At 41.7% G+C, this 102,318-nt stretch overlaps 1 protein-coding gene across 1 annotated transcript; it reads right to left on the reverse strand.

The window, feature by feature from the left end:
• Positions 1 to 3,509: 3,509 nt before the first annotated feature.
• LOC127205219 (cytochrome P450 2J4-like) lies at positions 3,510 to 58,081 on the reverse strand. Its single transcript, XM_051164413.1, has 9 exons — positions 57,671 to 58,081; positions 46,036 to 46,198; positions 40,926 to 41,075; positions 40,283 to 40,443; positions 35,931 to 36,107; positions 34,843 to 34,981; positions 32,101 to 32,288; positions 8,381 to 8,519; positions 3,510 to 3,766 (listed from the first exon to the last, which is right to left on the reverse strand). Exons 1-9 carry the CDS (start codon positions 57,881 to 57,883, stop codon positions 3,540 to 3,542), a joined length of 1,557 nt encoding a protein of 518 aa, XP_051020370.1. The 5' UTR covers positions 57,884 to 58,081; the 3' UTR covers positions 3,510 to 3,539.
• Between the last annotated feature and the right edge of the window lie 44,237 nt (positions 58,082 to 102,318).

Raw genomic sequence — 102,318 nt, forward strand, 5'->3', positions numbered from 1 at the left:
GTGGGTGCACAACTGTTTCTTTATTCTTGTCAACACAGTTAAAGAAACTTCAAGTATTATTGGTGATAATGCATATAAACAAGTAATCCACTGTATGTGGACACAAGTATCAGAGATCCTTAACAAACTAAAAATAGAACTCCCTTGTACTCCAGCCGTCCTGGGCATACACGCAGAGGAATCAGGATCAGCACATAATAAAGATAATAGCATTTCCATTTTTACTGAAGCAGTCTTCACTGAGATATCACATTAGCTATCCCTGGGAAGATGTAGACAAACGCCCGTTCACCTTAGACGGGACACCAACCAAAGGACAAAGTCCTGCTCTATCAATGCCCAGCTTGTCAAATCAATGTGTTTATTAGGCTTAATCATAGAGCATAGGTGAACCACAGCTTACACCAAACCATCTACAAGGCTGAGCATCTGATAAAATTGCCAACGAATATGGAAAGGTTCGAATGTTGCAAGTCCAGAGACCAATTACAATTTATATTACAATTTTCTTAGCTCCATTAATAGCCAATCCTTACTTATCTGTTCCTCTATAACCAACACAGGTTTGTCCAGACGAATCTTATCATATGCTTGGTTATGTACTGGGAACAGCTGTTGACAAGAGACAGAAAGCATTTTCACTTTGAGAGTGTTTTTAGAGATAGAACACATGACATTGAAAGATCACCTTTTGATGTTTTTAAAGGTTATAGGGTCAAGAGTGGCTGGCACTCAGATAAAGGAGGAACAATTGATAGAAGTATTTGTTCTTATTCAGGTCTAATTTGAAATGATTTCTGACTAGCTTGGGGCTGAGGACACACATTTTTTTTTATTGAAAAATAAAATAATTCATATTACATCTCATTTGCTATCCCATCCCATTCCTCCCTCCCTCCCGCTTTCACCCCATTCTCCTTCCCTATGACTGTGACTGAGGGGGACCTCCTCCCCCTGAATATGATGCTAGGGTATCAAGTTTCTTCTTGGTAGTCTGCTAACCTTCCTCTGAGTGCCATCGGGCCTCCCCATCAAGGGGACATGGCCAAATATGGGGCACCAGAGTTCGTGTGAAAGTCAGTCCCCAGTCTCCACTCAACTGTGGAGAATGTTCTGTCCCTTGGCTAGATCTGGGTAGGGGTTTGATGATGACTGCATGTATTGTCCTTGGTTGGTGCCTTAGATCGAGCAGAACCCCTGGGCCCAGATCTGCCCATCATAGTGTTCTTGTAGGTTTCTAGGACCCTCTGGATCCATCTATTTCCATATCTCCTATATCTTTCTCACCTAGAGTCCCAATAGGATGTCCTCACCTCTATTCCACTTTCCTGGTAAGTGAAGACTTTCATGGGACATGCCTCTTGGGCATAAGTGAGTATATACCATTAGAGTCTCTCTGCTTCTGGGTTAGCTCACTCATTATGATCATTTCTAGTTCAATCCATTTGTCCACAAATTTTGGAAATTCCTTGTTTTTTTTTTTATCAACATAACAAGCTTTATTAAAATATTCTGTCTTTAGACAAATAATGCTATGATTCGGTTTTTAAAGAAATATGAAAACAGCATTCAATGTGCAGATACATTAATTAAATGAAGATACAATAGCTAAAATTACAAATAATGAGTTGTCTATGTATATAATAATAAACTATATTAAACAAGAGAAATTCCTTGTTTTTAATAGCTGAGTAGTATACTTTTGAAAGTCTATACCCACAGTGGATCTTTCTGCAAGTGGAGGCACATAATATGAAAATCTTAATGAGTGCCTTCCCCGCCACAGAAAGATAAGACTATGACTGATATTTTCCACTAGAGGGCACTGTTTAGTCTCTAGTCTGATTTTTGGGTCAAACTCTAGTGCAGGAAAACAGCATGTATTTGTTTTTTAAGGTTTGGGTCAAAGTGATACAGTCTAGGGGTGTATTGTTACCCCTCTGGGTGGCCAAAGGAACATATATTGGAACATCTCCCATATCTGCTTTTATAATAGACTTGACCGAAATGAAGACAATCCAAAAGGCACTTGTGTCTCTCACTGAGATTATCAGATTATGGAAACAGTAGAGCCCAAAGGAATGGAAATTGCTCCATCAATCTCATGCTGGGAGAAGGAAAAGGCCCTAGCCAGAGAGGAAACTTGTATCTTGGGAAGAGATTTCACACATTTCTAACAACTTGTCAGATCATCTAATAGGTTGAGGCTAAAGTCTAGACAAGGAATGGGTGGGTGGGACACACACACCTTGATTAGGGCTGTCTATGTGTGCATATTCTTGGCTCTCTAGTGAAACCTTGATCTCACCACAGGACCCTGAAGATGGAGAGTTTCTGGATCTCTTTGGTCCTCTTCCCAATATGGTCACTTGGAATAGATATCATTTTTTCGTTTCCTACATTTTATTTTATTTTTTTAACATTCAGAATTTTATTTTATTTTTTTAAATATTTTTAAAAATTTTTTAAAATTAATTTATTCTTGTTACATCTCAATGGTTATCCCATCCCTTGTATCCTCCCATTCTTCCCTCCCTCCCATTTTCCCATTATTCCCCTCCTCTATGACTGTGCCTGCGGGGGATTACCTCCCCCTGTATATGCTCATAGGGTATCAAGTCGTTTCCTACATTTTAATTTAGCTTGTTTTAAACTTGCTGTGGTTCACGATTTTTGTTTGTTTGTTTGTTTGTTTGTTTGTTTTGTCCTGCTGAAACTGCTTTCATGTTGGAACACGGAATTTGTGGTAACCTAAACCTGTGTTCCTGGGCCATGATCACTTCTGATGGATCCAGAACAAACTGTCTCTTATTCCCTTTAGGATGAGAGCCCTTGCTTTTACATCCAGATCAACAGCATCAAGGATCAACAGGGAACTCCCAACAACCCCAAGGGCCTAAGATTGGATTCTTGCACCCATTTTCTCCCCAAACGTGCTACTAGAGTTTACTTGTTAGTGAGTACATATTAACTGGCCCTGGCTAGGCGGTCAAATAGAAACTGCTTTCATGTTGCCTGCTTTGTCTGCCTGACATTAGCGAATCCTCCCTTTCTACCTGACTGCCAGGAGGACCACTCTGAGGCAGAGGAAGCTAAGGTAGCCACAGGCCTTCCAACTGGGAGCGTCTTCGGGTCTTACTTCAGTGGGCGGCCCTGACAAGCTCAGCTCTATCTAACTCTGCCGCTTTCTTCGTTCCATTTACAAACGAACTGTTTCTACGGGACAGACCAGACGTCATCGCGTGTCTACAAAGGGAGGACAGGACAGCTTGAGGAAGCAATTGAAGCTACACATTTTTGTAATGTGGCTTACAACTTAAATGAGGTTTTTAAAAATACGCCATGTTTCTTTACATACACTTTAAAATGGAGAATAATTATTCTTTTAGCAAATTTTTTTATGAGCTCATGAATGATATACCCTGCACCCACTTGGGCGTCCAGCAGGCCCAGATTTGTTTCATTTCTTACTCCTATTCCTGCTTTCTCTTTAAGTCGCCTTCAGCCTATCTCCTCCTGTGTGTGGGCATCGGTGCTTCTTACAGCGCATGCCCTTCCTTCTCTTCTTTCTCGTTCCTTCTCCAGCATCGCTGTCTAGGGACCGCACAGATGCGGTGGCTTACTGGGGAGAGCGTGAGGCCCATCCTGAACTTCGTGCTCAGCTTCTCATTGATTGGGGGCTTGAAGGTAAATTGTTGCATAAGAGCAGTGAAGAAAATGAACAGCTCAGACCTGGCCAGTTGTTCTCCCAGGCAAGCTCTCTTTCCTGCGGGACACAAACAGAAGGGAGTCACTTTCTCAGATAACTTTGGTGCATCTTGGGGCTGGTGTCCCCATCTTCCTACTGGAGATCATGAGATGACCCTGGGATTTGTGCCCAGCTGACATCTTCCTGATTTGTCCATTAGAGTCCGATTCGAACTGGCATTTCCTAGCTTTGGAGTAGTAATATGTCTGAGACTTGCATTTTCACTTTGCTAGTCCAGGAAATTGTCACTGTCCCGTGTATCCTGGTTCCTTGCATTGAATATTGACATGAGGAAGTAAGACCTGGGCAGGAGGCATTCTCACAAGTCTGGGAGACATTGTTCTAGGTCCCCTCACACCACACCACACACACACACACACACACACACACACACACACACATACACACACACACATACACATACACACACACATACACACACATACATATACATACACACACATACACACACACACATACACACACACACACACGCATACACACACACACTCACACACACATACACACACATACATACACACACACATACACACACACATACACACACACATACACACACACACTCACACACACACATACACACACTCACACTCACACATACACACACATACACACACACTCACACACACACACATACACACACACACCACACCACACACACACACACGGCATATTCATCAAATTTTTGTAGCTGTACCCACTGTTGTACCTTTCTTCTCGTCAGACTCTCTATTGGATACCTGGGTCCACATGGGTGACCTTGGATGATCCAGGGCACCCCCAGCACTCCATTGTCCTCTTACTTACCAAGTACCCCACAGCACTGCAGCACTGCACACAGTCTCTAACCCAACCTTAAGCCCCTGTTTGTGTGTATAAGTTTGTTTATATTTGTGCTCATCATGTGTACACATATGTGTACACATGTGTGGATGCCAGAGGACAGTCATTGGCGTTGATCTCCAAGTGCCATGTCCCCTACCTTTTGTAGATAGGGCCCAAACTCTTTAGAACTTGCCAAGTTAGCCAGACCATCAAGTCCCAAGAGACTCTCCCTCCAAGTGCTAAGATTTTAAGTCCATGCCCCAATGCTCTAAGTTTTCTATGTGAGTTCTGGAGATCAAATTATGTTTTATACTCCCAAGGCAAACACTTTACCAAGTGAGATGTCTACTCTGCCACCAAGTGCTTTCTTTCTTTGAAAATAATACACTTTTGACTAGAAAAAGTTTTTTTTGTCAAGCCAGGAAAAAGAAACTTATAAAGAGTACAACAAGGATTCTTAAATAAGCACTCAGACAAAAGTGTTATTACTATTTGGACATAATTTCCACTGTGCTATGGGGTTTCTAGCAAAATTATGGTAGCAGGAATGATAGCATGCATGGTTCTCCTCAGGCTAATATGTAAGAAGCTGCATTGGTTTTCAAGGACATTACACATTCTAGAGTTTTCTAACAGTTGCATGGTTACACTTGATTATCTGCCTAATACATATTGTTGAGGAAATAAAAGGAAAACGGATCCAAAGAGCTGGATGGTAAATGTAAATGTGTCGCAATGACGCCAGCATCTTATGTTATATCTGCGTTTTTTGCTGTTGTGTTTCATTCTTCTCTGCTTTCCACATGTTATTCCCGTTACATGTCACAAATAACATGGCTAGCAACTCATTAAACTTCCAAGATTCTCCTGTAAGAGTCCACATACTATGCCATGCAAAGGTAGATCCAGAGGTAAAGACGCAACCTGCCTGAATCGCCCTCTGTGACTGGCTAAACCACTCTGTCAGGAAGCTAAGCCTTCCTCGTTTGACAGTTATGTGAAATTCTTTCTCTCTCTCTCTTTCTTTCTTTCTTTCTTTCTTTCTTTCTTTCTTTCTTTCTTTCTTTCTTTCTTTCTCTCTTTCTTTCTTTCTTTCTTTCTTCTTTCTCTCTTTCTTTCTGTGCCTGGCTGGGAGGGTGGGAACTTGTTCAGCATGGAGCGTGACCTGAATGATGGGTTGTATTGCTTACCATGGTGGTGTGGATAAGAATGGCCTCCATAGGCTCACATCTTTGAATGCTTAACCAACAGATAGTGGTGGCTAGAAATTTGGGATCTGTCTGCAAAGTCATTTCAGAGATGACTTGCATGTGGGTCACTGAAGTGAGAAGAAAGACCTATTCTGAGCATGTAGCATCTGGTTGGGTATCACTTGCTTGTTGCCAAGGCTACCTCTTCCTGAGCCCCTGTCTCTGTGTTGCTGTGTTTTTCCATAACCATCACACTCTACCTTCTTCTGCCTATGAACTTGGACTTTCTTCAGCTCTATAGGAGACTGTCAGGGTTTCGGGTATAGGCTGCATTATATGTCCCTATTATTCAAGACTTTCAGGTTTTTTGCACACTGGGCAGCTCTGGTTACCCAGTTCTTTCACTTGCTTCTAAGATTAAGTAAATACTAATCCTCTTTTTCTATTGAGTTATTAACAACTACATTAGCTCAGTGATTATCTAAGATGGATTATCTGCTAATGGACCATCTAATTAAGAGGGGGCCATAGAAGTATCAGTAGCAAAGCACCGGTGAGTCTCTCTGGGCTGCGGGTTTCAGGTTACAGCTGGTGTGAGGAGGAGAACATTTTTAAAAATTTTATTAATTTATTCATATTACATCTCGATTGTTAGCCCTTCCCCTGTTTCCTCCCATTCTTTCCTCCCTACCATTTCTCCCCTTCTCCCCTCCCCTATGTCTGTGATTGAGGGAGACCTCCTCCCCCTATATATGCTCTTAGAATAACGAGTCTCTTCTTGGTAACTTGCTATCCTTCCTCTGAGTGCCACCAGCCCTCCCCATCCAGGGGACGTGGTCAGAAGAGGGACACCAGGGTTCGTGTGAGAGTCAGATCTCACTCTCCACTCACCGATGGAGAATATGCTGTTCGTCGGCTAGGTCTTGGTAGGGGTTCGAAGCTTACTGCCTATATTCTCCTTGGCTGGTGCCTTAGTTTGAGGAGGACCCCAGGACCCAGATCTGCCTGTCATAAAGTTCTTCTTGTAGGTTTCCAGGACCCTGTGGGTCCTACTATTTCCCCATTCTTCCATGCTACTCTCGCCTAAAGTCTCAATCGGATGTCCTCTCCTCTGACCCACTTTCTTGGTAAGTAAAGATTTTCATGGTACGCATCCCTTGGACTAGTGTGAGGAGGAGGACATTTTAAAGGGGGAGTGCTGGGAAGACACTGTGCGGAAGTGACTTTACAATGCGAAGAGAATAGCCGTATGAAGGCGTCACTTGGCTGAAAGGATCAGAGAGGTGGAGACATGCTAACATTCCCTTCACTGCAATGCTACGAAACAGCACACAAATCACTTGTGAGGAATGTAAAAAAGAGTCACATTTCTAGACTTTCAGGGTCAGAATCAATAACTAAGAATAATTGGAAGATATGAAATACATAGCTGATATTTTAGCTGTAATTCAAATCTTTTCAATTTTTTTTTTTGTGAACAGAAAATTGGACAGACATCCTGTATTTTGTCAGATTTTCTCTTAAAGTGAATAGTGAACAGTCAACAAAGGTGACCCAGAAGCACAGGAAAAGGCCAAGAAAAGAGTAACAATTCCATCCAGAGATCACCAGGAAATCCCAGAACTCTACAGCATTTAGACACCTTCTGCAGACAGTGTTAGGCAACACAAGCTTCAGTGTGAGAAAGGCTGCTGGACATTAATGCTAGCTGTAGCACGCTTGGCTGGGTCTGTGTCCACATCTGCGCAGTGCTCACTGGTTCCAGTGTGAAAGGCTGCAGTGGGACACGTGCTGCAAGGGGCAGCTCCGCCTCGTCTTCTATCCCACCATTTCATGACTCGTTTGTGTGTTTGACATGTAATATATGCTCAGTACGTATTTATCAAACTAAAGAACTGCAAAATTATTTGAAAACATATGTGCAATGTGTAAAATCCAATAACCATAATACACTAGGACAGTTTGTTACTGGTTCAACAATTGTAAGACTATAAGTATTTTTTCATAACTAGCTGTATAGAAAACATGAGAGAGAGGGTCATCACTACATCCCCTTTGCCTAAATATCAAGTCTCAGAACACAAATATGGCTAACCAAATTTTTAAAAGCATGCATGAAATCATAAAAACAACTGATTTGTTCAAGAATATCTTGTAGAGGATAGAATCCAATTCAGTTATGCAATGGACAGTTACACTATTGTTCGATATTCCCATTGTAGCCACTCTCCCATGCCTCCTCCTTATTAATTACAAATCTGAGGTATTTATCTTTGAGCGATCATCACTTAACAATCATTTTATCATTTAAAGACTGAAAAGATAGCATGTCTTCAGATTTCTTGTGGTCTCTGTTTCTAGTGTTGTGGAAAACAAAACAAGGGAAGCCAAAATTACCATCAGAGACAAGGGAGAGCCTGAAACATAATGAGTGCTGTGGCGTAGGGCTAGGTCCAGAGAACACTGGGCTGCAAACAACAGCTGCAATGGGTGGGGCCGTATGGAGATGTTCAAATTAGAGCGGAGGACTCTAGGCAGAAAAGAAGGGAAGGGATGGGGTAGGATTCTGACCTGTTTCCTTCTCAATATCACTCACCCATTGAGAACGGCAGGAAAGATTCTCTCTTCTTAAACTGTCCATTCTCCAAAAAGTGCTTGGGATTGAAAGTGTCTGGGGTGGCCCACACTTTGGGGTCCCTGTGCAGAGCAGTCAAATTGGTCAGGATCATGGTACCCTGAGAAGAAATCAAGGTTTTAAAGCGTGATGTGTAGAACAGACCCAGAAAAGGGATGGGGGTTTCCAAGTTCCCATTCCTGTCCGCACCGTCAACTCTCCACAACAATCCCTCCATAGTTCAGATCAATGATGGATTGTGTCCTTGGAGTATTCCAGAGCCATTAGACTTTTCTTTGTTACAAAATGCTGGTCTGAGGGAAGAGGTCAGCATGTGATAGGGAGAAGACTTGTGAGCATCCATGGGAAGATAATGAGACAGGGTGTAGACACTCAGCTACTTTCTACAGTGAGAACAATGGACAGTCAAAAAAAAAAAAAAAAAAAAAAGATATGTTTTCCATCCTTGCTCCTTTCTTCTTAGGCCCAAGTATGGAGCTTCTGAACCCTATCCCACAGTTATGGAAACATCAAGCTCACAGAGTTAGCAAGCTCAGTCCATCAGGATTCCTGTCCTGCTGCCTGAACTCCCCAGACAGTGTCTCTACCTCACACTGACTCACGCGCCCCGTTCTCTCACCTGGGCCATTGTCTCAATCTCTCTGTTTTGTTAGGGCTGTTTCCCACTGCCACCTTAGTGCAGGCTTCTCTCTTGCTCTCTTCCAGCCACATCTGCTCTGCAGCTGACAATGCTGTGACTACAATGTCACCGCACCACACTCCCCCTCCCTTCGTTTTCATTACCTATGTGGTAGAGTGCTTACGTCAGTCTTAGTATGAAAAGGCATGATTTGACTCTCCAGGGTCAGTTTCTCTCACTGCCTGGGATGCGATAGGCTGTTGTTTTTTCCTTTTAAACATTATGCGTTTATTTTTATTAATTATTCATTTTACATCCCAGTCATAGCCCCCTTCCTCCTCTCCTCTTGACCCCACCATCCCTCTCTGTTTCTCCTACTTCTTCCTCCCCTACTCCTCAGAGAGGAGGAGCCACCCTATGCACCCACCTGAGGCTATCAAGTCACATCAGGACTGAGTGCAGCCTCTTCCCCTGCGGCCTGGTGCGGTAGCCCCACCAGGGGAAAGTGATGGAAAAGCAGGCAACAGAGTTTATGTCAGAGTCATCCCCCATTCTCCTCACTAGAGGACACACATGAGGACTGAGGTGCCCTTCGGCTACACCTGTGTTGCGGGCCGAGGTCCGGTCCACACATGGTCCAGGTTGTCACAGAGAGACCTCCACCCAAGGTTTCTCCTCTCTCTTCTAGCTCTCTATCCTCTCACCTCTGCTCTCGCCAGGCCTGATACTGATCCTCCTTCCTCTCTGTGCTCCCTCCCTTCAACCACTTCCTCTGTCTGTTCTGTTTCCTCCCTTGGATCCTCCTTGTTACTTGTCTTCTTTGGGCCTGTGAATTGTAGTATATATCCTATACTCTATGGTGAACCCTGCTTAAATATAAGTGAGTACATGCCATGTGTGTTTTTCTGGGTCTGGGTTACCTCACTCAGCATGATTTTTTGCAGTTATATTCATTTGCCTGCAAATCACATGATGTCCTTGTTTTTAATAGGTGAGTTGTATGGTGTTGTGTAAATGGATCACAGTTTCTTTATCCATTCTTTAGTGGAGGGACATCTGTGTTGTTTCCAGTTTATGGTTATGGTGAATAAGGCTATTAAGAACTGAGTTAAGAAAATGCCCTTGTGGTATGGCGGAGCATCTTTTGGGTATATGCCCAGGAGTAGTGTAGCTAGATCTTGAGGTAGAGCTATTTCCAGTTTCCTAAGAAAGCACCAGATTGATTTCCAGAGTGGTTGTACGAGTTTGATCCCCTTTCTCCACTTCCTTGTCTGTGTGTCCATGTGCTGTCACTTGAGTTTTTGATCTTAACCATTCTGATGGGTGTAAGATGAAATCTCAGAGTCATTTTGATTTGCATTTCCCTGATGACTAAGGACGTTGAGCATTTCTTTAGGTGCTTCTTGGCATTCAATATTCCTCTGTTGAGAATTCTGTTTAGCTCTGCACCCTATTTTTTAATTGGATTATTTGGTTTGGTAGTATTTTATTTAAGTTCTTTATATATTTTGGATTTTTTCAGGTTTTTTTTTATTAATTTATTCTTGTTACATCTCAATAGTTATCCCATCCCTTGTATCCTCCCATTCCTCCCTCCCTCCCATTTTCCCCTTATTCCCCTCCCCTATGACTGTTCCTGAGGGGGATTACCTCCCCCTGTATATGCTCATAGGGTATCAAGTCTCTTCTTGGTAGCCTGCTATCCTTCTTCTGAGTGCCACCAGGTCTCCCCATCCAGTGGACATGGCCAAATATGAGGCACCAGAGTTCGTGTGAAAGTCATACCCCACTCTCCACTCAACTGTGGAGAATGTCCTGTCCATTGGCTAGATCTGGGTAGGGCTTTAAAGTTTACCGCCTGTATTGTCATTGGCTGGTGCTATAGTTTGAGAGGGACCCCTGAGCCCAAATCTGCCTATCATAATGTTCTACTTGTAGGTTTCTAGGACCCTCTGGATCCTTCTACTTTGCCATTCTCCCATGCTTCTCTCATCTAGAGTCCCAATAGGATGTCCTCCACTCTGTCCCAGTTTCCTGGCAAGTGAAGGCTTTCGTGGGACATGCCCCTTGGGCTAGTATGCAGATATAAGTGAGTATATACCATTTGACTCTTTTTGCTTCTGGGTTAACTCACTCATTATGATCATTTCTAGTTCACTCCACAAATTTGTCCACAAACTTCTGGAATTTCTTGTTTTTAATACCTGAGTAGTATTCCATAGTGTAAATGTACCACAGTTTCTTTATCCATTCTTCTACTGAGGGATACTTAGGCTGTTTCCATGTTCTGGCTATTATGAATGAGGCTGCTATGAACATGGCTGAGCAAATTTTCTTGTTGTGTGCTGGAGCATCTTCTGGGTATATTCCAAGGAGTGGAATAGCTGGGTCTTGAGGAAGCCCTATTCCCAGTTTTCTGAGATAGCACCAGATAGATTTCCAAAGTGGCTGTACTAGTTTGCATTCCCACCAGTAATGAAGGAGTGTTCCTCTCTCTCCACATCCTCGCCAGCATGTGGTGTCACTTGAATTTTTGATCTTAGCCATTCTGATGGGTGTAAGATGGAATCTCAGAGTTGTTTTGATTTGCATTTCCCTGATGACTAAGGAGGTTGAGCATTTCTTTAAGTGTTTCTCAGCCATTTGATATTCCTCTGTTGCAAATTCTGTTTAGTTCCAAGCCCCATTTCTCAATTGGGTTATTTGGTTTGGTGGTGTTTAATTTCTTGGGGAAGAGCCTGGAACATATTGGCACAGGAGACAACTTCCTGAACAAAACACCAAGAGCCCGGCCTTAATGTCAACAATTAATAAATGGGACCTCATGAGGCTGAGAAGCTTCTGTAAGGCAGGAGACACTGTCAAGAGAACAAAGCAACAGCCTACAGACTGGGAAATGATCTTCACCAACCCTACATCTGACAAAGGTCTAATATCCAAAATATATAAAGAACACAAGAAATATATTTTGGATTTATCCTTTTGTCAGATGTAGAGTTGGTAAAGACCTTTTCTCAATCTGTAGGCTGCCATTTTCTTCTATTGACAGTGCCCTTTGCCTTACTGAAGCTTTTTAGCGTCATGAGATCCCATTTATTATTGTTAATTAGAGCTTGAACTGTTGGTATTCTGTTCAGGAAGTTGTCTCCTGTGCCAATGAGTTCAAGGCTCTTCCCCACTTTCTCTTCTAACGGATTGTTTCTGGTTTTATATTGATGTCTCTGATCCGCTTGGATTTGGATTTTGTGCAGCATTATAGGTATGGATCTCTTTACATTTTCCTACATGTAGACATCCAGTTAGACCAGCACCGTTTGTTGAAGATGCTTTGTTTTTTCTCCATTGGATGGTTTTGGCTTCTTTGTCAAAAATAAAGTGTCCGTAGGTGTGTGAGTTTATTTCTGGGTCTTCAGTTCTATTCCACTGATCAGCCAGCCTATTTCTATGCCAGCAACATGCAGTTTTTATTACTATCGCTCTGTAGTACAGCTTAACATCTGGGACAGAGGTAGCTCCAGAAGTCCCTTTATTGAATAGGATTGTTTTAGCTATTATGGGTTTTCTTTTCATGTGAAGTTGAGAATGGTTCTTTCAAGGTTTATAAGGAATTGTTTTGGTATTTTGATGGGAATTGCATTGAATCTGTAGATTGCTTTTGGTAAAATGACCATTTATACTATGTTAATCGACAGATCCATGAGCATGGATATCTTTCCATCTTCTAATATCTTCTTAAATTTCTTCCTTCAGAGGCTTGAATTTTTTTATTCAAGTCTTTCACTTGCTTGGTTAGAGTTACTGTGAGATACTTTGTTTTTCTAGTGGCTGTTATGAAGGGTGTTGTTACCCTAATCTCTCTCTCAGCCTATTTATATTTTTGATAAAGGAGGGCTATTGATTTTTTAAGTTAATTTTGTATCCAACCACTTTGCTGAAGGCCTTTATCAGCTGTGGGAGTTTGCCGGTGTATATTTGGGGTTAGTTAGGTATACTATCATATCATATGTCAATAGCCATGCTCTGTGTTCTTCCCTTCCTTTGATCTTCTTTTTTTGTCTTTTTGCTCTGTCTTAAAAAGATATGGAGAGAGTGCAGCCTTGTCTTATCCTTGATTTCAGTGGAATTGATTTAATTTTCTCTGATGTTGGCAATAGGCTTGCTGTATATTGCCCTACTATCTTTAGGTATGTGCCTTGTATGCCTCTGAGCTTTCCAAGACATTTATCATGAAGGAGTGTTGGATTTTGTCTAATGCTTTTTCAGCATCTATCTAATGAGATGATTGTGTTGTTTTTTCTTTTAGTTTGTTTTATGACGGGATACATGGATGGATTTTTCATATTTGAACCACACATGTATACTTGGGATAAATCCTACTTGATCATGGTGGATGAATTTTCTGATGAGTTCTTAGATTTGGTTTGCAAGTATTTTTTTTGCATCAATGGTCATTAGCAATGTTGGTCTGAAATTCTTTCTTTGCTAAATCTTTCTGTGGTTTACGTATTAGGGTGACTGTGTCCTCATAGAATGAGTTTGGCAATGTTATTTTTGTTTCTATTGTGTGGAATAGTTTGAGGAGTATCGGTGCTAGCTCTTCTTTGAAGGTCTGGTATTGACGCCATCTGGACCTGGGCTTTTTGTGGATGGGAGACTGTTAATGGATGCTTCTATTTCCTTAGGGGAAATAGGACTATTTAACTTGTTTACCTGATCTTGATTTAACTTTGGTAAGTGTAATCTATCAAGAGAATTGTCCATTTCATTTAGATTATCCAATTTTGTGGAGTACAAGCTTTTGAAATAAGACATAATGATTCTTTGGATTTCATCAGAGTCTGTTGTTATGTCCCTTTTTTCGTTTCTCATTGTGTTTATTTGAATGCTGTCTCTCTGCCTTTTAGTTAGTTTGGCTAAGGGTTTGTCTATGTTGTTGATTTTTTTCAAAGACCCATCTCTTGGTTTCCTTGAGTCTCTGTATTGTTCTCTCTTTATAATTTATTGATTTTAGTTTGATTATTTCCTGTCATCTATTCCTTTAAGTTGTTTTGGCTTTATTTTTTCTAGAGCTTTCAGGTGAGCTGTTAAGTTGCTGGTATTAGTTCTCTCCCTTTTTTTATGAAGGCATTTAGTGCTATGAACTTTCCTCCTGGCACAGCTTTCTTGTGTCCCATAAGTTTGGATATATTGTGTTCTCATTTTCATTGAATTTTAGAAAGTCTTTAATTTCTTTCTTTATTTCATCCCTGACCCAAAACCATATTCCTGTAATATTTCTTTGTGAATCAAAATTCTCACTATGTGTGTGTAAACAGTAAAAATTATAACTGCTATATGGAGTGGAAAGCACTGATGTGTGTCTTCTCTTCCTGTGAGGACTACACATGATCCTATGCTGTGGGTTTCACTGCATTGTACCAATGTAGAAATTAACAATTTCCTTACAGTCACACAGTAGGAAAAGATACAGTTACTTCTGAAATTAACTCCATGTGAGGTCAAAGCCATGACTCTTTGCCTCCCTTGTATATTATCCTGTTAGATTGTTAGTGTCTAGAATCTCTCTTAGTGTTGACATTGACTATCCATGTCAGAAGACATATGTTGAAGTGATTAAAGCTTGGGAATAAATGCATTATTAAATATGTGTTTCAGGGTAGAATGGAGAACAATCCATTCTGACCATCTAAGGCAAATCACTACAAATACACAAAGATTACCACTGGTAATTAACCTTGAATTTGGACTCTGGTAATTGATAATTGTCTAGGAGATTACAACTGATCCAATAGTAACTTTGAGGACATTTCCAGAGATCATTATCCAATGGTAGTACCTTTTTTGTGACTATGTGGCTGCACCCCTCATGCTGAAGAGCTGGATGGAATACATGGAGTGGGGAGATAATCTGCAGCAGGCTTTCTTGGCCACCACCATGAAGACTAATCTGCTGTGCCTTCCCCTTGCTGCCATGCTGAACTGAAAACCTTGTGCATTTACTTTGTCACTATCAAGAAATGTCTGATTTAGGGGGAGAGATACAAGATGGTGGCACAGATCACAAATTATGTCTGATTACTAGGACAATCAGGACTGCAAAGTGACCTAAAGACAAAACTGAGATCTACAAAACCCCAGTGCTGCTGATTCCTAGGTGAGAGGGATCCACATTGTGTGGAGCATGGGTGGATTCGACCCCTGGCCACCCATCTAACCCACAGAAAAATCCCAGGGGACAGCCCACATTAGCCATCATCTTGAGAAGGGCTGTGGAATATTTGCGCAGCTTTGGTCTCTCACCACCCATCTAGTGGTTCCCAGATCCAGGTTAGGGGTGGACAGGGAGAGATGAGTCCCCGCACTGGACACAATCCACATTAGCTGCCTCCTGAGAAAGAGTGGAGGGCACCCCAGCAGCTTTGGGCTCTGATCTCTCTCAGCCCCCCAGATGTTTGCTGGCCTAGCCCAGCTGGGTCACAGAGCAGATAGGCAGAGCCCTGCCATCTCCAGAGGGCCTGTGGAGTATCTGATCAGCTTGGAGTTCTGATTTCTCATAGCCCCCCAAGCCACTTACCAGCAGGGCCCATCTATGACACAGAGCATATAGGCAAAGCTGAATCCAGGCGCTGGCCACAATCCACATTGGCTGCCATCCTGTGAGCAACTTCAGGCCTGGGTCTGTCTCCTCCCACACCCTGAAACATACTGCTCTGCCAGAGCTAAGACACAAAGGAGACAGGCTGAGCAGAGACCTTCATGGGCCACAGTCCATAATAGCAGCCATCCTGCTAGCATGTTATGGCTCTGATCTAACCCACCTGCAGCTTATTGGCCTGATCCATCCAGATCAGAGAGTAGACAACCAGAGCAGAGACCTGCATGAGGCGTACCCTACATTATCTGCCATTCTATGAACAGCTTTGGGCTCTAACCTCTCTCAGAGACCTGTTGTCTCAAGAAGGCCTCTAGAATACCCCAAAAGCTTTGGGCTCTGATCTCCCTCAGTTCCCCAGCTGCTTTCCAGCTTGGCCCATCTGGGATACAGAGTAGATAGACAGAGCTAAGTCTGGCACAGATCAAGACTCACATTTGCTTCAATCTTACAAAGGTTTGTGGGGTACCCAAGCAGCTTCCAGACTGAATCTCTCACAGCTCCCAGCTGCTTACTGGCTTAGCTCATCTGGAATACAGAGCAGATAGGCAGAGCTCTGCCATCTCAAAAAGCACTGTAGGGCACCTGAGCAGCGTTGGGCCCACTCCTCTTCTCCCTGACCCAGCTGGGATACAGTCAGGGAAGCCAGCTGAGCTGAGCTGAGTACATGCTCTAACCCCCACTGTTCAGCATCCCGAGAAGGCATCTGGGAGCCCTAGCAAACAGCCTTTGGCTTGGAGCTCTCTTTACTTGCTCCCAACCAGCCTGGCCCACATGGGACACAGACAGTGATCTCACTGTAGGAACTCTAGGCCTGCTAACACCAGAGACAATCAAATGCCTACAGGATAGTGCAAGAATACTAGGAACAAAACTCAGAACCATATAACAACACAGGAAACCAGTGATCCTAACACAGCAAGGCCTGGAGATATGCCCACCCATGAAGTACAAGGAGGAGACTTTAAATCTGAGGTGATGAAAATGATAGAAAACCTGAAAGAGGAAAATAAATCACTCAAAGACACATATGAATATACATTCAAACAGATGAAGGAATGGAATAAATCCTATAAAGAATTATAGAGATATAAATCCAAAGAGATGAAGGAATTGAATAAATCCTATAATGAATTATAGAAAAATACATCCAAACAGGTGAAAGAATTGATTAAATCCTATAAAGAATTTCAGGAAAATTCAGTCAGATGGGAGAAAGAAATGAATAAGACTATTTAAGACCTAAAGAGGGAATTAGAAGCAACGAAGAAAACACAATCTGAGGCAACGTTAGAGTTGGAAAACATAAGGAAGAGAACAGGAACGATGGACATAAGCAAAGAAAACTGAATATAAGAGATGGAAGAGAGAATCTCAAGTGTGGAAGGTACTATTGAAGTTATTGATACATCAATCAAAGGAAAACTAAATAGTTTCTGACACAGAACACCCAAGAAACTGGGATAGTATAAAAAGACCAAATCTAAGAGTAATAGGATTAGAACAAGGAGAAGACTCCAAGTTCCACGGCCCAGAAACATCATAGAAGAAAACTTCCCCAACGTAAAGAAAGAAATGCCCATAAACATACAAGAAGCCTACAGAACTCCAAATCGATTCAACCAGAATCCTCTTGCAACATAATAATCAAAACATTAAATGTACAGAACAAAGAAAGAATATTAAAAGCTGCAAGAGGAAAAGGTCAAGTCACATATAAAGGCAAACTCATCAGAATTTCACCTGACTTCTCAACAGAGACTGTGAAAGCTAGAATGGTCTGGACAGAAATCATGCAAACATTAAGAGAACACAGATACCAAACAAAACTACTATATCCAGCAAAACTTTCAATTACCATAGATGGAGAAGACAAGATATTCCATGACAAAACCAAATTTAATGAGTACCTAACCACAAATCCAGCACTACAAAAGGTATTAGAAGGAAACTTCCAACTCAAGAAAGCTAACTACACCCAGGAAAACACAGGACATAAATAGCTCCACTGACTGAAGATGGCTCAGCGGTTAAGAACACTGTCTGCTCTTCCAGAGGTCTTGAGTTCAATTCCCAGCAACCACATGGTGGCTCATAACCGTTTATGGTGTGATCTGGTGCCCTCTTCTGATGTGTGGGTGTACAAGTAGGCAGAACACTGTATAAATAATAAATAAATCTTAAAAAAAAAAGCTGCACATTCACAAATCCAAAGCACAGAAACACACACACTCTACCATCAACAACATCAAGACAAAAGGAACTAACAACCACTGGTCATTGGTATCTCTTAACACCAATGGCCTCAACTCCCCAGTAAAAAGACACAGGCTTACAGAGAGATGCAAAAACAGGATCCATCATTTCGCTGCTTACAAGAAATACATCTCAGCAATAAAAGCAGACATTACCTCAGAATAAAGGGATGGAAAACTGTATTCCAAGTAAACAGACATAAGAGGCAATCTGGAGTAGCCATTCTAGTACCTGATAAAATAGACTCTCAACCAAAATTAATCAAAAGAGATGGGGAAGGTCACTTCATCCTCATCAAAGGAAAAATATGCCAAGACAATGTCTCAATTCTGAACATCTATGCCCCAAATGCAAGAGTACACACAGTCATAAAAGAAGTGGTACTGAAGTATAAATCACACATTACCCCAACATTAATAGTTGAAGACTTCGGAGGATCCAAGATGGCGGCGAGCAGTGTGGACCGCGTTTGGAGGCTCCAGTGAACAATTCAGGGAATTGCACAGATTTCTGAGCCAGGAACACCGAGGTCAGAACATCATGGCAGCGGGAGTGCTCCACAGTTTGGAGGGATCAGGGTGCGGAGGACCTGCGTGCCCCTGCACACGGGAGGAGCATGGATTTTCTCTGATCGGAGCGGCAGTGGCAGAGGCAGCAGCACCAGCGGCACCAGCAGCGGTGGCTGAGGTTTGCAGCTCATAGCCTTCTGGTGGAGGCGATTGGTGTGGTGGCTGGTGGGAGTTGCTGCGGGAGAGGGGACTCGGGGCAGGATTTGGGTCGCGTGGAGCCTTTGGACCCAGACTGGACTTGGCAGACAGTTCGGCCTCAGAGTCCCGGGTACTGGCCCAGCCCAGCAAGCAATTCTGCCCGAGGCACTAACTCAGTGTGGCCACAGCTCCCCTGCTGTGGCCCAGGCTTAGTTGAGCGCGCAGCTCCACACTAGGCAGCACCTCAGCTCAGCGGCAGCTCCCCTGCCATGACACAGTCTGGGCGGAGCACTTGGTTCCACCTCAGGCGCTGGCTCAGAGCAGCCGCAGTTCTCCTGCTGTGGCGCAGGCTTGGCCGAGCACTCAGTTCCACCCTAGGCACCACCTCAGCTCAGCAGCAGCTCCCCTGCAGTGACACAGTCTGGGCGGAGCACTTGGTTCCACCATTGGCGCTAACTCAGAGCAGCCGCAGTTCTCCTGCTGTGGCGCAGGCTTGGTGGCGTGCTCAGTTCCATCCTAGGCACCACCTCAGCTCAGCAGCAGCTCCCCTGCGGTGACACAGTCTGAGCGGAGCACTGGGTTCCACCACTGGTGCTAACTCAGAGCAGCCGCAGTTCTCCTGCTGTGGCGCAGGCTGGACAGAGCTCTCGGTTCCACCAGCTCTAAGACTCTGGTTGGACACAGTGTGCAGTTTGAATCCAGCATTCCTGGCTGAGATTGGTGGTCAGTTCGGGCCCTGAGTCAATAACTGACCACAGCACGCACTTTGGGCCAAAAGGCCCTAGCAGAGCTTGGTGCGTAGTCCCAGCCCAAAAATTCTGGCTGGACCCTGTGTGCATTTTGGGCCCAGAATCCCTAGCTGAGCTTGGCAGACGGTTCAGGCCCTAAGAATTTAGCTGAGGTCAGCCCGTGGTTCGGGCCCAGCGCGCCTGGCTGGACTTGGCAGGGAACACAGAAGGCTGTCGATACCTTGGCCTGACCCAACGCTCATTCAGAGACCCAGAACAATTGCAGGATCCACAGCACAGGGGGGCTGAAGATCACTGGCTGTGAGAGACTAGAACAACAGGGCTAACCTCCTAACATCCACACCAGTGAAGCTTTGAGCTCGCAGGTTAGGGAAATCGTGAAAAAACAAGTGAATCTGTTGTCAGACACCCTCCATCCAACTCTGGAAGCTACCCAACAAAACCAAAGACGGCAAGATGTCTAAAGGACAACGAAAAAGCATACACAAAAAAACCCAAAACAACATGGCGTCTCCAGTTTCCAGCTATCCCAAAGAAAACAACCCAGAGACCTCAAATACAACGGAAATACAAGAAAATGACCTCAAATCCTCAGTAATGAGGATGATAATGGAGGAAACAAATAAAATTTGTAATCAAATGCAGGAAGACGCAGACAAACAGGTGAGAGACATAAAAGAAGCACATAGAGTGGAACTGGAAAAATTGCAGGAAAATGCAAACAACCAGATGAAAGAAATAAATAAAACGGTTCAAGCTCTGAAGACCTATAAAGAGGCAATGGAAGAAACTCAGGAATATACAAAAAATCAGATGAAACAAATCAAAAAATCAGTTCAAGATCTGAAAATGAAAATGGATTCAATGATAAACACACAGACAGAAGAAAAATGAGAATGTGAGACCTCAGAGAAGAAGGCGAGCAGCACAGAGGTGAGCTTTTCTAACAGAATCCAAGAGATGGAAGAACGAATCTCAGGGCTAGAAGATACAATCACAGATATTGAATCAACCATTAAAGAAAATGCCAAATCTGGAAAACTCCTGACACAAAACATCCAAGAAATTAAGGACACCATGAAAAGAAGAAATCTGCAGATAATAGGCATTGAAGAAAGAGAAGACATCAGACTCCAGGGCCCAGAAACTATTCTCAACAAAATCAAAGAAGAAAATTTCCCCAATCTAAAGAAAGAGATGCCTATAAACATACAAGAGGCCTACAGAACACCAAATAGAATTGACCAGAAAAGAAAAACTGCCCGCCACATAATAATCAAAACACAAAACATACAGAACAAAGAAAAAATATTAAAAGCTGCAAGGGAAAAGGGCCAAATAACATTTAATGGTAAACCTATCAGAATTACACCCGACTTCTCAGCAGAGACCATAAAAGCCAGAAGGGCCTGGACAGAGATCCTGCAAACCCTAAGAGACCACAGATGCCAGGCCAGACTACTTTACCCAGAAAAATTATCAATAACTATTGATGGAGAAAACAAAATATTCCATGACAAAAACAAATTCAAACAGTACCTATCCACAAATCCAGCTTTACAGAAGGTACTAGAAGGAAAACTCCATCCCAAAGGGTCAAGCTACAACCAAAACTACCCAGGAAATAGATAACTCCCATGGCAAAAACACAACTACACAAACGCTCGACTGGAAACAACATCAAAATTAAGACTCTTAACAGTCACTGGTCATTAATATCTCTCAACATCAATGGCCTCAATTCTCCAATAAAAAGACACAGACTAACTGAGTGGGTACATAAACAAGATCCAACATTCTTCTGCATTCAAGAAACACATCTCACCCATAATGAAAGGCATTACCTCAGGGTAAAAGGTTGGAAAAAAATATTCCAAGCAAATGGTCACAAGAAGCAAGCAGGCGTAGCCATTTTAGTATCGAACAAAATAGACTTTCAACCAAAATTAATCAAAAGGGATGAGGAAGGACACTTCATACTCATCAAAGGTAAAGTCAACCAAGATGACATCACAATTCTGAACATCTATGCTCCCAATACAAGGGCACCCACATTTGTAAAAGATCTGCTAAAAAAGCTTAAACCACACATCGATCCCCACACAATAATAGTGGGAGACTTCAACACCCCACTCTCACTGAAGGATAAGTCATTAAAACAGAAACTAAGCCGAGAAATAACATCATTAACCAATGCCATGGGTCAAATGGATCTAACAGATATCTATAGAACCTTTCACCCAAACAAGAAAGAATACACCTTCTTCTCTGCACCCCTTGGAACCTTCTCCAAAATTGATCACATCGTAGGTCACAAAGCAAGCCTCAATAGATACAAGAGGATTAAAATAATACCTTGTATCCTATCAGATCACCATGCTCTTAGGCTGCGATTCAACAACAACAGAAATAACAAAAAGCCTACACGTACATGGAAACTAAACAACTCTCTGCTAAATGACACGTGGGTCAGGGAAGAAATAAAGAAAGAAATCAAGGAGTTTCTGAAATTCAATGAAAATGAAGAAACAACATACCCAAATTTGTGGGATACATTGAAAGCAGTGCTAAGAGGAAAATTCATAGCACTAAGTGCCTTTAAAAAGAAATTGGAAACATCGCACATAAGCATCTTAACAACACAACTGGAAGCCCTAGAAAAAAAAGAAACAGAAACACCCAAGAGGAGTAGACGCCTGGAAATAATCAAACTCAGGGCTGAAATTAACAAATTAGAAACTAAGAAAACAGTCCAAAGAATCAACAAAACCAAAAGCTGGTTCTTTGAGAAAATCAACAAGATAGACAGACCATTAGCCAAACTAACTAAAAGGAAGAGAGACAGTATTGAAATCAACAAAATCAGAAATGAAAAGAGAGACATAACAACAGACACTGAAGAAATTCAAAGAATCATAAGATCCTACTTTGAAGGCATATACGCCACAAAATTTGAAAATCTAAGGGAAATGGACGATTTTCTTGATCAATTTCACTTGCCAAAGTTGAATGAAGAACAGATAAACAAGCTAAATAGTCCCATTTCCCCTACAGAAATAGAAGCAATCGTCGATGGTCTCCCAACCAAAAAAAGCCCAGGGCCAGATGGTTTCAGTTCAGAATTCTACCAGACCTTCAAGGGCGAGCTAATACCGATACTCTTCAAGCTACTCCAAAAGATAGAAATGGATGGAAAATTACCAAATTCATTCTATGAGGCCATAGTCTCATTGATACCTAAACCTCACAAAGACTCAACAAAGAAAGAGAATTTCAGACCAATTTCTCTTATGAACATAGATGCAAAAATACTAAATAAAATACTTGCAAAACAAATACAGGAACACATCAAAGATATCATTCATCATGACCAAGTAGGCTTCATTCCAGGCATGCAGGGATGGTTTAATATATGGAAATCCATCAATGTAATCCACCATATAAACAAACTGAAAATAAAAAGCACATGATCATCTCCTTGGATGCAGAGAAAGCATTTGATAAAATTCAACACCCATTCATGCTTAAAGTTTTAGAGAGATCGGGGATACAAGGCACTTTCCTCAACATAATAAAGGCTATATACAGCAAGCCAATAGCCAAAATCAAAGTAAATGGTGAGATACTCAAGGAAATTCCTCTAAAATCGGGAACAAGGCAAGGCTGCCCACTCTCTCCATGTCTCTTCAATATAGTACTCGAAGTTCTAGCCAGAGCAATAAGACAACAAAAGGAGATCAAGGGTATCCAAATGGGAAAGGAGGAAGTCAAATTATCCCTATTTGCAGATGATATGATAGTGTACATAAGTGACCCTCAAAATTCCACCAGAGAACTCCTAAAGCTGATAAACACCTTCAGCAAATTGGCTGGATACAAAATTAACTCAAAAAAGTCTGTAGCCTTCCTATACACAAATGACAAGCTTGCAGAGGAAGAAATTAGGAAAACCACACCCTTCACATTAGCCACAAGCAATATAAAATATCTAGGAGTTACCCTAACTAAGCAAGTGAAGGACTTGTACGAAAAAAATTTCAAAACTCTGAAGAAAGAAATTGAAGATGACCTGAGAAGATGGCATGATCTTCCTTGCTCATGGATCGGGAGAATTAATATAGTAAAAATGGCCATCCTACCAAAGCAATCTACAGATTCAATGCAATCCCTATCAAAATACCCACACAATTTTTTTTAAAGACATTGAAAGTTCAATTCTGAACTTCATATGGAAAAACAAAAAACCCAGAATAGCTAAAACAATCTTGTACAATAAAAGGTGCTCCGGAGGAATCTCCATACCTGATTTGAAACTGTACTATAAAGCAATAGTAATTAAAACAGCATGGTACTGGCACAGCAACAGGCTGGTTGATCAGTGGAATCGAATTGAAGACCCAGATATGAATCCACACACATATGGTCACTTGATTTTTGACAAAGAAGCCAAATCCATTCAATGGAAAAAGGATAGCATCTTCAACAAATGGTGCTGGTCTAACTGGAGGTCTATGTGTAAAAAAATGAAACTGGACCCATATTTGTCACCTTGCACAAAACTCAAATCCAAGTGGATTAAAGACTTCAACATAAAACCAGAGACACTAAGCCACTTAGAGGAAAAAGTGGGAAAGAGCCTGGAACATATTGGCACAGGAGACAACTTCCTGAACAGAACACCAATGGCCCAGGCCTTAATGTCAACCATTAATAAATGGGACCTCATGAGGCTGAGAAGCTTCTGTAAGGCAGGAGACACTGTCAAGAGAACAAAGCAACAGCCTACAGACTGGGAAAAAATCTTCACCAACCCTACATCTGACAAAGGTCTAATATCCAAAATATATAAAGAACTCAAGAAATTAAACACCACCAAACCGAATAACCCAATTGAGAAATGGGGCTTGGAACTAAACAGAGAATTCTCAACAGAGGAGTATCAAATGGCTGAGAAACACTTAAAGAAATGCTCAACCTCCTTAGTCATCAGGGAAATGCAAATCAAAACAACTCTGAGATTCCATCTTACACCCATCAGAATGGCTAAGATCAAAAATTCAAGCGACACCACATGCTGGCGAGGATGTGGGGAGAGAGGAACACTCCTTCATTGCTGGTGGGAATGCAAACTACTACAGCCACTTTGGAAATCTATCTGGTGCTATCTCAGAAAAATGGGAATAGGGCTTCCTCAAGACCCAGCTATTCCGCTCCTTGGAATATACCCAGAAGCTGCTCCAGCACACAACAAGAAACTTTGCTCAACCATGTTCATAGCAGCCTTATTCATAATACCCAGAACATGGAAAGAGCCTAAGTGTCCCTCAGTAGAAGAGTGGATAAAGAAACTATGGTACATATACACTATGGAATACTATTCAGCTATTAAAAACAAGGAATTCCCGAAATTTGTGGATAAATGGATTGAGCTAGAAATGATCATAATGAGTGAGTTAACCCAGAAGCAGAAAGGCTCAAATGGTATATACTCACCTATATCTGCATACTAGCCCAAGGGGCATGTCCCACGAAAGCCTTCACTTACCAGGAAACTGGGACAGAGGGGAAGGCATCCTATTGGGACTCTAAATGAGAGACGCATTGGAGAATAGCAAAATAAAAGGATACAGAGGGTCCTAGAAATCTACAAGTAGAACAATATGATAGGCAGATTTGGGCCCAGGGTTCCCACTCAAACTAAGGCACCAGCCAAGGACAATACAGGAGGTCAACTTTAAACCTTTTCCCAGATCTAGCCAATGGTCAGAATATTCTCCACAGTTAAGTGGAGAGTGTGATATGACTTTCTCACGTACTCTGGTGCCTCACATTTGACCATGTCCCCTGGAGGGGGAGACCTGGTGGCACTCAGAGGAAGGACAGCAGGTAGCCAAGAAGAGACTTGATACCCTATGAGAATATATAGGGGGAGGTAATCCCCCTCAGGAACAGTCATAGCGGAGGGGAATAATGGAAAAATGGGGGGGGGGGAAGGAATGGGAGGATACAAGGGATGGGATAAACATTGAGATGTAACAAGAATAAATTAATAAAAAAAAAGAAAAAAAATTAAAAGTAAATGTAAAAAATTAAAAAAAAATAGTTGAAGACTTCAACATCCCTCTCTCCCCAATAGACGAATCATTAAGACAGAAACCAAATGGAAAAAGAAGGAAACTAATAGACATGAAACAAATGGACCTAACTGATATATACAGAACATCTTACCCAAACACAAAAGAATACACTTTCTTTTGTGCACTTCATGGAATGTTCTCCAAAACTGACCATATATTTTGTTACAAAGGAACGTCTAAGACCACCATGAATTAAAGCTGGAACTTAACTACAAAAGAAATGACCAAAAGCCTACAAACTCATGGAAAATGAACAACTCTCCACTCAATGACATCTGGGTAAGAGATGAAATAAAAAGTGAAGTTAAAAACTTCCTATAATTCAATGAAACTGAAGGCACAAAATACCTAAACCTATGGGACACAAAGAAAGCAGTGCTAAGAGGAAAGTTCATAGCACTAAGTGCCTTTATAAAATAACTGGAGAGATCGCATACTAGCAACTTAACAGCACATCTGAAAGTTCTAGAACAAAAGGAAACAGATACACCCAAGAGGAGTAGATGGCTGGAAATCATCAAACTCAGGACTGAAATCAATAAATTGGAGACAAAGAAAATAACTCAAACAATCAATGAAACCAAGAGCTGGTTCTTTGAGAAAATCAACAAGATTGACAAACCTTTTGTCAAACTAAAAGGCAGAAGGAGAGTATTCAAATCAACAAAATCAGAAATGAAAAGGGAGACATAATGACAGACCCTGAAGAGATGCAAAGAATCATCAGGTCTTACTTCAAAAGCCCATATGAAAACCTAAACAAAAACGGTCAATTTTCTTGATACCTACCAATTACCAAAACTGAATCATGATCAAATAGACAAACTGAGTAGTCCTATCAAACCTAAGGAAATAGAGGCAGTCATCAAAAGACTCCCAACAACAACAACAACAAAGCCCAGGACCAGATGGATTCAGCATAGAATTCTACCAGACCTTCAGAGAAAAGCTAAAACCTATTATCTTCAAACTATTCTGTAAAATAGAAACAGGAGGAACATTATCAAATTCATTCTATGAAGCCAAAGTCACTTTGATACTTAAACCACAGAAAGACTCAACAACAAAAAGAGAATTTCAGACCAATTTCTCTTATGAACATTGATGCAAAAATACTAATGAAATACTCCCAAACCAAATTCAAGAACACATCAAAACTATCATTCACCATGACCAAGTAGGCTTCATCCTAGGCATGCAGGGGTGGTTCACTATATGAAAATCCATCAATGTAATTCATCATTTAAACAAACTGAAAGAAAAAAACCCCCATGATTATCTCCTTAGATGACAAAAAAGCATTTGACAGCATTGAATACACATTCATCTTAAAACTCCTTGAGAGAACAGGGATACAAGGCACATGCCTAAACATAGTAAAGGAAATATACAGCAAGACTAGAACCAACATCAAACTGAATGGAGAGAAACTTAAATCAATTCCACTGAAATCAAGGACAAGACATGGCTGTCGACTCTCTTTGTATCTCCTCAATATCGTACTTGAAGTCCTAGCTAGAGCAATAAGACAACTAAAGGAGATCAAGGGGATACAAATCAAGAAAGAAGAAGTCAAACTACCACTATTCATGAATGAGATGATAGTATATGTAAGTGACTCCAAATTATTATAAAGGAACTCCTACAGCTGATAAACACCTTCAGCAAAGTTGATAAATAGAAAATTAACTAAAAAAAATCAGTATAAAACTGACAAATAGGCTGAGAAAGAAGTTAGGGAAACCACACACTTCACAATAGCCACAAAGAATATAAAGTATCTTGGTGTAACTCTAACCAAGAAAGTGAGAGATTTGTATGAAAAAAACTTCATTCTCTGAAGAAAAATTTGAAGAATATTTCAGAGTATGGGAAGATTTCCCATGCTCATGGATTGGGAGAATGAATATAGGAAAAATGGCCATCTTACCAAAAGCAACTCACAGATTCAATGCAATTCCCATCAAAATACCCACACAATTCTTTATGGGCCTTGAAAGATCAAGTCTCAACTTTATATGAAAAAACAAAAAATCCAGAATAGCTAAAATGATCCTGTACAATAAACGACATTCTGGAGGAATATCCATCCTGGATCTCAAACTGTGCTAGAGAGCAACAGCAATAAAAACAGCATGGTTCTGGCATAGAGATAAGCTGGTTGATCAAAGGAATTGAATCAAAGACTCAGAAATAAACCCACATACCTGTAGACATTTGATTTTTGACAAAGAAGCAAAATCTATACAATGAAAAAAAGATAGCATCTTCAACAACTGGTGGTGCTCTAAGTGAATGGGTCTGTGTAGAAAAATGAAAATAGACACATATCTATCACCCTACACAAAACTGAAATCCAAAGGGATTATAGACCTCAACATAAAATCTGACACACTACATCTGTTAGAAGAACAAGTGGGCAAAAGCCTTGAGCTCATTGGCACAGGAGACAACTTCCTGAAAAGCTCAGGCCTTATGATCAACCATTGATAAATGAGACCTCATGAAACTGAAGAGCTTCTGTAATGTGAACAGACTGGGAAAAGATCTTCATCAACTCTACATCTTACAAAGTGCTAATAGCCAAAATATATGACGAACTCAAGAAATGATATACCACAAAACTAAATAGTCCAATTAAAAATTCGGGTACAGAACTAAACAGAAAATTCTCAGCAGAGGAATATGGATTGGCTAAGAAACACTTAAAGAAATGCTCAACATCCCTAGCTTTCAGGGAAACAAAACTCAAAATGACTCTGAGATTCTATCTTACACCTATCCGAATAGCTAAGATCAAAAGCTCAGGTGACAGTACATGCTAGCAAGAATGTGAAGAAAGGGGAACACTCCTCTATTGTTGTGGGAGTGCAAACTTGTACAACCACTTTGAAAATCAATCTGGTGCTTTCCCAGAACATTGGGAATAATTCTACCTCAAGACCCAGGCTTACCTTTCCTGGGAATATATCCGAAAGATACTCCACCATACAACAAGGAATTTTTTCAGCTATGCTCATAGCAGTTTTATTTGTAATAGCCAGAATCTGGAGACAACCTAGATGTCCCTCAACTGAAGAATGGATAAAGAAACTTTGGTACATTTACACAATGGAACTAGAAAAGATCATGCTAAGTGAGGCAACCCAGACTCAGAAAGACATGCATGGTATATACTCATAAAAAGATATTAGCCACATAATACAGGATAACTACCCTACAGTACAGGGACTGATACATCAACCAAGGATCATGTATGATGTGGACCTAGACCCTCAGCTCAGATGTAGTAGCACAGGAACTACTTTAGAAATGGACTTTGGCCACCGAACTCAGATCACTTTCCCTTGGCAGGGTGGCCTTGCCAGGCTACAGAGGAAGAGGTTATAGGTAGTACAGAGGAGATTTGATAGGCTGAGGTCAGGTGTTAGGGGAGGAGGGCTCCTCTTTCTGAGAACTAGGGGAGGGAGGGAGAGGAGATGAGGGAGGGGGATACAATCAGAATGTGAAGAATTTAAACTGCAGAACAAGCAGGTAACTTACATTGCTAATCCCACTATATGGCAATAGCTCTGAGACTGGCTGAGACATGAGTGTCTAGGCATAGACACTGCTTCTTGTTGGCTACAGAACCCCTGTGAATTATTATTAGATGCCATTCTTCATGTGGCATGAATGAAGATTTACAGATGTCTTTTTTTCTGCTCAGCCAAAGAGCAGAGAACCAGCTTTAATTGTTCTGTGCATCACACAAACCTTATATGTTCGTAATTTTAGGACTGTATAATGCTTCTGAGAAATTATATGTTTTCCGAACAAAAGAACCAAACACCAACTCTGGATCATACCTGGCAGGATTCATTTCTAGCATACTGGACACTGGCATCCTGCATCCTTCATGTTCCAGCACCAAGGGCTTCAGTTGCTGTTCCTCATCAGAACAAGACAGCTCCCAGGACAGCTTCGAAGAAAACTTCTAATACTAATTGGTCCAGCATTTCAGACTGTCCCACACAGGACTCTAATTAAGCCCAGAATTTCTCAACATTTAGAAACTGGACCACAAATGCTATTCCTAACTTGTTTAAACATTTCCCCAATTTTATTTTGGCCCCTACAAAGGTATTATTTATCCCAAATCAGCCAGAAGAAATTTTAAGAGCATGACTCCCCATTTCCTATAAGGGGGCCAGGAAGGGCTTTGGCTGCTTTCTTGGGATATAGATGGTTATTGTCAATGGGACTTGGTTACAAGTTATTATTGATCTTATTTAGAGTGAAAACAAGGTTGGATTCAGTGATGCTTCTCATTTCACTTATCTCCCATTCTTAGGTTTAGAGATAGGGGTTGAAAAGAAAGAAGGAGGAATATAAAAATATATAGGAGAGATAGAACAAAAAGTAGATTAGTAAATCTACTCCTCAATGCCTCAATTGTCACTCACAAGGTTATTTTTAATTCACTGGTATAGAATTTTGTATATAGATGCAAAATAAGTTTAGTTTTACATACAGTGATTTAATTCAAATGTAAGATTATTCTTCACACACCATATATATATATATATATATATATATATATATATATATATATATATATATATATATATTTACCCTAATATGAGGTATTGTACCCGTATAACTCAATTAAAACACAAGGTTTACTTCCAGTACTTTGAAATGCTATTGCAGGCTGTTTAGGATAAATAAGTTATACAAATTAATTGTTAGTTGATCACATCATGGTCATGTCAATTACTAGTCTATTTTTATCACAAAAATATACATCTTATATCTTAGGTGTAACAGATAGGTATGATTCTAAGAAAGATAAGGTAAAATAGTTAGATAGAGTCTTCAAAAACTTCAGAGATATAAAGAATATGGCATTTAAAGTCTTTTTTAAATTATTATTTTAAAGATTCACTGACAATGAGACAGGTTAATTCCTGGCAAGACCCAGCCTACCTCAAAGAGGATGATGAGCATCAAAGAACCTCCTTATGAAGATGGCTTTAAATGTGGAAAAGAAGCCACTGGTCAAGATGTCCTTGCCTCTACCAAAGACAGAATTCTGCCCCCCAAAAAAGGAGAAGCTTGGATGCAGGTAGAGTTGACGTCCAAACTCTGCCATGACTCCTCAATAGTTCCTGCCTCTCAAATATGTCTGTCAGATATATTGAGCCAGAAGGCTGAAGAAGATGCTCCAATCTTGTAGAGAGCTTTGGGTGACTGCTCAGGTAGCAAACTCTCTCTGTCATCTCATTTGGAAAGCTGCTAACATACACTCCCTGTGTACTCAATTCATCAATTTTATCCCTTCTCAAGTATTGGATGGGGTTCTAGACCAGATAGTTTAGTTTTATAATTATGCTTAGTTGTTTAGGGGTTAAGATGTTTTTAGGTCTAGATAGGTGTTTTAAATTGATAATGATGAGATACGATAGATATTGATTTACATCCAGAATTTCAGATGCACCAAAATAAGACAGATGTTTTCTTCAAGGCTGCCAAATACAAGCAGCCAAAACACTAAGAATGTAATATTTATATAATTCCTGATTGTGTCATGGTTCTTCTTCCTATAGGTAATTTAGTATATATGTGTGATAATATAAAAGTATATGTAAGAAATGAAACATATTTAGTAAACAATGTAAAGCATGTCTGCTTTTGTTCAATATACAGTATATAAGAAGAGTGGAAAGGATGATAACTGTGCCCTGACCAGAAAGAGTGTGATGTGGTCTGGAGAGCTCTCTGCAGAAACCATGAGCAGATTCTAAGCTGAGAGCTGCATATGATCCTTGAACAGAGCGACTGTAAGAGGAATGTATGAAGGAAAGTACAGGGGAGATCTTTCACTATCTAACATAGTGAGTCTTTGGAAATACAAACAATCAGAGCAGGTTTTGTTACAGATCCCAAGCCTTAGGAAATTGTATGTGGTAGTAGAGAGGTCTTATGTGAGGTTACTCTACTGAGTCTCACCTTTCTAATGTGGGACCAATACTTAGGAAAAGGGGGTGAACACAGTTTGTAATGAATAAGCATCCTCATGTTTGCTCAGCAACTATCTGCTTTTTTCTCCCCTTTCCTTATAATTAATAATTCACTTCAGACCGGTTTTCTTCATGGGATGGAAAGTTCTCAGCAATGGAGAGTAAGCAGAAGCTGGAAATCCTCATTAGAGCACACATGTGCCCAAGAAATGCTGACTCCCATGAGAGCACGTTAGCACAGGCTAGACGAGGATGTTCTTTAGAAAATAAATACAACTTTGACTGAGCAAATTCAACAAAGGAATCTTCCTTTCTCTGCACCCCACAGTACACATAAATGTCACTTACACACATTGGAAGAATGCTCACATTTTGTTATAAATAATATCTCTCTTCCAGTTTAAATGATTTCCTCTCTCTCTCTCTCTCTCTCTCTCTCTCTCTCTCTCTCTCTCTCTCACACACACACACACACATATGTATATATTATTTTTATGTTTGGGTTCTTTAGATAATGCAAGGATGGACTGAAGGTCAGAAGCTGAGATTGCAAAGTTACCTTCGGCAGGTGGAACCCAGCCAATGTGATATCAGTTGTTACTTCCCTGGGAACATTCAAAGGGACAATATTGCCCATCCTCTGCACCTCGTGGATGACAGCATTGGAATAGGGCATGGACTCTCGGTCGTCTGTGCTTGGCTGTCTCTTCTGGCCAATCACTTCATCAATCTCAGCCTGTACTTTCTCTGCAGGAAAACAGGGAACTCTGTTAGCTTCAGAGTTTAGCAATTTCTTCTGCAGACAGAGAAGTTGTCTCCAAGACTTTATCTTTTTACATTTCACCCAGGGTTCTGTTTACAAAGGACACCATGGTCCTCATCTCCTCAAGGAACTGATTTGAAAGATGTCAGCTCTGTAATTTTCCTTGTGCTTACAATACAACCACAGCTTCCTACCTACTAGGACCTGAACAGCTGTGATCAGCAAGACTAAGCCTATAGCAGTACCCACTCGGGCTTTTGCAAATTAGTTCCTTTCATCCAATGGTTTAGAAAAAGTAAAAGCTTAATATTCAGAGTTTGAGAGTCCGAGATGTCTACAATCAAGACATTAGGAGATATCTTATCTGATAAGGATTAACCTTCTGTCTCTAGAAGGCAAAGCTTCTGTGTGACTTAGTATTCTAAAGAGAAGGGAATCTCTTTGGTTCCTATAATTTTTTTTTAAAAAGAAACATTTGAAAGGTTTTTTATTTTTCTATTCGTGTGCACTTGCACATGTTCCAAAGTGAAACAGTGAAGTGCATAGGTCAACTTGTCAATTCTCTTCTTGTGCCATCTGGTTTCTGGGTAACTCAGGTGGTCAGGCTTGCAGCCTGTACCTGAGCCATCTCACTGGCCTGTCTGGTATCCATTTGGAGGCACTAATGCAGTTCACAAGACTAAGGACCACTCCATCTATAATTTCACAAAATGAGTTCATAGGGAGGACACAAAGTTTCAAAGTACTGAATATTTAAAGACTGATTTCCTAAGGAGATGTATCAGAGTGGATGGAATTGCAAACTGTTAGAAATCATTGTTGCTACTGTAGCTAATTACATTCTTCCAGGCTCAGTATATTCTCTGACAGTGTATACTGGAACTATATAAATCTGTCTTTTGGATTTACAATGAGTTACAGTTAAGAGATTGTCTTGAGGCTCAGAGGAGACTTCGGACTTTTGAACAGTATTGAGATTGTAAAAGACTATGGGATCTTTTAAAGTTAGACCAAAAACACTTTGGATCATGACATACGATGACCAATGGCGCAAATGAAAAAGATTAGATGAGAAATGTAACAAGCATAGGCTCTACTATTTAACCACTTTGTCCTGGGAGGTGGTGCTGTTTGGGAATCCCTGGAGCCTTTAGGAAGTAGCATCTTGAAAGAAGAAGCATGCCACCGGGTATGGGTGTGAGTGTTTCTATTGATGGCTTATTTCCAGTTTTCTCTTTGTTTTGCGTTTGCAGTTGAGATGTGATGTCTCAGCTTCTTGTTCATGCCATACTTCCTGAATAGTTATAGATTCTGTCAGTTCAAATTAACTCTCCAATATACAAATTAGTTTTGGTTATAGAATTATATCACAACAAAAATGTATTCAGCAAATAAAAAAGTTTGGGCATGAAAGAAAGCTCAATAAATAACATGATAGCTATGAAACACGATGATCTGAAATTATTCCTACAATTCATGTGAAAAAATTCAGGTATGGTAAAAATGTACTTCTAATGTACTAGGGAGGCAGAGACAGGCAGATTTCCACGGCTCACTGACAAGAGAGGCTAGTCTACTTGGTTAGTTCCAGACCAGTGAAAGACCTGTCTCTAAAAGTGAATGGAGCCTAAGAAATGACCAATTTAATGTCACTACTTGGGAGAGATTGTGATCACTATTCTTATTTTTATCTTAGGCCAAAAATAGTTGACTTGAATGTGCCACAGTGACTTTATGTTTTGCTCACAAACTCGTATGAAAATTTGGGGAAAAAAAAGTTTAATGACATAAAAAATATTCTTATCTCCCATGTGATAAACATTTCTATAATCTAGAGGAATAAAAATGATGGGATGGGCCACTATTTCTGAAGGACTGAAAGTCTCTGTGGAGACATGAACAATACACAAAGAGCTCTGTAGTGAGGCACACTGTGGCGTCTCTCGAGGAAGAGCATGGCGGCAAGTCTCCATGCAGTAATTTCTTAGGAGAATTTCAAACATCTATGGGTAGCCTCTGATAAAATTCATCTGAAAGCTCACATCCTTGGTAGCCTGAAAGCCTAACACTGTGCTTTGAGGCAAGAACAGGCTAATGCCAGTGGGGACAATGTAACACAGGGAGACACCATGATGAGTGTGTGGGCAGCAGAGGTTACATCAACAGGATGCCATGTGTCAGACTGACCTGTCTTGATGTTCTCTGTGAGAAAATGAGAAGGCAGTGCTGGGAAGGAAGGACAGACTTAGTGGCTTTTCATGGGACAGTGCCATTCTTTGGGGCAGCCCACAATGACAGCTGACTTCTCTATTTTCCTCTAGAATTGAAGAGCCTTCAAAGCCTAGACTACAAAATCTGTACCCACGGTTCATCACTGTCCTGACAGGACATGTGAAGGCTATGCCCTTTACCCAAAACACCCTGTCTTACAGCTGTTCCATGTCTTTTTCAATGCCATTTCTAGCTTCTGGCCCATGTAAACCACACCTTTCAGAAGCACCATTTTGCCTTGTCCGGGTGCAGTCTGCACATGCTCACCTTGCACTTCTGGGTAGAGGGCCATGTAGAGCAGAGCCCAGCGCAGTGTGTGAGATGTTGTCTCTGTGCCAGCAAAGAAGAGGTCCAGAGTGCTACAGATGAGGTTTTCTTCATTGAAACTTGTAGTTTTGTCTGGGTACTAGAAAAGATAGTGTATAATTAATTTTTTTAGTTGGAAATTTTCTGATTATATCAAGAATAAGAAAACAAATTTAGAAGGAATTTGGCCTCATTGAGTAGTGGTGTTCTCCTTCAAGTGATAGGGTAATCAAAAGCACTTGAATGAATAAAAATCAAAACAATCACTTGCTTATGACTATAGCTTTGTAAAAGCTTTTAGTGATGTGGGAAATTTTACTAAAATTGGATACAAAGGAGGATTTACTTTCACCAACAGTTACGTCTTTCAGTCACGACATGGCCCAGCACGCCCAGTGTACATATCTCTGCTTCAATTGTTTAACATAAGAAGAGTATTTGTGCTGTTTATTTTTTGTTGTCAACTTGACTACATCTGGAATGAATTAAAATACCATTTTTAGGACCTCATGTAAAATATCAGTGAACCCTTTCCTTCTAATGATACTCCCAGCATACTGCTTTATGTATTTCTAAAATACTACTCCTAACTTATAGTGTGTTTTCAGTAATCTACAAAGATGTCCATATCTTTATTTTATAAAGTGTGCATATCACTGATAAGCTAAAATTGACTTTGCAAGTATGATTAATTTGATAGAGGAATATTAGCATGAATTATCCTTATTAGAGGGGGGTTCGCCAGAGCATGAGAACCAGAGAAAAGAGATGTATATATGGAAGCAGATGATGAGAGAAGAAAGATGCTACACACTTGGCAGTGAAGAGGAAGGAAAGAGCCATAGCAGAGGATATTAGCATCCTCTGAGAACTTGGAGCATCATGGTAATCCTCAGAAGGAGCTCAGCTGGCCAACAGGCATAGGGATTCATCTAGCAGTGGAGCAGTGCAGAGCTATACCCTTAAATACATGGCAGCAGGATGCAAGATCAATTGGGAACTTCTACACAACTACCTTTCTAAGAAGACCCAGGCAGCATCTTCCTCACCTTTGTCATTTCTGTAAGGAAAGCATCAATGAAGTCTCTTGGCTCAATAGGGTTCCAATCTTTCCTGTGACTGTCCATCATATGGGAAACAAACAATCTCAGTCTTCCCCAGTTTCTGAAAACTCTTTGATGTGGTCCAGGAAGATATTTGAATATGGATGGAAAGACATTGTAGAGCTGATAAAGTAAAATAAGAAAATATTGGAGAAGCCATGGGGCAAGTTTCTGACCTAAAACAATGTTGTCCTTCCCATTGTTTCCTGTAGTGGAGCTTAGGGACCATCTTGGTTTCTTGTTTCCCTCTCACCACTTCAGTACAGGTGTTTCCACTGTGCTGTGCAAAACATATGAAACAGCAGGCCACTCTTAATGATCCCAACTCCTTCCTCCATGGTCTACATCATCATCTCTCCAACTGAATGATGTTATACTATTCAATCATTTTTATGATTTCACTGTTAATGCCTTCTCAGCTCTTTTTGTAAATAGTTTCTAAAGCATTTACCAATGTGGTCTCGTGGCTTCACTTCTTGACTTACAATCCTTGAAATCCATCTACTACACTCAATGTTAAACACTGTGCTTTGCAACTGTAAGCCCTACAGAGATAAAATCCTCCAAACCACCATCATTATCTATGTTCCTCTCTGTAGCTCAGCCATCTCAGCCTCAATGATCACACTGAAAGCATTTCTCATCCGGTCTGTGCAGTTGGTACTCACTGTGGAAAGATAGTGACTCTGAAGTGAGCACAGTCCCTGTCCTTCTCTTCATGAAAGTAATATCCAGAAGCCAATTCTTGGAAAATTTCTATTTGACTGTAGTAAAGAGATAGGCCTCTTTCCCCCTTCTTCTTAATTCTTTGTAAGAATTTATTTTATCTCAGGGAAATTATCGCTGATATGTTTTGTGCAAGTAACGGTGTATGCTCGTGTTCCCAACATGATTTGATTTCTGTATGTTAAGGTGGCAATCTTAAATTAAATTAATGGTGAATAAAGTGCCTGATATGATTTGTCATGCCAAGATGTTCATTATCACTCTCTGCCACCTCTTTATTCCCTCTAACAAATTTCCCCCTGACACACACACACCTAGCGGTCGGCTGTGCACTCACTGAACTCCGCTGGCCTCCTAGGCTCTGCTTACTGAGAAGAAAGCAACGGAGTTGCTGGACTTGGAACTACCACGAGTGAGAGTTAAAACAAGTACACAAAGTAGCGTAGACAATACGAACAACCAGTCTCATCCTTTATGGTCCTTTTCATATCTATAAGTCATGTGAACCAATTTCCAAGTTTTTAGCTAAGGGCATTCCTGAACTTGAGGAGAAAGTGATTTTGGGGTAGCATGAATGAGAATAAATCCATATTTGCATGCATCATAGAGAAGTCAATGCATAGAAACAGAAGGTATTAAAGAGAAAATGAACTTTTAAAAGGCCAGTAAGTGTGTTTTAGATTCATTCTCTCTGGAACCATTGTGTATGCAATATATGGCAAAGCTAAACCATCCACAACTGTTACCTCCACACACTGTGGAAAGGATATAAATTGCAATAAATAAGCACAGAAATATGAAAATACCACTGGAAGAAAGCAACTAAAAAGCATTAATTCTGAACAAATGAACCCAAACATACTAAAAACAAGTTAAGTGCTACATGAAGACCTCAAGAGTTTTCTTATAGAAATGATCAGTGGACTGAAAAGGCATACAAATAGGCAAATGCATTAAATACAGAATGAGGCAAGAAAGTCATTAAGGTAAATGAAAAAGTCATCAAAATCAATGAGAAAATCAGTAACATGGTTAAAAAGACTACTAACATGGAAGACACATGCAGCAAAGAAACAGATTCCCAAGAAAACAAAAAACAAATGGAAATGCTAAAACATGAGCAGTTTGATGAATCAAATAAAAACATACTATGAAAACATCACCGATAGACTAAATTAAACAGGAGACTATAAGGAATGGACAACAATGTTAGGAAACATTGCATTCAAATATCAGTAAGAAAAAATACTGAGCATAACTATAATGTCTAAAAAGTCTGGGATAAAATTAAGAAAAAATATATACATAATACATACAGATGTGTGTGTGTGTGTGTGTGTGTGTGTGTGTGTGTGTGTGTGTTTGTGTGTGTGTGTGTGTGCATTGCTACAGCCAGAAAATTTATCATTTACTATTGGTGATAGGGGACTAAGGAGATGGCTCAGCAGATAAGAGCACAGATTTCTGTTTGAAAGGACCTGGGTTTGATTCCCAGTACAAACATTGTGGCTCACAACCATCTTCAGTTTCAGGGGATCCAAGGCCCATGTTTTGGTATCCAAGGACATTGCATCGATGTGGGGTACAAACTTACACATAGGCACACCTCCTGTACACATAAAATACAATGAATAAATCTTAAAATTTTTAATTGATGGAAAAATGCAATAGTTTTCAAGAAATGCAGAAAGTAAGGTAATTAAGCTTCACCCAGACAGCAATGCAGAAGGCACTAAAGCAACGTTATACAGAGAAGAGGAACAAAACCGTCATCAATCGTGAGACACAGGAAAAGGTAAGTTTCATAAAAGTGCCTGAACTCATGAGCACTACGAAGAAATCTGTTGTGGTTAGCCAAACTAACCAGCAAAGCTGTAATAGTAATAGAGAGGAAAATGAAGAATAGATAGTAATTCAAGCAACTAGAAAAACATTGCAAAATTATAAGGATTAGTGAAGATTGTTCAACAGCGATCTTTAATGCCAATGGCTCCAACACAACAACAAAACAGAAAAACGTGGATGAAGCAGTTGAAGAGACCTAGACTAACATCATACATTTTCTAAGGAATACACCTTACTGACATGGGCACCCACAAACTGAGAGTTACGAGAGAGAAAATGCATAATCCACAAGCAAAAGAAAATTTAAAACACATAGGTACAACTATTCTGGTGTCTTAGAAAGTGGATTTCAAATTCACATTAGTCGAAAGTGACCTTTGAGATGAGGTTGTAAGTGGGTAAAGAAGAATAAACCAACAAGGGGAGTCGTAACAAATATGATGTAAATCAAACTCAGGACTGCCCAGTTTACAGAATAAACAACAATGAACCAAAAAGTCACAGAAATCCTGAAGTAACAAATAAGGATGCTTTCAGTAAGCTGCTCTCATGTCTCGATAGCTCCTCCACAATGAAAATCAAAAGAAAAGAAAGTTAAATTACACTGTCCGTCAAACGCTCTTGAGAGCTATCTAGAGAGCATTTCTTCCAAAAGCGCTACAAGCAGCTAAGGAGTGCTGAGAAAGAGAGAACCAGTCTTCCCCAGGGAAGAGGTCAGCAACTGGCTACCCAACACCAAATTACCATCCTTGAAAACATATACAAAAATAACATTATAGAAACATCATGGTAGGTTGCGTTATGAATTTAGAGATACATATGTCTATCCACATACATAAGAAAACAATAATTAATGACCAGTTGAGGCTATGGATTTGAAAGAGATCAAGAAGGTTTACTTGTGAGTGTTTGGAAGACAGAAAGGGAGGAAGGAAATGATAATAACTATAGTTTAACTGTAAAATATAATAAACAATTTTTAAAAAAATCACACTAACAATCCAACTGAGCGGATGTGTTCATGGATCTATTATTTTTAACACCCTAAACCAACTTACCTTAACACTAACCTCAATTCAAATACCTAACAATAGAGAAAGTGGCATCTCATTTAGACACCGCACTGTGTAGAAAGAGGAATCTTCTTTTCTGTTTTTCTTAATATATGTACGTATACATTTATATTACTACACACATATGCAATAACCTACCTACAGCAAGAAGAACCGTGACAAAAATCAGCAATTATATAAATGTTACATTCTTAGTGTTTTGGCTATTTGTATTTGGCAGCCTTGAAGAAACATATTTCCTATCTTGGTGCATCTAAAATTCTGCATGTAAATCAATCTCTGTTATATCTCATAATCTTAAAGCAAGTTGATGAGTTAGAACATACACTCAGAAGGTGACTCAGGGAAGAAAGGAGGCATAGAAGGAGCCAATCCTAGTCACTCATAATGTTGTTATTTGTTTTTCTAAAAACATTGTTGTTTTTTAAAAAACATATATTTACTAAGGTAATTGTTAAAGAGTTTATATAACTGTTAGAAATATTTTGTATTTCCTACGTTCTTATATTCTAAATAGGTTTGTGTCAAATTCAAATTTTAAAACATTATATATTAGCTTCAAAAAGTCCTCCAAACAGAAGGAAAGTCCTATGTGTTTTTAAAGAAATAGCAATCTACTATTCTTTACAAAATACGCAAAGGCAGAGAGCTTACCTGGCATATCATTGATGCCTCCAAACATGTGGCCTCATCTAATAACCTCAGCAGTTCCTGAAACTGCTCATCCTCATACGCAAAGCGCTCCCCAAAGGTGAGGGAGCAAATGACATTTGAAACTGCACTGTTGATATTGAATTGAGGGTCAAAAGGCTGACCTGGAGGTAGAGACGGGTGGGGGAGTCTTTCAAAGATTGTGGCTTCTTCTTTCCTTCCTTCCTCCCTCCTTCCCTCCCTCTTTCCTTCCTTTGCTTTCCTTTTTTCCTTTTCTTTCTTTTCTTGTTATATTTCATGAAGATTTTAGTCTGTGTGACAATACATAAAATATTCACAATGGAATATATTATGGAAAGCTGTGACCATGGCCCCTTACATGGAGACTTTCATGATTCAAGGGCTTTGCCAATATCTGGGAAGCCACAGAGATAAAGCAGACTTTAAGTTCAGCACTCTGTATAGTGGCCCATTATTTGTGTTTAGCTGTAGAACTTCTGGGCCAGGGTCATGGCTAAATGATCACTGTTCAATCCTCCGTGTCCAGCACACTACAGACCAAGGATAAGCTCTAGACAATTAATGAGAATCTGTTCAATGAATGAAAGGGCCACAGCCCCCTGCACCCGCCCTGTGAAATGCTCACCTCCCTCCTCTGCGATGGCCTCCACAAGGTGCTGGGCTTCCTCCCGTATGCACTGCTCTAAGCTCTTCTTCCCCAACCCAAAGTTCCTCAGCGTCATCAGGGCGAACCTTCTTTGCTCCCTCCATGTCTGGCCATTGGACATGATCAGTCCTGGAGAGCAGAGACTGAACATTATGACACTGTAATTCTGGCTTACAGGTATCTGAAAAATGTACTACTTGTGTGTACAGGTGAAAAGAAAGTTCAGCATGGGAATTGGTAGCTATGCAGAGCCAAACCCAATGCAAGTGGCTAACATGTTCTGGTGACTTGCAACGGCACATAATTTAGTAAATACTTTTTATGCATTGTATAACTTTGAAACTCTATATGTCCATTACCAACTAAGGAAATGTCCATTTCAGTTGGTCAAAGGAAATGTTCATTTCAGTTGGTCAGAACACTGAGGCATGATAATAGATTGCAAAATAAACTTTGAAAAACAAGCAGATAGGCACCCAGGTGTTCAACCCCTAGCTTCTCTGGTTCTAAAGCCCCCACTTCGATTAGTAGACATATAAGTCTATTTATGTCACAATCACTACCAGACAGGCACCCATGAATAAGACAGAGCACACATCTCAAAGGAATAAAGAAAAGGAATTATAGAAGACGTTCTAGTAAAAAACATACTTTAAAAAAATGACAATAACTTAAGGAAGTTAAGAAATATGAGTATTTCTCACACACATATGTATATGTTTATAAAAATATACAAATATGCGTTACATGTGTATGTATGTACATGGGGCCTACATTGGAGGTAAATGCTACTGAGCTCAGCATCCATCGTGTCTTAAGGCACATACAGTGCCAGGCTCCTGTTCTGTCTTACCTTTCAGAACCATGCTCAGTTCTTTAAACACAGCTCCTGGCCTGCACCTCATGTGTGCTTTTATCAAGCAAGTCATTTATTTGCTGAAACTCTCCTTTCCATTCTGAATCCTAATTCTCTGCCAGAGATTTCCTATAACTTTTGTTGTTTTATTTTTTTCTTTTAAGTCCTGAAACATTCTAGTTCTTTAAAACTATGTCTAAAATATCCCTTTTATATTATATTTTCTTTGGGGGTATATAATGAACTCTTTAATTTAAATAACATCTCCTGATAGGAGCTGTAGTTCTGTCCCAGAGGGCACTCACTCCTGAGTCATGCAGGTGACTGTAAACTTGGTCAGTTACAGGAATTTACACTCAGCACATGTGTTGCAGAAGCCACTGCTGTATTCCTGAAACATCGCCAATCATGTTGTCTCCTGTCATTGTTCCTCTTGTCCTCACCCACCCCTCTGGCAGTCCCTCTGCTAGTCCCTCTGATAGCCCCTCTGCTAGTCCCCCGAGAAACCTATTTTCCTGGTATCTGAGTCGTGTGCCATGATGGCTTCTCTCTTGAATGACTTAAGTCCAGGAGGGTTTAATGTCACCACCCCAGTCTAATTGACTTTTTTTTTTTTTTGTCACCTTGAGTGTTCAACTCCTTATTTTATAACTTAAAATATCTTTGCTGTCAGTCCTCTGTTCTCAGCCTGGCATCCCAGCTGAGTCTCAAAATGTGCAGCGCGGGGTCTCCTTTTCTCTCCAACCACACTCGAGAGCTTCTCACGCTGCTGTGATGGAAATTAAGAACTAGACTCTTTGTGCAAGGTGACAAATATGGATCCAGTTGCATTTTTTTACACATAGACCTCCAGTTAGACCAGCACCATTTCTTGAAGACGCTATCCTTTTTCCATTGAATGGATTTGGCTTCTTTGTCAAAAATCAAGTGACCATATGTGTGTGGATTCATATCTGGGTCTTCGATTTGATTCCGCTGATCAACCAGCCTGTTGCTGTGCCAGTACCATGCTGTTTTAATTACTGTTGCTTTATAGTACAGTTTGAGATCAGGTATGGAGATTCCTCTGGAGGATCTTTTATTGTACAAGATTGTTTTAGCTATTCTGGGTTTTTTGTTTTTCCATATGAAGTTCAGAATTGAAGAAAAAAAAAGAACTGGACTCTTTCATGTCACTCTCGGCGGTTCTGTGTCCACTTCCAAATGCCACCTAGACACTTGCCACACTGGAGACCTTGCAGTTTGTTAAGACCCCTGCTTTCTTGTCCCTTCAAGGATATTCTACCCCTATGGAGTGGTTTCATACTGTCCAGTGAACGCTACAGGCTCATCAGCTTTTCCTGAATCCCAAACCCAACGTGAATGTCTTAATAAATGCCTTACCAATGTCGCATGATGAAATTTTAATCAGTATAGTTAATCGGTTCAGACTTCCTTGTTAGATGGATTATGTGTCACACAATGAGAATTATTTTTACCTAGTTGGCTCACTATTGATCACTTATGCTGATGACTGGACTTCTCCCAGCAGACGATCTAGTCAGTGGGGTACAATTAATTGTTGTTTGTTTATGGAGTAACTAGGAAATGGTTAAAAGTGAGGCTTTTATAGGTTAAATCAGTTGAAGTCAGTTTTCAACTTTCACACATATAACTTGATTCAATGATCGCCTTACACACTTGTGCTAGTCTATTCTAACACTGTCTGGAAGGCTGGAGATGCCTGTGTGCCCTGGCCTTAAGGATGCACTTTAAGGAGGCACAAGCAGGAGAGCAGCAGTGGGAGGAAGCTGGCTCTCAGTGTGTTCCTAAGGCCAACGGGTGGAGTGAGCACAGGAAGGGAGCTCACAGTGGGTCTGGCTGTGGAAGACGCTGTTGGACGCCGATCCGGGTGTAGAGGAGTGTGCAGGACACACCCTTCGCCAAGCCCCTCGGGCAGGGACACAGGCCAGTCCGCGGACGCGGCTCCAGCTAGGAAGGGGACAGCCAGATGACCGGAAAGAGCAGGGGCACGAAGGGGGGGGGGGGCAGACAGGAGGGAAGAGGACAGACAGAACAGGGCCGGAACAGACCACACACACCACACCCACATACACACACCACACACCACACACACACCAGACACCAGACACACCACACACACCAGACACACACCAGCACACACACCAGACACACCACAACACCAGACACACACCACACACACACACCAGACACAAACCAGACACACACCACACACACACCACACACACACCACGACACCACACACCCAGACACACAACACACAACACACACACACACCCACACCAGACACACACACACCCACCCAGACACCACCACACACACCACACACACCAGACCACACACACACCACACGACACCAGACACACACCACACACCCACACCACACCAGACACCACCACACACCACACCACACCACACCAGACACACACACACAACACACACACCACACACACACCATACACACACACACACACCAGATCACACCACACACACACCACACACACACAACACACACACACACACACCACACACACACCAGACACACACACACACACACCACACACCACCACAGACAACCACACACACCACACACACACAGACAGCACCACACACCCACACACACACCCAACACACACACCAGACACACACGACACACCACCAGACACACCACACACCACACACACACACACCCAGACACACACACACACACCAGACACACCACACACACACCAGACACACACACACACCAGACACACCACACACACACCACACCCACACCAGACACACACACACCACACACACCAGACACCACAGACACCACACACACACACCCACACACACACCAGACACACACACACCACACACCACAGCCACACACCAGCCACACACAGCCACACAACACACACACACCAGCCACACACCAGACCACAAACAACACACACCAGCCACACACCAGACACACAACACACACACCACCACACACACCAGACACACACCACACACACCCACACACACCACACACACACCACACACACCACACCACACCCTACACACACCACCACACCACACACACAACCACACACACACCACACCACCACACACACCAGACACCCCACACACACACCACACACACACCGACACACCACACACCCACACACCACACACACACCACACACACACCTACACACACACACACACCACACACACCACACACACACCAGACACACACCACACACACCACACACACACCAACACACACACACACACACACATCCACCACCATACACACACCAGACACACCACCACACACACCCACACACACACCATACACCAACCACACACACCACACCATACCAACACACCAGACCACAACACACACACACCAACACACACCATACACACACCACACACACCCACACCACACCACACACACCACACACACCACACACACACCACCCCACACATACACACACCATACACACACACACACACACACCACACACACCCCACCACACCACCACACCACACACCACACACACACAACACCCATACCACACCACAACACACCACACACACACCAGACTACCACACACACACCAACCCACCACACACACACCACACACACACCATACAACACACACAACACACCAACCCACACACACACACCATACACACACACATACACACACACACCACACACACCACACACACACCATACACACACCATACACACACCACACCATACACACACCATACACCACACACACACCATACACACACCATACACACACACACCATACACACATCATACACACACCATACACATACCACACACACACCACACCATACACACACACCACACACACACCACACACACACCACACACACACCACACACACACCACACACACCACACACACACCACACACACACCACACACACACCACACACATACACACCACACACACACCATACACACACCTTATATTGTACTGGAAACTTGTTATTTATTATTGTCACCTTTTCCTTTTTTGAAAATTCCATGTGTGTAATGCACCTTGGTCATATCCCTTTTTCATTTCCTTCCTTCAGCTATTGCTGGAATCGTTCCAAACATGTGTCCCATTTCCATCCAAAATCATGTGGAGTTTTTATTTGCTTTCTTGTTTTTAAATAATCCACTGAAGTCAATAGTGCTGCGACATAAACTTACCATTGTTGTTGAAGACACGTTCTCTGATGGGTGTAATGGGGCGTTTCAAAAATTTTTGTTCCATGTGAGTGAAAACTTCTTTGATTAAGGGCAGTCCAGTGATGATCACTGAATGGATGTTACCAATATCCATGCTAATTATGTTTCCATACTTCTTCACAAACTGAAAAACATTTCAATAGTCATAGTTGAGTGTGTGTGTGCCAGTGTGTCAATAGATGGCAGACACGGGTGTCTGTAAACACATGTTGAGACGTCTGTGTGCTACTGTGAATGGAGAGACGTGCCCTGGTCTGTGGAAGTGTTTCTGAAAATATTTTTCCTCTTGTGGACTAAATTCAAATTCAATTAAAGATGAACTTATGCTCAGCCAGGCATGATGGCGCATACCTTTAATCCTAGCACTTGGGAGTTGGAGGCAGGTGGATTGCTGTGAGTTTGAGGACAGTGTGGTCTACAAAGTGTGTCCAGGGCAGCCAAGGCTACACAGAGAAAACTTGCCTTGAAAAACCAAAAAACAAAAACAACACAAAAAAACCCCCCAAACAAACAAACAACCCAACAACAACCAAAACCCCAAAACAAACAAACAAACAAACCAAAAAACCAAAAACCAAAAACAAAGGCCAAAACATTGATATAGGTGAGTACGAATTGAGTGGGCAGCTGTCTAAAGAATGTTCAAGGATGTAAGTGTCGACAAATAGGAAAAGTCTCTACTGAAGCTCCGTAAAGTCCAGTGAAGGCAGGGTGTGAGACACGTGTGGCCTGACCTGGGCTGAGGCAGAGTGTGAGACACGTGTGACCTGACCTGGGCTGAGGCAGAGTGTGAGACACGTGTGACCTGACCTGGGCTGAGGCAGAGTGTGAGACACGTGTGACCTGACCTGGGCTGAGGCAGAGTGTGAGACACCTGTGGACTGACCTGGGCTGAGGCAGAGTGTGAGACACGTGTGGCCTGACCTGGGCTGAGGCAGAGTGTGAGACACGTGTGACCTGACCTGGGCTGAGGCAGAGTGTGAGACACCTGTGGACTGACCTGGGCTGAGGCAGAGTGTGAGACACGTGTGGCCTGACCTGGGCTGAGGCAGAGTGTGAGACACGTGTGACCTGACCTGGGCTGAGGCAGAGTGTGAGACACGTGTGGCCTACCTGGGCTGCATTGAGACCTGTGGACTGACCTGGGCTGAGGCAGAGTGTGAGACACGTGTGGCCTGACCTGGGCTGAGGCAGAGTGTGAGACACGTGTGACCTGACCTGGGCTGAGGCAGAGTGTGAGACACCTGTGGACTGACCTGGGCTGAGGCAGAGTGTGAGACACGTGTGGCCTGACCTGGGCTGAGGCAGAGTGTGAGACACCTGTGGACTGACCTGGGCTGAGGCAGAGTGTGAGACATGTGTGACCTGACCTGGGCTGAGGCAGAGTGTGAGACACCTGTGGACTGACCTGGGCTGAGGCAGAGTGTGAGACACGTGTGACCTGACCTGGGCTGAGGCAGAGTGTGAGACACCTGTGGACTGACCTGGGCTGAGGCAGAGTGTGAGACACGTGTGACCTGACCTGGGCTGAGGCAGAGTGTGAGACACGTATGGCCTGACCTGGGCTGAGGCAGAGTGTGAGACATGTGTGACCTGACCTGGGCTGAGGCAGAGTGTGAGACACCTGTGGACTGACCTGGGCTGAGGCAGAGTGTGAGACACCTGTGGACTGACCTGGGCTGAGGCAGAGTGTGAGACACGTGTGACCTGACCTGGGCTGAGGCAGAGTGTGAGACACCTGTGGACTGACCTGGGCTGAGGCAGAGTGTGAGACACCTGTGGACTGACCTGGGCTGAGGCAGAGTGTGAGACACCTGTGGACTGACCTGGGCTGAGGCAGAGTGTGAGACATGTGTGACCTGACCTGGCTGAGGCAGAGTGTGAGACACCTGTGACTGACCTGGGCTGAGGCAGAGTGTGAAAACACGTGTGGCCTGACCTGGCTGAGGCAGAGTGTGAGACATGTGTGACCTGACCTGGGCTGAGGCAGAGTGTGAGACATGTGTGACCTGACCTGGGCTGAGGCAGAGTGTGAGACACGTGTGACCTGACCTGGGCTGAGGCAGAGTGTGAGACACCTGTGGACTGACCTGGGCTGAGGCAGAGTGTGAGACACGTGTGACCTGACCTGGGCTGAGGCAGAGTGTGAGACACCTGTGGACTGACCTGGGCTGAGGCAGAGTGTGAGACACGTGTGACCTGACCTGGGCTGAGGCAGAGTGTGAGACACCTGTGGACTGACCTGGGCTGAGGCAGAGTGTGAAACACGTGTGGCCTGACCTGGGCTGAGGCAGAGTGTGAGACATGTGTGACCTGACCTGGGCTGAGGCAGAGTGTGAGACCACCTGTGGACTGACCTGGGCTGAGGCAGAGTGTGAGACACGTGTGGCCTGACCTGGGCTGAGGCAGAGTGTGAGACATCTGTGGACTGACCTGGGCTGAGGCAGAGTGTGAGACACGTGTGACCTGACCTGGGCTGAGGCAGAGTGTGAGACACGTATGGCCTGACCTGGGCTGAGGCAGAGTGTGAGACATGTGTGACCTGACCTGGGCTGAGGCAGAGTGTGAGACACCTGTGGACTGACCTGGGCTGAGGCAGAGTGTGAGACACCTGTGGACTGACCTGGGCTGAGGCAGAGTGTGAGACACCTGTGGGCTGACCTGGGCTGAGGCAGAGTGTGAGACACCTGTGGACTGACCTGGGCTGAGGCAGAGTGTGAGACACCTGTGGACTGACCTGGGCTGAGGCAGAGTGTGAGACACCTGTGGACTGACCTGGGCTGAGGCAGAGTGTGAGACACGTGTGACCTGACCTGGGCTGAGGCAGAGTGTGAGACACCTGTGGACTGACCTGGGCTGAGGCAGAGTGTGAAACACGTGTGGCCTGACCTGGGCTGAGGCAGAGTGTGAGACATGTGTGACCTGACCTGGGCTGAGGCAGAGTGTGAGACATGTGTGACCTGACCTGGGCTGAGGCAGAGTGTGAGACACGTGTGACCTGACCTGGGCTGAGGCAGAGTGTGAGACACCTGTGGACTGACCTGGGCTGAGGAAGGTCTGTGTGTGCTTTGTGGAGTTTGCTTAGACTTCTTAGAAAACCAAATGTCTGTTTATCTAGAGGATAACAGCATCTACTTAGACATGAGATAGATGTGTGTGACAATGAGGACCACTGAGGACAGTCTGCACCTGTGTGCGGAAGAGGTACCTTAGTGTAAGAGCAATGTTTCAGTACATTTCTTCTAATCTAACCTCCACCAAAGTTCAACTCACTTTAGAATATGAAATTTCTCTTTAAACTTTCACTCATACATTCAACCATAAGGATTGAGTGAGTGTCAATGTGTTTCCCAAAAGTGTTCTAAAGAAAACAAGGTCTCTAACTAGGTGTCTAGTGAAGGCAGTGACATAAGGGCATCAGTTTTTCAGAGCGTTCAAGATGTCTAGTGGGAGTCTGTGGTAGCAAGCATAGAAGCCTTAGTAAAAATTCCAATATCGGTGTAGGGAGCAGAATGATCTCTGGTTTTTGTTTGCTTGTTTGTTTGTTTGTTTTTGTTTTGTTTTTTGAGACAGTTTCCCCTGACTTTCCTGGAACTCTCTCTGTATAACAGATACAATGAAGGGGCCTCATGTGAGACTCTTGCACCCACATTAAAGACATAGCCTAGACTCCGTCTTCCTTTTGCTCTTCACCCACAGTCCTTAATAACTTCCTTTTGACCCAGCCAGTCTTGCAGGCTGGCCTCAAACTCAAAGATCTGCCTGCCTCTGCTCCCAGAGTGCTGGAATTAAAGGCATGCGCCATCACCACCCATGAGTAGATATGGAAAATGCAATGAAGGGCGGAATGTGGGGATGGAGGCATCTCTGAAGATCTGGGGGTTGTAAGCCTTTAGGCTCTTTGGTTCACTATGAGTGGGCTCCTGGGGCAGATGCTGTTTTCCAAGTCAATTCTCAGACACCAACTTTTTGATTATTCCCCTCTCAAAGGCTTCTGTGTCGTCGAGGGACACTGTGAGAAGCATTGGTTTAGTTCCAGGCACGTAGCCACCCAACCACCCAGCCACCCACTGCCTTTTCTGGAAAATGAATGAACTCTGTGTTCAAAGTCTCAGGGATGGAAATGCATTGCGAGAGCCAGGACAGGAACTGTTCCCAGACGGCCACACTGAGTGGATGTTCCTATGCTTTGTGATTTACTTCATTCTTTATAACTATTTTACTCTAGTCAGGATTTTCTTCACCATTCTGAGAAGGCAAATACCTTGTGGAGGTAGTAATCTAGGCAAACCCAGCTTTTGCCTGGAGGAGAGAAGTTGTCAGGTGTGATGTTAGATTTGAAAACAAATGCATAAGTGTTGAGATGCCCACGGGGCCTTAGAGTTGAGTGAAGAGAGAGTGTGAGGTGTAGCCATGAGGATGAGGAGGCAGTTGGGAGAGAAGGAGAGTGTCCACTAAATGCATACTGTACAGAACATGGTTGGTTTGAACGACAGAGTGTGAGCAGTATCAACGTTTCTTCTACTTGTGTGCTTGAGACTCAGAACTACGTAGACCCGAGCCCTGCCTTTTGTCTGCCTGCAGCAGTGGCACCAAACAGAAGAGGTCCATTCCTTCAGGTATCTTTGGTCCTCTACTCCATGCCCATCCTCAGGCAGCATCACCCTACCCCTTGGAGACCTGAACCCATGGTGACAGTGTCAAAACAGATGTGATGAGGGGGTCTCATCTGAGAATCTTGCACCCACATTAAATACAGAGACTAGACTAGGCCTTCTTTTTCTTCTTCATCCACAGTCCTTACTAACTTCCTTTAACCCCAGCTAGTCAGGCCTGTCATGGTTATAAGGGCAGAGCCAATGAGTGCATGTCTTTTATCTTAAGAGCTATCAGTAATGGAGTCATAAAAACCAAGTAAATTTCTAATTTCGTTTTGTGAATACTCAATGAAAAAGTCCTAGAAACAACTGAAGATCTTGTTTAGGCTAACTGACTCCTCCCTGGCAATGTGTAGCACCCATATTTTGTTTCTGAATTTGAGAAGGATCCAGAAGCTAAGTATTGAAGTGAATATGTGGGAAGGATTGTAAGTTTTGTCACAGGTGAAAGCAGTTTTGGTGGGCTTTGCCCTTGGAGACACCATGGATACTCCCTGAGATTGTCCTTGAGATAGCCTGGGTGAAGCCATCCTGGGCCTGGATTTAGGAAGGAGATAGAGGGACTCAACCTGGGCTATTGTGTTTCTAATTGACTCTCAATGGAGGCAGAAACCGCCCTTTGTATGTGAGAGACAGGCAGGAAAGAGAGGGGGAGAGGAGCAGCAGGTTCAGACTGGGCTTGAGTGCCTGTGCATTGGGAAGAGGATCAGCAAACAAGCCAGACCAGTGCGCAGGCCAGAGACACCTAGGGACCGGTCTGTGGAACAGATACCTGATGGTTCACTCTTGTTTTGTGTTAACCGTTTTTCTCTTTTGTGTAAGCTAGTTGGGTTGTATAATAAAGTTTAATTGTTAAGAAACAGAGCCAACATGAATGACTCTTTATTTTATCTGTTCTCTGCCAATGTATATTTCTAGGCCAGCATAATTATATCACTAAGATTTATATTGTTACCAATTAAGTAAAGATGAGCAGGTAAATTAGCCTCTGGAGCTCTAGCCTTGTGAATCTCAAATGTGTCAATCTATCTGCAATTGTTTCATGTGGCCTAAATGGCCCAGACGATATCTCACAATATGTCGTAGGGCAGGGCGTGTTTTTCACTGTGCAACATTAAGTCAATAAAAATAATTTCAAAAGAGAATAACAATTAGGCCAGGTCAGCAGAGGTGACTCAGTGGTATGGCTGCTTTTTATAATGACCTGAGTTCTGTTCCTGGAACTCATACGGCTGCCCATGCTGTCTGTACCTCCTGCTCCAGTTGATCCAAGGCCATTTTTTGGCCTCTGTGGACACAAGGCATGCATGTAATATACAGACATACATGAAAGCAAAATATTCATATACATAACATAATAAAGTAATTTTAAAAAAGTAAAGTGGTTCAGAAGGCTGAAACAGGCTTTAAAATGGAATAATGAATAAGAAAATGCTTAGCAGTGTATTAAACTAAGAGATATTATACTTAACAAAAGCAATAGAGATGTGCATTAATAGTAGGAATGAATGTCTAAACATAGTGAAAAGAAACAAGGTTCAGTGGAGGGAATGCTTAGAAGAAAGAGAAATTTATTCCAGGAATTAGTGATATATTACTGAAGTAATGAAGACCAACGGTGCAACTTGAGAAATATTTCACTATATCAAAGTATTTAAATATAAGAAGAAACAAAATAGAGTCACCCAGAAATAAAAAGAAAAAAAGTATACCAATCAACTCTCCAATAAGGAGCAGGTTAGAAGGTTTATTAGCCTGAATATTCATACTATTGGGCAGTGAGGTGTGTGTGTATGTGTGTGTATGTGTGTGTGTATATGTGTGTGTATATGTGTGTGTGTATGTGTGTGTGTGTGTGTGTGTGTGTGTGTTTGTGCGCGCGCGCGCATGTGTCTGTGTTTTCCTTTTACTCCAATAGAATACATGTGTAAGTGTTCTGAATGGGCACAAGTAAGCCATAGTCTCTGTTGCCTCAAGGTTTAACATGTTTTTCTTTACCTTTGTGTATGTTCAACTGTGTGTGTATGTATGTGCATGATTATGGAGGCTACAGCTCAGCCCCAGGCATCTTTCTCAGGGCTCATTCATCTTGTTTTGTTTCTGTTGTTGTTATTTGGTTGTTTGCTCGTTTGTCTTTTGATTCGGTGTCTCTGGCTAGCCTGAGAAAGCTAGCTGGCTAGCTAGCCACTCCTGGAGATGTGCTTGTCTGCTCCTCTCTAGTCATGGGATTACAAACGCAGGACTTTTATTAGCTCTCTGGGCTGATGAATGGCTGCACTGGCCTTTTCTGGAGACTGAACTCAGATCTCCCTACTTGCCCAAGGTCTATGCTAAGTCCTAGGAACTTTAGTAATTTTAGCTACAAGCAATTTGCATCATAATGAAGATCAAAACTTAGTTCTTATTATCATGGTGTCGAGGAGGAGGGAAAGTCAGTAAGTGCGTGGGAGAGCTAAGAGCAGGTCAGGCTCCTGGCAAAGGTAACTGCTCATGCCAGGGGGTGGGAAGCAAGAGTGCGGCACCCAGCAGCTGAGATGCCTCACTGCCAGCTGCGATAGTGACTTCCATGTGGGTTCCTAGGAAAAAAATTTCTTTTCCCCATAGTTCTAGGCATGGCCAGTTAGAGGAGTATGGTGGTTATATGTGAGCCTTCTGGGTAATAGAGCACCAACGTTTCTTGCTTGAATTCCCCTTTCCACCTACCAGAACACATACAAATGAAATAGTGGAAGACAAGAGTGGTAATACAGAGCAACCAGACGTCTCAAGTGAGCTTGTGATACAAAACAGCCTTTGCGTCTTGGGTGTTCAACCTCCAGATCATAACAGCATTGTGAGAGGGAAAATGTTAATATTGCTTACACCATTGTATTTGGAATGCCTTGTAACAACTAGTAATGCATGCAAATGTATACCTTACATACCACTTTAGGCTCATAAGCCTTTTTCTGTTTAAAGAATGTTCCAGGGCTGAAGAAATGGCCCAGTGGTTAAAAGAGTGTCCTGCTCTTGCAGAGGCCCACAGGTTGGTTCCTAGCACCCATGTTGATGGTTCACAACTGCTTGTAACTCCACGTCCAGGGGATCCAAGAGTGCCCTTTTTTGGCCTCTGCAGGTATGTGCACACACCACACCACACACACACACACACACACACACTCATGCATAAATAAAAATACGTAAGAAAATGCTCCTACAATAATAATTCAGTAGGGTGTACTAGAAGAACTTGATAAATCGTGAGGTGGAGGGACATACAGTTCCCACATGCTTAGCAGGAAGGCCAGCTTTGTCATAGTCACCATGTTTTAATTCATGCCAGCTCCTCCATGTAGAATTATTTATACTTTACCACACCAGAGTCCTTTTTAGGGAAACTAGTTTAGACCATCATTCTTCCAAAGGCTATTTATTCGGAGAGCTTCCCACCCACCGTGATCTGATCTGATGCCACAATTGGTGACCAGATGCTGCGTATGATCATCTTGCCCCGCACCTGTGATGGTCAGTGCCTAATAAAGGCTCAGTCACTAAATAAGATCGTGAAGAACAGCCTCTAACTATGTCATGGAGAGGAAGGCAGGAAGCACAGAGAACAAGTGTCTAGTCAAATCATGTTGGGTTTAAGCCCTTGTTTGCCATTACCCAGTTGCACATCATGCTAAAGCCAGGTTCCTGTTGTCCTCAGTCAGTTTGCTCAGTGGAAGGAGGGGACGCTGCCATAAGCCAGGTCACACATGTGCCTGTCATGGGGCCTGAATGACAAGAAGCGTGCAAACCAGAGGGAAGACCACCGGCCTGCGATTATTATGTACCAGGGGCAAGAATCCAAACAGTATAAGGAAACTGCACCGTTTTTACTCCACTTGTGTCTATGCACAAATCTCAAAATATAGACTCATATAAAATACAAAACAAGTGGATAAAAATGACTGAAATGGGAAGAAGAGCCCAGGTTCGGTTTCGTCACGAGCCATTATTGTGACATAGGCATCTCACCCAAGCCCCACAGTCACATCCAATTAGGCGGCAAAAGGAAGATCTAGATCAGTATTTTTAAGTAACTCTGAATTAAGTAAAACAATTACTTAATCATGCTAGCTACAACAGCAGTGGACAGAGCGTAAACTCCAATCAGACTTTACAGTCTTTAGGCGAAAGCCATAGAAAGTGCAGACCAGCAGGACACGATGCTTGCTTTCCTGTCTGTATGCCTTTGAGTTGAGCACCATAAAACAGCATGGACTTCCCCAATCCTTCAGTAGGCTGCAGGAGTGGGGTTCATAGGTGGAGCCCTATCACTCACCCTGCCTTGGTATCACACCTGGGCTGAGTCCCTCAGCAGAACAATGGGTTGCGTAGTTGCACTGGTACAAAGACAGTCTGCTAAGGAGCCTGGGGTGGGACTCTGACCTCCTATCTCCTCTTGTGGCTAAAAAAAAAAAAAAAAAAGTGTCTCTGCCTCATAAAAAAGATGAAGGGTGATGTCTCTGACTTGCAAGACCCCTCCTCTGATGGAGTCCTGTGGTCTGAGGCTGTTTCCATTCTCAGCTGCCTGTGTTGGTTGCACTTTCAAGAGAGTTCCTGTGGGAGTGGGGATCACACACAGAGGCCACCAAGATTCACAGGGATGACTCTCTAAAACCTAAATTTACTTAGGACTCACAACTCAAAAAGGTGAGTATTCAGATCCCCAAGAGGACACCTCTGCAAGTAAAATTTCTCACCTCAATACAGGAACATCTCAAGCTTATTGGGGCAGCACACATTGAGATTAGTATAATGAAAGATGTGGAATAAACTGTCACAAGTTTTAAAAGCTTTGACATGTCTCAACAAAGAAAGGAAAGATACAGAGAGGAAGCAGCGGGAAATGGGAGCACAGAGAGCTGGAGCGCTGTAAGTGTAGGTCTGTGCAGCAGAGCTCAGCAGAGCGGGAATGTGAGGGCAACCATGGGCTGTGCAGAAGCAGCTCCAGCTCGAACAGCACAGAGAAGGCAGATGGTGAACAGCAAGACGCAGCACCAGACAGCTGTGCACAGCTGTGCCTCAGTGTCCAGCTGTCTGCCACAACAGAAAATAGGAGTCATAGATGAGAAAAATTCTTGAAGAATGGTGGAAACACAAACTTCCCATGAAGAACCCAACAGTATGAAGCCACAAGTGAAGGAAAGCCATCAACGTCTGCATGAAACTAAAATCAAAGAAAGTCTCTTGAAAGCCGAGCAAAAAATAGCTCAGTATCTATGGGGAAAGCACAAAAGCCAAGGCAGTGCAGGAGTGGAGGGGAAAGGCAGTGCAGGAGTGGAGGGGAAGGCAGTGCAGGAGTGGAGGGGAGAGGCATGCTGAGGTAACAAAGCTAAGAAGTGTCCTTCTGCTGCAGCCATCTCTGAAGGAGTGGAGAAAGGAACTGCTTGAGGCCAGAAAGGAAAGTGAACCTGAAAGGTCAGAAGAAAGACAGAGCAATGGGAGGATGAGTAAGGGGCGAAGGCCTCAGAATCTTCTGCCTGTGAGTTCCAGCTGCACAGGACACTGAAGAGCAGGTTAGTGTGTGATGTGGTTCTCTGTGAGCGCAGACCTGAGACAGGTGCATCACAGAGGGAGACGGGTGTCCTCCATGTTTGCAGTCTCTTCTCTTAGGTGGGAAATGTTGTTAGCTAAGTCTCCTAAATTGCATGTGCATGCATCATAACACAGAGCAGCCACTAAGAGGATGATAAAAGAGATGTAATGAAAGGGTGGAAATGGATAAAAAGGTGACAAAGGAACACACCAAGAATCAATAATAGAAGAATAAGGAAACAGGAAGCAGTACAGTTAAAGAGTAAAAATTCTCATACAGCAATAAGTAGACAAAATGGTCTACCTTCCTCAGCTAATGGTAAGAGATAGCAATAATAAATAATGAGCCAAGAAGTCCAAATAATAATTAAAAAACATGGCCCAGGTACACTTTGGGCAGGCAGAGGAAATTACTACAGATAAAAAGGGACATTACAAAGGTAGTGGGCCATTGTACCAAAAACTACCAGTTGATATGAAATGTGTAAAACACACACACACACACACACACACACACTAACACACACCACACCATACACACACACACACACACACACACGCACGCACGCACATACACATACACACACCACAGCACACACACACACCACAGTACACACACACACCACACACCATACATACACATGCGTGCACACACACACGCAGGTGCACACACACAGCACACACACGCATGCACACACATACATACACATACACACGCACACACACCATAGCACATACACACACCACACACACACACACACACACACACATACACACACACATACACACACATACCCCACACAGGGAGGAAAGGAGAGAAAGCTGAGTACCAAGAGGCAAACTCTCAGTTGACCTGGGGACTTCAGTGAAACTTTGTCTGTAGTTGACAACGTCAGCAGTGGAAGTCAGCAAGGATGAAGAAACACTACCCAAGTATCAGTAGGAGAGAACTGATATTATAGAAAATCTGATCAAGAGAACAGTTTTGTTTTTCCCGGATGAGTGTTTAACATCCTAAGCTAAAGGTTACTCGCTAACACATTTCTTAAAGCAGCAGAGCTTATTAATCAAGATGAACTATTTTCCAGCCATCTACTTGACATGCTTAAAGCAATTGGTATCCACATAGTGTGTTGTCAGACCATAATGGAATAACAGTGTAAATTGTTCGTACAAGGATAATAAGATGAACTTTCTGGCATCAAAACATCCTGGCTCTTAAATGAAAGCTCAGGTTAGAAACTAGCTCTACTGGCTGGGTTAGTAGGCAGCCAGCATCAGCCTACAGCAATGTGCTCCTGCCCTCACTGCCAGGATTTCTGTTCCCGCAGCTCAGGATTGGGCGATGGCACAGCCAGACACCCTCACCCTCTTACCTGCTGCATCACCAGATGTGACTTGTCTAAATCCAACTGCAACAAGTTTCCCACAAAAGGCAGGCGCCAGGGTCCTGGAGGATAGTTTTTGGGTCGCCGGTTTTTGAGGAAATCAGCCAAAAATAAGGAAGTCACAGCAGCCAGCAGCAGCAGTGTCCAGAGCTGAAGATCTGTGCAGATGGCGGTCACCAGGGAGTTTGCCGTGGCAACCATGGTGAGGGTCTGAGCAGGGCCTGGTGCCCTGGATCAGCATGTGGTGCTGACAATTCCAACAGCCCCTCTGCTAAGTTCCACCCTGTTCCTGTGGCCCATGCCTTTCTGTGTCTTACCAGAATTGCAGTCCTCGGCTTTGTTTACACCATCCCTACTGGCCCCGCCCCATCTCTCTGCCCTGCCTGGCAGCCAAGACCCAGTTGATCAGCACAGGGTAGGGCTGGAGCCTTCCACGGAGCTCTCTGCTCCTCTGCATTTCACCCAGTGTTCTCTGGGCTCATAAACCTTGCCCCGGTGTGCTCTGCTTGGCCCCCTGACCGTAAGTCTTGTCCACCTGCAGGTACATGGTCTCCACCTCTAAGTGCCAGGCAAGGTATTCCCAGAACTCACACAAAACATGGTTTAAAATTGATGATTAAGAGTGGTGGCTTTTTCAGAAAGTCTTTTCTCAGAAGTCTTTGTGCGGCTCTGGGAATTGTGATCTACATCCCAGAAGGCTCCTGGTTTGTAAACAAGATTTTCCCAGTGCTGGCAACCTTCCTGAGAAGTAGTAAGGTTGCTACAGACAGTGACACCTTGTGTTTCTGGGTGCTAACAGTGTGCTAGTCACCGAACTCACTTCTCCCATCCCTCTTTTCTTCCTTCTTCCCATTTTGTAAGCCATTTTTAAACATTTAAAATGTTTTCGCTTATTCTTTGAGAATTGCAGACAATATATTTTGATCCTATGCTTTCTTCCCCGACAGCTCTCCCAGATCCTACCCACCTAACTCCAGGTGCTTTCTCTTTAAAACAAAACAAAAGACCTGGTGGCACTCAGAGGAAGGATAGCAAGTTACCAAGAAAAGACTTGATATTCTAAGAGCATATATAGGGGGAGGGGGTCCCCTCAGTCACAGACATAGGGGAGGGGAGAAGGAGAGAAATGGGAGGGAGGGAAGAATGGGAGGAAACAGGGGAAGGGCTAACAATCGAGATGTAATATGAATAAATTAATAAAATTAAAGAATGAAAAAAAAGTGTGTGAATATGTGCGTGTGCGTGTGTGTGTGTGTGTGTGTGTGTGTGTGTGTGTGTGTGTGAGAGAGAGAGAGAGAGAGAAAGAGAGAGAGAGAGAGAGAGAGAGAGAGAGAGAGAGAGAGAGAGAGAGAGAGAGAGAGAATTGATTTCAGGGAGAGAAAAGCTGCCAGGTGTTTGGGAGAGTCCCTGAGACTGTTCTTCAGGTGAGAGCCTCAATTAGGAGAGCTATAAGTGCCACTGACAGCATGGTCTGGTCCTGAAGAGAGAGCTGTTAGTACACCCTAACCAATAGTGAAGTTTATTCTTAGATGTTTCAGAGGGAGTTGGAGTTCTTACACCAGGAGGCAAAATAGTTAAAACGTGACCTACATTACATGCCTATGGTCACAGGCAACAGAGGAGGAGGGACAATTAGGCCCTTTGTGAAAGCTGTGAGAACAGAAAGTCTTTAAGGTCTCAGCAGGTGATTCCTCTATTTATTTATTTAATTTGCAGGTCAGTGTCTCACTAAGTGGCTATGGTTGGCTTGGACTATGTTGAGATCCACCTGCCTCTGCCTCCCCAGGACTGGGATTAACAGCCTGCAGCACATACCTGCTGGTCTCATTTTCTTAAAGCAGCAGCTTCTCCGAGGAGAGAGATTGTGTGTTGGGGAGCAGGGGTGGTGGTGGGCAGATTCGTGAGTCTGTAGTACCTGTCACAAGACAGAGAGGAAGCATCACTGGAAAGTTTATGAAATAATTTCCTACCCATGAGATTTGCTGTGCAGTCACGACTGTGAGGAAAGGCATTTTGAGCTCTACATGTTTTAAAAATCTTGTTTATGGGTATCCATTTAAAGTTGTACTGATATCTATTTAAAAACTAACACATTTGTGTGCTCATAGTCCCCTGTCCCCACATCCATCAAGACAAGACCACATACTCTGAAATGGAATGGCTCTGCAAGTTTTCATGCTCGTCAGTGATATCTGATGTATAATATATTATTAATAAGTCATGATGAAAATTAACAATATTATCATGAGGCTTGATATCAAAGTCCAGTTGCGTCCACTCTTAACCAAGTAGAGGAGGTGATTCTATTATTTGGCTTCCACATTTAGAGAGCTATCATGAGCTATATGTGTGTATTAGGAAACCAATACAATTTTACCAAATAAGAGTCTACCAGCAGCAGCCCACAAAATGGGAAAAGATTTTTTCTAATCAACTCCACATCTGATAGAGGGCTAATACTAAAAATGTGTAGAGAACTTAATAAGATTGATGTCAAAAAGGCAAGCAACCCAATTCACAAAATAAGATACAGAGCTGAACAGAGAGGTCTCAGTACAGGACACAGAAATGGCTAAGAATCACCTGAAGAAGTGTTCTGCATCCTTAGCCACTGGGGAAATGAAAATCAAAACTACCTTGAGATTCTGTATTATACCTGTTAGAATGGCTAAGATCAGTAGTACCAATGACAATTCATGCTGGTGAGGATGTGGAACAAGAGAAACACTTCTCCATTTTTGGTGGGAGTGTGACCTTGTACAGCCTCTCTGGTTCCTCTGAACGATGAGAAGGAATCTTCCTGAGCATCCAGCTGCATTACTCTCGCTCATATACCCAGCCACATGGACACATGCTCAATCACGCCCATTGTTGCTCTATTCATAATAGACAGAAATTGGGAACAACCTGGATATTTCTCAGTTGAAGACTAGATGAATAAAATGTGGCATTTTTACACAATGGAGTATTACTCAGCTATTCTTTTTAAAAAAATGCCACCATGAATTTTGCAGGCAAATGGGTGAAACCAGAAAAATCCTCTTGAGTGTGGTAATATAAACCCGTAAAAATAAATATGGTATGTTTTCACTTGTGTCTGGATATTAGCCATGGAATAAATGTTAACCAAGCTACAATCCATAGACCCGGAGAGGTTAGGTATAGAAGAAAGAAATGGGATGAGGCACATGAATCTCCATAAAAGGAATAAATAGAATAGATTTTATGGGTGGATGTAGAGGAGGGAGGTGGAGGATCAGGTGGAAGGGAGAGGGGAGATGGGAATGAAGGAGAGAATGAGGGGAGAAACACCTAGAATTGAAAGGCATTTGAGGGGACTTATAGAAACCTACTGCAGTGTAAACTTACTATAACACATACAGATGAACCTACTGCAGTGTCCAAATAATGAGGGAGACAGACCTCCAACTGGCCATTTCTTGTTACCAAATAACGCTTTGAGTGCCAGGAATGTGTTTCATACAACAGAGTAATTGGCTGAAAGGGTCCAGTAGGAATCCCTAAGCAACTCTGTCTGCTGCTCTTCACAAACTGATAGCAAGTCCATATTAATGAAGACAACGGATACACAGCTCACTGAACATGCAGAAGTAGAGTTGGTGCCTACATAGAACATTCATCCAGAGTCCTAGAGTCGATGACACAGGAAGCTGTTCTAATAGCTACACAAAGAGAAAAGTAAACACTAATCCAACCACAAAACCTTTAATTTATGTTGCTATTAATTTAAAGTTAGGGCCCCAAAATAGTTTATTACTAGCTCTATAATTATTATTACAGCAGTATTTTCTAACCCACTATGAACCAATGAAAACAGAGACACCTGTTATATTTAATTAAAACAAGCCTTTACCTGGGGAAAGGCAGGATTCTCCCAGTTTTTTTGTTTTTATTGCTTCTATTTGCATTTTAATGTCTTGAACAGTTTTATTCAATGCCTTTACCTGTTTGCTTGTATTTTTCTGTATTTCTTTAAGGGATTTATTCATTTTCTCATTAAAAGCACATTTTTTTTTATCCTTTTGTGTGGGACTGAAAGAAGAGCTCAAAGACTCAGGATTCTATGAAAGCACTTCCTACTAGAAAAAATGATCCCCTCTCTCTGACCTAGTTGGTCAAGGGAAAGAGTAAAAGGAGAGGCCAAATGAACTTTTGATATTTCTTTCATAGATATTTCGCTTCTCTCCCTCAGGGTTAATATTAGAAATCTTAAGGAGTATTTCAAATTTATTTTTTGATAGAAATTTTGTTTAAATATAAGCATACACTTTTAACCTTTTAATACCTTAAAGATTATTAGAAATTATATGTTTAAGTGTCATTACAGAACATATGTTAAAAGTGTATGCTAATTTCTTTCTCAGCACATTTGTCATTTGTATACAGGAAGGCTACTGATTTTTTTGAGTTAATTTTGTATCCAGCCACTTTGCTGAAGGTATTTATCAGTTGTATGAGTTCTCTGGTGGAATTTAGGGGTCACTTATGTACACTGTCATATCTTATGCAAATAAGGATAAGTTGACTTCCTCTTTCCCCATTTGGATACCCCTGATCTCCTTTTATGGTCCTATTGCTCTGGCTAGAACTTCAAGTACTATATTGAAGAGATGTGGAGAAAGTGGGCAGCCTTGTCTGGTCCCTGATTTTAGAGGACATTCCTTGAGTTGCTCTCTATTTAATTTGATGTTGGCTATTGGCTTGCTGTATATAGCCTTTATTATGTTTATGTGTGTGACTCATATCCCTAATCTTTCAAAAATGTTAAACATGAAGGGGTGTTGAATTTTGTCAAATGCTGTTTCAGCATCTAAGGAGATGATCATGTGGTTTATTTCTTTCAATTTGTTTATGTGGTGGATTACATTGATCAATTTCCATATATTGAACCATCCTTGCATGCCTGGAATGAAGCCTACTTGGTCATGGTGAATGATATCTTTGATATTTTTTGCATTTAGTTTGCACATATTTTATTGAGTATTTTTACATCAAGATTCATAAGAGAAATTGGTCTGAAATTCTCTTTCTTTGTTGGTTCATTGTGAGGATTAGCTATCAAGGTGGCTGTGGCCTCATAGAAGGAGGTTGGTAATATTCCATCTGTTTCTATTTTGTGGACTATCTTGAAGAGTATTTGTATTAGTTCTTCTTTGATGGTCTGATAGAATTCTGTGCTGTATCCATCCAGCCCAGGGCTTTTTGTTTGTTTGTTTGTTTATTTTGTTGTTGGGATACTTAATAATCACTTCTATAGAGAAATTGGATGATTTAATTTGCTTATCTGATCTTGTCAACTTTGGCAAGTGGAAACCATCAAGAAAGTTGTCCATTTCCCTTAGATTTTCAGGTTTTGTGGCATACAAGCCTTTGAAGTAGGACCTTATGATTCTTTGTATTTCTTTGGTGTCTGTTGTTATGTCTCCCTTTTCATTTCTTATTTTGTTGATTTGGATAGTGTCTCTCTGCCTTTTAGTTAGTTTGGCTAACGGTCTGTCTATCTTGTTGATTTTCTCACAGAACCAGCTCCTGGTTTTGATGATTCTTTGAATTGTTCTCCTGGTTTCTAGTTTATTCATTTCAGTCCTGAGTTTGGTTACTTCTAGCTGTCTACTCCTTTTGGGTGCTTCTGCATCTTTTTTCCCTGGACTTCCAGATGTGTCATTAAGTTGAATATATGAGATGTTTCTAGTTTCTTTATGAAGGCACTTAGTGCTATAAATTTTCCTCTTAGCACTACTTTCAATGTGTCCCATACATTTAGGTATGTTGTTCCTTAATTTTCATTGAATTTTAGGAAGTCCTTAATTTCTTCTTTTATTTTTTCCCTGACCCAATTGTCATTAAGTAGATAGTAGTTTAGTTTCCATGTATGTATAGGCTTTTTGTTGTGTCTGTTGTTGAAGTCCAGCTTTAGTCCATGGTGATTTGCTAGGATACAAGATCAATCTTCTTGTATCTGTTGAGGCTTGTTTTGTGACCTATTACATGATCAGTTTTGGAGAAGGTTCCATGAGGTGCTGAGAAGAAGGTATAAACTTTATGTTTGGGTGAAAAGTACTGTAGATATCTGTTAGATCCATTTGATTCATTACATTGGTTAATGCCATTGTTTCTTGATTTAGTTTCTGTTTTGTTGTGCTATCCTTTGGTGAAAGTGGGATGTTGAAGAGTCCCACTATTAATGTGTGGGGATCGATGCGTGGTTTAAGCTTTGTTAATATTTCTTTTACAAATGTGGGTGCCCTTGTATTTGGGGTGTGGGTGTTCAGAATTGTGTTGCCATCTTGGTTGACTTAAACTTTGATGAGTATGAAATGTCCTTCTTCATCTCTTCTGAGTAATTTTGGTTTAAATTCTATTGTATTAGATATTAAAATGGGTACACCAGATTGCTTCTTGTGTCCATTTGCTTGGAATACTCCTTTCCAGCCTTTTACCCCAAGGTAATGTCTATCCTTGTGGCTGAGATGTGTTTCTTGGATGCAGAAGAATGTTGGGTCTTGCTTATGCATCCATTCAATTAGTCTGTGTCTTTTTGTTGGAGAATTAAAACCATTTATGTTGAGAGATATTGGTGACCAGTGACTGTTAAGTCACTTGATTTTGATGTTGGTTGCAGTAGAGTGTTTGTGTGGTTGTGTTTTTGTGAAGGTATAGTTATTTATTTCCCATGTAATTTTTGTTGTAGTTTATCACTTTAGATTGGCGGTTTCATTCTAGTAACTTCTGTAAGGCTGGATTTGTGGTTAGGTGATGTTTGAATTTGTTTTTCTCATGGAATATCTTGTTTTCTCCATCAATGGTTATTGAAAATTTCACTGGATAGAGCAGTCTTGCCTGGCATCTGTGGTCTCTCAGGGTTTGCAGGACCTCTGTCCAGGCCCTTCTGGCTTTTATGGTCTCTGCTGAGAAGTCAGGTGTAATTCTGATATGGTTGCCATTATATGTTATTTGGCCCTTTTCTCTTGCCACTTTTAATATTTTTCTTTATTCTATATATTTTGTGTTTTGATTGTTATTTGGCAGGAGGATTTTCTTTTCTGGTCTACTCTATTTGGTGTTCTGTAGGCCTCTTGTATGTTTATATGCACCTCCTTCCTTAAGTTGGGGAAATTTTCTTCCATGATTTTGTTGACGATATTTTCTGGGCCTTGGAGGTGGGTGTCTTCTCCTTCCTCAATTCCTATTATCCTCAGATTTTATCTTTTCATGGTGTTCTTGATTTCTTGGATATTTTGTGTCAGGAACTTTTTGGATTCAGCATTTTTTGATGGTTGTTTCAAGGTATACCATAGTATCTTCTGCTGCTGAGATTCGTTCCTCCACCTTTTGATTTTTGTTAGAGAATCTTAGGTCTGCAATATTTGCTTGCTTCCATGAGTTCTCTTAATCACAGCTTTCTTCTGTCTTTGTTTTTTTATCATTGTTTCCATTTTCATCTTCAGATCTTGAGCTGTTTTACTGATTTCCTTCATCTGATTGTATTTTCCTGAATTTATTCCAGTATCTTTCTATGGGCATTCAGATCTTAAAATGTTTCATTGATTTCCTTCACCTTATTGTTTGTCTTTTCCTTGATTTCTTCCAGTGCCTCATTATAGGCCTCTTTAATGTCTTCAATCTGTTTGGCTGCATCATTCTGCATTTGTTTAGGGATTTTATTTGTTTCTTCCATTATCATCTTCATTACTGTGGACTTGAAGTCATTTTCTTGTGTTTCAATTGTGTTTGAGTTCTCAGGATTGATTTCTTTGGGGTAGTTTGGATCTGGAGATGCCATATTGTTTTGGTTCTTTTCATTTATGTTTTTTATCATGACCTCTAGTCATCTTGATGTCTCTGACAATGGGGCCCCTAAACAATGCTCTCTGTTCTCCCTGGGTCAGTGGGCCCACAGATCTGTCATAGAGGGAGACAGAAGGCACTGGGGAGGCAAGCAACCATGCTCGGCACTGGGCTTTGGCTTTGTGCCCGTGTAGTTGCCTGCCACTGTGGGCTTTCTCAGGACTTGCGGATGGGTCTGAGGACAGAGCCACCCATTTTCCTGCGTTCTGGCAGCTAGGTTCCTTCCTGTCCCATTTAGAGCTTGTGCAGCTGTGGTTGGATAACGTGTCCACAGTTGCATGGGCCCCTATGTGATACCTGGAGTTTTCTGTGGACTGACATAGGGTGGGTGGGTGGTGTCTGAAGACAAATCCACCCATTTCCCTGAGTTTTCCCTAGGCCAGGAGTTCTGGTGCTTCCTGCCATGAGTTTAGTCCCATATGCTGAGTTTGTGCTACAGAGCAAGTTCACAGGTCGCAGCTTATAGCTCACTGTCAGGCTCTGGTCCAGACTTTGGTATTAAACAAAGATATCATGATCAAGCATTGGGGCCCACTAAGTAAAGACAGTTGTTTAGGTACACAACAACTGCTGGCCTGCAACTGTATCCATGTGCTCTAAGAATGGAATTTGGATGTGTTCACTAATGATATGGACAAAGTAGTGACATGGCAAGATTTTACTTATCAAGTAAGAAAGTATGTCTTATCTTACTTGTATAAAAATAACCTTAATGATTGCCAGTAAACCAGGAAAAATGAGTATTGCTGTGTGTATATTCACGTGTGTGCTTTCTGTGCTTTGTGATATCTCTCTCTCTCTCTCTCTCTCTCTCTCTCTCTCTCTCTCTCTCTCTGTGCATCTGTCTGTCTGTAGATGAAGAGAAGGACCTGAGTGGAAAAGGGGGTAGAAAGGGGAACATGGGCAGTGACCAGGTGCAGGAAAGCAGAGTCAGGGTCAGGTAGGCAATAGGACTTGGAGAGAAATGGGAACAAATAGAAGGGTATCTCTAAGACAAGCTGAAGACCTGTATCAGGGTAGGCTTCTGGGAGAATATGGGGTGACTCTAGCTGAGACTCCTAGCAGAGGGAGATACAGAGACTTAAGTGGTCAACTCCTATAAGCTGGCAGGATTTCCAATGGAGGGAGGGAGACACAAACCCACCCACAAAACATTTGACCCAATTGTTACCCTGCCTATAAGAGAGTCAAGGATAATAATGTAGCAGAGTTTGTGAAAATGACCAACCAATTACTGGCCCAACATGAGACCCACTCCAATGGAGAGAGCCCACCCCTGTCACTGTTAATGACACCTTGTTATGCTTGCACATATGAGCCAAAGTAATGCCCTCTCAGAAGCTCTACCCAGCATCAGGTCAAAACAGATGCTGAGACCCATATCCAAACATTAGACAGAGATCTTAGAATCTTGTGGAAGAGTTGAGGGAAGGCTAGCAAGAGTCCCAAGGGTATAGGAGCTCCATAAGAAGACCAACAGAATCAACTAATCTAGACTCATTGGATCTCATAGAGACTGACTCACCAACTTAAGTACATGAATGGACTGGTCCTAGGCCCCCTACACTTATGTATCTGACCAACAGCTCAGTATTCATGTGGTTCACTTAGCAACTGCATCAGAGCCTGTTACTGATATGGACACAGTCACCTGTTATTGGATCACATTCTCCTAGTTGGAAAGACTTACCTGGCCTCAGTTGAAGAGTCCACACTTAGTCCTGATGCCACATGAAGTGGCAGGGTAGGATGTCATGGGTGGGGTCTTCTCTGAGAAGAAGTAAAGAGGGGAATGGAAAAAGACCTTGGGAGGGTGGGACTGGAAAGAGAGGCGGTAGGGGTATGTTATCATTATGTAAAGCGCATGAAAATAAATAAATAAATAAATACATAAATAGAAAAAACACACTCAATTCAGATGACACTCCTTGGAATTCTGGATAATATATATAAAGCAATTGTGATTTTTAAAAAATATTTACATGCCTCAGCAAAAAAAAAAAAGTTATAGAGAGGAAGCAAAGCAAAGTTTGAGGATAGAAAGCAACAATGGGCAGGGGCCAAGATGGTGGTGACGAAGATGCATGCTGCCTGCTTTTCAGGGAAGAGACTACAGATGCTAACTGGACCCATAGACTGCAGGCACTGTGGATAACTGATTGAGAGAGATCCACACAGTAAGGACGACGGGTTAGTTAGGCCTCCAGTCATCTAGCACCCCAGGAAGGATGACAGACTAGTCCTACATGGCCCAGACAGGACCCAGATGTAAGTGACAAGCTCTGAGCAGCGGCCTTGCTTGGTGGGCCAACTCAGTATTTCTGACTGAATCTGTGGTTGAGGGTGCCTCAATTCTCCTCGACTAGGGAAAGCTACAGGCGTGGTTTGGGGCCTCCAACCCACCCTCTGGCTCATGCAAGCCCACAGAAAGCCTAAGCGCCATTTGGGTACCCAGTCTGCAGTAGGTATGTTCCCAGCCGCTGCGTGCCCCGAGAAGGGAACGCGGTAGCCTTACTTGGTGGGCAAACTCAGTTTTGGGACTGAATCTGCAATAAAGGTGCCTGAGACCTCCTGGACTAGGGAAAGCTATGAGAGTGGAGTGGGCCCTTGGAATGGCCTCCCTGACTCATGCAAGCCCACAGAAAACCTGGGCACCAGTCAGGCACCAGGTCTGAGTGGGTACAGGCCCAGGCACTGCACGCCCCGAGAAGGATACATGGCAGCCTTCCTTGGCAGGGGAACTCAGTTTTGGGACTGAGTCTGTGGCGAGGGTGCCTTAATCCTACTGGACTAGGGAAAGCTACAAGGGTGGATTGGGGCCTCTGACCCACGCAAGCTCACAGAAAGAATAGGTGCCATTTAGGCACCCAGTCAGCGGTGGATACAGTCCCCAGCTGCTGCGAGCTCTGAGAAGGAAACTCAATGGAGAGCAATCCAGACCCCAGAGCCTGGTCTGGACCCTGCCTGTAAGTTGCAAGCTGCTGAAATCAGGGATACACAGCCATAGTGGTGTGATCTGAGACCAGAGACACTGCCAGGAGCCAAGGGCCGCAACAACTCTCTGACCAGGGCTGGAAAGAAATCAAACCACTAGCCCCAGAGGATTACCCTGGCACAACTGGTCACAACTGTCCCAGCCTAGCTAGGTTCCACAGCCTAGCTGGGATTCATACACTCTTGTGAGTGGCTGGGCAGGTCAGAGGAGATAGAGCAAATATCTAGTGAACCAACAACAATCAAAAGGCAGTAGTTGCTCTCTCCTTGGTAGGCAAAACATAGGCTCCACTACCTGGTTGGAGCAGGCAGGAACCTAAACAATTTCTAGAAGCCAACAGGGGTTCAGGAAGTCTAGGGTGACCTCAACCTAGGACCCAAAGCCCCAAGGCCCAAGGGCAGGGTACTCAAAGCTCAGCCAAACATAGGAAAACCGGTTCTACATACTCTACTCCAAACTGATCCTGGAGCTGCAGAGCACCAGCACCTATCTTGGCTGACCCAGTGGGGAACCCAGGGTGTGAAGTAAAGTCTTTAGGAGCCAAAACCAGGTGCTTGCCTCTCTCAGGGTATAGTTTCCTGACCATGATGGGCAAAGGACTGCAACCTAAAATTACTCTCCAACAAAGTGCTTTCAATGACCAGTGAAGGACCCCAGAAGATACCTCCCAACATCAGACACATCAAGGTGACTAAAGGTCAGTGTAGAAACATGAACAAAACCCAAAACAATATGGCATCTCCAGATCCCAACTATCCCAAAGAAAACAACCTGGAGAACTCAAGCACAATTAAAATACAAGAAAAAGACCTCAAATCTCTAGTAATGAATATGATAATGGAGGAACCAAATAAAATCCATAAAGTAATGCAGGAAGAGGCAGCCAAACAGGTAGAAGGCATAAAAGAGGCCTATAGAGAGTCGCTAGAAGGAGTCCAGTAAAATTCCAGCAATCAGTTGAAGGAAATCAATAAAACAGTTCAGGATCTGAAGATAAAAATGGAAACAATGGTAAAGACCTGGAAAGAAAAAAAACAGGAAAGAGAATGCTTAGAGAAGAAAGCAAACAACACAGAGGTGAGTTTCTCTAACAGAATCCAAGAGATGGAGGAACGAATCTTGGGCCTAGAAGATACAATTGTAAGTATCCTATCAGATCACCATGGCTTAAGGCTGGACTTCAACAACAACAGAAATAACAAGAAGCCTTCACACACATATGGAAACTAAATAACTCTTTACTTAATGACACATGGATCAGGGAAGAAAAAGAAAAAAAATTAAGGACTTCCTGAAATTCAATGAAAATGAAGAAACAACATACCCAAATTTGTGGGACACATTGAAAGTAGTGCTAAGAGGAAAATTCATAGCACTAAGTGCCTTTATAAAGAAAATGGAAACATCCCACATAAGCAAATTAACGACACATCTGAAAACCCTGGGAAAAAAAGAAGCAGAAACACCCAAGAGGAGTAGATGCCTGGAGATAATCAAACTCAGAGCTGAAATCAATAAATTAGAAACCAAGAGAGCAATTCAAAGAATCAACAAAGCTAGGAGCTGGGTCTTTGAGAAAATCAACAAGATAGACAAACCATTAGCCAAACTAACTAAAAGGCAGAGAGACACTATTCAAATCAACAAAATCAGAAGTGAAAAGGGAGACATAACAACAGACACTGAAGAATTACAAATAATCATAAGATCCTACTTTAAAGGCATATATGCCACAAAATTTGAAAATCTAACAATTTCTTGATTGATTCCACTTGCCAAAATTGAATCAAGATCAGATAAATAAATTAAATAGTCCCATTTCTTCTATAGAAGTAGAAGCAATCACTGATAGTCTTCCAACCAAAAAGAGCCCTGGGCTAAGCAAGTCCTTAATAGTTCCTGCCTCACAAAAATGTCTGTCAGATATATTGGGCCAGAAGGCTGAAGATGATGCTCCAACATTATAGAAAGTTTTGAGTAACTGTTCAGGTAGCAAACTGTCTCTGACATCTTATTTGGAAAGTTACTAACTTGCACTCCTGGTATACTCAGGTCATCAATTTTATTTTTTCTCAAGTCTCTGATAGGGTGGAAGACCAGGTAGTTTAGTCTTACAATTAAGCTTAGTTTTTTAGGGGATAAAATGTTTTTAGGTCTAGATAGATGTTTTAAGTTGATAATGACAAGATATGGTAGATATTGATTTACATTCAGAATTTTAGATGCACCAAGATAGGAAAGATGTTTTCTTCAAGACTGTCAAATACAAATAGCCAGAACATTAAGAAAGTAACATTTATATAATTCCTGATTGTGTCATGGTTTTTCTTGCTATAAGTGGTTTATTGTATATATGTATACAATATAAATGTATATGTAAAAATATAAAAAATTTTAATAAAAAAAGAAAAAAGAAGAAGAACAACAAAAGACAAATGGTCATAGACTTAGGGGAAGGAAATAGGGTGAAAGTGGGAGGGAGGGAGGAATGAGAAGATACAAATGATGGGACAACAACTGAGTTGTAATCTGAATAAATTAATAAAATAAAAAAAGACAAATGGAACCACACATGGTCTATTGTCAGACTGTAATGGAATAACAATAAAAATCATGAAAATCATTCATACAAGGATAATAAAATCAACTTTTTGGCATCAAAACATTCTGTCTATTAAATGAGATCCCAGATTAGAAACTAGCTCTACTGGCTAGGTTATCAGGCAGCCATCATCAGCCTACAGCTTACAGCCTCCTACCCCCCAGTACCAGGATTTCTTTTCCTGCAGCTCAGGATTGGGCCATGGCACAGCCAGACACCCTTCCCATTTCTTACTGGCTGGCTTTCCAAATTGAAATATGACAAGTCTAAATTAAACTGAAACAAGTTGCTCAAGAAGAGCAGGTGCCAGGGTAGTTCTTGGGGTGCCTGTTTTTGGGTGGTCAACCAGGAGCAGGAAGATGACAGCAGACAGCAGCAGATTTCTTGCCCAGTGGATTCTTGCCGAGGTGTCAGTCATCAGGAGCATTTGTTTGTAAATATGGTGAGTATCTGATCTGTGTTTAAACCCTGACAGTACTGACAGCCTTCTGTTAAATTCCACTTTGCTCTTTGCAGACCAAGCCACCCTCTGTCATTCCAGAGCCCTGTTTTCTGCTTTCTTCACCCTTTCCCTATTGGCCCTGTCCCATCTCTCTGCCATGCCGCTATTGTCATCACTGGATAGTACTGGAGGTGATCACAAAGGCTTCTGTTTCTCTGCACTTTTACCCAACCTACTCTGTGCCCTGCTCTACTATGTCTTGTCCTGTTGTGCTCTACTCTGCCCCTTCTCCCAAGTCATGCTCATGTGCAGGTACTGAATTCCCCAACTCTAGGTGCCAGACACTGTGTTCCCAGAAACTCACCCCCAATATTTTTTCAAAGAACTGGTTAATGTTTGGAATTGTGGTCCTGCTGCAGCCACGGACCAGGCTGATATCTCTGGGAAGTGCTGCCTCTGGAAGCCATGTAGATGTGACTGGCCTGTGCTGCCTGCTGAGGTCATGTTGATGTCTGTGAGCTGTGCTGCTGCTAAGGGCCATGCTATGAAAGGCTCACGAGTTTGTCAAGGCACCTCCCTGAGGTAACATAGGTGGTAACCTATTGCTAGGTTGTGGGATGCGGAGGAGACTCTTCAATTGTTCAGCTGCCTGAGATGAAGCAGGAAACATCTTGGTAAAAAGCTGCCCTTGGATCATGTGGTCCCCTGTAAGTGACTCCCAGACGCATATCAGTTCTTCAAGCTGGGTACATTTTCTGTGTCCTATTGGTATCTTCTGAATCTAAAATGAACAGACATAGATGTTTCTTATGGCTCCCTACAGACTTCAGGAGACAGGCACAGTGGGAATGAATTAACCTTTGTTCTTTTCCATACCAAGTCATGGTCATCAAAAGCATTATAGGGGCAACATTGCACATTTCTTAATCTGATTTGTTTCATCAGATGGTGAGATTGCTGTTCTCTCAGCCTACTGTCATGGAAGGAAACAGAAACTTACAGATTTAAATGTGTTCATGAAATCACATGTGGATGCCCTTGAGTGATTTATCCTAATACCTCTCACCTTTCATCTTTGGCACTCACCATAAAAATTGCATCAGGTTTAAGTGAGTTCAGTAGGAATAAGGATGGACTCCAGGGGTAGTGCTCTGGAGTTTCCTTTTGTGGCCCAGCTGCTGCCTATTTATTTCTTCAGTTTAATTTATTACAATTTATTCAGATTGCAACCCAATTGTTATCCCCTAGCTTGTTACTTCCCAATCCCACCCCTCCCTCTTTCACCCTCTTCCCCTCCCCTAGATCTCTGGCAGAGGGGACCTTTTCCCCCAGTATATGGTCACAGATTATCAGGTCTCATGCTGATAGCCTGCTTCCCCTTTCTCTGTGTGCCCATTGGGATGGGCCTCCCCACGAAGGGGAAGTGGTCAAATTGAGGACACTAAAGTTCATGTTAGAGGCAGCCCCCTCTCCTGCCACAACCATGGAGAATGAACTGTACATTGGCTTAATATGAACAGGAGTCTAGGCTCACTTCATACATTGTCCTTGACTGGTGCAACGGTTTCTGCATGACGGCCTGGGTCCAGATCAGCCAGCAACAGTCGGTCTTCTTGTGGGACTCTTTGTCCCTCTTGGTCCTTCTATGCTCCCCTTTTTCACTCTCACCTGTAATCCAGCAGTGAGTCCTAGCATCTGTCCAGAACTCCTGCTGAGTGGAGACTGCTAGAGGATATCTATGTTGGGCTAATATCCACTTAAAATTGAGTATATACCATGCGTGTCTTCGTGAGTCTGGGTTACCTCACTCAAGATGATCATTTTTAGTTCCATTCATTTGTCTAAAAATGTCAATATTTCCTTCTTCTTAATATATGAATAGTATTCCATTGTGTAAATGTAGCACAGTTACTTTATCCAATCTTCAGTTGAGGGACATTTAGGTTGTTTACAGATTCTGGCTATTACAAATAAAATTGCTATAAACATAGTTGAGCAAATGTCCTTGTTGTATGGTGGTGCATATTTTGAGTATATTCCCAGAAGTACTATAGCTGGGTCTTGAGGTAGCACTATTTCTTCCTCTGAAAGCTCCAAATTGTTTTCCAAAGTGGTTGTACAAGTTTGCATTTCCACCAGCAATCAAAGAGTAGTCCCATTTCTCCACATCTTTGTCAGCATGTGCTGTTACTTGAATTTTAATCATATGGGTGTAAGATGGAATCTCAGAGTTGTTTTGATTTGCATTTCCCTGATAATCAAGTATGTTGAGCATTTCATTAGGTGTTTCTCAGCCTTTCAATGTTCTTGTCTTGAAAATTCTGTTTAACTTTGTACCCCATTTTTTAATTGGATAATTTGGCTTGAAGGTGTTTAGTTTCTTGAGATTTTTATATATTATGGATATTAGCCCTTTGTCAGATGTAGGGTTGGTGAAGAACATTTCCCTGTAGGCTGTCATTTTGTTCTGTTGACAGTGACCTTTGCCTTACAGAAGCTTTTCAGTTTCATGAGGTCCCACTTATTAATCATTGATCTTAGAGCCTGAGCTATTAGTATTCTGTTCAGGAAATTGTCTCCTGTGCCAATGAGTTTAAGGCTCCTCCCCAAAATTATTAGAAACACCAAACCAATGAATGGTGTCCAGGACCAGGTAATTAATGAATTTACTTAGACACCATTAATAGGTGGAAACCTGCACTTTGAGACTTATGACCTCTTACGATCTGCTTTGGTGATGGTAGGAGAGAGCCCTACAGCACCGGAGAAGGAAAACGAATGAACTGACATGTGGGTCGGTCAATATTCAGCCCAGACACAGGGCCAAGCTGACATGTACTGTCATACATGCAGACTGATCATATGTCTCCCCTGCAGCCCCCTGCCTTCCTTCTTCTCTCTCATTCTAGATATCAGCATCTAGTAGTTTAAAACATCCCATCATTGTATATATAGCAATATATAGGTCAAACAAACCAAAAATATATAAAACACCTAATCTTGTCATGTTGGGGTTTCAGCGTTTATATACTAATGTTCCCAGGTCCTATGCATACAATAAAACTCCTTCCTGACACACAGCTTGGGTGTCTCTTAGGAGGGTTTCTATAACACTGGCATTTGACCTCCTCATTTGTGTGTCAAAGACCAACACCTGTATAAATCCCAAGTGTTTCAGGGGCTTCATCATGGCTTGGACACAGAAAACCAATACCAAAAGACCTTGAAGTCATCACAAGATACCCCAAGTCCCAGTTCTAAGAAGAGAAGAGATTTATGTGATGCACAGGGGCAACAGGCAGGGAACAAGAAACAAAGACGGGCAACAGAGGAGGCAAGGAGGGAGAAGGGGACGGGAAAGGGGAGCAGGGAAGAGATATATGCCCCAGAGGGACAAAGAATCACCTCTGGATAGAGAGGAGACAGATGTAGTCCGTAGCAAAATGACAGTTTAAAAAGGGAAAGTGTGAAACTGAGTTAGGATGAGTTGATTTGCTGTCATTAGGCTTGTTAATTACGGTAGCCAAAAGAGGAATTTTGATTTCTGGACTTCAATCGTTTGATACTTAGACCTTGCTGATCAGCCCCAGGGTGAACTGATGACTAAATAGGGGAGTAGCCTTTAGTGGACAGCACTAGGAATATAATTTAACATTTTAGCGAGACTGAGGGAATAGGGGAAGGGCAAGACTTGCCAGAGCCATATTTGCCATGCTTAGGGCCCTTCAATTACCATTTGGCTTCCAAACCTGCTTCCAGGTTTTACTTATCTGTGACCACATATTTCCTAGCCATAAGTTCAAAGTCAAGGTCAAACTAAAACTGATTTTACCATGTAAGGCAGGCAGGAAATCTGGTCTTGGAGTCAGGAGAGTGAGGAAACTAGGTGCATCTCCCACTTGCTGCAACACTGAGGAGAATGGGACCTGAGGCTCACCTGGGCAACAGGGTAAAGCTGGCCCTGGTTGTCGGGATCGGCAGTGAGTCACGCCTCAGGGCAGGAGAGCGGAAGAGCAGTCCCAGACCCTCTCCTGCTGCAGCATTTAGGAAAGCAGCCTTGTTCCTCCCCCTGGACAGCACAATACAGTTGGTCCTGGTAGCATGGGTGTGGCTCAGCTAGCCATGAGTGTTTATTTGGGCATTGGATGGGCTAGCCGGTGCAGGGAAGGAGATATTACACTTGTAGTGTTAATACATGAGAGCTGTCAGGCTGACCAGGTGAGGCATCTGTCAGTCCCAGATCCAGGCCTTTGAATCAGCTCACCGCAAGGTCTGTCCCATCCATGAACTGCTAGAGTGCATGAAGAGGTGGAGCCTACACATCCAAAACAACAGGATTTCCATGACATAGGGTCACAACTTATATCCAAAAGGAATCCAAGTGAGGTTTTTTTTTTTTTTTTTTTTAAAGTGTAGCAGAAGTCAGAGTGGCAAGGCCAAGAGTTCTGGGGGGGGGGTGTTGTTTGCCAAAATTCCAGTTGCCAGATGACTGAACATCTTTGCTGTGTTTCCTGTGGGTATTGCTTGACAAAGTTTCAGTACCTGGAAAACTTGGATTGACCCTCTTCCTTCCTTAATGGAAATTTATTCATGTTAAAGGCTTCTCTCCAAATGTTAGAGTGGGAATAATTATAACAAAAGCTGGTGATAATAAAAATTAATAAAACTAATGGCGGTTTCCTGGGGAAAGCAGCTTTGCAAAAAAAAAAATTGAGTCTTCCATAGAATTTATTTAGATTTATTGGTTATTAATGATATTAGTAAGCATAAAAATCTGAGAAATTATTTAAATAGAAAAATTAGGGTCTTTGCTCACAGCCATATCTAATGGAAACAGCAAAGGTCACAGAGTCAGCACAGCTGAGTGATGTAATTACTGTGATAGGGTCCCCTGCTTTTTGGCATTGATCTCTACGTGTCACATACTTGGCAGGCTTTTATTATTTGTACAACTTGGGGATATTGGATTGATGGAAATCTTCTTATGAATCATTTATGCTGTCTCCACAGGGTACTGCTTCTCAGCTTCCCTAGGAATGTGCTGATCATACTATCCCTCCTGCTTTTAGGGAGATGTCTTTATCTGGCCCTGCTTGAAGGTCTTCCTTATTCCGTGGAGGCAGTGCCTCAACCAATTATGCTAGAGACCTCCTTATGAGGCTCTGACTCAAAGATACTCTTTGGTACATCTGCCCCTGGATGTTCCTTACTCAGGAACAAGACATTCAAAACAGAGTAGACTTATAAAGGTAAGCAGAATCCAGCCATAGGCTAGAGAAGTTGGCAGCAGATCGAATTAAAAGCCTCTTCCCTAGAATGATGAACAAAGAATCGTGTGGATCAATGAAAAGAGAATAAAATACTAAGACCTCCGTTTCTTGGAGAAGGTTGACTCACACAGGCCACTATGGTGTCGTATGACCAAGGAACAAAGAATTCCAAGGTAGCTATATAAATAAATTTGACAAATAAATAAAACAGAAACATTGTAGTATGGTAGAAATTGAATAATAACCGCAGCAACTTTCACCTGAAGATTTTGTTTTGGGCCTAGTAACAATTTGTACTCTGTGACTATTAAGTTGATAATACACTGCTTGTGACATAGAAATCTGCCTAGGCTGACTTGGAGATTTTCTTTTTGTCTAGTGCACTTGAATCTGAAAGAGTTACGAGCCTGAGAGCAGGCTGTCATGTTTTGACAAAATATGGCCTTGGAACTTCAATACTGTTAAATGTTGGGTTATGAGGTTGATGAGGAAAAGTGATTGTAAAAGACAATTTTGTTCTGTCACACTTTTTCAATGATGACTTAATTTATGACCAAGTGGAAGGTAAAACATGTTTGGGCACAAAATTGATCTGATCTATGTTTTGGAACAGCATGCATCTATCCCTGCCTACGGAGTTCGGTAGAAAAAAAGAAGCACCCTGACTGTCAGTCATTCAGGCTGTACAACTCCTCCTGATCCCCACACCTGACTCATTCCTCCCTCTCTTCCCTCATCGTTTTTGCACCCACCCTTCTTCAAGCCCTTCCCTCATCCTGGGGCAGGACCCAGGCACCAGAGGCCTTGGACCAAGCTGACGACTGATTGCAATGAATATTTGCAAGCAAAGGAGTGTGGACAAAAGCCTATTGTGGGATACACAGTGACACAGTACAGCACCCATATCAGATGTTTTTTTTTTTGTCTTTTGAGGGTAAGGTTGCAATGGTGAAAATCAGGGATGAGGGAAAATGGCGATTGGTGGGATTGGGGTACACGATGTGAAATTTACAAAGAACCAATACAAAGTTTCTAAAACTGATCTTATACAACTTTCTTTGCCTGCCTGTGAATAGGGAAACATCCCTGCTCTGCTGGATTCCAGGACAACTTGGAGGTAGAACTGCCTATATTAAGGACAGATCTGCCGGACAAGACAGTCTTCATGGCCTGCTCTGTGGGGGAACCAGAAACTCTGTTCTGATGAATAATTTCTTTTTTCCCCACTTCAGGACAATATTTCAATGAGTCAGAAACAGAATCACGTGTATGGCAGGAGGGGAGCGCATGCTGATGGTACACCTCTCAGGATGTACACATGATACACTTAGCATGTTCAAGTTTTAACTCATAATTAAATCTTATTATTAATTTTAGTTCAGTTTAATGCATTTTCTTTACAGAGGAATCACTGCTCTACTTGAAACTTTTAGATAAAAAGTTAACCCGTTGAACTCATAAATGACTTTCCCACCACTTAACTAAGAAACAAGCATTTCAGAAATTTAGTTCGATTCTCTTAGCCCAATTTCTTCAATATCTCTTGAATCATCTGCATTTATGACATCTCTCTCTTCCCATGTTAGCAAAGCTCAGGTTTAGGGCGTGTCTTCCAGTTCTCTCTTTCCATCTCCATCATCACTGCCTAGGGACAGCACAGATGCGGTAGTTGACTGGAGAATGGGTGCTGTCACTTTTGAAGGTCAAGGTCAGTTTTTCATTGATTGGGGCCTTGAAAGTAAATTTTTGCATAAGAACAGTGAAGAAAATGAACAGCTCAGACCTGGCCAGTTGTTCTCCTGGGCAACCTCTCTTTCCTGTGAGACACAAACAGAAGATGAGTGATTTTCTCAGCTGACTTTGGTACATCAAGGGACTTGTATCTCCACATTCCTACTGCAAATCCTGAGCTGACCTTGGGCTTTGTGTCCAGCTGGCTATGTCTAGCCTCTTCCTGATTTGTCTATTAGTGTCTGCTTCAAACTTTGGCATGGCAATATACCTGAGACTGTGTTTTCACTTTGCCAGCACGAAGACTTGTCATTTTCTCAGGTGTCCTTGTTCCTTGCATTGAATGGTGATATGAGGAAGACCTGGGTAGCAGACATCCTCAAAAGTCTGGGTGTGCTAATCATGTGTACATGTGTGTATATGTGTGTGGATGCCAAAGGACAGCTATGAGTGCTAATCCTCAAGTGCCTTGTCCCCCACCTTTTATTGATGGGGCCCTAACTCTTTGGAATTTGCTCTAGGTCACCTCACCTCACACCACACACACACACACACACACACACACACACACACACACACACGAATATTCATCAAAGTGTTCATATAAACATATATATATATATATATTTGTGTCTATATCCATTCTTGTCACTCTCTATTGAATGTCTGTGTTCACATGGGTGATCTCGGTTGAGTCGGGGCAACTCCAGCACGCCACTGTTCTCTTCCTCAGTGAACATCTTCATCAAGTATCTCAACAGCACTGCAGCACTGCACACAATCTCTCTAAGCCATCTTTTAGCCCCTGTTAGTGTGGATGTGTTTGTGCATATATGATCTCATCATATTTACGTGTGTGTGTGTGTGTGTTTATGCCAGAAGACAGAGAAGGGTGTTGATCCCCACATGACATATTCACCTTTTTAAAATAGAGTCCTAACTCTTTGCAACTTGCCAAGTAAGTCAAGCCACTGAGTCCCAAGGGATACGCCTTTCAAGTGCTAGGATTATAAACCCGTGCCCTCATGCTCCATTATTTTTTTTATGTGAGTTCTCGAGACGAAATTATTCTATGCTTCCAAGGCAAGCACTTTACCAAGTGAGATGTCTGCTCTGCCACCAAGTGCTTTATTTCTTTCAAAGTAGTACATTTTCTGACTGAAAAAAGTTAAATATTAAGGAAAAGAAATGTGTAAACTATAAAAACATTGCTTAGACCAGCATGAGGACAAAACTATTATTAATATTTGGACATATTTTCTACTATACTCATGGGGTTTACAAAAAGAAGATAGTAGCAGGAATTACAGTAGGCACCATTTTCTGCAGGCAACTATACAAAGTTGCATTGGTTTTCAATGATGTTAAACATTCTAAAATGTTCTGATGGATGCATGTTATCTTTCTTATTTGCCCAATATATATTGTTAAGGAAATAGAACATGTACAGACCCACAGAGGGGCATAGTACATTCAAATGTGCTACAATGATGATGACATCTTATGTTACATTGTGTTTTGGCTATTGCGTTTCATTCATCTCTGTTTTTTCATGCTGCTCCTGCTGCCTGTCTTGAATAACATGACTAGACACTTATTAAATTCCCAAGTAAGAATCCCCATACCTTGATATGCGAAAGGTAGAAGTCAGGGTTAGCAATATGACCTATCTGCAGCCCCATCTGTGCCAGTGCCTAAACCACTCCTCATCATGAATCTGAGCCTTCCTAGTCTGGCAATTCTCTCTTACTTACTGAGTATGGCCAGGTAGGTGGAAACTTGTTGTTCAGCATAGAGCGTATGATGAAAAGCTTGGCCTGTGTGATAGGTAATCTTCCTTACCATGGTAGTTTAGGTAAGGATGCCCCCCCCCCATAAACTCACAGTTTTGGTAAGAATTAGGATGCATGACTAGTTGGAGGAGGTGTGTTACAAGACGTGCGCTTTGAAGTTTCAAAAGCCACACCAAGTCCAACTTCTTCTTCCCCTCCCCCATCTCTCTCCATTACTCTCCCTCTCTCTCTTGTAGAGGAATTTTAATCCAACAACATGGCTGCTCTGATCACATCTAAAGACTTCTAGATGAGCATGATCCAGCTGAACACAGAAACTCCCTTAGTATACACCTTTATCTCCAAACAATGAAGGTAAAGTTAGTTTGTAGAAAGAAGTATCCATGTTTGAAAGCGGTGTCTAATTAAGAGGCAGACAAAATGAGGAATAAGAGAAAGATTTGACAGAGTAGGATATGGCCATCTCTCACAAGAATAGAGAGGAAAGAGAAGCAACCTAAGAGTGAGCAGTACAGAGAGATAGGAGAGAGAGGAGGGCAGTTCATTGAATTCAGTTCAGTTGAGTTCAGGTAATGCAGTGAGGATTCTTGAGTTCAGTCCAGTGCAGTTTGGTGCAGTTCAGTTGACTGCAATTGAGTTCAGTTGAGCTTGTGCCGTTCCATTCAGTTTTGTTCAGTTCATACAGAGAGAAGGCAGTTTTACTGGATGAGTTTTATAGAGACAGGTTGAAGAGAGAAGAAGATAGGCATAAGTGAAGACAGGATGGGCCAGAGAGTGAGAAGAGGCAGAAGATTAGACTGTTAGAGTTAGTCTGAGGCCAAGCAGAGCAATTCATTCAGAAGCTGAGAGAAGGCAGCTTGAATCAGTCAGCTTGGAGAAGAGCCACTCAGTGAACTAGCCACTCAGAGTTCAGAAAGAGCAAGAAAGAGTGATGTTATTCAGAAGTCTCAACCTGAAACATTCTAGGCCTTGCTAAGATTGGATGGAGGCAAGAAACTTCTTGGACTAGACCAAAATTGACAGACAGAGGCAACAGACCTCCAAGATGACAATTAGACAGGCAAATAAAAGTTGCCTTTACATCCTACCATGCATACTGCACCTCTCTTTCCCTCTGCTTGTAGATCAGAATCTAGCGTTGTAACTGCTCCAGTGCCACGTCTGTCTGCTTATTGGACTAATCCGTGGACTCTGGCTTTCTTTCATTGGTCATGGCATCTCCTCAGAGCAATAAAACAGTGAGCAAGTCAGTTACCATCTTGACTGAGAGATACCTAGAAAACGGGTTCTGTCTGTGAGGTCATTTCAGAGATGACTGAATAAAGGAAATTGAATATAAGAATATAGGTTATTGAGTTGAGAAGAAAACCTGTTCTGACCCTGGATGGTAGCATCCAGTTGGGTATCACTTACCACTTGGCAAGGCTGCCTCTACCTGAGTCCCTATCTCTATGTTGCTGTGTCTGCCCATGCCATCACACTCCACCTTCTTCAGCCTCTGAACCTGGGCTATCTCCATCTCTACAAGAGACTTTCAAGGTTTCAAGTATAATCTATATTATAGGTTCCTCCTATCTCAAGGATTTCAGGTTTTTTGTTTGTTTGTTTGTTTGTTTTTTGTTGTTACTTTTAGACTTGGTAGCACTGGTTACCAAATTCCATCACTCTCCAACTTGTTGAAGGCCATTTTGTCATTATGCACTGGTGACAGTGTAAATAAAAATAGTACTAACAACACACCTTGTTGACCGTATCTGTGTCTAGATCATCCTGATCCATGTTGGTGTCAGAGTTCATGCTGGTGAAGAAGACTGTCTTTCTGTTTCTCCTTTTACTGCCCTCCATTTTTTCCTTATTTCTCTCTACAAATGGCCCAAATCATTGTGGCAAGTGCCACCCCTAAGCAAGTGGTCCTAGGTGTTAAAAAGAAAGCATGCTGAGTAAGCCATTGGAACAAGCCAGTAAGCTTAGTGCCTCCATGGCATGTGCTTTAGTTTCTTTCTCCAGATTCCTGTCTTGAGTTCTTACCTTGGTTTCCTTCAGTGATCAGGAATTATAAGCTAAATAAACCCTTTTCTCTTCAAGTTAATTTTTGGTCATGGTTTTTATCAGAACCATAGAGAGCAAACAGGGCATTTCAATTACTGAGGAGTATTGGAATTCTAGAATAATCAGTAAGGTAAAACCTACACTTTAACAGTTGCCACCCCCAACTCCGAGGATAGCACAAGGTGTAGCCTGCACTAATATGTTTCTTATAGTATCAATGAAGAGTCTACCTTCTCAAGGATGCACTTTCACTGCTCATTTCTGGACTTTCATTGGAGGGGAGGATGCAGTCACTCTACTGGGAATCTTGAATGATACCACAGTGTTCACTCTGGCTATGTAAATTGAACATGTGTAGTTGAGCTTTTGTTAACTTGTTGGCAACAAATACCATTTACAGGCTTGGTTGCCAACTATGGCACTATGGAGGAGCAGAAGATAATTAAGTAGGTGTGTGTCTAAGTTAAGGCATTTGAGCCATGTCTCTAATGGGATATCCACAACCTGGTAGCATCCTTTCCTTTCTTTCTGCTAATAACGAGGTAGCCACATCCTTTAGCCAAACACTTCTAATAAACACTCAGTGTCATTTAAAGGCACAGGCCTCTTAGCCAGCTGAGCACGGACAGAAACTGATGAAACCATGACCAAAACTAAACTGCCTCCTAAGAAGTTAATCATCTCAGATCTAGTTTCAGGAAAGGAAGTCTGACAAACATAGCCTGGGCTAAAGGCTGTTCTGACACTTTCCATTCCACCAAACCCCAGAAGATCCATGTGTGTGTTGATGATTTCACTTTACAGCTGGTGTGGAAGGAACACATACAGGGATGGATGGTACATGAAGCCACTGTCAGGGAAAGACTTTGCAGTATGAAGAGAATACATGTATTCAGGCTTTACTTGTCCTGGAGGATCGTCTTCCTATGAAAGCCATGAGGATACTCTGCCATTCCTTTCACTGCAGTCCTCAGAAAGAACACACAAAATACTTGCGTGGGATGTAAGAAGAGTCATATTTCTAGACTTTCCAGATGTGATTCAATAAATTAACTTAATTAGAAAAAATGAAATACAAATCTGAGATTTTTGAGCTATGGTTGAAATCTTTTTAATTTTTGTGAACAAAGAGTCTGGACAGATGTCCTGTATCCTGTCAGATTTCCTACTACAGTGCACTGTGAAATGCCAACAAAGTTGACTCAGAAGTACAAGGAAAGGCCAAAGGAACAGAAGCACTTCCAGCCCAACATCACCTGGGAAGCACCGGGTTCTGCAGCTTGGTTTCCCTTTAGCATCTAGTCACCTTTTTGAGACAGTGTTAGGAAAACACAAGGTTCAATTTGAGAAAATGTGGTGAACATTGAGCTACAGCACATTTGCTGGGTCCTGTGTCTTTGTCTCTGTGCAGTGCTCACTGATTCCAACATGAAAGGCTGCAATGGGACATGTGCTGCCAGAGGCATCTCTGCCTCATCTTCTATCCCACTGCTCTCATGACTCAAATGTGTTTTGAAATGTAATATGTTCAATGCATATTTATAGAACTAAGAAACTGCAAAATTATTTGGAAATATATGTGCAATGCCTAGAAGCTGATAACTGTAATATACTAGGAAAATTGTTGCTGGTTCAGCAAGTGTAAGATTACAAGTATTTGTTCATAATTGGCTGGAGAGAAAAGAAAGAGTGGGTCATCATTACATTTCCTTAACTGACTATCAAGATGCAGAACACAAATTATCTACCTAGATTTTTTTTAAACAATGTTTAATATCATAAAAGATAAATGACTTGGTCAAAGAGTTCTGGTATAAGCCAGGACCCAATCTAGTTGTGCAAATTTCAATTATAACTATTGATTGATATTCACATTGTAGTGGGTAGGTATCCACTCTCTCATGCCTCCTTGCTATCACATTACAAATCTGAGATATTTACCTTTGAGAGCTCATTACTTAAAAATAATTTTGACATTTAATGACTTTGAAAAGATGTCATGTATTTAGATATCTTTGTGACAAGGAGGCAGAGAGATTTGGTCTATGTTTCTAGTGCTATGGAAAACAAATCAATGGAAGCCAAAATTCCCATCAGAGGCAAGGGAGAGCCTGAGAGACAGGAGTGGTGCGAAGCAGTCCTAGGTCAAGAGAACACCGGGCAGCAAACAACACCCTGGAGGCGCAATGCCTGGAGCTATATGGAGGTGGTGAAGTTAGACTGGAGGTCTCTAGGCAGAAAAGAATGGAAGGGATCAAGTAGGATTCTGACCTGTTTCCTTCTCAGTAACACTCACCCACTGAGAAGGGTAGAAAAGATTCTCTCTTCTTAAACTGTCCATTCTCCAAAAAGTGCTCCGGATTGAACGTGTCCGGAGTGGCCCACTCTTTGGGGTCCCTGTGCAGAGCAGTCAAATTGGTCAGGATCATGGTACCCTAAGCAGAAATCAAAATGTAAGGCTAGATGTGTAGGACAATCCCAGACTAGGGATAGGTGATCCAGTATCCTCTTCACACCCTCAGCTCTCCACAAAAATCCCATCTTTAGTTCAGATCAATGACGGATTGTGTCCTTAGGGTATTCCAGGGCCATTAAGACTTCCTTTATTGACAGCAAGTAGCCAAGAAGAGACTTGATACCCTATGAGAATATATAGGGGGACGTAATCCCCCTCAGGAACAGTCATAGGGGAGGGGAATAATGGGAAAATGGGGGGGAGGAATGGGAGGATACAAGGGATGGGATAAACATTGAGATGTAACAAGAATAAATTAATAAAAGAAAAAAAAAAGAAAAAAAAGACTTCCTTTATTACAAAATGCTGGTCTATGGGAAGAGGTCATTATGTGATCTGGAGAAGACATGTGATCATACATGGGAAATAATGGGACAGGTTGTAAATAACCAAGAACCCAGCTACATTCTACAGTGAGAACTATGGATGTTTACAAAAGAAACTGTGTGTCTCCCACCCATCGCTGCTTCTCTTTTCTTAGCTGCACCTGAACCCGGTCCCACAGCAGGGTTAGGAACACATCAATCACGCAGAGGAAGCAAGCCAGATCCATCAGCCTCCTTCTTCTGGTGCCTGGAGTTCCCAGACTGTGCCTTTACCTCACATTGACTCACACACCCTATTCTATCACCTGAACCATTTTCTTAATCTCTCTGATTTTATCATGTCAGTTATAATTTCCCAATACCACCTTATTGCAAGCTTGCCCCTTCTTCTCTCAGATGCACATTTGTTCCCCAGCCAACAATTAAGTATGCCATGGTTACAACATAACAACACCACACTCCCCCTCCCTTCATTTTCATTATCCACTGGGTAGACTGTCTACATCAGTTTGAGTGTGAAGAGACATTATTTGCTTCTCCAGGACTAGTTTCCCTAAACTATCTTGGTTGCTGTCACCTGTTTTGTTTTTGTAATAGCTCGGTTTCCTATTAAGTGCAATCCTCTTTAAACATTGTTTCCTCTGTCATAGACAACCCCCCCCCCCCCCGTTGTCTGACTAAAGTCTGATACTCCTCTTATTCCCAGTACCAACATGTTCCCCTTTCGAACCTCTCTGATTGTTTTTCCAGGCTCCGTTTTTCACTCCAGCCTATCTCACTCTAGACATGACTGGTTTGCTTTTTCTGGACATTCTCGTGATTTATACTCTGGCATTTACATGTTTATTTTTTCAGGGTGTTCTACAGACAGAGAAAATCTTCAGATGTGCAATTAATACTAATTGTAACTCATACATGGGGCAGGAGTCTCCCTGAGCTTGGTCCCTCTGTCTGTGAGTACTGCACACTATTCTGTATCTGGGCTTCCTCCGCACTGTAGAGACTTAGGACCCAGTGCCACGAGAGATTCAAACTTAGAGTCAGAGCATGATCAGAGATGCAGCCACTTCTGGAACTATGCACATGGAGGTCAGAGCCATGGCTCTCTGTCCCTTGCAAATTATTCAGTTAGATATTCTGTCTAGAATGGCTCTTAGTGTCTGACATTGAGCACCCATATCAGAAGTCATATGTTGACGCGGTTTGTTCTTGGGGGTTAGGTGTATGGCTGCAGATGTGTTTCCAGGGCAGACTCTGTGATCCTAACTCTGAAGGCCTTCCTGGGGAACAACCCATCAGAGCAAATGGACAGAGCCTACCCCTCACAGTTAACCTTGATTCTGGACTTTGGCAATTGGTAATTGTCTAGGAGATTACAAAAGAACACCACTGATAGAAGTAGCTGTGAGGACACCAACAGAGATCATTTTCTAATGTCAGCCGACTTCCCCTGACTCATGCTGTAGACCTGGGTGGAATAGAAGTGGTGGGGAGACAGTCTGCTGCAGGCTTTCCTTCTGCCTCTTGGCCACCAGCATGAAGACTGATCAGCTGTGCCTTCCCCATGCTGCCATGCTGAATTGAAACCTTGTGCATTTATTTTGTCCTTGCCAAGAAATTTTGTTTAATATCCAGTTTACAGAAAGACTGGAATGTGTGTTGTCTGGAGAGCTTTCTGCAGAAACCCTGAGTAGATCCTAAGCTGGGGTCTGCATATGGCCTGCAAACAGAGGGAGCGTAAGAGGAACCCATGTACAAAAGTACAAGGGAGACATTTCAGTAGCCAATATAGCAAGTCCTGGGAAGTATCAACCATCAAAACAGGTTTTGTTGCAGATCCCAATCCTTAGGAAATTGTATGTGGTAGTAGAGAGATCTTATTTAAGGTTATTTTACTGAGTCTCACCTTTCTAATGTGTAAAGTGGGTTCAATACTTAAGAAAAGAAGATGAAGACAGTTTGTGATGAATAAGCATCCTCAGCAGCAACTATCCGCTTTTTTCTCTCCCTCCCTTATAATTAATATTTCATTTCAGACTGTTTTCTTTATGAAATGGAAAGTTCTCAACTATGGGAGAGTAAGCAGAAGCTGGAAAACCACCTAAGAGCACACATGTGCCCAAGAAATACTGACTCCCGTGACAGCATATTAGCACAGGCTATGCGAGGAAGTTCTTCAGCAAATAATGCCAATGTGGACTTAACAAATTCGACTGAGGAACCTTCCTTTCTCTGATCCTCACAGTACACAATAATATCGCTTATAGACATTGGAGGAATGCTCACACTTTGTTATAAATAATATCTCTCTTCCAAGTTAAATATATATATATATATATATATATATATATATATATATATTTGTATTTATATTTATATATATGCCAAGGATGGACTGAAGGTCAGAAGCTGAGATTGCAAAGTTACCTTCAGCAGGTGGAACCCAGCCAATGTGATATCAGTTGTTACTTTCCTGGGAACATTCAAAGGGACAATGTTGCCCATCCTCTGCACCTCATGGACGACAGCATTGGAGTAGGGCATGGACTCTCGGTCATCTGTGCTTGGCTGTCTCTTTTGGCCAATCACTCTATCAATCTCAGCCTGCACTTTCTCTGCAGGAAAACAGGGCACTCTGTTAGCTTCAGAGCTTAGTGCTTTCTTCTGCAGACAGAGATGTTGTCTCCAAGACTTTATCTTTTTACAAAGAAACACCGTGGTTCTCATCTCTTCAAAGAACTGATTTGAAAAACTTTCAACTGCATTTTTTTCTTGGGCTACGACATAACCACATTTGTAGCTACTAATACCTGAACAGCTGTGATCATCAAATCCATAATTATAATAGTAGCCACTCAGGCTTAGTATTCAGAGTTTAGGAGTTTGGCATATCTACAATCAAGGTGTCAGGATATTTGTTATCTGATAAGGACTAATGCTCTGTTTCCAGATGACAAAGCTTCGCTGTGCCCTAAGGAGAAAAGAATCTCTTTGGTTCCTGTTATTTTAAAAAGAGAAAATTAAAAACTATTATATCTTTCTATTTGTGTTCATTGGCACATTTTTGAAAATTAATGAATAAAGTGCAATGACAACTTGTAGGAGTTAGTTCTCTTTTTTTGCCATCTGAATTCCAGGGACTGAGCTCAGGAGGTCAGGCTTGCATCCAGTGCCCCCATCAGATTAACCATCTCATTGGCCTGTCTGATATCTCTTTAAAAGGCCTCCAAACACCACTGTATTGATACCTGATTTTCATGAAATGAATTAAAAAGGAAGAATACAAACTTTCATACTTCTGAATATCTATAGACTGTGATTTTCTAAGGAGATGTATCAGAGTGGAACATACACTGCAAACTGTTAGTGAAAATTGTTTCTGCAGATGCTACTTATATTCTTCCATGCTCAGTTTCATAATCTGATTATGGAGAATAAATAGGCCCCATTTTAAGTATATTTTAATAATCACATGAATTTACATAAGCATAAGAAATAATGACAACTACTAGATGTCACCCACATGGGTTCTTCACTTTCTATCATAATAGACAGGCAAGTGTTCTCTAGCTAAAAGCTTAAATTCCTAGATTCCTTTCAGAGTCTATATGAGCATTTGACTGTGTAAATGCCCAGTAAAGTAAAAATGGACATGCTATTTTATCCCGTGACAAGATCCAAAAAGATGGATCTTTGCTTTTTTCTCATATTCCTTTCTAGTGCGTGAGAGTCAATCCTACTGGGAGCTACTTTAAAGAGTGTTGAGTTGAGCCTCACTCCCAATTCAATTCCACAACAAATTAAAGGATTTTGGAATAATATGCCTGGTCTAGTTTAGACTTTGCTTTAGTGAGTGAAATAAATCTCTAACAATGTGCTACAGTGTATAAATACTTAAGTAGGCACATGCATATAACAAAAATCTTCTCAATGGCCATGCTGTGTTTTGAGGCAGGGTCCTCCTTTGCATACAAGTAGCCTCTGCTTGTACTGCTCTTGCCTTAGAATCTTGAGAATTATGATTATTTTCCCCCAACTTAAAAGACGGCATTTTTAAGTGTACAAATCAATAATCATGAAGTATGCTCATATTATTGTGGATGTAATTGTCAAAGAATTTCAGTTGAAATTGAAACTCAATATCCATTAAGTACACTTAGGTTCCTGTCTTCATTTACCTTTTTATGTCTATAAATTATGTTTAATTTATTATTCTGGATAACTCATTTAACTGGCATATGATAGCTTGTGCAATTTTGTAGTTGGTCACCTAACTTAGCACCATGTCCTGAAAGTTCATCTATGTTAGAATAGTTACTAAAACTTCTCCTCCTCATGAGTGAGTTGCCTTCCTAGCTTGTGTATACCATGCTTTATCTATTCACAGTCCATCAACAACCCAATTATTTCCATTGCTTGACTACTGTGCATATTACAAAATGAACATTGATGCAATAAGTGTCATGTCAATCTACTGACATTCTGGGGCCTCTGCTACAGAAAGAAAATCTGATACTCAGTAGCTTTCAAGGATATTTGTGGGAGGTTGTTCTGATGTATTTTGATGCTAATTATTGGCTCCCAATGTCTGCTAGGGGCACATTCTCATGTACCCCAAATATTGTTGTGTAATCTGGCATAACCTGTTTGACCAATAGAACATTGATCCCTGGGCAGAGCATGAAGAACGTAGGCAGAGAAAAGGTTCATGAGCCTAGGGGAGTGCAAGACCTTGGGGATGGAAAAAGCAGAGGGCAATACTGGAATAAGAGAAAAAGGAGGAAGCAAATGAGGATCAGAGGAGAAGAAAAACAGATACACACCATGGGTTCATGTGGGAAAGGAGCACATGGCTGGATTAGGCTGGATGGAGAGATGGAGAGCATTAAGTATTTTGAGATTATGGATGGTAGGCAGCCTTATAGGGCTCTGGGAAGTAAACTTAGTTTAGGGGACAAATATCTGTCCTGTCCCAGGTAAAGCAAAGCTATTTTAAAATATAGCAGGTGTCTCTATTTGTATGGATTGATAGTGGTTAGAAAATACTACTGTAATAAGTATAGCCAATAATAAACATTTAGTATGCCTTATGATTTAAGTTAACCACAACATGTTGGCTACCAATGTGGGACTGGAATCTAAATTTATAGCCTGAGAAATAATAGATAAAAGACAGTCTCTTAGCCAAAGATCAGGGAACCAAAGACAAATGCTGCTCCCTGCTGCTTCCTGTAGGCTCAGGTCTCACAGGGCAGTGATGGCTGTCGAAATATGGGTTGAAGAAGTGACACTGGGAGACTGGCAGCCTTTTAGACAGAGCTAGGCCTGCAATCTAAAAGTGAAAATCTCATGGCAGAGGGTGCTTGGATTTTTTTCTGCCTTCATTTGGCTGTTGTTGTCATTGACCTGGTTGCAATGTCTTTAATGCTGGTCACAGTTTTCCATGCTCTTTCTACAAAAGTTAATGAGGAAGAGAGGAGTGAATCAAGGGATGGAATGCTAAGTTATGGGCAATAAAATGGGAGTATGAAACCAGATTCTTCTTGATAGAATTGATGACAGCTACAGTTCAGATGCAAGATGCTAGCCAAGTCTTTCTGGGAAGGGTCTGCCAAATACACTTTAACAAGGCCTAGATTCCAAGAAATGATAGGGTTCCAACACTGCAACCTGAGGTGGTGCAACTGGCCCAGAACTTAAAATTTTCTTGTCTCTTTACTCGAGTTTTGCTGTAAAGATTTTTTTCCTTGTAGCAGGAGATAGAGATGGTACATTTATTGTTTTGTGGCACCTGCGCCACCGCAGTACCAAGTCGAGGGCGAGGGACTGTGGATTTAACTCATGCATACACATGCATGCACACGCACACACACAATAACACAGCGGGTCCTTCGTGCTAAGAGAGCAGCAGCCATAGCAGCAGCTGCGGCAGCAGCTTATTTTTCTTTTTCCCCAGAGTTCCAAAGAGCCTTCTTATAGGCAGCAAAACTGGAATCCTCCTCCCAGGTGAAATCCCTCAAGCGGTGATCACACACAGGAGGAAAAGTCCCAAGGAAGGGAGAGGCGTGTTCTCAGAGCAGTAAACATGACTAGCTAACCAAGACAAACACAGACCTGGAAGCTGCTAGAAACAGGACATGAAACAGCACGACAGGCAGGCGGCCCACAGACATGGAAGCTGCTAGAAACAGGACATGAAACAGCAAGACAGGCAGGCAGCCCAGTCGGGCCTGGTTCCTACATTCTTTGACATTGCTGACATGTGAAAAATTTAAAGATTTTGATTGCATTTGCGATGAGAAGTTTAACCAGGGTGATGATAGCACAGGCCTTTAATCCCAACACAGGGAAGTCAGAGCCGAAACCCCCTGCTGATCAGCTGATTTCCAAAGCCCTGTCTGTAGAGAAAAGAGTGGTCTGTTTAAAATCACTATGACCATCAACACTGGTCAATAAACTACATGCCATCAACATCCAGCTATAATCTTAGACAGTCTAAAATTCAAAATGATGGATCTTTTCTTTAATTTTACCATATAAGTTTTTTTCTTAATAATGGTTATTATCTAGAAGATGGTTACATATCAATGTTAGAGTTTATATAAGGAGAGATGATGTCACATTGCCCTGGCAACCAGCCTGTCACTTTAAATGTGAGACACTTTCTCACAAGAGGCAAATTATGGCCATGCCTAGCACAAAAGACACAGAGAACTATACATGCAGAAAAAAATTCCAGCCAGCTAAGTCTCAAAATTCAAAGGCCACAATTCATGTTTAAAGACATAACCACCTATTCCATATGGAAAAAGGCACAAGGCAAAGATAGCTACAACAAATAAAAATACCCAGGGCACAAGATGTCTATGGTATACCTTAACTCTAGAAATAAAGGAATTTACATATAATGTGGCTATAATGACAAAACCATCAATTTCATAGGGTCAGGAGAAAAGTAGCCACAACAAGAATAAAACCCTAGGCCCAAACTTCTAAATGGGTACAAGATGCCTAAGATATGATTGAACGCTAAAAATAAAAAGTGGTTTATATAAAGTTAATTTAAAACATATTGCCTTTTATATTGCTCAAATCAACCATTTTGTCTTTTAAAGTGGGAGGCCTTCTCTTGGGAGACAAGTAGCAGCTCAGCCTAATACAACAAGCTGACCATAGAGGCCAAAGGAGGACATTTAGGTCTATACAATCTTGTTTTAATTTCAGTAAGATAATGATTGTATATTCTTTGGTAATTGTAGTATTTTACATCCTCTTTGAAAAGGATCAAAATGAAACAAACTTAAGTATGGCTGCATGTACTTCTAATCCCAGTGTATTGGGGAGGCACAGGCAGGCATATTCCTGTGCCTCCCCAGCCAGACAATCTACACTATTTGGTAAATTCCTGGACAGTGAAAGACCCTTTCTCAAAAAGTGGATGGAGCTCACACATTGACCATTTTATTTTTACTACGTGGAGACATTGAGATCACTACTCTTATTTTCATCTAAGGGCAAAATATTTAGCTTGAATGTGCCACAGTGACTTTATGTCACACATAAGATTGTACCACAATTTGAAACACATTTCACAACAGAAAAAATATCCTTATCTCTCACCTGAGAAACTCTTCTATAATCTGGAGAAATAAAAACTATGGGATAGGCCATTATTTCTGGAGGCATGGGAGTCTGTGGAGCGCAGGCAGCGTGCAAAGCCGTAGAATGGGAAACATTGCTGCGCCTCCCGATGAGGAGAATGGCACTGATTTCCCTTCACTCAAACACCCCTGTCTCACAGCGCTTGAATGTGTTTTTCCATGGCACTATTCTAGCTTCTGGGCCATTCAAGCCACAACTTTCAGAAGCAACATTCTGCCTTGTCCAGGTGCAGTCAGCACATGCTCACCTTGCACTTCTGGGCAGAGGGCCATGTAGAGCAGAGCCCAGCGCAGTGTTGTGGCTGTTGTCTCTGTGCCAGCAAAGAAGAGGTCCAGAGTGCTGCAGATGAGGTTTTCCTCATTGAAACTTGTAGTCTTGTCGGGGTACTAGAGAAAACATTGTGAATATCTTTTAAAGGAACTGCTCTTTGCTTGTTTGTTTATTATCTTATACATTATATCTGATGGCAGTTTCCTCTTCCTCTAATTCTCCAAGTTTCTCTCCTCAACTCTTTGCTTCCCAAGACCCACTTCTACTTGGCTTCCCTTCAGAAAGGAGCAGACTCCCAGGATCATCAACCACGCATGGCAGAAAAAGCTACAACAAGCATAAGCATAAGCCTTCAGATTAGTGCTGGGTGAAAGCCGTCCTGGGAGAAGAAGGCTCCTAAGAGGAGGCAAAAAGAGTCAGAGCCTGGGAGAAGAAGGCTCCTAAGAGGAGGCAAAAAGAGTCAGAGACACGCACCAGTCCTTCTGTTAGGACTTCCACAAAAACGCTGCGTTACAAAACCATAACATGTACATTTGGTGGATTTCTGACTACCTGAAGAATAAAACCTTAAACTGGGAGTGGGTGGAGCCTGGGAGTGGGTGGAGTCTGGGAGTTCCTCAGGTTGTGGCCTGGCCACTTTCCTGCCTTGAGGGTTTACAAGGTTAACGAAGTAGACAAAGTGTGCAAAAGGAGTCTATAGCAAGGAAGACCTTTTCTGCCATTTGATTTGGAGTGAGTATCAACACAAATCAGTCATTCTTTAGAATGCAATATTTTCTTTATAACCTTCTCTGGAAACATCAGTTTGCTAATGTTGTTGTTAATAGTGATGGTCTCATTTTAACTGCATATGGTGAATAATTTGCCACATCGTCTAGGAATAAATTGTTGCTTCTAATAAATTATGACAGGAAGCACCGAACACTCATGGTATCTGATCTGCAGGATGGAGAATAGGGACGAGGCTAGGAGCTACAAACCACAAGACCTGGAGAGAGCTAGGTGAGAGGAGTCCACACAATACAGAGCACAGGTGGGTCTGGTCTTGGGCCATCCAACTGGCCCAAGGAGAATGGGTGCCCAGTCACCAGAGTCTGGACCTGCTGGGTTGGGGAGAACCCAGGAAAATGGGTGGGTCTGATCTCAGACTGCCCCATCAGTCCACAGAAAGCCCCAGGGGATGGCAACCATGTGGCCATGTGGACACAGTGTCCAAAGCCCAGTGCAACCTATCATGCCATACCTGCTCGCCCTCTTTCTCTCTCTCTCTCTCTTTCTCTCTCTCTCTCTCTTTTCTCTCTCTCTCTCTCTCTCTCAACTGTGGGCTACAGAGAAGCAGTATCAGTGTCTTCTGGCCCATGGGGAGCCCAGAGTGTGGATCTAGGATAGATCTGACCTCAGATCATCCCATCAGTCCATGGAGGGGCCCAGGGCCTATGAGGGGCCCAGACAGCTATGGACAGATTCTCTAGCTACAGCTGCATAGCCACACTCTCTGTCTCACTGATCTAAGGTGGTATGGCCTGAACAGATCAGGCAGAAACTTAGGCAGCCACCCCAACCCAGCAGGTTGTTCCCGTACTCTCTCTGGAGGCATTAAACCAGCCAGGACAGGTCAGGGAGAAGTCTAGACAACACCCACAAGCAGGGGTCCTGAAATCTCGGGGCAGTCTGAACCTAGGTGCCAAAGCCCCACTGTCCAAGTGCAGGGTTTTCAAAGCCCAGCCAAAGGCCTGATTGCCAGGATGTACTTACCTTAACTTGAACTGAACCTGGGGCTGCAGAGCTTGAGCACCAGCTTCTGCTGTCCCAGTAGGGAGGCCAGGGCATGGAATAAAGTCCCCTGCAGCTGAAACCAGGCCACCTGCCTGATGCAGGGATGGGATCCCTGATCCCCACAGGAGGGGTTTCTCAAACTATAGACATTCACCAATGAACTGCTTTTAATGACCAGAGAAGGACACCATAAACTACCTCCCAATGTTATAGACAGCAAGATGACTAAAGGCCAGTGTAAAAACACAAATTAGAAAAACCAAACCAAAACAATATAATATCTCCAGAACCCTGTTATCACAAAGAATTTAACCCTCCGAACTCAAACATAACTGAAGCACAAGAAAATGACCTCAAATCCTTAATTATAAAAATGGTAATGGAAGAAAATAATGAAATCCATAGACAAATACAGGAACATTCAGACAAACAGATTGAGGACATTAGAGAGGCCATGACAGAAAACTCTAGAGGGGAAATGAAGAAATCATTGAAAGAAATTCAGGAAAATACGAACATTCAAATGAAGGAAATTAATAAAACAGTTAAAGATTTGAAGATAAAAATGAAAACAATGATAAAAGCAGAGAGAGAAGAAATCCAGGAATGAGAGAGCTTAGAGAAGAAAATAGGAAATGCAGAGGTAAGCTTCACTAACAGAATTCAAGAGATATATGAAAGAATCTTGAAGGTAGAAGATACAATACAATAATTTGATGTAACCATCAAGAAATATTTAAGTCTTAAAATTTTCTGACACAAAACATCCAAGAATCCAAGGTCAACATGAAAAGACAAATCCCAAGGATAATAGGAATTGAGGAAAATGAAGACACTCAACTCCAAGGCTAAGAAAATATCTTTTAAAAATGATAGAAGAAAAATTTTTACAACCTAAAGAGATGCATATAAACATACAGGAGTCCTACATAACACCAAATAGAATAGATCAAAAAAGGAAATCCTCCAACCACATAATATTCAAACACAAAATGTACAGAACAAAGAAAAAATATTAAAGGAGGCAAGGGGAAAAGACCATGTAACATATAATGGAAAACTATAAGAATTACACCTGACTTCTCAGCAGAGACCATAAAAGCCAGAAGGGCCTGGGCAGAAGCCCTGAAAACCCTAACAGACCATTGATTCCAGTCCAGACTACTACTATACCCAGTGTAACTTTCAATAACCATTGATGGAGAAAACAAACTATTCCATGAAAAAAACAAATTCAAACATTACCTATCCACAAATACAGCCCTGCAGAAGTTACTAGAAGTCCAACTCCAACCCGAAATGACAAACTACAACCAAGATAAGACAGGAAATAGATAACTTCACTGTTGCAAAACATAACAACACAAACACTCTACTGCAATGAACATCAAAATAAAGGGATTTAACAGTAACTTGCCATTAAGATCTCTCAACATCAGTGGTCTCAATTCTCCAGTAAAAGACACAGACTAACTGAATGTATTCATAAACAAGACCCAACATTCTTCTGCATTCAAGAAAAACATCTCAGCCACAATGATAGACATTTACTCAGAGTAGAAGGCTGGAAAAAGGCATTCCAAACAAATGGAAAAAAGAAGGAAGCTGGTGTAGCCATTTTAAGATAGAATAAAATAGACTTTCAACCAAAGTTAATCAAAAGAGATGAGGAAGGACATTTCATACTCATCAAAGGTAAAGTCAACCAAGATGACATCACAATTCTGAACATCTATGCCCCCAATACAAGGGCACCCACATTTGTAAAAGAAATATTAACAAAGCTTAAACCACACATCGATCCCCACACATTAATAGTGGGAGACTTCAACAGCCCACTCTCACCAAATAGGTCAACAAACAGAAACTAAACTGAGAAATAATGACACCAGATGATGTCATGAATCAAATGGATCTAAGAGATATCTACAGAACTTTTCACCCAAACATAAAGTTTATACCATGTCCTCAGCACCTCATAGAACCTTTTTCAAAATAGATCATGTAATAGTTCACAAAACAAGCCTCAACAGATACAAAAAGATTGAAATCAGATTACCATGGACTAAAGCTGGACTTCAACAACAACAGAAATAACAAAAAGCCTACACATGCATGGAAACTAAACAAGTCTCTACTCAATGACAACTTGGGTTAGGGAAGAAATAATGAGAGAAATTAAGGAATTGCTAAAATTCAATGAAAATAAAAGTACACATATCTAAGTTTATGGGACATATTGAAAACAGTGCAATGAGGAAAATTCATAGCACTAAGTGCCTTCATAAAGAAATTGGAAATGTCTCATATAGGCAACTTAAACACACATATGGAATCCCTAAGGGAAAAAAGCAGAAAAACACAAGAGGAATAGACAGCTGGAAATATTCAAACTAAGGACTGAAATTAACAAATTAGAAACAAGAGAACAATTCAAAGAATCACCAAAACCAAGAGCTAGTTCTTTGAGAAAATCAACAAGATAGAGAAACCATTAGCCAAACTAAGTAAAAAGCAGAGAGACTTTATCCAAATCAACAAAATCAGAAATGAAAAGGGAGACATAACAACAGACACTGAAGGAAATACAAAGAATCATTAGTTTTTACTTCAAAGACTTATAAGCCAAAAAATTTAAAAATCTGAGGGAAACGGACAAGTTTCTTAATAGATTCTACTAGCCAAAGTTGAAAGATGATCAGATAAACAAATTAAATAGTCCTATTTCTGCTACAGAAATAGAAGCAGTTATTAAAAAGTATCCCAACCAAAAAAAGTCCAGGACCAGATGGTTTCAGTGCACAATTCTACCAGACTTTCAAAGAAGAGTGAATACTGATACTCTTCAAGATAGTCCACAAAAAAGAAATGGATGGAACATTAACAAACTCGTTCTTTAAGGCCACAGTCACTTTGATACCTAAACCTCACAAAGATCCAACAAAGAAAGAGAATTTCAGACCTATTTCTCATATGAACATTGATGGAAAAATATTCAATAAAACACTAGTAAACCAAATACAAGAACACATCAAAGACATCGTTCACCAAGACCAAGTAGGCGTCATTCCAGGCATGCAGGGATGGTTCAATATATGGAAATCCATCAATGTAACCCACCATATAAACAAATTGAAAGAAAAAACCCCACATGATTATTTACTTAGATGCCAAAAAAGCATTTGACAAAATCTAACACCCATTCATGCTTAAAGTTTTGGAGAAGGAAGTGATAGAAGGCATATACCTAAACATAATAAAGGCTATATATAGCAAGCCAATAGCCAAAATCAAATTAAATGGAGAGAAACTCAATGAAATTCCACTAAAATCAGGGACTAGACAAGGCTGTCCACTCTCTCCACATTTCTCCAATATAGTTCTTGGAGTTCTAGCTAAAGCAATTAGACAACAAAAGGAGATCAAGGGGATCCAAACAGGAAAGGAGGAAATAAAATTATCCCTATTCACACTTGATATGATAGTGTATATAACTTACCCCCTAAATTCCACTAGAGAGCTCCTACAGCTGATAAACACCTTCAGCAAAGTGGATAGATACAAAATTAACTCAAAAGTGTCAGTAGCTCTCCTGTAAACAAGTGACAATTGTGCTAAGAACGAAATTAGGGAAATTACACCCTTTAAGAGAGCCACAAGTAATATAAAGTATCTAGGTATAACTCTAGCCAAGCAAGTAAAAGACTTGTATGAAAAAACTTCAAATATCTGAAGAAGAAAATTGAAGATGACACCAGAAGATGGAAAGATCTCCCTTGTTCATAGATTGAGAGGATTAACATAGTAAAAATGGCCATCTTACCAAAAGCAATTTACTGATGCAGTGCAATTCCTATCAAAATACCCACACAATTTTTTAAGGTCATTGAAAGATCAATTCTCAACTTCATATGGAAAAACAAAAATCCAGAATAGCTAAAGCAATTATGTACAATAAAAGATTCTTTGGAGGAATATCTATCCCTCATATTAAGCTGTACTATAGAGTAACAGTAATTAAAACAGCATGGTTCTGGCATAGAGATAGGCTGGTTGATCAATGGAATTGAATCTAAGCCCCCAAAATAAATCCACACATATATGGGCATTTGATTTTGACAAAGAAGCCAAATCTATTCAAGTAAAAAGATAGCATCTTTAACAAATGGTGCTGGTCTAACTGAATGTTTATATGTAGAAAAATGCAAGTAGATCCATATTTATCACCATGCACAAAACTAAATTCTAACTAGATTAAAGGCCTCAATATAAAACCAGAGATACTAAATCTATTAGAAGAAAAAGTGGGGAAGAGCCTTGAACTCATTGGTACAGGAACAACTTTCTGAACAGAACACCAACATTCCATGCACAAAGGACAAGAGTTAATAAATGGGAACTTCACATCGCACATAAGCATCTTAATGACACAACTGGAAGCCCTAGAAAAAAAAAGAAGCAGAAACACCTAAGAGGAGTAGACGCCTGGAAATAATCAAACTCAGGGCTGAAATTAACAAATTAGAAACTAAGAAAACAGTCCAAAGAATCAACAAAGCCAAGAGCTGGTTCTTTGAGAAAATCAACAAGATAGATAGACCGTTAGCCAAACAAACTAAAAGGCAGAGAGACAGTATCGAAATTAACAAAATCAGAAATGAAAAGGGAGAAATGAACAACAGACACCGAAGAAATACAAAGAATCATAAGATCCTACTTTGAAGGCATATACGCCACAAAATTTGAAAATCTAAGGAAATGGACGATTTTCATGATAAAGTTCACTTGCCAAAGTTGAGTGAAGAACAGATAAACAAGCTAAATAGTCCCATTTCCCCTACAGAAATAGAAGCAATCATTGAGAGTCTCCCAACCAAAAAAAGCCCAGGGCCAGATGGTTTCAGTGCAGAATTCTACCAGACCTTCAAGGGGGAGCTAATACCGATACTCTTCAAGCTACTCCAAAAGATAGAAATGGATGGAAAATTACCAAATTCATTCTATGAGGCCATAGTCTCATTGATAGCTAAACCTCACAAAGACTCAACAAAGAAAGAGAATTTCAGACCAATTTCTCTTATGAACATTGATGCAAAAATACTAAATAAAATACTTGAAAAAGAATAAAAGAACACATCAAAGATATCATTCATCATGACCAAGTAGGTTTCATTCTAGGCATGCAGGGATGGTTTAATATATGGAAATCCATCAATGTAATCCACCATATAAACAAACTGAAAATAAAAAACCACATGATCATCTCCTTAGATGCAGAAAAAGCATTTGATAAAATCCAACACCCATTAATGTTTAAAGTTTTAGAGAGATCACGGATACAAGGCACTTTCTTCAACATAATAAAGGCTACATACAGCAAGCCAATAGCCAAAATCAAAGTAAATGGTGAGATACTCAAGGAAATTCTTCTAAAATCAGGAACAAGGCAAGGCTGCCCACTCTCTCCATATCTCTTCAATATAGTACTCGAAGTTCTAGCCAGAGCAATAAGACAACAAAAGGAGATCAAGGGTATCCAAATGGGAAAGGAGGAAGTCAAATTATCCCTATTTGCAGATGATATGATAGTCTACATAAGTGACCTTCAAAATTCCACCAGAGAACTCCTAAAGCTGATAAACACCTTCAGCAAATTGGCTGGATACAAAATTAACTCAAAAAATTCTGTAGCCTTCCTATACACAAATGACAAGCTTGCAGAGGAAGAAATTAGGAAAACCACACCCTTCACATTAGCCACAAGCAATATAAAATATCTAGGAATTACTCTACCTAAGCAAGTGAAGGATTTTTTGAAAAAAATTTCAAAACTCTGAAGAAAGGGATTGAAGATGACCTGAGAAGATGGAATGATCTTCCTTGCTCATGGATCGGGAGAATTAACACAGCAAAATGGCCATCCTACCAAAAGCAATCTACAGATTCAATGCAATCCCTATCAAAATACCTACACAATTTTTTTAAAGACATTGAAAGTTCAATTCTGAACTTCATATGGAAAAACAAAAAACCCAGAATAGCTAAAACAATCTTGTACAATAAAAGGTGCTACGGGGGAAATCTCCATGCCTGATCTCAAACTGTACTATAAAGCAATAGTAATTAAAACAGCATGGTACTGGCACAGCAACAGGCTGGTTGATCAGTGGAATTGAATGGAAGACCAAGATATGAATCCACACACATATGGTCACTTGATTTTTGACAAAGAAGCCAAATCCATTCAATGGAAAAAGGATAGCATCTTCAACAAATGGTGCTGGTCTAACTGGAGGTCTATGTGTAAAAAAATGAAACTGGACCCATATTTGTCACCTTGCACAAAACTCAAATCCAAGTGGATTAAAGACCTCAACATAAAACCAGAGACACTAAGTCACTTAGAGGAAAAAGTGTGGAAGAGCCTGGAACATATTGGCACAGGAGACAACGTCCTGAACAGAACACCAATGGCCCAGGCCTCAATGTCAACTATTAATAAATGGGACCTCATGAGGCTGAGAAGCTTCTTTAAGGCAGGAGACATTGTCAAGAGAACAAAGTGACAGCCTACAGACTGGGAAAAGATCTTCACCAACCCTACATCTGACAAAGGTCTAATGTTCAAAATATATAAAGAACTAAAGAAATCAAACACCACCAAACCAAATAACCCAATTGAGAAATGGGGCTTGGAACTAAACAGAGAATTCTCAACAGAGGAATATCAAATGGCTGAGAAACACTTAAAGAAATGCTCAACCTTCTTAGTCATCAAGGAAATGCAAATCAAAACAACTCTGAGATTCCATCTTACACCCATCAGAATGGTTAAGATTAAAAATTCAAGCGACACCACATGCTGGCGAGGATGTGGGGAGAGAGGAACACTCCTTCATTGCTGGTGGGAATGCAAACTAGTACAGCCACTTTGAAAATCTATCTGGTGCTATCTCAGAAAACTAGGAATAGGACTTCCTCAAGACCCAGCTATTCCACTCCTTGGAATATATCCAGAAGATGCTCCAGCACACAACAAGAAAATTTGCTCAGCCATGTTCATAGCAGCCTTATTCATAATAACCAGAACATGGAAACAGCCTAAGTGTCCCTCAGTAGAAGAATGGATAAAGAAACTGTGGTACATATACACTATGAAATACTACTCAGCTATTAAAAAGAAGGAATTCCTGAAATTTGTGGATAAATGGATTGAGCTAGAAATGATCATAATGAGTGAGTTAACCCAGAAGCAGAAAGAATCAAATGGTATATACTCACTTATATCTGCATACTAGCGCAAGGGGCATTTCCCACGAAAGCCTTCACTTACCAG

Source organism: Acomys russatus, chromosome 2 (genome assembly GCF_903995435.1).
Source record: "Acomys russatus chromosome 2, mAcoRus1.1, whole genome shotgun sequence".
NCBI lineage: Eukaryota > Metazoa > Chordata > Mammalia > Rodentia > Muridae > Acomys > Acomys russatus.

Excerpts from the sequence above, each read along its gene's own strand:
- LOC127205219 (XM_051164413.1), bottom strand. The coding sequence starts at position 57,883 with ATGGTTGCCACGGCAAACTCCCTGGTGACCGCCATCTGCACAGATCTT. Across the intron at positions 41,076-46,035 it reads ACGTGTCTTCAACAACAATG|GACTGATCATGTCCAATGGC; the intron begins GTAAGTTTATGT and ends TCTGCTCTCCAG. Across the intron at positions 34,982-35,930 it reads TCCTTACAGAAATGACAAAG|TACCCAGACAAAACTACAAG; the intron begins GTGAGGAAGATG and ends TATCTTTTCTAG.